Source organism: Chlorocebus sabaeus, chromosome 7, assembly GCF_047675955.1.
Source record: "Chlorocebus sabaeus isolate Y175 chromosome 7, mChlSab1.0.hap1, whole genome shotgun sequence".
In the NCBI taxonomy this organism is placed as follows: Eukaryota; Metazoa; Chordata; class Mammalia; order Primates; family Cercopithecidae; genus Chlorocebus; species Chlorocebus sabaeus.
The window spans coordinates 14,490,263-14,634,441 of NC_132910.1; the positions used below are offsets into that span (position 1 = coordinate 14,490,263).

A 144,179-nucleotide genomic window follows, 5' to 3' on the forward strand; every position below is an offset into this window, starting at 1 on the left:
TCAAGGCTGGCTGGCGGGGGCAGCTGGGACAGCCTCCGGGATGATAGAACCGATTCTCTCTGCTGCCCTCCCTGCCACCCAGGTTGCTGCTTCTGGGATCTACCTTGAATGCAAAACAGCTGCCTCCTAAATACCAGGTTGAGCCTCTCCCAGCTATTCTCACTAGCTCTATTAGGAGCTGGAGGGATGCAACAAAGAAATAGCAGAGCTAGGGGTCAATTCCGCAAAATTCAACTGCTCCAAAGGAGCAATCATGGTGTATCTACGTAACAGACCCTAATTATCTGTTAACCCAATAAAACGAGTTCAAAGGGCCACAAAGACCTATTTACCAAATGCGCAATCTGTAATTACAAATCATCCATTGGGCAATCAATAGATGTTTTAAACAATTACTTGAAAGTTTATGTGCTTCTCTGACAGATGGTTTTCCTGAGTCCTGTTATGTTTGTTTTAGGTTGATCATAGGAATAAGTTATCCACTGTTACAGAACTCACAGCAGGGTGAAGTCACTGAATTTGGATGAGTTTACTCATACAGATTATGATGTTGAGAGTAGTCCCAAAATTGTACTAGAGGCAATGGACTTGGCTCTTCAAAACTTGAGATGGATTTGGGCCTTGAAATGGTCTACATTAATGAAATACTCATCCAGGCAAAACCTGACAGCTTTCAGTGTGTCTTATCCATGAAACCAGATTATGCAGTCTAGGCAAACAGATTCTGACTCTTGAGATGAATGGGACCCCTGTGAGGTGGTTTCATCCACATATTCATTCACTTAGCCAACAAAGAGTTGAATTGCACTGCAACTCTATGCCACTTTGCTAAGCAAGGAGGATCAGATTGACAAGGTCCTGCTCCCGTGGAGCTTATATTTGGAAGTTGGAATGAGGGCAGCAAGATATAAGTAAACATAATTTCAGAGAATGGTAGTTGCTATTGAGAAACTCAAATGAGAAAATGGGAGAGTGAGTATCCAGCCAGAGGGCTGGGGATAGGTGGTCAGAGAAGCTTCTCTGAGAATGTGGTTTTTTGGCAGAAAACCAATTGATGAGCAGGATCTGATAGCATAAAGATCAGCAGTGAGCTTGCCATGTTTGAGAAACAAACAGAAGGCCAGCATGGCTGGAGCACATTGAGCGTGGAGGTACAAGATGGTATCAGAGAGGCAGGCAGAGACCGCTCATCCAAGGACCTTCAGTGATTGTAAGGAGTTTGGACTTCATTTTAAGTGTAGTGAGAAACTACAGGAGTGTTTTAAATAGAGAGGTGACATGAAAATCTACATTGTAAAAAGCACATTCTGGCTTCTGAGTGGATAATGGATTATAAGAGAACAAGAGTAGACACAGGGAGACAGCTAGGCTACTGCAGTAATCCAGGTGAGAAGAGATGTAGGCTGAGATTACAGTGACAACAGTGCAGATGGTGGAAATGGTTGAATTTGTGATCTATTTTGGCATCAGAGCCAACAAGATTCACTTCATATGGAAAATGAGGGACAGTGATAAAGGGAGGATGACTCCTGAGATTTTGACTGGAGCAATGGAAGAATGTTGGAGACATTCACTAAAATGAGGGAAGGTAGATGAGGAGGAAGCTTCAGAGCATGGAACTGCAGGAATCAGAAATTCTGTTGTGAAAATGAGTTGAATATGCCTGTTGGTATCAAAATGAATACATCAAATTGGCATTGGATGACTTAGAGCTCAGAGGAAAAGTCAGGGCTAGAGTGTTAGCATTTGTATTCATTCGTTTTCACGCTGCTATAAAGAACCTGACACTGGGTGATTTATAAAGGAAAGAGGTTTAGTTGACTCACAGCTCTTCATGACCTCAGGAAACTTACAATCGTGGCAGAAAGCAAAGGGGAAGCAAGGCACATCTTACATGGCAGCAGGAGAGGGACAGAGGGAGGACCTGTCAAACACTTTTAAACTATCAGATCTCATGAAAACTCACTCACTATCACAAGAACAGCATGGGGGAAAATCTGCCTCCATGATCCAATCACCTCCCACCAGCTCCCTCCCCCAGCACATAGGGATTACAATTCAAGATGAGATTTGGGTGGAGACACAAAGCAAACCATATTGATACTGAAAATTATCTCCCTTTTAAGAAAACTGAGGCTTAGAAAGGTTACCTAAAGTCATACGGCTTATTAGTGTGACCTCCAAAAGCCCTTAAGATGTGGGGTCTCTTTCTGTCTTCTCAGCCTCCTCCAGACTTACTGGCCTGTGTTGGCTAGCCTCTAGCCACATTGGCTTCCACTCCACTTCCAAAAGATGTCGCTCCTTCCTGCCTCAGTGCCTTATACACAAACTACCTTCTGTCTGAACATCCTTCTAGATTTCAATCTGCTGAGAGGCACCATAGCACTTCTCAGAAAAACTTTTCCTGAACCCCTGAGATAGATCTCAGATCTCTAAAACATGTTTTCATGATTGCTTTTATGTGTTACATGTCATGATCCAATTTGAGTATGAGTGACTATTTGATTAATTTCTGCTCATTCTCAAGAATATAAGTTTCAGGAATGGTCTCTTACTATTTTATACTCAGTATGTGGAGAATCATGAAATATACATTGAAAGTGGTTATTGGTAAATAGTGGTAATCAATGAATACATAGTAGTTCCTCCTTATGAGATGAGGTCCTGAACAGGCTGTGCTGATCCAGCTTCAAGTCAGCTCATTGGGTCAGGATGATCCAACCCCCTGTAACTGCCTGCAGAAGTAAAAGCAAATTCTCAAAATATATAAAGCGAAATTTGACACACCTAAAAGAGGAAACAGGAAAATTCATGAACACAGTGGGAGATTTTAACACATTCCTCTTAGTGATAAAATAAGCAGACAAAAATATTAATACAGACATAAGAGGCTCGAACAGCACTACTAGTAACATTGACTTAATTTATAAATATCTATAGATATACATAAATGTATAAATACATAAATGTTCCAAAACCCCCCAGTGGATGCCTGAATCTACAGATAGTACTCAACCCTCTATCTACTGTTTTTTCCTGTACATACATACCTATGGTAAAGTTAATTTATAAGTTAGGCACAGTAAGATATTAATAACAATAATAAACAGAACAATGTAACAATATACTGTAATAAAAGTTATGCATATGTGATCTCTCTCTTTCTTTCTCTCTCTCTCTCAAAATCTCTGATGAATAGATGAATGATTTTACTACCTCAGTCATGTTAGGGAAAATATTTAGCTTTTCTTCTTCTACCAGACTTACAGAATTAAAATGAAAATACCTTCTGTCTCCTATTAGGGCTGTTAAAAAACTAACGATAGACTGTTTTGCCAGTTAGAAAATAAGACCTATATAAGTACAGGGTATTTTTAAAGCAGTGAAAATACCAAAGCATTATTTAATTAATAGTCATAATTTATCCACTTTGCCAAACCTTTTCTTAGGGTTGTAAACAAATTCATTTCAACAGATTCCCGTTTCTCTTCTCTTTTCATCCTTGTTCACTCACTTTTAGGAAGGTGGAAATACTTTTAGAAAATGTCTCAAATATCAGCAACTGAGAGGAGCCAGGAATATCCCAAGTAATCCTTAAATATCTACAGAATTATTCTCAAAGCAGAAGTTAGAAAAGCTGACTGCATTTTTCTTTCCAGTGTGCCTGTTGCTTCTTTCATTGGTGGCCAAGAGAAGTGGGATCTAAAAAAGCCTTCATAGGGAATCTGTGGGCCATGGCAAATAAAGTGCCATTTGCATGTGAGCCAGATGAAAGAAGTCAGCTACCCTGCTCAGAAGACCACGTGGAGAGGAATACCCCTGGGACTAGATGGAGAGTGGGAGAATGGCCCAGCTATTCCAGCATCCCAGCTGAGCCCAGTCTTCCTGCCATTCTCACCAAGGTACCAAAAATGTGAATGAGTCAGTTTTGGAGATTCCAGTCCACTAAACCCCCAACATGACTATAGAAACAGCTGAATTCCTTGAAAAGCAGGAAAAAAATGCCATTCAAGCACACAAACATGAGAAATAATACATTGTTATTGTTTGAGGCCTCTGATTAGTGGAGTGGTTTGTTATGCAGCAACAGAAATCAAAATAAAAATTGCTACAGTCAGCAAGATGCTTCCATAACAGAAACCTAAAATATGTGGTAGTGGGACCAAATGGCAGGTAGAAGCTAACCTTGAGAATACTTTCAGTAAAGACTGGACAGGCATGAAGAAAATGTTATTGGAGCCCAGAGAAGAGGCAACCCTTGTTATGTAATTACAGAAAGTTTGCCAAAACTGTTTCCCATGGCTACTGAGAAAACAGAAAGGATGTTTAATTAATTAGTAGTTATGGCTAAGGAAATTTCCAGAAAGTATATTAAAAGTATCAGTCTGTTTTATCTAGCTGCCTATAACGTATAAGAAGAGAGAGATTAACTAAAGAAAGAACTGCCTAATTCTCATGCAGGATTTAAAGCAATATAGAAAGCTCAGAAAAGTCTTTCTAGTCTGAAAAGAAGTTCTTAAATTAAGAGATGTTCTTAAGCAAAGACCAAAGCTAGGACACTACCAGTTAAAATGGCCTCAGGGTAAATTCAGATCAAGTATGTGGCTGGGAAAGTCATTAAGACCTTTGGTAAAATATAAGGTAACACCTTATATATCCTAGCTGACTAGAAAAAGACTTCCATTCTACTTCTATTCTTCAGGTATTAGAATTCTTGTTTAAAGGCAAGTTTTTGAGTCTACATGTGATGAAGTAAAAAAGTGACTTCTGAGAAATTAGTCTGGCAGTAGACTGTAGGATGGATTCAAGTGGTAAACCCTGAGAAATTAGAAGACAAAATGGGAAATACCTTAGTGGTGGTGATTCCTTCTCAGAGACGGTTGCATTCTCTTCATAATCCTTAGAATAACACAGATCATTCAGTTACCTATTATAGTACCTAGTATATAGTAGATATGCAAGAAGTATTGTTAATGTATGAACAATCTTATAGTTTGGAATATTAAGCAGGGAGGATGAATAGGAACAGAACAGCTCTCACAAAGATCCAGCTTCAAGTCAGCTCATTGGGTCAGGATGATCCAACCCCCTGTAACTGCCTGCAGAAGTAAAAGCAAATTCTCAAAATACATAAAGTGAAATTTGACACACCTAAAAGAGGAAACAGGAAAATTCATGAACACAGTGGGAGATTTTAACACATTCCTCTTATTGATAAAATAAGCAGACAAAAATATTAATACAGACATAAGAGGCTCAAACAGCACTATTACTAACATTGACCCAATTTATAAATATCAATAGATATACATAAATGTATAAATAGATATAAATTGACACATACACACATACACACACACACGCTGTAGAATACATGTGCTTTTCAAATGCATATGGAGCATTTCTTTAGAGTCCAAATGATGGACAAAACTCAAAATTTTCAGAGGATTGAAATCATATGGAGTACATTCTCTGACCACTGAGGAATTAAGCTAGAGATCAATAATAAAAATAACTTCAAATGTTTAGAAATTGACTAAAAAGGTTAATTAGAAAAAGAAGAGCAAATTAAAACTAAAGAAAGTAGAAGGAAGAAAGCAATAAAGATAAGAGTAGAAATTAATGAAAGAAAAGCCATGTACAATACAAAGGATTCAAAGTTGATTTTTTGAAAAGACTAAAAAATTTTATAAACTTCTTGATAACCTAATTAAGAAAAAAGAAATAATAGTCAAATAACCAATATCAAGAATAAAAAGGTGAATGTCATTCTATATCTTACAGACTCTGAAAATATAATAAAAGAATATCATGAATAATTTTTGCCAATAAAGTAAAAAAATAAGGAAAAAGCAAATAGAAAAATCAAAACCTACCAAAATGCATCCTTGAATAAAAAGAAAATCTAAACAGCCATGTATCTGTTATAGTAATTGAATGTATAGTAAAATCTTTCCTGCAAAGAAAAGTCAGATCCAGATGGCTTCATCAGTGAATTCTTCCAAATATTTAAGCTATTTAAGGAAGAAAAAACATCAATCTTGTACAAGCTCTTCCTGAGAAAAGGAGAAAATGAAACATTTCCCAACTGATTTTATTAGACCAGCAATATTTTGACACTAAATCCTAAGAACCACATTACAATGCAGGCCAGAGTCTCTCACAGAGATGCAAAATTCCAAAAATTCCAAAAAGAGTATTAGCACATTGAATATAAGAAAGAAAATGTATCAGGACTAAGCTGGGTTTATTCCAAGAATGCAAAATTGATTTAACATTTGAAAATCAGTAGCTGTGATTTACCACTTTTATAGAACAAAGGGGAAAGAAATCATATAATCATCTTAATAGAAGCAGAAAAAACATTTTACAAAATTTAACACCCACACAGGATAAAAATTTGTAGCAAGCTAGAAATAGAAGCGTGCTCCCTTAATCTGGTGAAAACTATCTGCAAAAATTCTACTAAACACTGAGATCAAGAACAAGATAACGATGCCCCATCATGACTTCTGATGAACATTATACTAGAGGTCTTAGCCAGTATAATGTAAAAAATGCAACAATGTAATAAAAAAGAATAAAAGGTAAAAGGATTAAGAGTCAAGAAATAAAGCTGTCCTTATTTACAGATGGCATGATTTGTATCTATACCTAAGAAGTCTACATATACATTTTTATAAATAATAAGTTAATTGTAAGATTTTTGAATATAAGAGAAACAAGAGATAATTTATATTTTTATATACCAGCCACAACAAACAAACAAAACCTATAAAATGTAATAGCATCAAAACAGTCAAATATCTAAGACTAAATCTAATAAAAGCTGTCCAAGATCTCTATGCTGAAAACTATAAAATGTTCCTGAGAGAAAATTTTAAAATCCTAAATCAATTGAAGGCTATGCCAGTTTTCATGAATCAGATTAATATTATAAAAATGTCAATTCTCATCAAATTGATCCACAGATTTAATGTGATGCCAATCAAAATCCCAGCAGGCAATTTTTAAAAAAAATTAATGAGGCAATTTTTAATTTTATATGAAATACAAAGGGTCAAGAATAGCCCCCCCAAAAATTTGAAGAAGTTCAAATATAGAGAACTTACCTTATCGGACATCCAGACTTATTAAAAACTCTGCTAATAAGGAGAGTTAGTAAGTTAATGAGCTGATAAGGTGATGAGCGTGATCACTTTGTGATAACTAACAGAGCTGTCCATTTATTATTTGTGCACTTTTCTATGTATATACTGTACTTCAATTAAAATATTTATTAAAAAATTGCTTTGCCAATGTGGGACAGATGGTCATCCTATGCCTTCAGAAGTGTGTCCTGAGAAGACCACTTTGGTTATGTAATAGTCCAGTCTAAAAGCAAAATCTGAATTTAACCATGGGAAACATCACTCAAACCAAAAATGAGGAAAAATATCTAAAGAAGGGGAAACACAATCATATTCTTTAAAAATGTCTGTGCCATGCAAGGCTGTGGACACATTCCAGATCAAAGGTGACTAAAGAGACAGCAGCTAAATGTCATGCCTGATCCTGCACATAGGAATAAAATTATAAAAGGTATTATTGGATGGATTTACCTAACTGGACAACAGAGGGTAGTATTCTTATGACATGTACACTAAAATATTTAGGCATAAAGAACCAGGAGGAATGCAACTTACTCTCAAATAGTTTGGAAAATAATATTTTATTATATACATATATGTATATATTTGTATGTGTGGGTATATATATGTACATGTGTATTTGTGGGTATATTTGTATGTGTGGGTATATATATGTACATGTGTATTTGTGGGTATATATATACACACGTATATATATACACACACATATATATACACACACATATATAGAGAGAGAGACAGAGAAAGCACAAATAGAAAGCAAATAAGGCAAATATTAAAAACAGGTGAATCTGGGTAAAGGCTATTGGTTGTGCTTTATGTACTATTCCTATTCTTGTAAATTTTCTGTAAGTTGAAAGTTATTTTCAAATAAATTTCTTTAAAAGCTGCATTGGTTTATTGGACAACTTCACTGCACTGAGACTAGTTGACGTGGTTTTCGAGTTTGCAAGTGTTACAGATAAATTGAATAAATGAATGAAAAGCCTGTACAGACCATTCTACCTAGTTACTGAGAAGTACTCCAATCCCAGCCATATAGATAGATTTAATGAGAAGGATGTCCCCAGCAACCCTGTCAGACTCCTGTCATATAGAATTAGCATAGATTTGCAAGTCATTTGTAATATTCCTTAAGTTTGAGGACAGATAAAGCCAGCGAAGTTTGCATAGTTTTTCTTATGATTTGTCAGCTCAATCACTGAGCACCTACTATGAGCCAGGCCCTGTTTTAGGCACTGAAGGTAGTGAAAATATATATGCTACCTGAACTCCAAAAGGGAACATAAAAACGTAACTAAAAACAATATAATTCAACCAATGTTTATTTTATGAATGCTTATTGACTGAATTCTAATACAATTCAACAGACTCCAAAGGACCACTGTATACAAAGACAATAAAGCTATGAGAGCTCTGTCTTCCTAACTCTTAATGATCCAGAATTACCATGCTAAGGAAGCATGTGTTTTATTTATTGTTGTTGTTGCCCTCTACTAATATATTCAGCACAATCTCATCATAACAGCTTCCTGTGGAATCCATACCAAAAAGGACAAAAAGAATAAGTGCACGCTGGGATCATGGCGGTCAGGAGGCAGGACTAGATTGCAGCTCCCACTCGGAGGGACAGAGCAGCGTGTGGAGGCTTGCATCATGAACTTTTGCTCTGGATCGACTGCAAGAATAAATCGGGAAACCTGAGAGGACCCACAGACCACCTGAAGGAAGTGGCTTGCTCCTGCAGGACCCTGGAGACACCCCAAATACTCAGCTGCCGCAAGACCTGCCCTAGGAGAGTCTGAGCTCAGACACGCCTAGCCCTGCCCCCACCCAATGTTCCTTCCCTACCCACCCTGGTAACTGAAGACAAAGGGCTTATACTCTTGGGATTTCTAGGTCCTGCCCCCACCTGTTCCTCTCCATACTACCACAGCTGATGTTCTCTGGAAAGCGCCACCACCTGGCAGGAGGCCAACCAACACAAAAATAGTACATTAAACCACCAAAGCTAAGAACCCAAACAGAGTCCATTTCAAGCCCCCGCCACCTCCACCAAAACAGTTGCTGGTATCCATGGCTGAGATACCCACAGACGGTTCACATCACAGGATTCTGTGCAGACAACCCCCAGTACCAGCCCAGAGCCTGGTAGACTTGCTGGGTGTCTAGATCCAGAAGGGAGGTAACAATCACTACAGCTCAGCTCTCAGGAAGCCACATCCATAGGAAAAGGGGGAGAGTACTACATCAAGGGAACACCCTGTGAGACAAAAAAAAATCTGAACAACAGCCTTCAGTCCAAGATCTTCCCTCTGACAGAGCCTACCCAAATGAGAAGGAACCAGAAAACCAACTCTGGTATTATGACAAAACACCAAAAAAATCACACTAGCTCACCAACAATGGATTCAAACCGAGAAGAAATCCCTGATTTACTTGAAAAAGAATTCAGGAGGTTAGGCCAGGTGCTGTGGTTCATGCCTGTAATCCCAGCACTTTGGGAGGCTGAGGTGGGCAGATCACCTGAGGTCAAGGGTTCGAGACCAGCCTAGTTAACATGGTGAAACCCTGTTTCTACTACAAATACTAAAAATTTGCCGGGCATGGTGGCATGCACCTGTAATCCCAGCTACTTAGGAGGCTGAGGCAAGAGAATCACCTGAACCCAGGAGGTGGAGGTTTCAGTGAGCCAAGATCACACAATTGCACTCTAGGTTGGGCAAGAAGAGTGAAATTCCATCTGAAAAAATAAAAAGATTCAGGAGGTTAGTTATTAAGCTAATCAATCAGGGAGGCACCAGAGAAATGTGAAGCCCAATGCAAGGAAATTATTTAAATGAAACAAGAAGTGAAGGGAAAAATATTCAAAGAAATAGATAGCATAAATAATAAAACAACCAAAACTTCAGGAAACAATGGACACACTTACAGAAATGCAAAATGCTCTGGGAGATCTCAGCAACAGAATTGAATAGGTAGAAGAAAGAAATGTAGAGCTCGAAGATAAAGTCTTCAAATTAACCCAATCTAACAAAGACAAAGAAAGAAGAATAAGAAGATATGAACAAAGCCTCCAAGAAGTCTGGGATTATGTTAAAATGGCCAAACCTAACAATAATTGGTGTTCCTGATGAAGAAATGTAAAAGTTTAGAAAACATATTTGGGGGAATAGTTGAAGAAAACTTCTCCAGCCTTGTTAGAGACCTAGACATTCAAATACAAGAAGCACAAAGAACATCTGGGAAATTCACTGCCAAAAGATCATCCGCTAGGCAATTGTCATCAGGTTATCTAAAGTTAAGATGAAGGAAAGAATCTTCAGAGCGGTGAGACAAAAGCACCAGGTAACCTATATAAAGCAAAACCTATCAGGTTAACAGCAGATTTCTCAGCAGAAACTCTACAAGCTAGAAGGGATTGGGGCTGTATCTTCAGCCTCCTCAAATGAAACAATTATCAGTCAAGAATTTTCTATCCAGCAAAACTAAGCTTCATATGTAAAGGAAAGATACAGTCTTTTTCAGACAAACAAATGCCGAAAGAATTTACCACTACCAACTGACCACTACAAAAACTGCTAGAAGGAGCTCTAAATCTTAAAACAAATCCTGGAAACACATCAAAACAGAACCTCTTTAAAGCATAAATCTCACAAAACCTATAAAACAAAAACACAATTTAAAAAACAATAACAAAAAACAAAAAACCAAAGTAAACAGGCAATAAGTAGCATGATGAATGGAATGGTACCTCACATCTGTAACACTGAATGTAAATTGCCTAAATGCTCCATTTAAAAGATACAGAATTGCAGAATGGATAAGAATGCACCAACTAACTATCTGCTGCCTTCAAGAGACTCACCTAACACATAAAGACTCCCACAGACTTAAGGTAAAGGGATGGAAAAAGACATTTCATGCAAGTGGACACCAAAAGCGAGCAGGAGTGGCTATTCTTATATCAGACAAAGCATACTTTTAAAGCAACAGCAGTTAAAAAAGACAAAGAGGGACATTATATAATGATAAAAGGCCTTGTGCAACAGGAAAATATCACAATCCTAAACATATATGCACCTAACACTGGAGGTCCTAAGTTTATAAAGCAATTACTAACAGACCTAAGAAATGAGAGAGACAACAACACAATAATAGGAGGGGACTTCAATACTCCACTGACAGCACTCGACAGGTCATCAAGACAGAAAGTCAACAAAGAAACAATGGATTTAAACTATACCTTGGAATAAACGGACTTAACAGATATATACAGAACATTCCATCCAACAACTGCAGAATGTACATTCTATTCAACAGCAAATGGAACATTCTCCAAGATAGACAATATGATAGGCCACAAAATGAGTCTCAATAAATTTAAGAAAATTGAAATTATAACAAGTACTCTTTCAGACCACAGTGGAATAAAACTGGAAATCAACTCCAAAAGGACCCTCCAAAGCTACGCAAATACATGGAAATTAAATAACCTGCTCCTGAATGATTTCATTGTTGGGTCAACAATGAAATCAAGATGGAAATTTTAAAATTATTTGAACTGAACAATAGTTACACAATGTATCAAAACCTCTGGGACACAGAAAAGGCATGCTAAGAGAAAAGCTCGTAGCCCTAAATGCCTACATCAAAAAGTCTGAAAGAGCACAAACAGACAATCTAAGGTCACATCTGAAGGAACTAGAGATACAAGAACAGATCAAACGCAAACACAGCAGAAAAAAGGAAGTAACCAAAGTCAGAGCAGAACTAAATGAAATTGAAACAAACAAACAAAAAATACAAAAGATAAATGAAAAAAAAAGCTGGTTCTTTGAAAAGATATATAAAACTGACAGACCATTAGCAAGATTAACCAAGAAGAGAGAAAATCCTAATAAGCTCAATAAGAAACAAAACAAGAGATATTACAACTGACACCACTGAAATACAAAAGATCATTCAAGGCTACTATGAGCACCTTTATCCACATAAGCTAGAAAACCTAGAAGAGATGGATAAATTCCTGGAAAGATACAACCCTCCTAGCTTAAATCAGGAAAAATTAGATACCCTGAACCGACCAATAACAAGAAGTGAGATTGAAATGGTAATTTAAAAATTACCAACAACAAAAAAAGTCCAGAACCAGATGGATTCACAGCAGAATTCTACCAGACATTCAAAGAAGAAATGGTACCAATCACATTGACACTATTCCACAAGGTAGAGAAAGAGGGAACTCTCTCTAATTCATTCTATGAAGCCAGTGTCACCCTAATACCCAAACCAGAAAAGGGTATAACCAAAAAAGAAAACTACAGACCAATATCCCTGATGAAAAGAGATACTAAAATTCTTAACAAAATACTAGCTAACTGAATCCAACAACATATCAAAAAGATAATTCACCATGATGAAGAGGGTTTCATACCAAGGATGCAGGGATGATTCAACATATGCAAGTCAATAAATGTGATACACCACATAAACATAATTTTTTTAAAAAATCGCATGATCATCTCAATAGGTGCAGAAAAGCATTCAACAAAAATCCTGCAGTTCTTTATGATTAAAACTATCAACAAAATTGGCATACAAGGGACATACCTCAATATAATAAAAGTCATCTATGACAATCCCAAAGCCAACATAATACTGAATGGGGAAAATTTGAAAGCATTCTGTCTGAGAACTGGAACAAGACAAGGATGCCCACTCTCACCACTCCTCTTCAACGTGGTACTAGAAGTCCTAGCCAGAGCAATCAGACAAGAGAAAGAAATAAAGGGCATCCAAATCACTAGAGGAAGTCAGACTGTTGTTGTTTGCTGATGATATGATCATTTACCCAGAAAACCCTAAAGACTCCTCCAGAAAGCTCCTAGAACCTATGATAAAAGAATTCAGCAAAATTTCTGGACACAAAATTACTCTACACAAATCAGTAGCTCTTCTACACACCAACAGCAACCAAGTGGAGAATCAAATCAAAAGCTCAACCCCTTTTACAGTAGCTGCAAAAAAAAAACCATAAAATACTTAGGAATATACCTAACCAAGGAGGTGAAAGACCTCTACAAGGAAAACTACAAAACACTGCTGAAAGAAATCATAGATGACACAAACAAATGGAAACACATCCCATGCTCAAGGATGGGTAGAATCAATACTGTGAAAATGACCATACTGCCTAAAGCAGTCTACAAATTTAACACAATTCCCATGAAAATACCACCATCATTCTTCACACAATTGGGAAAAACAGTTCTAAAATTCATATGGAACCAAAAAAGAGCCCTTACAGCCAAAGCAACAGTAAGAAAAAAAGAGCAAATCTGGAGGCATCACACTACCTGATTTCAAACTATACTATAAGGCCATAGTCACCAAAACAGCATGGTACTGGTATGAAAATAGGCACATAAACCAATGGAACAGATTAGAGAACGCAGAAATAAACCCAAATACTTACAGCCAACTGATCTTTAACAAAGCAAACGAAAACATAAAGTGGGGAAAGAACACCCTAGTCAACAAATGGTGCTGGGATAATTAGCTAGCCACATGTAGGAGAATGAAACTGGATCCTCATCTCTCACTTTATACAAAAATCAACTCAAAATGTATTAAGGCCTTAAATCTAAGACCTGAAACTATAAAAAATCTAAAAGATAACATTGTAAAAATCCTTCTAGACATTGGCTTATGCAAGGATTCATGACCAAGAACCCAAAAGCAAATGCAATAAAAACAAAGATAAATTGCTGAAACTTAATTAAACTAAAGAGCTTTTGCATGGCAAAAGGAATGATCAGCAGAGTAAACAGACAACCTACAGAGTGGGAAAAAATCTTCACAATCTATACATCTGACAAAGGACTAATATCCAGAATCTACATGAAATTAAAAAATAATCCACAAGAAAAAAAATCCCATCAAAAAGTGGGCTAAGAACATGAATAGACAATTCTCAAAAGAAGATATACAAATGGCCAACAAACATATGAAAAAATGCTCAACATCACTAATGATCACGGAAATGCAAATCAAAACCACAAAGCTATACCACCTTACTCCGGCAAGAATGGCCATAATCAAAAAGTAGTAGATATTTGCATGGATGTGGTGAACAAGGAATACTTCTACACTGCTGAATGTAAACTAGTACAACCACTATGGAAAATAGTGTAGAGATTCCTTAAAGAACTAAAAGTAGAACTATCATTTGATCCAGCAATTCCACTACTGGTATCTCTACTCAGAGGGAAAGAAGTCATTATATGAAAGCAGCACAATTTATAATTGTGAAAACATGGAACCAACTCAAATGCCCATTATTCAACAAGTGGATAAAGAAATATACACACATATATATATATATATATCACAGTTATATGATTGTATATATGATGGAATACCACTCAGCCATTAAAAGGAATGAATTAATGGCATTTTCAGTGACCTGGATGAGATTGGAGACTATTATTCTAAGTGAAGCAACTCAGAAAAGAAAACCAAACAATTGTATGTTCTCACTCATAAGTGGTAGCAAGCTGTGAAGATGCAAAGGCCTAAGAATGGCACAATGGCCTTTGGGGACTCAGAAGAAAAGGGTGGGAAGAGGGTGAGAGATAAAGGACTACAAATAGGGTGCAGTGCATAGTGCTCTGGTGATGTCTGCTCTAAAATCTCACAAATCACCACGAAAGAACTTACTCATGTAACCAAATACTACCTGTTCCTCAATAACCTATGGAAATGAAAAAAAATTTTTAAAGAATAAGTGCACGCATTAATTGAGCAATTACTTAGTAGCAGGCACTTAAAATAGATATCCCTTCTTGTGAGTTGAATTGTGTCCCACCAAAGATATGTTGAAGTCCTGAACATGACCTTTTTTGGAAAATAAGATCTCTGCAGATGTAATCAAGATGAGGAAGGTCATACTGAATTGGGGTTGCCCCCAACCCAGTGGCTAGTATATTTATAAAAGAAAGGAGGAGACTGAACATAGAGACACAAAAACAAACAGAAAAGGGAAAAGAGAATATCCTTTGATGTCGGAGTCAGAGACTTGAGCTTCAGGCCAAGAAATGCCAATGATTGCCAGAAAGGAGTTTTTTTCTAGAATCTTCAGAGGGAGGTTGGCCTTCCTGACAACTTGATTTTGGACTTCTAGCCCCTGGATCTGTGAGAACATACATTTCTGCTGTTTCAAGCTACCTAATTTGTGGCACTTTGTTACAGTGGCCTGAGAAAACTAATATGCTCCTGTTTTACAGTTGAGGACACTGTAACTCAAAGACATTATGCAACTTGCTCCAGTTTATGCAGCTAGTAATTTGCAGAAGCAAAAGTCAAAGCAAAGCTGACTGGCTCTAAAGCCCATCCTGCCATTTTCTATCTCTGACCTTGACTTCTCTCCCGAGTCAAACCTATAACATCTAAATATCTACTTTATATCATTACTTGGATAACTAATAGGAACCTCATCCATGTCAAAATTAACATGTCAATAGTGAACTCTTGATTTTTCCCTTCCTCTTTCACCCCCGGTCTCCCCATCCCATCCCAGTAGCTTGCATCACCATCCAGCAAATGTTTTAACTGGAAAACTAGAGTCACCCTTGATTAGCCCCGTTCCCTAATCCCTTATATTTAAGCCATCAGGAAGTGTTGTTCATTTTACCTCCAATAAACCTGAATCTAACCATTTCTTACCTTCTTCACTGCAGACATGCTGATCAAGTCAACATCATCTCTCAACATTATCTCTTGCAGGAGCGTCCCGACTTCACTTTTGCCCCTTTATAATTTACTCTCCACCTTGTAGCCAGGGAGACCTTTTAAAAATATAAGTTTGATCATATCACTTTCTGTTTAAAGACCACCAATGAATTCCCATTGCACTTAAATAAAAAGATAACTCTTGCTAAGTTAAAGTGGACATTTGTCATTTCCTTTGTTATCTAGAATCCTAATCCACATTCTACCCTTGGGAAATTCCCCACCTTCTGAGTTTTGGGTGGTAGACTTTCCTTTTCACTCAAGAATACCTTATATACTCACTTTCCCAGGCTTTCACATTCTGAAGGAATAGGCTCATGACCACTCAGCCAATCAGTTGCACTTGTTCATTTTGATGGTTAATTTCACATGTCAACTTGACTGAGCCATGGGTGCCCAGATATTTGGTTAAACATTATCCTGGGTGTGTCTGCGAAGGTGTTTTTGAATGAGATTAACATTAACATTAGAATGTTAATCTTCCCACCACTCTATCCAGGTGTTGGGCAGAGGCAACAAGGCTGCTGTCTAGTGATGGCAAGGGTGGTAGTACAACACTGGCATTGCAAGTGTCCAGCTACTGCCTGTGATCTAATCTCTTTTCCATATCCTTCCCTGGCAATCCTGTGGGACACCTAAGCTCCTTTCAACAAATTACTTTTCTGATATAATCAGCCAGTCAGTCTCTGTCACTTACAAAATGGACTTACACACATGACTTAGAAGGGCTTGTATATCCTGGTCACTGTGTCCTTCCCCAGCTTCATCACATACCACCCTCCCCACTCAGTCCCTACTCTCCATCTGTTGGGGTCTTTTTTCTCTAAACTCTTCCTATTTCCAATCTTTGGCATTTGTCCTTCTGGCTGCTGGAATTCCCTTCCCCAGGTCTTTCTGTGGCTTCTTACTATTATTGAAGACCCAGCTCAAAGGGCTCTTCTTCTTCAGGGAGGACTTCACCATGTGATTTGAAGCAAATTCTTTCTCCATAAAAATCCCTGTGTTAATAACTGTCTTAATTTCTTTATAGCACCAGTAATCTAAAAGTAACTATAGTGTTACTATCTAAAAGTAACTCTTTCATGTTTTGACTTGTTATGGTCTACCTGCCCCCTTAGAAGTCATCCCAAGAGGGCAAGGACCTTGTCTGTCTTGTCAACGTTGCATCCCCTTGAATGCAGTCAATGTGCAGGAATCATTTGCAGAATGAAAAAAGAAAACGAAAGCCCCTCTCAGGAGATGCCCAGGCCAGACTTCTCAAAGGCCTTCTGCCCCAGCTCCAGGCTTACACCTCATGCCCAAGCATTAATTTCTGAGTGTAGAAAACCCATGAATTTTTCCTTCTGAAGATTCAGGCTTTATCCCCTTCAGTGTGTCAGCAGGGGTGGTTCTGTTCATATCAACGACTGCCATTTAAACCCTGAAAACTGCTAAAATGTTTGACAGTGAGAAGTTAGAAGACCAAAAGCCATGATCACCCCAAGCTACACATGTCATAAAGAGAGCCCTGGCTATGTTGGAACAAGGGGCAACCACTGGTATCATTCTCTGAGAAGCAACAATAACAAAAAGATTTACATCTCTGTTCTTGTCTGTCCTAAGTCTATTATTATGCTTCTTGCCAGGGGCAGGGGTCAGAGAGAAGAAGAAAGTCTGGTTTTTCAGGCCTTGGAAAAGTATCTGTAGAGCCAGCTTGGTTGAGTGGGCAGGGGGAGGAAGAACAGGGATTCAGGGAAATTAAAAAGGGGAAGAAACAGAGGATGCAAAGAGGAGGTCTCAGGAGGCTAAAGAGAGATAGAGGGAAGGAGAGGAGAAAGCAAAGAGTAGAAGAAAGATGGAGGAGGGAAAAGGGAATTGGGGTCAAAAAAAGGAGAAGGAAAGAAAGGAGAACAAAACGTTACCAAAAACGAGAGATAGAGAAGAAGATGGCAGGAGGCTAGAGACAGAGAATAAGGGAGGACAAGTACAGGGAGCTGGGGCTCCCGCATTGCCCTCCCCCCCAGCCCCACCTGTTTTCTTTAATTCCACTAAGAGCAAGTTTCCTCACTGAGTTATTGAAAAATTCTGTTTTTGTGTTCTCATTGTTCAGTTCCCACTTATGAGTGAGAACATGCAGTGTTAGGAAGGGGAACATCACATACTGGGGCCTGTTGTGGGGTGGGGGGAGTGGGAAGGGATAGCATTAGGTGATATACCTAATGTAATTGATGGGTTAATGGGTGCAGCACACCAACATGGCATGTGTATATATATGTAACTAACCTGCATGTTGTGCACATTTACCCTAGAACATAAAGTATAATTAAAAAAAAAAAAGAAATAATAAAAATGCAAACGGGAAATTCTTAATCTACAGAAAAAAAAAAAAGGAAAAGAAAAATTCTGCTTTTAATCTGGATCCCAGGCACTTTCTGTCCTTCTTTTCTCTATCCTGCAAACTCCAGTTCAATGCCCACAGTAAGCTGCAAGCCTATGCAATGCATTTACCACATGTCAGACACTGTTTTAGTACCTTACCTACATTAACTCTTAATCCTCACCACAACTGTTGACCCCAGTACAATTTACCCCATTTTTTCAGATAGGAAAACTGAGACACAGAAAACTTAAATATCTTGCTCAAAGTTACACAACTGATAAAGTGATGAAGCTGGGATCCAATTCTATGCAGTCTAGCTTCAAAGTCTGTCACTTCAAACATCTTCTCACTGATAAATATTTATTGAGTAGTTACTATATGACTGGCACCATAAAGTTTCTTCTGACCACCCAGGCAAAAGAAATTGTTCCCTTCTCTAGGCTTTTAAGGCATTGTGTATACCTACCCCTGATCCCATTGCGATAAATTATATATTTATGATCTCTATCTCCCAGGAGCCCATATACTTCTTAAGGACGCTGTCTATGACTTCTTTATCAATGTATGTCTGCCACCTACTCTTGTGCCTCACACAGAGCAGGTATGCAGAAAATGTTTGTTGCATGGAAGACTGTGGTGGTTAAAAAAATTAATGTTATCTGCTGTGACTTTGGAGCTAGTGGCTCAGATTCTAGAATTGTGGGCTTTACTTGACTAGTATGGAAAACGACAGAGCAGCCGTGAAGGCAGCCGAAAGAGAAGTGTACGATTGCCTGCCTGTGTCCTGATTCATTTACCTCAAACATGTCCACCCCAAGGCAAGGTTACAAGAAAAAAAATAAAAAATAAAACAAGGCTGAGGGATTGGCAAAGCCAGAGTAGGAGGCATTGCACCATCAACTCCTGTTTCCCAAGGAGCTATGCACATCCTAGGAGGGTTAGTCCTGTTACAGCCTTTTTGGGTTCTGAGCCCATGGCTGGGGCTGCAGCCATCATTTGCTGGCATCTAATAGAGAACCTCGATGACACAAGCATGCACCACCTGCTCTCAGAAGATTCACCTGCATTCACAGAAGCAAAGAACCTAGAGATCAATCTGTCTAGTGGTTTTCAAAACCTTTTCTTGCTTTGAGTGCAGAATTCTTTCTTCTTACCCAATCTATAAACCAGATAAATGTCAGATAGCTCTAATTAAAACAAGGTTAGAGATCTATCCACCCCCGTCCTCATGTCCACTGAATATGTTGAAAACCATTGCTATATCACGGTCATCTCATTTCAAAGATGACAAATCCAGCTCCCACAAACCTTAAATGACCTGTGCAAAGTCCCCCAGCTGCTTGGCAGCGTATTGGTGGGATTAGACAGACCCTGAAGAAGGTTTTCCTTCATTATGACCTTCTGCTTCCTTTCTTTCTAATCTTCTAAAAATAACAATTAAAATAATGCTGTATATTTTCTAATCTGTACAATTTTCAGGGCATTCTCTGAATCTTGCAGCCAAAATGCCGCTACTTGTTAGGACCAGCCTCGTACTAGATTAGACAAACAGCAAGGCCTTGAGTTATGTTCTATGCATTTATATAACACTTGACACGTCTGAGAACTCTTTTTCAGATGTGGCAGTACAATTTGTTGAGAGATTAATTTGTGTGGCAGGCAGAAGTTGCCAGAAGACAACACCTGTTCCTTTTCGTAGCCTTCATTTTTTAAAACCTGGGCTTATAGAATGCATTATGCTAGATTTTCTCAGAGGGGATAAGGGATATTTGGGGAAACTTCCTGAGACTCGCAAGGAAATAGGAGTTTTGCGATGCAGCAGCTAAGTGGGGCTCATGCATTGTGGCACCTCAATACTCTAGGAATACTCTGAAAAACAAAGAAGAGCCAGGCCCCAGGTTTATTGAGTAGCTACTCTATGACAGGCCCCATAAAGTCTCTTCTGACTCCCTAGACAAAACTAATCTCCCTGCTCTATGCTTTTAAGGCATTCTGTATACCTACCCCTGATCCCATTGTAATAAATTATGTATTTATGATCTCTATTTCCCAGGAGCCCATCTACTTCTTAAGGACGCTGTCTGTGCCTCCCAGCTTGGTAGGATAAGGGGTGTACAGCAGATAAAATGTGATTTAGAAACATAAATGCCACATATCTTTTAAAGGCAAAAATAAAGAGATCTTTATCCCTAGAATATAATGTGAGGTAGTTAGGGAAGGTGTTACTGTTATTCTCATTATATTAGTGAGAAAACTGGTTCTCAGCCTTGTTTCACGTCCCATGGCTAGTAGAATCAGTGCTCAGCTCTAGTTTATTAATTTCCAGTCTCCTCTTTTCTCCAAGTGTTACTCTTAATATTTGTGTGAGGGAAAAAATAGGTGTGTTGGATATAATATAAGGAGAGGATATGCTACTTTTACTTTTTAAAAGGTGAAGGGATTCGGAGCATCTTTCTAATTATATCCCTACCCACCATACCTTAGACTGGAAAGGATTTATGGCGATTCACAAAAATATTATAGTTGGATTGGCTCTTAGCGTTCATTGCAGCCTTCTTCTAGTTTGGTTGCAGTGCTGCAGAGTGCTTGACAAGAAAGTATTTCCTGGACTCTCTTGAAGCTAGGGTTCTTACTGTGAATTCAATTCCACCTGTCAGCAGTACTTATCTGAGGTGTAGCAGGAGGAAGTGAGGCGGAGGCGGTAATTTCCCTCCTGCTTCAGCTGCTGTTGCTGGGAAACACGGCCACTGGGAAGGGAGTTTTTCTGTATTACATTGCCCAGCTCCTGGTTTTATGGGCATGAGGAAGCAGAGGCAGCAACCTGAGCAACAGTAGTTTCCTCACCTTTGGGATACAGCTATGAGGTGAGCTTTTGAGATCAACGATTCCAGTGGTGGCCTCCCAATTTTCATATCCTGACTATGTCAGAGGCAGCAGCAGCCCTTGTGGTCAGTTTAGCAGTGTTTTTCCGGAAGATATTCTTGGAGAACCAGCCTAGAGCCCACCATTCCAGCCCCTGATTAAGCACCTAATTCTACACTAAATCCCTCTCTGCTTGAGATAGAAAGGTCGCAGGTTTGATATCTGTATCTTGCATGATACATAGAGTTACATAAAATAACATAAATCTTTAAAACAGATAAAGGAAAATGAAATGAGGGAGGAAACAAGGAGCCAAGCACAAGATTAATACAAAATGTGTATCATCATTTGCAAGGGTCTCCATTTGCAAGGGGTAAATCACTCATTTGGCTCCAAGCCTTCTAGGAGTAATTACAAAGAGAAAAAAACATTATTTGATTCACGAAATCCAATAAGCCAAAACATTCTGTTTCATGAGATTTCTTTCATGAGTCTTAAAAGTGCTGTTAGTGAAAATAATACAATAAAACTTATCTGGGTCTAGTAACTCACTGACTGATTGAAAACAAAAACAAAAGCCAAAAAAAAAAAAAAAAAAAAAACTCAGTAATACCTTAAACCTTTTATTTAAATTAATTCTATGAGCATACATTCATTCTCCAGTCTTTCAATGCCCTTTCTTTGATTAAAAGTCCTCTGATTTGAACTATGGTGCCATTTTTCTTATATACATCACATCCACAATACATCATCTATGATTTTGAATTTCAGTTTATTTAAATTGGAGTGTGAAATTACATAATTTGTGAAGCATTTTGATTATATATTTCTTCTAGGCTTTTTCCTCATTAAAAATTTTTTTATTTGTATATATGCATGGAGTACAGGTACAATTTGCTACATTGATGTGTTGCATTGCAGTGAAGTTAGGACCTTCAGTGCATCCATTACTGGAGCAATGTGCGTTGTATCCCCCAAAGCAACCTCCTACTATCCACCCCCTCAATCCCCAACCCCTCCAAGTCTTCATTGTCTGTCATTTCACACTCTGCTTCCATGTATACACATTATTTAGCTCCCACTTATAGGTGAGAACATGTGGTATTTGTCTTTCTGTGTCTGAGCTATTTCACTTAAGATAATGGCCTCCAGTTCCATCCACGTTGCCGCAAAACATGTGATTTTATTTTTTTGTGGCGCAATAGTATTCAATTGTGTATATATACCATGTTTTCTTTATCCAGTCTTCTACTGATGGACACTTAGATTGATTACTTACCTTTGCTATTGTGAATAGTGATGAGATAAACATATGAGTACAGGTATCTTTTGATGTAATCTCTTTTTCTTTTTCTTTCATTGAAACAGTCTCATTCAGTGTAGGTTGAGGTACAGTAGCATGATCTCGGCTCACTGCAACCTCCGTTTCCTGGGCTCAAGTGATCCTCCCACCTCAGCCTCCCAAGTAGCTGGGACCACAGGTGAGAGCCACCATGTGGCTAATTTTTGAATTTTTTGTAGAGATGGCGGTCTCACCATGTTGTCCAAGCTGATCTTGAACTCCTTAACTCAAGCAGTTCACGTGCCTCAGCCTCCCAAAGTGCTGGGATTACAGGCATTAGCCACCAAGTCTGGCCTGATTTCCTTTTCTTTGATTAGATACCCAGTAGTGGGATTGCTGGATAGAATGAAAGTTCTATTTTTAGTTCTTTGAGAAATCTCCATACTGTTTTCCATAGAGGTTGTACTAATTTACATTCCCACTAACAGTGTATGAGTTCCCTTTTCTCTACATCCTCACTGACATCTGTTATTTTTTGTCATTTTTGTAATAGTCATTCTGATTAGTATAAGATGATGTCTCATTGTAGTTTTAATTTGCATTTCTCTGATGACTAGTGATATTGAACATTTTTTCATATTTTTGTCCATTTATTTGTTTTCTTTTGAAAAATGTCTATTCATGTCCTTTGCCCATTTGTGAATGTGATAATTTGTTGTTGTTGTTCTTTTTAAATTCTGTATATTAGAGAATTATATGACTTCCTTAAAGACTTATGGCTAATAGATGGCAGAGGTGGAATGAGAACTCAACTCTTCTGGACTCCAAACAATAAACATTAATCATAATAATGCTCTTCTTTAACAATTTCTTTAATCTGTGGTGAAAGCTGATGGATTAAACCCAAAGCATAATTTGGCAAAAGCATTTCTGGGGTTATGGTACAATATAACCCAATCCATACACACAGCTTTCTTACGTTCATGAATAGAACTTGAATTTCAAAAGAGAGGGCAGATGAACTGATTATTCTTTAGACAATTGTGCATAAGTATTGTTTCTATCAACCAGGCTTTTGATGGATTCTGAATGCCAGGGAGTTGGAGCTTATACTGCCAGACAAGTACCTGGAGTGTAGCTATTTTCATTGCGGTTAAGAGCAGGCTAATGCTTTACCAATCAGCCCAAACTGGAGTAAGGATTGATTGACATTCTTGGGAGGAGGGGGGTTGCATTCATTGGAGAGCAGTTCAAAAGGAAAGTGATAACCTATTGTTATCTGAAGGGTGAATGTCTAATGCAACCCTGGTGTGGTTTGGCTCTATTTTAATCATAGGCACACAATCTATAGAAGTATGTGTGTGATGGGAAAATAACTCCTTTTCTTCCCATTTCCTTTAGACATCTACAAAAACTAATAATCTTACTTCTAAAATACATTCAATAAAAATCAGTCCAGGCACACTAATATTCCTTCTACTTTCTCAGTTCATTCTTACTTACCAAAGCATATTGTATTTTGAGATTTAATTAACATTTAATGAGCACATGTGCCTCAACTGGCACTGCACTAGGCCCTCTCATATAAATTATCTTTACTTCCTAAACTGACCAAAATAGAATATCACATACTTTCCCCTGACTTAGCTTTTAGTCCATACAAACAAATGTATGCCATCCTCTGCATTTGGTAGAAGTGGACCAAAAATGATAAGATCTTAGACTGCCAATAGCCAATGTGACAAGTTCTTACCTGAAAATATCAGGTTTGTGGTAGATCCATACTGTGGAAAATTATAAATTTAATCTATATGTGATGATATGGAGTGATAATCATAATACATTGTAAGTTAAAATGCTAGTTGCAGAATATATACATGCAATGCATATATATATACAATGCAATGTTAGTTGCATATATATGTATGTATATATATAACATATATATATAATGTTGACATAAAAGGAAAGGAAGAAACTGAGGCAAAATTAATATAAGCAGAGAATTTATTTGGGCCAAGGTTGAGGACCGCAACTCGGAAGCATAGATTCAAGTTGCCATGAATGTATACTTCAATTAGTGGAAGTTACAAATGGATTTTTAAAGGAAAAAGAAAAAAAGAGAGACAGGGAGTGGGCTGACAGGACACTCATTGTTTGTCAGGAATTCTCATTGGTTTACAGAAATAACATTGATTAGTGATTGGCTATACATTGTTAAACTATAGAGTGTGGGTTATAGTGTTTGATGTGGCATTATTAGATTAATTTATAGGCAATAGCAAGCAGGTTCAGTGGATGAATGCATAGCTCACAAAGCAGGGAAGTAGGATGTGATCGTTTCTCATTTTAATGGCTTTTTAGGCCTAAAAATTAGAAAGGACTCACATTCCTCAGATAAAAATTCTTTGCCTTCCTTAATAGAATAATCCCATTTCTTTAAATAATAGATATAAATATATGCACAAGAACAGAAAGATATTATATCAAAGTTAACATTGGTTACCTAAAGGAAAATAAGAGCTGAGCAGATCTTTTGAATATAATAGCATATTACATAAAAACTAAAAAGAAATTTAGAAACAAGAGCCTTAGTGCTGGAGAAATCTCGGAAACTTGTAGACAGGGAAGGTGTGCTTCCTTCCAGATCTTCCTGTTTGAGTCAATAGAAGAGGCTGAGTTTAAGAGACTGGGGAATTCCCCCAAGGTGCCCCAGGGCCTGGAGGTCTTTCAGTAAGAGGAGACCTCAGCCACAGTCAACCACATCACTACAAGGTGGGATTTTAAGCTGCTGAACTGCAGGGAACTTCCAGTGGTTTCCCAAATGTGGTCTGTGAAAGACTAGAGTCTGCGGGGTAGCTGTGGAGGAAGAGCTGGGCGGGCAAGTGGACTTCAGGGACCCCTATCGCTATTGTCTATTTTGCTTATTGGGACTTAATTTGGGGTTCAGCAGTAACAACAGTGGGAATTTTCTGCTTCCATTGAGAGGGAATTTGGAGTTAAACAAAATTTACTTAAACTCCTTGAGTCTTAGTTTCCTCATCTCTGCAATACAGATAACTCCCTATCTCCTAGGGCTGTTGTGAGGATGGGATGAAATAATGCAAGTTAAGTGTTTAATGCTTAATAAATGGTTGCTTAAGAAAGGAGGTCAGGTAAGTGGTAAATAGTAGCACAACTAAGGCAAGAGGATGGGCTTGGGACTTCTTACAACCTGGGTCCCCAACAGGGACCGGTACTGGTCCATGACCTGTTAGAAACCAGGCTGCATTGCAAGGGCAAGGGATCAGCAGCAACTTTAGATTCTCATAGGAGCATGAACCCTATTGTTAACCAGTACATGCGAGGGATCTAGGCTGCCCAATTCTTATGAGAATCTAATGCCTGATGATCTGAGGTGGAACAGTTTCATCCTGAAACCATTCTCCTCACCCCGTCCATGAAAATATTGTCTTCCACAAAATTGGTCCCTGGTGCTAAAAAGGTTAGGGACTGCTGCCTTACACTGTACCATTGTCTTCTACTTTCCCTGTCATCCTTAGATATCATGCATTTCAGAGACAGTTCAATTGTCACCAACATGTGCTCTGGGTGCCTATTTATCCTTGGAGCTTCCTCATTGTCTGCCTGAAAAAGCCATCTCATTTTGCAAAGTCAGGAATCTAAATCCTTGTCAGCCTAGGAGAAAAGAAGGGCATTCAAGTCCCATGAAACTCATGTGTAGGAGGCATCCGTGTGGAGAAGACCCCCTCCTGCATCCTAGGCCAGGGAAACATATGAGGCCTGTATGGAACCCGGCTGGCCTAGGTAGTCTGTCTTGATTAGAATGGGAAAATAAGTACATAGGGAGGCAGTTTGACATAGTGGTTCAGAACCCAAACTCTGAAGCCAGGTTCCTTGGATTCCAGTCCTGTCTTGGCCACTTACTAGCTTTGTAACATTTGGCAGGCTGTTTGACTTCTCTGTGCCTTATTTTCCTCATCTGTAAAATAATAACTATTACATATGGTTTTTGAGAGGATTAGACTAATGAATGTATGTAAAGCACTGAGAACATACGAGCTATATATGGGTGCTATGTAAGAGTTAGCACACAAAATACAATTCCCCATGCCTATGTCCAAGCAGACAGAACTTAACCACAGCATTCTTTCTCACTGAACCTGTTGGAAGCCTCTGTATCCTTCTCAACAAAGTCACTTCATGTCTTTGCTAATGAACCAGATCATTCAATAAAAACTATTGTCACATCATGCTATCATGCCAGCTGGAGTATCTGAATGTAGCAGTAGAGAAATTCAGTTCACACATACCCGCTTTCTATACCAAACACTCCATAGGAGTGAAATGCACCCTGATTAGAAGCAAATTATGCCACATAAGAGGGTTTGGCACTCAGGCCACCCAGGTGGCCTGTTGTGTGGACACAAGTGTTTTCAGTTTCCCTAGGATGCCTATTCATATCCTGAGACAAGCAGCCATGAAGAAAGTCCTTTTGCCTGTCCTCATTCTTCATTTGCTATAGAACAAGAGTGGCTGCTAAGCCACAGACCACAAAGAAAAAGGTCAGTATCATAAAATACACCATAGTCCTGCTGATGTGCTCAAAAAGGCACGCACACTTCAAAGTCAGCCACGGATGGAGACACACAGCTGAGTCACTTGAGAACATTGATTTCAACTAGGAGCATTTACCCTGAGGACTTAGCCCTTGTGAAGTTAAACCCTTCGTAGAAGAACCACATCATAGAAGCCGCATTCAACCAATGAACATGGAATCGACAGTGGAGGAGACATATGGGTAACAGCTTGTTAATTTATAATCAACAATAACAACTGTTGGATCGAGAGAAAGGCGGTATTTTCACCCACACTCTCATTGATCTGAAATTCTTGATTGGCTCTATCTAGTGCTCCTCTCCACACTTCAGACTCCACAGCCCTCTGTAAATCCAGCATTTTGTTTTTCTCACTAGGCTCAAATGAAAAAGATTATTCTTTGAAACAGAGGGATAAATGTCCCTGAAGGACATGGGGAGGTTCACATGGCACACCAGGAAGTGGGCAGATCACAAACCTGTGACATCAACAGATAATTCTGGAGCCTATATTAGCATTTACTTCAACTACATTCTCACCAGCATTTTAGAGGAATTAGTAGTAAGTAGCAAAGTGGCTGATTTGATTTCCTTACCTTCTCTTGTATTTTTATTTATCTTACTTTTATTTTTTATAGAGATGCGGTCTCGTTGTGTTGCCCAGGCTTGTCTCATACTCCTGGGCTGAAGCAATCCTCTCCCTTGGCCTCCCAAAGTGTTGCGATTATAGGTGTGAACCACCATGCTCAGCCTTCTCTTGTATTTTTAAAAGTGAAACAAAATGGCTAAAAGATCATCCAACACGAGAAAAAGACAAGAAAGGGCTTGCTCATTTTGGTGAAGTTGCTGCTTAAAATCCTATGACTCAGGGGTCAAACTAGAGCTTACCTCTCAATTCCATTGCCCATAACCGTGAAGTTTAGGGCAAGATAGCAAGTCTCTCAGAGGCCAAGTTTTCTCACCTTTAAATGGAGACAAACAATACTTACCTTCCAGGATTGTTGTGAGGCTCAAATAAAGTAATGCGTATAACACACCCAATAAAGATCCAGGGACATAATAGGCATTACGTAAATGGTAGCTCTCATTATCATCAGTATTATCACCACTGATAATTCTCCAACCAAGGCAACCTGTTGATTATCACTGTTATTTATATGACCAAAACATCTAGAAAGAGCCTAGAGATAATAAATGACTCAATGAGTGAGTAATATAAGAGAAAGTCAAATATGTGGTATCATCTCACAGGGCAAAAGTAACTGAAAATTAATCCATTAAAATTATTTGAATACCTTTTAACTGCAAACAGGCATAAGGGAAATTTTGGGGATAACAGCAATGTTCTAAAGCTGAATTGTGGGAATAGTTGCACAATTCTGTAATTTAATAAATTCATTGAATTTTATACTTACAAAGGCCAGTGGAGTCTATGCTATGTTCATTATACCTCAATAAAGGTACTAAAATGGTTCTCCATGGACAGGAGCTGAAGGGGAATTCGGATAACAGGAAGAACAGTTATTACCTTGCGTGTAGCATAGAAAGACAAAAAGAAGGAAAATACGAAAGCCAGATTAAGAGATATGGAGGATACAGTGAGACTTTAAGATGCATTGAGTTGGAGTACCAGAAGGAGACGAGAAATAAGATGGAGAAGAAAGATTTTTTAAAGATTGAACCATTTTAAAAGGACTGAGATTTTTCCAGTATTGATTAAAGACACCAATCTATAGATTCAAGAAGTCCAAATAATTTCAAATAAAATAAGTAAAGAGAAATTCAAGCTTAGACATATCATAGTGAAACTGTAAAGACCAAAGACAAAGAGAAAATGTTAGAGGCAATAATGAAAACAAAAAAATAATATCTTCAGGAGAATGACAATCTGAACAGACTTCTCAATAGCAAAAAATGGAAACTCGAAGAGGGTGGAAACGAATGTGCTGAAAAATATAAGTGCCATCCTTGAGTTCTGTATCTAGTGCAAAAATTTTTTTAAGAATGAAGGTGAAATGACAATTTAGACATCAAAAAGTAAAGGGTTTGCCACTTGCAGATCTTCAATAAAATAAAGTTCCTTTTCCATATTTTAGTGTCTTTGAAACTGCATTTCTTCCATGTGCTGGACTTAGAATATCCAACAATTAATTAAGTGCCGTCCTTAATTTCAAGAGTGTCACAATCTAGACAAGGGTTATCAGATTTAGTAAACAAAATACTGGTCATCAGTTTCACTTTGAACTTCAAGTGCACATAATTTTTTAGGATCCATATGTTCTAAATACTTAAGGGTACATACTTATATTAAATGTTGAAATTCAAATTTAACTGGATGTCCTCTATTTTATCTGGCAATTCTAGTCTACACAAAGGGAGAGATGTCAGAGCCAGAGACAGAGTTGGAAATTGTAGGTTGGTAGATGACAGCCACATCTCAGGGATTAGATGAGATTGACCAGAGATTGGAGAACGTATCAGCTGAAATAAGAAAGGACCAAACCCTGGAACTGCTACTTTTAAAAGGGTGCTGGAGGAAGACAAAGAGGAGGAGCAGAGAATGCAGGCAAGAAGGCAAGTTACAAGGAGGAGTATTTCAATGCATAAAGCTTCATTTATTTGACAATTGAGTGGTTGCTACAGACCAGACTCTGTTCTAAACACTGCTCTAGGTAATGCAATGATTGAACAGAGGGCTCTGAAATTGGAACTTTGGAGATCATTCAAGAGTTTTTAGAGAGCCCATTTCAGTACTCTAGGGAGGACCAGGTCACCTGCAATCAAGAGGGTTTTGAGATTTTTTTGTTCTGGGTTGAATTGTGTCTCTTCCAAATTCCTATGTTGAAGTCATATCCATAACTCCTAGTACTTGAGAATATGGCCTTACTGGAAATAAGGTCTTGGGAGATGTAATTAGTTAAGATGAACTTGTACTGGAATAGGTTGAACCCCTAATCCAATATGACTAGTGTCTTCACCAAAAGGGGAACTTGGACACAGACACACACACAGGGAGAGCACCATGTGAAGTTGAAGTTGAAGACAGAGATGTACAAAGAATGCCAAAGACTGCCGACAAAGCACCAGAAGCTGGCAGAGGCATGGGGCAGATTCTCACAGTGCTCAGAAAGAACTGACCCTGCCAACACCCTGATCTCAGACTTCTAGCCTCCAGGACTGTGGGACAATCAATTTCCATACGGAAGCCAGCCAGTTTCAACTGCTTTATTATGGCAGCCCTAGCAAACCAATACACTTTTCTTCATAAAGGTTCACTCAAAGGCTGCCCAGCTGGTGCTTCCTGAAGCCTTGCTCATCCCGAGACCTCTCCCGTGGGGCATTTTCTCATGCAGACACCAGTGCTGCTGACCTTCTCCAAGACCAAGTGTGGGGTGGCACGGTCTTCCTGTCTTCAGCTTCTGCACCTCAAGCCCAGAAACTGCTTGTCAGCTTCAGCTCCTCTCCCTACTTCTGAATAAGGAAGAGCACTCCTGCCACTTTCCCTTCCTCTCCACCCTTCCCAATCTACCAACGCCTTCCTTCTCTTCTCCTTGTTCCCACAAAGCCTCTGTATAGGCCTCAGTAAGGCTGTCCAAAGGAATGTTTCTCGTTCCCCTTTCCCTTCTCCCCAAAGTGCCACCCCCTCATGTGAAATTAAGCTAACTTCACTGCCTTCTGTCTTCTTCTATTTCCCCTCTTTCTTGGGCCCATTTCCTCCCAAATGGCTCTCTCTCACTCCAAACACTGATGGGATGTTTAATTATTTGTTCAAAAAGAACCACTCTTGAAGTACTGTGCTAGCAGCTTTGGGGGTGTCTGAGATGAAGAACATCTGTCCCTCAGGAAGATGGAAACTTGGTCATCATTTAAAGGGGACAGGTAAGTCTCTCTGCAGGCTAACACCAATTGATTCATATCAGCTTGTTGGAGAAGACTGTGAGTTCTAAGGCACCTGGGCTCAGTTGGAGGGTGTGGTGGCAGATGAGTGATGTCTGCATGGCCAGGGTGGTTGGAGACACCAGCGTGGGAAGACCAGGTATTTGCCATCACTGAGGTACAGATCTGGATTCTAAGTCTGGCTTCATGTACTGCTCAGTGAACTTGGGCAAAACGTAACTCTTGCAACCTCTTGGGCAATTTAACCCCTGAGTGTCTGGACAATTCAATATTTAAACAAGTAAACGCAGTAACCCTGGCACATACGGGAATTTTATGTTAACTGATTTTAAGTCTAGATATAGTGGAGGTGGGGACAAGACAAGAGCCAAAATATTTTGTAAGAGCCATAAAAAGTAAAGAGTGCTGTGGGAGTTCAGCGACAACTTCCCATTGAGATGATTTTGCTGGTCTGTCTTGCTGGAGAGAAGGGACAGTATGCAGTCTGAGAATGGAAGCAGAGAAGAGCATGGGGCACACTCATGGGCCTTCGATAATGGGAGAGAAGTAGGAAGGAAGGCTGGAGCAAGAATAGAGAGTTTTGAATTCCTGGCCAAACACTGGGATTAAAAAAAAAAAGAAAAACCACCACCACCCAGCAATCTTTATAGCAACGTCAAGTTTTGCAGCACACTTGTACAATACTGTTTGCACCTAAGAAAATTAGAAGCAAGTTTTTGACTGTATAATTTTAAATGAGTTGTGTCAGTACAGAAGCACCACCCTCCCTGCTTAATAAGGTGAATTGGCCATGGCAAAACTTATTAGGCATATGAACGAGCTGGTCTCGACAGCTTCACATTAATACATCAAGGTAGACACTACTCCCACGAACTGAGATTTCAAGAGCTAATCTGCCTAATGTCACACAACAGTAAGTGGTAGAGACAGGGATGGCACTGAGATTTGAACCAAGTTTGAGCCTGGGCACCAAGACCTGGTATTACTTTCCTTTGAAAAACTAGGCTGGTGAGGAAAATTAGCTAGACTCCTAACACAGGGGCCTGTCAACTGCTTCTAACGCAAATTTCTCACACATGACAAAGGCTAAATGACAGCGAAAACATTTGGAAAGAAAAGACTTCTTTGTTTCGTGGTCAATTAGCATTCATTCCTGTCTGTAATAAAATAATGGGAATCGCCTGACTGAAATGTGGGTGTTTTTCACTGATTATTGACGCATTCTTTGCCACACAATTCCCTCTTGATTTTAAAAGGATTCCTTTTCATTACAGGTCACTTTTCACCCCTTCCCTTTCCTTTCAGGAGACATTTCTGCAGGTGTAGATGTCACATCAATAAAGGCAGTCATGACTGAGAGTGTGTGGGTGCCTAATTCATTCTTAATAGGATTATGTGATTCAGGGTGCTTCCTTTGTTTCAAGCTGAAGAACTCTCAGCCTCTGTTTGGGTTCCAGTGGTCTGGACAGTATCACTTGGGCATGCAGAATGTTTCACACACATGACGGCACCCAGTTCATACATACTAAGCACCTCCCTCCAAGTAGAAGTGGAACCTAACTCTGTTCCAAAAGCAAGTAAGAATAAGGACTTCAGGTGGAGCATGAATATCTCATTTTGAAATAACCTGTCTTCAAAACCCAAGCCAACAAGAATACAAGCCACTTTCTTGGGATTCCTCATGTTAACCTGGTCTATTATTTTACTGTTCATGTTTTTAGACAGTCTCTTCTGGGAGGAAACATGCCAGTCATATTAAATTAAGCCACATGAAATTGCTGTTATTTGACCATTATTCTGCTGCCAAAAATGGCAGCAAATTCACGTGAATACCAAAAATTCACATGAATCAACCTAATAGTAATCATAGCTATGTGTAAAATTTTTAGAATGTTCACTGTATCTATTTTTCAATTTAAATAGAGACCTCAGGTTGTACGACTAAAATGAGAAAATATCACACGTATGAAAATTCTTAATATCTGTTCAATCTCTAAGTATGTAAATCCTAGTATGATCTGATAGTCTTGCACATATTTTATGAAAACTGAGTACAAAACGTTGTCAGGATGAATGCACTTTAATGCTTTAAAGTTTAATCTCACGAATCTCAACAATCAAATGATTCCACTTGATTTATATATGTACATTTTATTAGAATTCTTCAGAACTGTCAACAATTGGACAACATACAGGAATAAAACACGTGGAACACCAACATCCTTTAAACTTACGCCGCTTATGTATTTACACATAAAGTTACTGTATATATAAAAAATATTTTCAAGGACTCATGGGCTTCAGAATATTCAAAAGACATTATTGCTACATTTCAATATTTACAAAAAAAGCCACAAAATAATTTCAAACGTTAAGCCACTGCAAAGAAACATCTGATGTAAGAAAAAATTATAAAAATATAAACTTTCAAGAATATCCAAGACAAAACTCTCAATGAAGTGCCCCTGAAGTACCTAGACATCTATAACTAACAACCACTTTTCTTACTATAATTGAAGTCAATAGAAACACAAAGGAATTTTTCAGACAAAGTATGGCAAACAACAATCTCTTGGGTGACAACACAACCCCAAAATCTGTTAACTTTGGAAAGGTGCGAGAGCATAGAACTCCAGTGCAAATGATTACTTCCAGATAATGGCCACAGTTCTCTAAATGTAGTCTAAGAAACATAGAAGGGGGAAACCATAAAGGCAACATACCTGAATCTTTCAAGACAACACACAAACTCTGCCATGTACACATTTGCCTTTTATATTGGGCAGTGAGGAAGGAGAGTTTTTTGTTTTGTTTTTTTAAAGAGGTCAACTACAGTAATAATGTCCAGGCTACAGTCTAAAGGGTAAAATTTCAATGTTTCAGTGAGACAGTAGCATTATGGAAGGTCTAAGGAACAGGTACAGTAAGATGAGTCTAAATAACAGAGTGCCTTAAGCGCAGGTGGACCGCAAATACATAGGGACTTATGCCTTCCACTTCCTCCGCACCACTATGGAAGCTTCTGGTGGGCTACTCTAGATAGCTATGTGAAAAGAAACAAGAGCAGTACTAATAATGAAAGCCAAGTTACTTTTTGGGTACTAAAAGACCCTCTTGGACTCAGGGCAAAAATACCCCTCCAAATATTTGTCTACACGCATACAAACGTACACACACATATATAGATACTGGCCCGGCGTCCAGGACATGCCTGTGAGGGAGGCTGAACCTAAACTTTATTTCCTGCTACATAAGAAGCGAAACTAAGACGGCAGTGTTTTCTCACTCCTGTGGGAGCCATGCAATGAATCAGTAACTTTGTCAAACAGCATCAAATCCATTGAGTACAATGCCATTCTGAAGCTGATAGACTTGTTCCGCAGAATCTATAGAATAAGTTCATCAGCTAAAAGAGGAGATTTTTAGACTGTGCTTTGTGGCTACACTGTTTCCTTAAAAAATGGTATAAACTATTTCCTTCAAACTTATATGGCTCTTAATCTACTTCTATACACAAGTGGACATAATGCCACAGAAACGAAACCTTATGGTGTTTTCCCCTCAAATGTATGAACACGGACAATTTATAGATGCGTATATACAAGTTCTGGTTAGGGAGGCCTTCTCTCCAATTCAACGCTCTAATAGCAAACTCTATTTAAAAACCAGGTCAGTAGTATAAAAGCTCATGCAGTGGTCCACAGAAGAGCATCTTTCGTTCACACTTGGGGATCATTTTTTTCATGGCCTATGTCTCATTCCCAGCATGAAATACTAGATTTCTTAAGCCCAGGTGTTCATACTCTGTCTTTTGTTCTAATGACGTTCTGTTTTCCACATAAAGGACTTAGGTTTTCAGCTTCTAATCTTGTTGCATCATCATACTACTATGGATGGTTCTGAAGGCCAAATGTGATTACTACCATTTATTCAGGTAAACTATCAACCATATTTTTGGGCAGAACTGGAAGAGCCTTGGAAAGGACTCTGGCCCCCAGCCCATACCTCCCTCTCTTTTTCCAAATCAGAATGTTTTCTGTTCATGGTAGGAGCTACTTTGCTATTGGGAATATATACAGTTCGAACCTTTGCAATAGGATGGTGGCTGATGACAAAAATCATCAACCACTAAAGTGTGCTCAGAAAGACAGGATTGCAGTGGGGTGCCCACTATCCTGGAGTTGGATGCAAGTCAAAAGAAAACAAAATAACCATCATGGAAGCCAATAGAAGAGGAGATCATTCCTGGAGGGGTGACCCAAACACTCATTCTGCTCAGACGTCGTCGTGCACAAGCAGAGGTTGGGAGGAGGAAGCGGTGCTGCCGACAGAATTGATCCTCACGGAATGGTCCACTACAGGCTTCTGTCGGTTGGGGCTGCAGTTTGCTAAGTTGGAGTAAATCTGGGGAAAACAAGCGCATAGTCAATACACCAGGTCCCTACAATGAACACAACAACAAAAGGCATACTTACAGTGTCAAGATCACCACTAGCTGATGGAAACTCTTAAGAGAGAAGTGGTTTACAAGAACTTTATGGCCAAAACCCAAGTCATACTGACAAAACAAATATAAGCTTTGTTTTCCCCTTCATTTTTCCAAAGGAAATAACTTCATACGAGAAGTAGGGACAAAACATGCACAAGCTTAGCTCTTCTAATGGGGCACACCAGGGAGCAAGCACTATCAAACCTATCTAAAAAGGCTTGTAAATCTCTACAGCCAACTACAACCCAACAACCAATGTAATTTGCTGAGAAACCCATGGCCCTTCCAGGGGTCTCCTGTCAAGAATCAAAGTAACTGGGTGAAAAATGCTGTTTAAGTTGAAACACGCTTTGAAACCCAGAAGAACAAGCTTTAACCCAAAAATTATCAGTGGTGTGCTATTAGGAAAGAAAAGATAGCTCCAAGCACACAGCCCAGTAAAGAAAGCAGCTTAAAAAAATCAGAGTCAAAGTATCACTAATTCTTCCTTAAAAGCAAGAGAGGAAATAATAGATTTGAGTTTTCATTCCCCCCCACTTCCCAAATCACTGGGAGGGATCTCCCAACTTCAAACAGCTCTTCATTCTATATGGCTTGTGGGCATGACAGCTATCTGCCATTTTCTGGCTATGCTTGTTTGATCAGAAGGCTTATTTCACTGCAGTAACAAGCTGTCTTTTCTATGCGTTTATTCTATTCACATCACCCCAACCCTCCAAAGGATGAATGGCCCTGACATGTGAGAGGGAGAAAATACTGACCCCATGACCAGCATTTGAGATAGGGGAGGAAACATGGCAAATCCTTACGGAAACTTCTACTTCCACTGAGTACAAAACTCTCCACCCTTCCCCCTCAATCTCACATCCTTCTTTGGCTCAGAACAGGAGGGCTGGGCAGAAAGAACTGGTTTCCATTGCTTTACTTCCCCTACCTGAAGCCCAATTTGCAACCTAAGATGAGGAGAGAAGGGGTTGGGAGGTTAGTCCTCACCTTGAAAACCTGAGGAGGAGGACACACCTGGAACTGGGAGAAGGGGGATTCAGCCAGAGTATACTCACATGATTGGTGCTCTCTGAAATCTGCTTCTCAATTAGCTGAACAATTTGCTTGAATGTTGGTCTTTTTAGGGGATCCGCATCCCAGCAAGTCTTCATTATGTCATACCTGCAAGACAAGGGCCATTTACTATCCCTCCTCAACACCCTCAGACTGTTTTCAAATGTATGGCATCCAGCAACTTCAGTAATAATTCCAGAGCTATGCAACTGGACATATGGACTGACATATGGATAACATAAAACACTGCATGTATGAAATGCTGCTGAAACTTTCTGTATTTTTGGTGACAAGAGATTATGAAAATAAACTACAGAAATGACATTTGACCAGCGTGTCATAAAGAAACCAAGTGACATTTCAAACTGTGTTATGAAAACCCTCAACATCTGGGTTTCTGTCTTTAAAAAGAAAAATAAAAGGGAAAATGTGATCTAAAGGAAAAATTTTTCGACCCTTACATTTCAGCAGGTGCATGTTCAGGGCTGAGCATCCGGAAGCCTTCCTTGATCATCTTGTAGAATTTAGAATCGACTGGCATTCCAGGATAGGGGCTGCTTCCTGAGACACAGTTTGCAAAGCAGTGTTAATCACAAGGAAGCAGGACACTAATGAAATCTCAAGAAGATGCTCTGAGTCTAATGAGGGTGTCTTTGGCAAGGATCATTTTACCTAAAGAGAATAGCTCCCAAAGAAAAATTCCATAGGACCAGACGTCACTTTCAAATGTGTATACACAGTTGAAAATGCTTTCAGGTGCCATCCACTTCACAGGTAGTCGAGCCTGTAATGGAAGCACAACAGAGTCAACAATGTTAATTCAGAAGCTCAACAAAACTGAACAGAAGATATTCTTATAGATGCTGCTGTTGCTGAAATGTGACATGATAACTTAAGTACCGTCTCACAAAAATCTTCTACCTATATAATCTCAGATGATCCTAATCACCTCTGAAATACATGGCTCACAAGTTCATTATCCCCATTTTAAGATGTGAACACTATGTCAGTACGGCATGGAGATTAAGAGCACAAACATCAGAGACAGCCAGACATTTTAGCTCTGGCTCTATCATGGGCCTTAGGTAATGCAGAGATTTGTTAGTTTCCACTGAATATGTCCCTCTCCCTTCCTTAAAAACAGAAACATGGCCTCTCACAATTAGGACTACATTTCCCAGCCTCCTTTGCAGCTAGCTAGCTGTAGTCAGGTGACTCGGTTTTGGCCACCCAGTTGTAAGTGCTGTATGGCAGCTTCAGGAATCCCTCCTTACAATATAGCTGGCATGTGCCTTCTGCCCTCTCTTCTGTAGTGCAAGGGCCCCCTGCCTTCTGGATGTGATGGCTGGCTATCTACCTGGTGGTCATCTTGGACCATGGACATGGGGGTTACACCCAGGAATGGCTAAGCATGGAAGGGAAAGACTTGGCCCAGGTACTCCATGGAATCTTTATACCAATCCTGGCCTGCTACCCTTAGACTTCTTTTATTTTGGGTTTTGACAGAAGTCAAAACCCAAAACTCTAATACACTGGGGAAGTCATTAAAATATCTGTAATTAAACCTCCGTATCTTCTGTAAAACAAAATGAACACTTTTAATTTTATGAATTGTCCTTTATGAATTTTATGAATTGTCCCATTAAATAAGACAATGTGGGTAAAAATGCTTAGCACCACCTGACTCAGTGCTGTCTGAAAAACTGCCTAGAATAAAGGCAAGTACCCAATAAACAGTAGTGGCTTGTGATCATGACTCTTTGGAGAACTCTCTCCATTAAAGTTGAGATGAACTTTCTGTAACTATTCCTCTTAGATGCATTCTGGATTCCCAATCTTAATCTGCCACAAAAAGCTAAATCAATCCTTCTCTTAATCCATTTAGGATTGAAATCTGGGACAGCTTTTTTTTTTTTTTTTGGTGTTAAAGTTATTTTAGTCAGTTTAAAAAAACAAAAACAAACTTCCAATATCCCTTCTCTTCCTAGATGTTGTGCTAAAGCTCCTATGAGGGCTCCTAACCTGAGATCTATGGGTGTCAAATTCAGGGGCCTGTGAACTTGGAAAGGAAAAATGACATCCTTAGTTTTGCTAATTTCTAGATGAAATTTAGCATTTCTCCAAATTACTAAGAAAGGTGATAAACCACAGTAGTATTAGCTGTACCTGCGACTTTGTCATGAACATCTTCATATCCTATTAAGTCTTTACAAGTATCTCAAAATCACATTTACATTAATCACCACTCTAAAATTACAGTGGTTTTTGGAAAAAAGTAATAGCAAAACCCACAATTACTTTTGCACCAACCTAACAGAGCCTGTTACTCTCTGTAGTAAACACATGTACTGACATATCACAAATTTACTTAATAATGTGATAGTTATTTCGGTTTAACTGTTTTCCTTCGTAATCCTACATATTTCATCATAGGCGTCGAAAACAGTGTTCTGATAAGGGTTCCATAGGCTTTACCAGACTCTAAAAGGGCCATGACATGAAAAATGATGAAGAACTCATGTGAAAGGAAAGAACTTCAGAGAACCTGACGTAACAAGGAGATCTCAAATGATGATGACATAAATGCAGGGCGGTAACATGTTTGAGTTTCTTATCTTGTTCCAGAAATTCTCCTTACCCACTAGACAGGTGAAGGCGACGTCTGTGATTGGTTAGTTCAACTGACTTGAACTGGACTCTACAGTCTGGAAGCCTGATGGAGCCAACCCCTCTGTTAATTCAAACTAAGGTCACTAACTAATAATAAGACAGTATATAACCATCATCACGATTATTTAGATCGTAAATAAGACATCTATAAAGAATAGTAACAATATGTCTGGCACTGTCCTGAGCACTTTACATATATTAACTCATAACTTTCTCAGTCAGGAATCACTATTATTCCCAAGGGGAGAAAAACAAAGATTCAGAGTTATTGGATAACTCTTGACAAAATTACACAGCCAGGAAATAATGGAGACAGAATACAGAATTCATCAAGACTGGGCCTGGAGACTGCCACCTTCCTCCTCCTCCCTTTGGTCAATATTCAGAGGACTGGATAATTAACAACTTATCATTCTTCCTTCCAAAATTGCACGAGGATGAAGAGAAGTTGTTTTTATTATCACTCCTGATGATAATATCTAGCTTCAGGGCAGCCTTTTCAGAAATTCATGCTTTGGCCAGGAGATAAACACAGCAACACTCTTACAAAACCAAGTCGGGTACAGGCTACCAATAGAGACACCGCAGTGATGAGGGGGACACTACATGATCATAAGGGGCCCAATTCCACCTCCAGGAATAAATCGACTGTAGAAATGAGCCCAGGAAGACAGGCACAGAAGAATATAAGGGGCGATATGGTTTTCCATGGCGATGAGATGCCAATCTGGAAATCACAGGCTCTGGTTTCAGTCTCTACTGCCCTGTGTCACCTCAGATAAAAAGCACTAAAATATGCTATGCCTTAGTTTCTCCAACTTTTAAAATAGGAAGGTGCTGCAATTATAGGATGAGGGTTTGTTCTCAGGATTCAGTAATTGGCAATAAAATACAGCACTTTGAAAAACATTTACTATATTCTACAAACCCACTATTACTTATGAACCTATTTAATAGCTCTCTGTGTATTCTAGGATCCAACATTCTATATGGCTAACTCTGAACACGATCTTAGATTTTAGTATTTTTCACACGGCATGTCAATCCCGCCAAAATTTATCCTGCTGTGACCTTCAATGACCTACATTTGTTACACTTGAGCAAAATCAAGTTCATTGCCATTCTCAGGCTATAATGAAAATTAAGGCTATTTCTGTTTCCTTCCCATGCCCCATAATTACACAATTAGAATTAGGAATTCTATTATTGACTGTTAGTTGTAGTAATGTTCAGCATACCATGCAAATTTTGCTGAAGTACACTTAATTTGACTGCTAAAATGTGCGATATCCCTGGACAGGATTTACATTATGAAAATCATAGAAAACAATTTTTATCGAAAGTTGAAACTAAAAATCCTTTGCAGGACTGTCAAGCAGAGAATGGGTACTCACGTTTCCTTTAACCACATAATTAGAATCATTCTTGATGTCTCTGGCTAGACCAAAATCACAAATCTTTGTGATCCGACCATGAGTAAGGAGGATATTTCTGGCTGCCAAGTCTCTGTGAATACACTATTAGGTTGGAGGAGAAAAGAAAATCATTTAAATTCATTTTAACTTGTAAAGAGTGAAAACTAACTTTTTAATATTAGAGTGTTGCTTATATTATAAAAAATCCAACACTTTTGTTTTAAAGTACTTAGTACACCAAAAATAAAAATCAAAAGTATGCCTTGAATGATGTTCACATAATCAAGAGTCTAATTACTATAATCTCTTTCAAAAGCAATTCTAATAAATGCTATTTTCTTCTCAGGACTGCTTTCATTCATAGGGAAATACATAAGAAATAGTCATATCATACTGTTTAAACTGAAAATTCATTTTGCATGCAGTTTGTTGAATGTCCTTTCACAGAGTTCCTAACATGCCTTTGCAACTTCAATCTAACATCTCCCAAGGACACACGGAAGAAGGTCTTTATTTCAGCCATCCTATATCCTTTCTTAGTTTGGTAATTGTTGGGAAATGTCACCCATGACATTTAAGGGTAGGACTGGTAACCTCATTCTGTTTGGTTAATCTTACTTCCTAAGGAATTCCTCTCACCCTTCCACAGACCATGCTCCTTGTTTTCATTCCATCATTCTCTTTCCATTCTTATCCTTCTCCCAAGTGTTTATTATTCTCTCTGACCCCTTATTTCCTGATACTTCATAAGCCACACATATAATATTTGGATCTAACTTCAATAAAACTCAAGCCTATGCTTCACCCTAAGCCTTGTAACTATGAGGTGCCCTCTGCTTTTACTGATAAAATGATTCTGTTCTCTAGGAACATATCCTACATCCTAAAAGCCAAAAGTTTTAAATGAATTTCAATGCATATAAAAGAATATTCATAGAAAAACTCATTTAGACAGGCTTGCACTTTAAAGCTTACAAATTAGAACAGGAATTCCAAAGAGACAGCCGTTGGAACATGAAGAAACTAAATTTCCTCTGCTTTTGGTTACCACACTTCAAAATGACACTCTGCATTCTAACTATGGCTCTAAAATGCTCTGTTCTCAAGAAAAAAAAAATCAAAAAAATCAAAAAATCAAAACACAAAACTCTTTTGAGAATCACTCCCACTTACATTCTTGGAGGCAAGGAAAGCCATGCCCTTTGCCACCTGGTAAGAAAAGCTCAGCAAGTCTTCTAAGTCTAGGGCCAACTCGTCATCCTCCATGATGGCGGGTGTCACATCTCTTTCTATGTATGAGCCTGTGAGGAAGAGAGGATTTTTCTTAGCGATTAAAACCATAAAGGTTAGGACAGGAAAAGACAGTGGCAATGACAATACCAAAGGCTGGTAATGAATGAACTAATGTGAACTTGCAGGCAGATCACTTCCCTTGTGTCCAGCAAAGGTAGATGCTGAATCACAAAGTTAATATTTAACAATCCTAGGCTGAGTTACAAAATCCGTAGAGAGGGATGGCGAATTAATACAAAGATCTCATATCTATAGTAAGATGCTCAGGCACAAAAACAAATGCTCTGACCCCAAATTCCCACTTACAACCCTAACTGCCATTGACCATTGGCATTGCTACCGTAAAGCAGAACTGGTCTGCATCGTTGCTGCTGGGAATGATGTTATATTCCACATTAGCATGATACATATATTCTTTATAAATAAAGTTGCTCTTGTTGCTTGATAGGTAGGTACTCACCTATTCTCGCAGATCTCCTTTTGTCAGCCTTGGTTGGGACAACATAAGAAACTCCAGGTTTCATGTCCATGTACTCATTAGTACTATCGCTGCTGGGAGAGATGAAACAAGTCATGACTGAATCAAGTGGGACACGCAGAAGGGCACTCACGGGTCAGGCTATACCTCCTCATCCCCTCTGCTACATGATAGACTGGACCAATTTGAAGAAAGCCATGTAAAGTTTGAATAGAGTTTGAAAATCTTATTCTGTAAGATATGACTTTTTAATATTTGATATTGGGGTCCATGCCCAGAAACTAGGTGTCCTTTTTGTGTTTAATCATATAGAGGACTCAGGTTAGAAATTTCCCATCTCTTGACACAATGAATTTAACGGGAGACAGAGAGCCAAATATGGTATCCTGTATCACCTCAAACTCTCTAAATGAGCCCCAGGAGACAAGATGAAAGAAAGACAAAGAAGAGCTTCCAAGATGTGTTATGGGGGAGGCAGAGATCGTTAACATATAGTGACTGATGGAAAAAGGTTTTAAAAAAAAATCAAGTTGGTTCAGATAAACACCAATAATTTGGATGATTTTCTGAACCATCTGGACCTCTTCAATCTGCAACATTTGGCTGGAGACTCTTCAAGATTTCTAGTACTTCCTGCTTCTGATTAGCATAGAAACACCATGACAACAATCTCCTTCAGAGTGTGCTGGTGGTTCCAATCCCATATGGGATCCCAAAGCACAAAGAACATCACACAGGATTGAACAATTTAGGCCATTATATCAGAAAGTTAAAGGATATATATAGGGCCAAGGTTTCGGAAAGAAGCAAAATGGCTCATTTCTTCATATAATGAGCACATGCCCAGGAGAAACTAACAAAAAGTGGTTTTGTACAGTTTCTACTACCACTTTACATTACTCAAGTTTATAGGATTAAAAAAACATAGAAGTTTCACCTGGGGTTTTAAACTTTAGTCAGAGGTACAGAAAATGGCTTTAAGAGGTAATTGCCCATCAATAATATTTACTGAGGTCTCCTTGAGGGCCTGGTGTTAAGAGTTCAGGAGGCAATGTCTTGTCATCGCAAGATGCAGTGGATATAAAGTGCATAAAAAGGATAGGAAAAATCTACCGCACAACTGCGGCAATATACAGTATAGAGGACTGGGCGAAATAACCATGACTTCTGTTGGACTGGGTACATCTAGGAAGTCTTCTCAAATGGTGGCTCTTAACAGCATTTCCAAAGAAAGAATAGGCAAGGTATGAGAAGAATTCTTCTCTGGTTGTAAATCAAACTCGAAGCTCTTTATACATGATTCAAATTCAGAATGGCATCAATGATGAAAGAGATGAAAATAATGTCCAGAATTTTTAAAAACGTACTGGAATAGTTATGACTTTTAATAGCATGATGAATTAACAAGAGGCAAGGTATATAGGAATAATCCAGAGGTCAATAGCAAAAAGCCTACATGTAGAGATAAGTTCAGAGCTCTTTGTCATTCTGCTAAAGGTTTTAAAGGGACTTTATTGTGGCAACTTGAGAGGCTTTAGCATTTTCCCTACAAACAGTATCTCACTGGAAACATGCATACAGTACCAAGCTCAACGGTATAAATGGAAATACATGCAGGACAGAACCGTAAGAGAAACAGAAATAGAATTCATTCAGTTGCGTGAAACTAAAGTGTAGAAAAAAACTAAAAATGCATTTTTTAAAAATCAGCAAAAATCTAGGTTTAACACAGTTTGAATCTTTAAAAACACAATTTGAACTTTCTAAACTGTTAATCACATTTAAATGATTTAATAATTTTGATTTCATACCTCAGAGTACCTCAGTTCATTTTTTAAAGAATCAGCCTTGATTGCAAACCCTTATGACCCCATGAACTGCCTGTCAACAGCTAACTATTTATGTAAATCAGTCTTACCAGGAAGACTCCTTTGAATGCAGAAGATTCTTATAAAGTGCAGTTTCTGCATGATCTTCCTGCTTTGAACAAATAAAAGAATCACGTTTTCTTCTCAAAAAATTCAAAAGATCACCATAGCAACAATATTCTGTAATGACCAGGGTGGGCCCTAAAAGCACATAAGAAAAGGTTAGAAAGAGGTGAGATATATAGATTAATTCTGCCTCCCATAAAAATACCCAAGGGTGGTCATGGCCATTAATATTCAGCTTCAGTGGATAAGCCTACTTAGTCCCAATACAATCCTATATATTAACACTGCTTATCAAAAAAGCAGCATTATGTGGAGTAACATAAAACAAGCAAGTCTCTTTTAACCTGAATTTCCAAATGACATTAGTATTTGGGGCCAAGCGTGACTGCTGATTTTACAGACAGAAGTTACTGCTTTCAAAGGTTCTACTATTATCAAGCTTCCTACGTGAATCCTTTGATTCACTTCTGTTTACAGCAGGGCTTCACACACTCGCTGTAACGTTATTATGGAAATAACGAAGGCACAAACTGCGGCATAGTGGGAAAATCAGTCACATGGAGCAGCCAGCTGGGACGAGACTGGAAAGTGAGTGAAAACCTAAAATGACCTGTGTTCTGAGCACTACTAGTTGAAAAAAATTTTGGTGTTATGAATGTTTAAAACTGTAATTTGGAAGTAAAAGGCAACTAATTAACTTAGGAAAGAAATTTTCTCATGAACAATTCATGATGTGGTGAAGCAACATTTATGGGGGTTGTTTGAAGACATTATATAAAGCTGTCAACTTTACCATGGATCTCTAGAAACAGCTCATTTTACACATCTTTGTTTCTTTCAACTGAAATACTTTCTGCGAACATCACAGACATCCTCGATGGGAACCTCAACTAAGGCTTCAAATTGGAAACTTATTTTTTACAGAAGTGAAATGTTTGCCTCATTTGGTGTATATTTGAGAACCAGTAGGCTTAGGGGCCTATTTTAAATTATAGTATGCAAGCTAATATTAACCCTTTCAGTGGCTAAATATGATCAAGAAATATATAAAGGTTACAAGATAAGAGAAGCCTTCTGGTCGGGATGAGATATACAAGAGGCCAATGTTGTTGATGTTACAAACACGACAATAACTAGTGTATGTCCTGGGCTGTTCTACCCCATAATGATAAAATTAAAATCTGCATTCTTACGAACAATAAGGAAAACAAAATCTAGCAAGAAAGAACAACAGTCTGGGTAAAAAATCTTCCAAGCACTTTATAATCTAGCATTGCCAAAATCATATTAAAATGTCATGTTCTGATAACTTGACAGACAATAAAAGGCAGTTTGGACATGGCTTTACCTCCAATGGTGCAGGCTCCAAGAAGATTCACAATATTCATATGATTACCAAGGTAACTCAGGACTTTGAGTTCAGACATGAGGGCTTCTCGTTCTGTTAAATGGGCACTTGCTAAAATTGGAAACATGCATTTTAGCAAAAAGCACAATTGGCAAACTGATGTCAAGGCACGCAGTACCATACAGGAACTTACGTTTGAGCATCTTTACAGCGACAGTCATGGCCGCGTCCGACTTAATTAAGCCATAAGCAGTTGCCTCAACAACCTTCCCAAAAGCGCCAGCACCCAGGGTTTTCCCTGTAGGAAGGAAGACAACAAGGTAAGTGGTGGTGGTGCTGGTGGTGGAATGGAAGGATCATTTATGTAGTTTCAAAATCAATAAAGGAATTAAAAACAATTTTGTCTAGAGACATTTTCCTACAATGTTCTCTATGCCAAACCTATCAAAAGGGGTGCAATTTCACAGAAAACTCATTGTTTCAGGTGGAACAAAACAAAGGAAGCTACTGGAGTTCCTTAAAGTCATTGTTATGTGTACCCAAAAAGGTGACATGGAAAGCCCCTGTTTCATACTGACCAAAACTCAGCCTGTTTCTGGGAAACTCCCATTTGTGATCATAAGGAAGTTGTGTTGGGTCTATGTAAACATAATTGTTTCCATTTATCTCCTCAACAACCTTCCACTGTACTTCATACATGGGTTTCTGTTGGGAGAAAGGGGAAAATAGATCACTTTTTAAGAATTATTGTCGGAGTCATTAGAGCACTCTGGAGAGAGAACAAATAAATGGTTACCTGTAAATATTTGTAGGTGAGAATCATCACAATAATGCACATCATGCCAGCTACGATTACAAAACCAATCAGCAAAGGAGTGAACAGGGTGTGGGGATGGATTTGCTCTAAAATCAAACAGAAATGTGGAATCACAAACTTTGGCAGGATGGGATCTCTACCACAGCCACTCATTCCCAAATTGACCCACCTCCCAACTCACAGCCCATGGCAGGAAGCAAAGCTATGTGACTCTCAGAGCTTCACCTTGGTTACATCGTACTCTTGTTATTCAAATGAATCTTTAAAAATACAACTTGAAACCAGAATACTGCAGAATAGAAGTTGAGATTTCTGTAGAAAAGGAATAATTTATGCTGTTTTTCAATGAAAAGCAACATCTGAATGTACTTTGTACTTCAATCAAATCCCTGCCTTGTACAACTTTAAAAAAGAAACTACCTTTATGGATGGTTTATATTTTCTTCTTTACACTTTCCTGTATTTTCTAAATTTTCTACACTGAGCATGAATGTCTTTCACAACCAAAAAAAACACCATTTTTAAGGTATGCTTTTCGTTGCCCTGTCTGAAAAATCGAAGATGTAGAACAATGGAAGATTCTTCCCCTCATTACTCAAAACCTGAGAAAATACGCCACTTTTTGGCACTAGTCTTTGCCGACTCAAAAAAAACAAAACAAAACAAACAAACAAAAACAAACAAAAAAACACAAAAAACAAACAAAACCCAAGAAGGCCTAAAAAAGTGCCCACTTTCTTTGTTTTCCCACTTTGTACCAATTCAGCAATTTGCCCACAAGGAACTTTTAACTTATGTTAAGAGAGTTAGTCACACATGAATCAAATTTTAAATATTTTAAAGAAATAACTTGCTAACATGACTTCATAAAGGCAGTGTTAACTTTTGGATACAGTGTCTGGCAAAGTGTTAAAATAATTCACTTTAAATAATTGAAATTTTTAATTGAATTTAAATGTTAGATTGTTCTAATTCTGTTTGGGTGTAAGGTAAATATATTCCCCCCATTTGCTTTCTCTACCCCTTTTTAATGGAGACAATTGTAAATATACAACTAATATAAAAGAGGCGCACATACATATAAAATATATAAAGTAGCATGGTTAAAAGTGCTCTGGTAAAAACATATACTTAACAAGCTAGTACAAAATGAAACGCAGCGAGTTTGATGACAGTATGGTGTGATGTACGTATTACCAGAAATGACATGGTCAATGTTGGAATGAACTTAAAATCATGATTGATATGGTAGACAGAGCCTAAACATCCCCTTAAATTGGATTAAAAAGAAATATACCTTTGTTGTTACCTTTAAATGCAAAGTTAAAATAGGCAGAAGTCTTGCCCACATCGTTGTAAGCCTTACATTCAACCGTGCCATTGTGCTTGAATGCACTAGAATCTATGGAACTCTGAACCACTAGTTTTCCAAACGGTGGCCCAGATGCGTTTAGTGTCTGCACATCCACTGGCAGTACAGAAGCAGAGCATCTAAAGGGAAGAAAACAAAAGCCCAGGTTTACTCCAGGAAAATAAATAAATACATAAGACCCCTGGGATGTGGCACACTTTTAAAACAAAGTTAGAGGTTCATAATCAACAGAAAATGTCCTTTTACAAGTGTCTAAGAATAAGCACTTTGGTGACCTAGTGAGTGAAAAAAGCACTGGGGAAGAGAAGAAAGGGCAGAGGAGGCTTTGGAGTCAGATGTGGGTTTGAATCCTGATGAGTTAAAGACTGAGTTTCTACCACTGTAAAACGGGGATGGTAATACCCATTGCAGAGGGTTACTGAAAGGACTGGAAAGGAATTCAATAAAATGGCAGGCATATATGCTGGTACACAGCAGATCCCTAAAATAAACAAGCTTCAAAAGAGTACATGAATGGTTGAAAATAAATAGCACAGAGGAGGAAAGCATAAAAAATCTTCAAGGGACTCGGCGCAGTAGCTCACACCTATAATCTCAGCACTTTAGAAGGCCGAGGCAGGCAGATCACCTGAAGTCAGGAGTTCGAGACCAGACTGGCCAACACGGTGAAACTCTGTCTCTACTAAAAATACAGAAATTAGTTGGGCATGGTGGCAGGCACCTGTAATCCCAGCTACTCAGAGGCTGAGGCAGGAGAATCACTTGAACCCAGGAGGCAGAGGTTGCAGTGAGCCAAGATCACTCCACTGTACTCCAGCCTGGGCAACAGAGTGAGACTCCGTCTCAACAACAACAAAAAAATCAAGAATGTAGACCAGGAAATAGTCAAAGTGAGGACCGAAGTTTGAGTTCTAAGCAGGAAGGCCTAGTTGCACTGCAAGTGGCTGAGACCACCACTGCAAGGGATCTTTTCATGAGCCAGACCCCAACTTCCCTATTCTAAACACCTAGCTAGTTCCTGTTTCCCTTCTTAACACCTACATACATTCACTGTTTATTCCATCTATTATGTGTCTCTACCCACTAGAACAAGCTTGTCCAACCTGCAGCCCACATGTGGCCCAGGACACCTTTGAATGCGACCCAACACAAATTCATAAAGCTTAAAACATTATGAGTTTTGTTGGCAATTTTTGTTTTAGCTCATCAGCTATCATTAGTGTTACTGTATTTTATGTGTGGCCTAAGACAGTCGTTTTCTTCCTGTGTGGCCCAGGGAAGCCAAAAGATTGAACACTCCTGCACTAGAATATAAACTCATAAAGGCAAAAAGACTTGGGTGTGTTCTGTCCATTAGAATAGTGTCTGGTACACACTCGCCACTCCCTGTGTATCTACTGAATTAATGCCTGTAACTACAGGGCTTGCTTCTGCTGTGGTCATTCCTCCCAGGGACTCCTTAGTATTCCCCAAAAGAAAACACTCTCCTAAAATCCAGCTGAAAACAGCAATCTGATGTAACCCCTTCCAACTGGTTGTGATAAAGAGGCTTATTCCATGAAAAATAAAATTTCCGCGATCATACTGACTATTCAATTGTGACGTTAACCTGGGCTTTTAAAGCCTGAGCATAAAATAGTAATTGATGGATGAAAACAGCTATAGTGACCCCATTTTCGTCTTCAGGTAACGCAAAAGGACAATTTAAGGCTTAAGTGTGGATGGTGAGGGGCAAGCAGCACAGTGCCAGATGTTCTCTGTTCAGGGGCTGGGCACCTAATCAAGAAGAAACCCTTTTTAAAAGCGGTCGCTTGCAAACGCCATATGTATGTTGTAATTGTGCGATCATTACTTTTTGGTAACTTGGCAATTAACTACTGAGGTAATTTTTTCATGATAACTACAGTCACATTTCCCACACACATTACCTCCTGTGTATAGAATGGAAATCTAATTACTCTGTCCTGCAAAATTGCTTTATCTACCTGCAGGCTAGAAATTGCATGATAAATCCAGAAAGATAACCACCAAAACAGAGAAGTCATTCAGTAATCATTTTTCAGCAAACAAAATTAATGTCTACCAAGAAAAATACAGCAATTATCCCTTCTAAAAAGCCACATGGCTAGAAAAAAAAATAATCAAAACAAAGCTTTTTTTAAAAAAAAAAAATCAGAAAACATATTTGAAATTCATGTGAACTACAGTCCTTCCTCTCTGCATTATAAGCAGTGCCAAAAATAATCATCTCACCTCTGCTCAGTTCCCGGACAAAAATACCAATCTATTGTGGGTTCTGGGAATCCTGCTGCCACACATTGGAGCATGCCATTCACGAGCCTGTCGTAAGTCAGGATTTCTGGTTTTGCTGCAGGAAAACAGAAGTGGCCATATGTCAGAGTGCTGAAAAACCTCAGCAACATTCACTTCACTCCCTGTCTAATCCCTACAACCTTCCTGAGGCTGCTGAGGAGGCTGAGGGAGCACGTTCAAAGGGCAGAATCTGAACCAGGGAGTGGAAGGTACAAGGAGGCGGCTGTCAGGGTCCAACCCAGAAAGGCTTTCCCAGCGACAGTGGCCCAGCCCCAGAGCAGATGGCTGAGGCAGAGGTCGCAGGGCCAACTGCAGAGTTTCTGCTTTCAGGGAGTGGGGATCTGAAAGACTGCTTCTAATCAAGACTCCAGGACTCCAAAGTGCTCTATAGGTAAAAATCCACTTTAAAGGATTCCTGCCAATGGGATTTCAAGCAACTGTACCTGCCCTAGGAATTTCAAGTTATTGTGGGAACTGGAACAGATGAAATTAGGAGTTGTTAGAGGAAAAGATAAGCCCCACTCTTTGCTCTTACAAGAATTGTCTCCTTTTCTGGGGTGGAAGGGTGGTGCTGATTAAAAGCTGAATCACTCTATTTACACAGAAGCTAGAACATAAAGAGTAAAATACAATATGGGCTTTACTTCAAATCTTTGTTTCAAATGCAAAATATGAACAGAAAACTAGAAGAGAAAACCAGCCCAAGATTTACGTATTTATGTATATATGAACCTGAATATATATATATATCTCAATATATTCACTGTAACAGCAGAAATGCTCTAATTTGGTATTTCTATGTAACTACAATAACCAGCTGATACTCAAGAATTTCTAATTTTTGAAGTTATTTACAAAGTGAAAGGAAGATGCACTCGGTGGTTTCGATAGCAATACATCTGAAGAATTCTAACCCTTTGAGAATAAATAAGCTCAACAGAAGCATCAGGAATGGCAGGGATGGTGATATGCTCACCCTGTACTCGGAGTATAGCATTGATTGTGCCAAGTCTAAGCACAGAATTACGGGAGCCCCATGCATAGTGGACACATCTGAATACCAGCTCTTACATTTCTCAGGTCTTTGAACTTGAGTAAGTTTCTACATCTCTCTAAATTTTTGTTTCCTTATGTGTAAAATGGGAATAATAACTGTGCCCATCTCATAGGGATATTGAGACAATTAAATGAGATGGCACATAGAGAGAGCTAAGAATGACTTATAGAAATGAAACAGTTATTTATTATTATTATTGCTGGGCACGGTGGCTCAAGCCTACAATCTCAGCACACTTTGGGAGGCTGAGGCAGTGGATTACCTGAGGTCAGGAGTCGGAGACTAGCCTGGGCAACACGGTGAAACTGCATCTCTACTAAAAACACAAAAATTAGCTGGGCATGATGGCATGTGCCTGTAGTCCCAGCTACTCGGTAGGCTGAGGCAGGAGGATGGCTTGAACCTGGGAGGCAGAGGTTGCAGTGACCACCACTGCACTCCAGCCCTGGGTGACAGAGTAGGACTCCATCTCAAAAAGAAAATTTTTTATTACTATTATTCCTGAGTTATTCTTTTATAATCAGAATATCTACCTTTCTTGGATAATTAATTTCACTACAAATGAAATGAACTGTATTTGCCACTCTATTCTCCTCAATAATCTAAAAATTCCTTCTTTAAAATAGTCTGATAAGGTATATATTTTAACCCAATGCACAGGGAATTCAACATCAATTATGTTACAACTGATAGGGAAAATAAAAGCAGTGAGAAGGAAAGATTGACAGATCAGAAACTTAGGAAGTTTATTTCCCCAAAGGAAGGTAACACTGATAAATGACATCTTTGTAGAACAACCTCTCAGCACCTCACCTCCCTGGAGGCAAATGAGTAGGCAGAGATCAGAGTATCCACATGCATGACACACCCACCTGTCACTCAACCTGGCCCTGCTGATGAGCAGGCCATTTGGCTAATATACACGAAAGAGAAACTCTCCAAAACAATCTCAAGGTAGGGGCATCCTTGAGAGTTTGGATCCAATGCCAGCTTTCACAAATAGAGCAAGAAGACAAGCCATCGTCTTGCGAAAGCATCCATCTGGCAAGTTTCATTTAATTATCATGGGCAACTGTGTGATCAAGCTGAAAAGTAGGACACAACACAAAAAATCAGCAGACCCTTAGGATAATGCTATTTGCTGGGGACTCTAGGTGCCATACTGTGGGTCTCTCTGGACTCAGTTTAAGTGTCACCTCCTTTTCTAAGCAAGCCTAAACTCTCTGATGCCAAGTTGGTCTCTCTCCTTTCCTTATTCCCAAAGCATTTATGAACACCTGATGCTGGTACGCAAGATCTTGGTCTGCCTCCTCCATCAGACTCGATGTTCTCGAGGGCAGAAATGACATCTTATGGATTGAGTATACTTGTAACTCCTAGCTCAGTGTGACCCACTGCAGGCGCACAGTAAGAGCTGTTGAATGATGAAGACCCCACCCAAAGGAACAAGTCTCTAAGATTCCAAAGGCATTCAATTATAGAATCACAAGAAGAGAACTGTGAGAACAGCCTAATGGTGACTTTTGTAAATACAGCACTATTTCTATTATTTTTGCAATAGAGGGCCATGAGATAAGAAATCCAAGTGGCTGACCACATGAATTCTTTATAACACTGAGATGAATGATGAGTGGGATCAGTCTATACTAAGATGGTAGAGATAACTGAATAGGACTCAAATAGGAGCTAAGTTCACAAACAGATGTACTCATACCTATATTCCCTTAACACTCATACTTCCTAATGCTTATAACACTACATGGTAAATTCTTAGTGGAATTAAATATTAACTCAATAGGCGGAGGAAGGGCTGAAAGCACACTTTAAGATGATGTCAACAATGATTATCTCTGGGTAGTAGGGTTATGAAAAGTTTCTATTTTATTATTTCTAATTTTATTTTTCAATGAATGGGTAGCTGAAAGTGAACCTATAAAACATTGTTTAATTAAAAAATTGGAACAGCTCAAAATTACATAATCAATTCCATTTAGCTTTGGTTACAAGTGTGCTCTCACATCCAAGCCTTCTAGCGTGACACCTGGTAGCAGTTATACAACAGCCATGGCTGCCAACGGTGTGGTCTGGCTGGCCTACTTGTTCCCATGTGCCGGTTAATTAAGCAGTTTTGTTAAGTTCCTATCCCAGGTGGGTCATAACCTAAGGCTAATTGAGCAGCTTTTGTCCTGTTGGCCTGAGGTTGGCCAACCAAGCTCACAGGGTCCTAAATCTTCAATATGCCTTAGATTCTCTAAGGGAAGAGGATAAATGCACATTCCTGGGCCACACCTCCAGAGATCTGGTAAGCTGAGGATATGAGCCAGCAATGTACTTTTTTAAAGGGCCTTTAAGGAACCCTTATCAAAGCCAGGACTAGAGTAGGGCAAGAGAAGCACCCAGAGCATAAAAATAAGAAGGGCACTAACCCTAAAAGGCCTATGAGCGGGTACCTGTGCGAGTACCTCCTTACATTTCACACTCTAGGTGCATTTCTTGCCTCACCTCGGTCCAGCCCTTTCCCTAACATTGGTGCTAAGAGACCTCCTTCTGAAAAGGATGAGACATACTAGTACAGCATGTGCTGTATATGGCAAGTTGCATTATGAAAATATTTAATGCATAAAGAATGAGCCAGGTAGAAATCTAATTCCTAAAAATGAAAATCTCAGCTCATTTGCATTTTGTAAGTGCCTCAATGCACCGTGTTTGGCATTAAATATACATCTTGCTTTTAAAGATACATAACTCTGCAGTTCTCCAGGTTAAATCTGAGCTGTGGCTTCTTAGATATTCTGCAATAAGCAGTATAGCAAATGACACATTCCCTAATTCCTCCCAAGTTGGAGGTTTAGATAAGCCTAATAGGTATATAAGTTATGCATTTACTGTGGAGATAAAAAAAAAAAAAAAATAGACTTTTTGCCTTTAAAAACATTGTGGACCTGAGTCATTCGGATATCTCCAACAACACCGATCAGCCTGTAGGCAGATTTCAGATGCTTGTAACTCTGTTGAGAATTTATTGCTCTTGCAATTAAAACTCCTACACATCCAGTGATTTACCCCACAGATTTGTGATCTTGGAAAATACTCCTTTTCATCACCATCCAGTCCATGTGGAAAGCAAGAACAAAATGAATTTTAAGAACACAATACAGATAACAAAGCTGAGGGCTGGTGGCTGAAAGGGAATACACAAGCCAGTGGTAGAAGGGGTCTTCCTTTCTTCATCTAAATGCAGGGAGGCATTTTTTGAGTAGAGTTTTCTCACCCCAGCCACTTTAACCAACTTCCGCTATAAATGCGCATTTGACCACATTTTATAATCAGCAGGACAAAAAACACAAACACTTAAGTATCCAAATAATAAAAGACTAAATGAAGAGGGATCATAAGAATGAATTTCTGTTTTTAAAGTTCGAGGTTTGCTGGTGTTTAATGACAATGAAGCAGTGCTTTTCCAGAATTTGTCACTATCCCGGTCTTGGGGTCTGTGTAAAACCTACACTTATGCCATAATACCATTATAATAAAGAAATTTAAGTCAGCTAAAATTGGAGTATAAAAATAACTTTACTTATAAAAGGAATATTATACTTTTTTAAAAAAATTCCCAGAATAGATATTTTAGACATACACTGTGTCTTATACATTCTTAAAGATATCCAGAAACTGGCATATGGACACGAACAGAAGTTTATTTAACAAACAAAATAAAACTCAACTACAATCTCCTGTACCTATTTAACTTTAACAGTGACTGTCATTTTAAAAAGAAAAAAATCATTCTCTTAATGAAGTGATGTTCTCAACTAGGGCTCAGCAAAGTTTTACTCTAAAGGGGTGAGATAAATATCTCAGGTGACTATTTTAGATTTGTGGGTCATCAGGTCTTTCCTGCAACTCAGTTCTGCAGCTGTAGGACAAATGTGCTCATAGACAACATATAATCAAATAGGCATGGCTGTTTTCAATAAAACTTTCCTTGCGGGCACTAACATTTGAGTTGTACTCTCATGTCTCATGAAATCTCCTGATTTTTTTCAACTACTCAAAAATAAATTCAATAACATTCTTAGTTTGTGAGCCATTCAAAAACAGGTTATAGGCTGGGTTCAGTGGCTCACGCCTGTAATCCCAGCCCTTTGAGAGGCCAAGGCAGGAGGATCACTTGAGGTCAGGAGTTCAAGACCAGCCTGGCCAACATGGTGAAACCTTGTCTCTACTAAAAATACAAAAATAAGCCAGGCATGGTGGCGGGTGCCTGTAATACCAGCTACTCAGGAGGCTGAGGCAGGAGAACTGCTTGAACCTGGGAAGTGGAGGTTGCAGTGAGCCAAGATCGTGCCACTGCACTTCAGCTCAGGTGACAGAGCAAGACTCTGTCTCAAAAGCAAAAAACAAAACAAAACAAAAACAGGCTACAGGCCAATTTTGGCCAGCAGACTATAGTTCTACTAACCCCTGTTCTAAACAGGAATCAAAAAGATATCCCAATTGTGAGATTATGTTGAAAAATGATGAAACTACTTGGACAGAGATTTCTTCAGCCAGAATCACTGTTCAATTTACAGGAGCACTGTTGCTGTATCACCCAGCCGTGGGGAAGAAGACCTGTACACACATCACAATTCCACTCTGCTTGCTGCGGAGCAGTGCAGGCATGGGACAAAGTCTCCGTTTTCCTACTCTGGAAAAGTAGCTAATTCATTTTGCCACGTAATTCAGAAGTGGAGAAGATGAGTATTGACAGAATGCCCATGGAAACATTAAGTCCCTATTCTTGGATTAATTTAAATTTCACTACATTACAGGTGACCTTGCATACATCTGTAAATGAAGGAAGCTAATTTGATGTAAAAACAAGTGGCTCAATTGAAAAGAAAATCTCCACAAAGTGGAAGTTCCACAATATAAAAGGGGCCACTCAATGCTTTTAGCAAAGTCTATGTATCCAAGTTTAGAGTCAATTCCAGCAGTTTATATGGCTACATACCTAAACCTGTTTCTCTTGCTTTTCCACCATCAATATAAAAAAATAGCCAAACCACACAAACAGGGGCAATCAAGGGCTATGGATTCAGACAGGTTACCTGGTTCTCTTACAGGTTCAGTGTTTACATCAAGGCCCCTAAATTAGCAACACACCCACCAGACCAACTTTCTTATGAGATAGGGAGGAACAGTAATGACACCAACCTTTGAGGAGGGGAAGATGTTTAGCTTAGTTCAGAGCTACATCTGCTAAATTTTTTCAGAACAGAAGATAATCAAGTTCTACTTTAAAAGTAGGTTGCCATTATATCTTTTTTTTTTTTTCCAACTTAAACATCTATAACAATTCTTGCCTCCACAGAGATCCTCTTTATAAGGAGAAAGAGATATTAGAGTGTCACATCAAAAACAACATTCATAATTCCCAAGCAATTTGAGAACAAAATCTCATTTCAAGTTCAGGAAGAGAAAATAAAAACAGAGTTCAAACACTGTCAGATATCTCAAATGAACACACATTATCTATAAAAAGATTAATGTGAAAAGACAAGCAATGATTTTTACATAGATTAGTTACCACACTAAGAAGATCTGAAAATTATTCCTTAATTTAGAACTATCCTGAAAGCTAGCACAGTATATCTACCATATCATATGTTGAAGACACAGAGCATGAAAGATAACGACAGATGATAACCTTATTAACTTCTAGCCACTTAAGCAAGGTCACTCGTTAGAGATTAAACAAGATAATTATAAACTTTAAATAATCATCTGACAGGTTTCTTTTAAAATTCAGTCACATCATTTCAAAGTCCCACCTCACTCCCGGATGTCTCAAAATTGCATCACGCATGGGCTAGAGAAATTATAAAAGATCCATACACTGAGATGCCTAATGATGTTATAGAAAGACATTCACAATGCTTTTGTTGTGCAGCGCCAAAAATCTAGGTTATAAAGCAATATGATCTCATTTTTATTAAAAAAATGGTCTGGATGAATATATAATAAATAATATTAGTAATGGTAATCCATAAAAAGTAAAGAAACATAAAAAGTAAAAATAAACTTAAAATGATTTTTATTTTTACTTATTTACATTTTCTAATTGTTCTACCCTTCACATAATGCTTTTGTAATAAGAAAAAATTGTTTTAATTTAAAAACATATGCAGTATACAAATGTTCACACAAACCAAGCTATGTTCCAGTTACTGTTGCAGCCTTAGAGCAAACTCTCAAAAGCAAGTAAATAAATCAGAAAGGAGTCCTATTCAGCACTTTATTTAATGTTTAAAAATTCTAATTATTTAATATAAGAGGAAGTCACTCTAATAGAATCCACCTAATGGGGGAAAACACTGAAAAGCAAAGACTTTCAAGCAAAAACCAACAGCAAGTCTTCAAATTTGTGGCCTCTAACACAAGTATGGTTTGGACACGCATGTTTTTGAAAGGTCCTAGCATTTTTTTAAAAAATGGAAATAAAAAGCTAATAGGTTAAGTGGTGGGAAGACATTTCCATCTTCCAAAAAAGTTGAAGTTCTAGTAACTTCGCTCTTTTTTGTGAGGATCTTCCTGAACAGCACAGTGGTCTTAAGGACCAAATCTGAGCAGTCGTAGCAGGCAAGACTGCCATTATTATTTTACTCTGGATAAGGATACTTGGAGATTCCAGTCAGGTGGGTGACTAGGAGAGTTGGCAAACAGGTGAAGTCATCTATATGGCTGGCTTCCCAGGTCTATGATACAGTTTGAATATTTGTCTCCTTCAAATCTCATGTTTAAAAACTGATCCTGAATACTGGAGGTGGGGCCTGATGGGAGGTGTCTGTGTCATGGGGACAGATCTCTCTTTCATGATTAGCTTGGTACTGTCCTAGAGGGAATGAGTGACTTATCGCACTATTAGTTCCCTCGAGATCTGAGTTTTAAAAACAACCTGGCACCCTTCTTCTCCTCTCTCTCTCTCTCGCCATGTGATGCCTGTTCTCCTTCCCCTTCCACCACAAGTGGAAGCTTCCTGAAGCCCTCACCAGAAGCAGATGTTTCTTACAGCCTGCAGAACTCTGAGCCAAATAAACCTCTTCTCTTTATAAATCAACCAGCCTTGGGTTTTTTGTTTTTTTTGTTTTTTTTTTAACAGCAACACAAATGCACTGACAGTAGTCTACCTGTGGTCACTTCTGGTAGGCAGGCCAAAAGCTAGTTGGCTATGTGCTTTATCCGCAGGAGTTTCTCACTAGAACTGGTTCAGCCATCCATAACTGGATTTAACTATATCCAAAAATACTAAAAGGCAGCCCAGACTTTGCAAACATGGTCACAGGGGATCTTTCTCATCAAGAGGCCTTATTCTGGGTGATTTATTGCTTTGGCGGATTTTGGTATACTGTATGACCTATAAATAATTGCTAACAACAGATAGGATGTTAATTATATGATGCAGTGATTTAGAAATAATACATTATTTAACATTTCCTTAAATTGTTTCTCAACTCCCTGTTAATACCCTTCCATAAATGCAGTGAAATTGGTGACTTCTGAGTTAATTTGGTGCACTTCAGCAGCCATTTGGGTTTCAATCTAGCTCAACATTAAATGCATCCTATGTAAGGCTAATGATCAAAGGGAGCCCTTCAGTTCTCAATGTCTGCCTCCCCGTCACCACCACGTGAGGATCACAGTACTCCCACTGCACTGGCTGGAATTGTCATTAAAGGATAAGCCTTTAAGATGGGAAAGAGATCTACTTATGATCCCTAAATACCATTTGCCACATATTTTAAATGCATAATACCGCCCTGGAAATGCTACCAGATCATGTTTTGAACTATCCACTTTAAGGTTACAGGATCTTCTTAAAATCATTCCAAAGGTTTGAAAAACAACTGGCTTATCATATCAATCATAATTTATTTCTACAATTATGTAAATTACTTTGGGATTCACATGGGTATTTAAAATTAAAGCCAAAATAAACCTACAAAATATTTACTTTACTGATTATCCTTTCAGTCCACTATAAAGTTTGTTATTTATTCAAGAAATACGAGATGGAGTGGGAAAACAGGCCAAATGGATATATTAGGATTAAAGTGCATATCTGGCCTTTTATTTGTCCTGGATCTGGCAAAAAACCTCATTGTGTGACATTTAATATAACCAAAGAGGCCATCAGTTCCTAAATAAGTAGCATAAGCTACCCATAGCATCTTGGCAATGTCATTTTTTCTAATATTTCCAATAATTTTGGAAAGGGTAATGCCTATTAAGAAAGCACTTTGAGGTAAGGTTTCAAAACTCTACTTTTTTCCTGATTTTCATTTCCAAGAAAAACAAATCACCATTTTCACTGAAGGATATCAAACATTTCAGATCTAAGAACTTGATTTCTATACACATCTTGGATAAGCAATTCCAAAAGTAATTAGAGTAACGCAAATTCAGTGCAGATATAATCACTAATTTTTGGTTTTGCTTTGTTTTTTAATGAAAATTCCTATCAGTTTCCACTAGAAGTTCTCAAAAAAATGGCAACCATGTTATAGCTCTTGGCCATTATAAACCACCTTAAATGTCACTGAGTCAGTTCAACATGTCCATGTAAATCATGGCTTGATTAGAGAGGTTAGAAACAGTATTAGAACATTTAAGCTTAACATGTTGTTATATACTGGTTTTCTTAACATAAATTGTCAGAGCACAATATTTTTTTAAAGTCTACCATATAAGCAATTAAAACATGCCCCTTCCCCACATTCAATGTACTGAAATTTTCATGTGGAATTTTCAAAACAAATAGATTTTTCAACCGCCAAACATTTAACCAGGCCAAATCAAGGATTTCACTAGCATTTCTTGCAGATGAATCTATTAAGCAATTATGCATTAATGTCACAGAGTAAAAGTAGGCTGAATTTCGGCACTAACACTATGCATTCATTATTCTGATTTTTATCAATTCTGATTTTTGCAGAACACAATCCCTTTTGTCCTTCAGGCTGAGCTTACTTACAAAATAAACCATACAGTACACCTACATATGTAACTGGCTCAGCTAACATGATGTCAAAAAGGCCACAACTATCCTAAGTTTAAAACTGTAAAATTATTTTAGCTTTTGATTTTAAAATTTAACATGAAAAAAATCCTACCTCAAGAGCTAAGCGATGAGGATGCAAAATCATGAGAATGACAGAATGAACTCTGGGGACCTGGGAAGAAGGGTGGAAGGAGGGTGAGGGATAAAAGACTATACATGGGTACAGTGTACACTGCTTGGGTGACAGATGCACCAAAATCTCACAAATCACCATGAAAGAACTTATCTATGTAACTAAAACCCACCTGTTCCCCAAAAACTATTGAAATAAAATTTAAAAGAATACTACCACATAATAATGTTCACTAAAATTTTTTTCAATTAAAAAATCAACAAACAAATCAGCTAACCATATCTGTAAAGAGCAACTGCGACATACCTCAGAGACAGTTTAAAGCTCAAACATAAATGCTACTACCTCTGTCCAAACGTTTGGCAATCAAGAAATCCAACGTGTTAAGTAAGTGAAATAAATGCCTCTGTCAGTTTGCTATTTGTAACAAACTGACATCAAGGAAAAGACTTTCTGAAGAGCTTAACTTGAGGTCAGGACCAACATGATCCTCATCTGTATATCCAGTGAAATACAGTGGGACCTCAGGAAGTGCTGGGTGAGTATTAAGAGAACCACACTCCAGAATGCAGAAAAGGCCTCCTACCTACGGGGAATCCAAGAAGATATCCTTTTGGAAGGTTAACAACATATCCTATCTAGTTTCAAATAGGCATGGGTTCACCAGCAGCATTGATTAAAACTGAGCCTGCGGGAATGGCAAATTAGCCTGGTAAGTAAAATGGTAGCGATTTTATCCCTGCCACAGAAAAGTCAGAAACACCTTCCTGAGGTCAGTATCTCATGACCAACTGGCAGACCACACCCTGGCAAATGGAAGCATGTAAAAGGAGGAAAAGAGACACATCTAAATGCCCCTGTGGACTTAAAGCCAGGGAAACAGCAATAACACAAAGCACCTTGCTTTATAAAATTCCCAACCACTGAGCTCTCAAAGTGAGGTCTGTGGAGTGGGCCCCACCCACGGTCTGCTGTTGCTGGTGCACAGGAGATAAATAAGAAACTCAGAAGCCCTGAGGAGGAGCAATTTGACAGAGAGTAATTTTTATATCTATTGAATCTAAAACATAGAAAAACCCGAGCTTGTATTTTGTATATCGCTGTTCTTTTTCATTTCACTTTTCTAGTAATTGGTTTTTACTATATTTTACAAGAAGTATTGATCCACAATGAATTGGGAATCTTAGAAAAGAAAGTCTTTTACCATAGAAAGGTTGAGAAGCATCACACAAGAGCAGTCACAATAAAATTCTGTATGAATATGCATATTATGCTTGCAAGGATATGGATTTACCTCCAGTCATCTCTTAAACGAGATGAACATTAAGACTTTTCAGAAGCAAGTAATTTTGTCCATGGGTAATATACTAAGCTCTGTATACTATAACTTTTTTTTTTTGAGACGGACTCTCATTCTGTCACCCAGGCTGGAGTGCGATGGTGCGATCTCAGCTCACTGCAACCTCTGTCTCCAGGGTTCAAGTAATTCTCCTGCCTCAGCCTCCCAAGTAGCTGGGATCACATGCACTCATCACCACACCCAGCTAAATTTTTGTATTTTTAGTAGAGAAGGGTGGTCTCGAACTCCCAACCTCAGGTTATCCACCTGTTTCGGCCTCCCAAAGTGCTGGGATTACAGGTGCGAGCCACCACGTCCAGCCTCTATATACTATTACTTTCTGATTCACATTGAAATTAATCTAGAGATACTTGAATTGAGGGCCAGTGAAATGCTATGTAATCAAAACTGTTTGCTAGAACTCAGATAATAATTAATGTTTCCCTTGAAAAGGGAGAACTGTGTGATCAAATAAGTTTGGGATATATACTTCCTATCCCATGGCCCCCTCCGGCAAAGTCACATCAGCACATTAGGATTCTGGGAAGGCCAGTAATAAAGATATGTGTTTAATTACATGTATGTGACCTTCTTCATCTAAACTCGTATGAATGTCTTATTCAGAAAACACAATTTTTGAAATGCTCATATAGTCAAAAGACTCTGGATTAGCAATCAAAAATCTGTCTAGTTATTTCTTTTCTTCATTTATAAATGGTTCACATCACCCACCCTACCATCTTTCCTGAGCTGTAGCATCAAATAAGACAATTATGTAAAATCACTTTATACAGGTTGAGCATTGTAGCTCACTCCCATAACCCCAGCGCTTTGGGAGGACAAGACAGAAGGATCGCTTTAGTCCAGGAGGTCAAGACCAGTCTAGGTAACAAAGCAAGATCCCCGTCTCTAAAAAACATTTAAAAATTAGCTGTGTGTGGTGGTGCATGCCTGTACTCCCAGCTATTTGGTAGGCTGAAGCAGGAGGATCTCTTGAGCCCAGGAGTACGAGGATATAGTGAGCTATGATCACTCCACCCTGGGTGACAGAGACAGACGCTGGCTCAACATGTTTGTCAACATGTTTGAAAACAAAAACATGTTTGTCTCAAAATCAAACAAACAAAACATCTAGCTGGGAGCGGTGGCTCATGCCTATAATCCCAGCACTTTGGGAGGCCGAAGCAAGTGATCACTTGTGGTGAGGAGTTCAAGACCATCCCGGCCAACATGGTGAAACCCCATCTCTATTAAAAATACAGAAATCAGCTGGGTGTGGTGGCACGCCTATACTCCCAGCTACTCAGGAAGCTGTGGCAGGAGAATCACTTGAACCTGGGAGGTGGAGGTTGCAGTGAGCCAAGATCATGTCACTGCACTCCAGCTGGGGAGACAGAGCAAGAGACTCTGTCTCAAAAACAAAAAAAACCAAAACCACAACACTTTGTACAGAAAGTAAGCTCCTTTAAGACAAGGAATTGGCCCCAGTCCTTTGTTCCCACAACTCCCTATAGCCCAACACACATAAAGCGCCCAGCTCCTAAGCTGTTCTCTATGAAATATTCCAGGTGTCTCCTCACCCTCCACACACCCAGGAAAACCAATTCTGAGAGTCATTTGTTGGGTCACGCCCTTGGAATTCCTAGTCTTTGGGGGCCTCCCCTGCCCTAGCAGGTATGGTATGGCAGGCACCTTCCTTGGAAATGCACACAGGGCCCAGAGTGGAGCCAGGAAGAAGCCCTGCACTTGGCAAAAGCTCTAGCTCATGATCGGGCTCCCTTGGCCTCAACTTCAGAGCAGACATTTGTCTAAGAAGTGGTGGGCTGTAGGAGTCGGGTGGGTGGGACCCCACAGATGCCCATGGCCATGCCCATCTCCCATCTTAAACCATCTGCTACCTTCTCCCACATACCACATGGTACTCAGTAGTGAGCCATGGGCCTGTCAATATTGCATTTGTTTCAGTGGAAGAACAATCTAAACACAAATAACATCACAGCCTCAAAAGAGATGGCACTGTAACAAAGAAATCATGTCAGGGCTCGATAGCATCTCTTTCCTAATACAGTAATTCAGCTCCTATTCAACCACTAGCCCCCCATTCCAACAATCAATAATAATACATTTTCCCTCAAACAACTGTCATGGTCAACTTCTATGGCTCCTTTGTTTACTTCAAAGGCAGCACACAGAATTTGAGCAACTTCTACAAGGTCCTGCGGTCAGTGAAATGTAGGACAAGGAACTGGTTTTTTGACACACTCTAACCACCAAACCACGAAGTCTCTGTGAAGGTCAAGATGATCATGAAACGTTATTTACATAGAACACAAGTTGAGTCCTTGTAGCTGTTACAAACACGAGCCACAACTTTAAAAGAATAAAGAATTAAAAGATAAGGAGCCCTTCATGTTACTTACTATTCACATAAACATTAAATGCTATGGAAGCATTGACGTCAGAATTGGACACTAGGAATGTGTAAGTGCCTCCTTCAGTGCCTTTTAATCTGGTTAGATGAAGTTCACTTACGTATCTACAAAGAAAAGACAATTAATCAATCACCTGTGGATAGTCTGCCTTGGAAGGCATGTCTTTTTCAGTTTCTACCTGGAAATCTATGCCTGTTTGAGGAAAAATATAACTCATTTAATTCAGTAAATATTAGCAAAATCCACATTAACAAATACACACACACGCACACACATATTCCATCTGGGACAAACGCCTGTTGTGAGAGAACACAGAGTGGGGAAAGTTAAGCACAAAGGCAACCTGACCAGAGGCTGCAGTCTCTCCACTGGCCCACCACCTCCCCCTTCCCCCACCACTCCGGGCTGTCCCCATAGCACTTCCTCCCCTGCCCAAGGTGCTGCAGGAGCCTGCTCTCCACAGTGTCCTGAACTTGCCTGCTCTGCACGCACATGCTCACTGCCCTCATACAGACACTCTGGGCCCTCAGCGAGGTCCACGCTGCTCACCTTCCTTCTTGCAACACCCCCATCTCCTGGTTTTCCTCCACCCCAGAGATTCTCAGTGCTCCTGGTAGTATTTGCTGCTCAAGCTTCTGACTTCTTGCAAGGCCGCCATATAGGGCTGTGTACACTGAGCACCCTACCATCCTGTCGGGGTTACTGGCAGGGGCTCCGATGGACATGTGTCACCCTGGGCAGCCCATGACACACACGATCCACATGGGCCACAACACCAACTTGCCATAGGCGGTGTTCCGATTCTCACACTGTGAGAGCTCCCTGTGCAGCCCACTCTCTCACACTGAGCTGCTCGCTGCTGGCCCACAACCTTCACGTCTTTACCTCCAGTGCAGGGTTCTCTGTACCATGTCTCCTCTACAGAGCTACTTTCATGCCCCCAAACCCTTGACTGCAGCTTTCTCCCAAGGATTGCCCTTGCGTGGTCCTTGGAAGAAGCTGACTGTACAGCCAGGTCTACAGCCAGTAAGTGACTCACAGCCAGAGAGGTGCAAAAGCCCCGCTCAGCTCCTGGATAAGACTGAGGTTTGGGGTCATCTGAGCCACATCCTTATTTGCCTCCCTTCCCCCCAACCCCTCCTCCCCTACTCCCTGGTCAGTCTCTCTCTCTCCCTGCATAAGTCACTTGCCTCAGAATCCCTGTCTCAGGCTCTGCTTCTAGGGCGTTTGACCTAATATACTTCCTACATATGAACAATCCCACTCAAGATCCCACTATCAATCTTAAATCCAACAAACCGCAAACTGAAGTCCCTGTCTTTCCTCAGAAACTTGCCCCTCCGCCTCCTCCTCCTCTCCCTGAATGGTATGGTCTCTCACCACCCAACCTAAAGCTATCTTCAACTCCTCCCTGCCTCTCCTGCCCTCTCAATCACCCGGAGACCTCCCAAATCCATCCTCTTCCCTCCAACCTTTAGTCCTTGGCCTGGGACGCTATCATCTCTCACCCATATTTTTCCAATAGTCAACAGTCCTGACTGGAAAAAGAGAGCAAAACCCTATCCAGGTACTTAGCCCTTATTAGCCATTCCGTCTTGGTCAAATTACTTCACCCCTCTGTACCTCTGTCTCCTCTTCTATAAAAATGGTGGGAAATAAGAATGCCTACTCACAATGTCTGTGAGGCTTCAGGTCAGTGGGTGAATATATGTAAAGTACTTAGAACCATGCTTCAGAAAAAAGCACTTATGTCTTACCTGAAGTATTACTATTGCTACTATTTTTACTATAATGTTTTGAGGATCAAATGAGAGGCCTAATGTAAAAGAACACGGGTTCATTGCCTGAAGTGAAGCTATTTGGCTCTTAGTTTTCTTAGAGCTTTAAGAAACAATCATAAGTATTAACTTCCCTTTTTCTCTGAAGAGACTTGCTGTATCTGAGTACATGCCAGTTACTGCTTTGAGCTAAGCTCAGATCTCTAGAAAATTGTCCTCCATTTTACAAGTGAGAAAACTGAGGCACACAGGTGTGTGTGTGTGCACACATGTGCATGCTCTAAACACACAACAAAATGGAATACTAGGATGAGGACACAGGAAGCAGCCCCAGAATTTCTTCTTTACCAGGTATCTTCTTGTGGATTTACGGGTTACAGAAATAATCTGATAAGCCCAGTGGAAAGGGGGGTAATGTGTAATCCCCTAGGGCAAGGTCTGTTTCTTACCTGATATTACTTTCATTCTCAGACTTGGGATAATCTTCCCATTTATCAGTGAAGGTTCTGTTCATATAGATCCACTGCTGGTGTTCAGGTTTGGGGAATGCCTCATATTCAACAATCAAATCTACATTTTCTCCATCGTTTACAAATACTGTAGTGTTTATCATGGGGAAGATATTAATGAATCCTTTATCTAATTAGAATGAAATAAGACAGAAAGAAACCATTACCTACAACTACTAGACAAAAAAACAGAACCTCATCTTGGAATTACAAAGATAATTGATTGATTTCCAGTATTAATTGGCAGTAAGAGCATTTTAACTAGCCGTTTTCCATTTTATTCTGCTCTTGTAGAATCACTGTCACAAGTGAGAAAGGATACACATTTGAAATACTGATTCTCCCATCTCTGTCTCTTAAGCAATCCTCTTACAGATTGTCACCATCTTAAAAGTATTCTAAATCTACTAATCTTGATGTTTATTAGGTTAAAAAATATTTGGAATAAATAGAGAGTTCATACACAGACCCAACATAATTGTATATGTGATAAGGTATCATAAATCAACGGAAAAAAAGGGAGCCCTAATGTTTAATAAAAATGTTCAAAGAATGTTCTTTAATATTTGAAGAAAAATAACCTTAGGTCTTACCATATATCACAGATAAATCAAAGAGCATTTTAACAATAAAATGATATTTTTAACTAAATAACAGAATTGACTTCTATGAAACTTCTACAGAGGGGGCAGTTTTCTAGGCATTTTAGAAGCAACAGAAGAAAAACATCATAAAAGACAAATTTAAATCTATAAATATTTTTAAATGTCTATATAGTAAAATAATGTAACAGGAAAAAGAGGAGAATAAAATGTAGAAAAAATGTTTAGCTAAACTAGTAATTAAGACATCACTTTTCACTTATTAAAAATAGCAAAACTAATTTTAACTAAACTCAATAATTTTGCCAGTGTGGTAAAAGTAGCATGCTGAATTACACACTGTAAATTGGCACAATTCTTTTAGGAAGCATTTAGCAATATAGATTTTTTAAAATTATCCATTCCTTGATTAAATCTTATAATTTCCATATGAGAACTCTTCCTAAAATGAGATAGATAGCTATAGGCCAAAAAAAAAAAAAGTGCTATTTACACTATTATACACTATTATAATTTTTAAAATAGCAAAACAGAGAACTAGTTAAATAAGTAATGGAGTCCTTAGAAAAGATTATATAATAATATTAAAAAGATCTTGAAAAAGAAAGCAATAAAGTAATTGCTAACATTATCTTTGTGGCCACCATTTATGTGCTTACTATGTCCTAAGAACTGCTTTAAGTACTTTAGCATACCTTTTACTTAATAATTGTGACACTTAGTCTTTTGTTTTTTTGTTTTGTTTTGTTTTGTTTGAAACAGGGTATCCCTCTGTTGCCCAGGCCGGAGCACAGTGGCACAATCACAGCTCACTAAAGCCTCGACCTCCTGAGTTCAAGTAATCCTCCTGCCTCAGCCTCCCAAGTAGCTGCAACTCAGGCATGTGTCACCACGCCTGGCTAATTTTTTTATTTTTGGTAGAAATGGGGTTTCGCCATGTTGCCCAGGCTGGTTTCAAACTCCTGGGCTCAAGAGATCTGCCCGCCTCAGCCTCTCAAAGTGCTGGGATTATAGGTAGAGCCCCCAATTCAAAACCAGGTAAAATATTAACAGCTCTTATCACAAAACCAAAAACAAAGAAAGAGTAACTTTGTGAGATAATGAATACGTTAATTTGCTTCACTATAGTAATCTTTTTACTATCTATATGTACCCCATAACATCATGTTGTGTATCTTAAAAATATACAATAAAAAAAATTATTTCTTAAAAAAGAGTGATCCCAAAGCCTTGTTCTCTTCATCACTCCATGATGGATCCAAATCCTCCTCCCAGCCACTAAAAAATTACTTTTCTCTTTGTCTCCTCCTGTTCCTGTTCCACCCCAACCCATTCTCAAAACAATACAAAACCAGATTCAGGTTTCACAGCCACAAGTCCTTCCAGTCATACAGTGATAATTCTTGGAAAGTGATGAATGGATTTTAAAAATCCGATTACATACAACAATGTTCTCAAAACATCCTTACTAATTGCTTTCTGGAGCTGAAGCTGATATATCAACATGCTCCCTAATCAACTTAGCAAATTAGTGCTTATGGAGTTTAATATTTTAAAAGCATAGCCTTCTATTCAAATTAATAAATGGTTCACAATCATGTTTAGGAACAAAGTAGTACACTTTCTGTGTGCTGACTATAATTGCAAGTAAAGTATCTTTTCCATGTTCAGTCTGGGGAGAAACTGTCCATTATAACATGGGCAGAAACGCCAAAATTTTACGAGATTATTGTGGGATAATCATAAAGCTTTAATACTGCCACATAAATTATTGAAGAAATTTGGTGAGGTGAGGAAAGAGATGAAAACAAATACTGCATCACTTTATTATTGTTTTTGATAAAGAATTTTGCCACCCTAAAAGCATTTAATGAAAGTCAAGCACTAGGAACATGGCTGTACTAAAAAGACAGAAAAATGGATTAAATTCAAACGATACCCAAAAGACAAAAAAAATTGTAAACAAAGTAATTTAAAAATACTTATTTATCTCAGTAAATCAAAAGCATGAAGCAACTCACTACGCTCTGCTCTCTTTAACTAGATGCTTGGAAAATAAATATTTAGTGAAATTTCTAGAGTAGAAAAGATAAGGCTAAACCAATTGTGCATACCAGATATGATGGGGCCCAGGGACAGATTACCATGTTGTAGTTTATGCTTTGTAGAACCAACAACCTGTGTCCCAATGTCACTCCTTCCTGAAGGTTTATGCTATTATCTTTATGCTTAGAGAACAGGTGAGATAAGGAGGTAGGGCATACTAGGGAGGAAAAGTCCAATTCAGTCCTTACTACAAGGAACTAGAGCTGATGAGTGGCAAAACAATAAACCAAGGGGCAGAGCCCCTACCAAAAGTTTCAGAGAAATACTTCGGGCTGTAAGCAATTGTGATCCTTGATAAATTCTACATCCATTTCCAAACTCAAGTCATTCAGCGAACACTAGCTTTTTTGAAAAACCTCAACTTCTGTTTGTTTGGTGGAGAAAGGAGGGTGGGGTGCACAGAGAATAATAGGTTCGAACAATTTTAGTAACAGCTTTCCACTTTCCTCCAATAAACTGGTAGAATTTGGTTTTGTGCTTTCATTGCAAGAGGCTACAATAATTTTCATTCATTCATTCAGTGATAACAAAATTCTAAGAATCTGTTCAACACTCCATTTACATAAAAAGGAAACTATCTAGTAATTTCTCCTTTCACTACTGCCAGTAATTTAAACATTCCCATAGAGGTATTTACCTACTACTTCCAAGGTTGTTGTGACATTTGCTGATCCAAAAGTATTATTGGCATAACACATGAACACTCCAGAATCATTAACTCTCGCTGAACTGATAGTCAACGTTGCCTGACGTTCATAATTGAAGTCACCGTGATGCCAGCTATTATATTTCTCCTGTAGTTTAGTCTGCTGGTTTCAGAAAAGGAGAAAAAAAAATAAAGATTACCATATAATTTATATTCAGAATCTTTCCTAGATAAATTAAAAATAGCAGCAATTAACTTCTCCATATTAGCTTTCATTATACACTACTTAAGTAAAAATAATAAAGCGTCATGACAAGTCTGTCATTGGAACACTTCATATTACAGGATTATATTGAAAGACAGTCATTATTAATGATTGGGAAAAAAATGAAAATTCATTTCTTAACCCTAGTATGTATAATTCCAAATTCTATGCAACGTTAACTTTTAAAAGTTGCTATATATGAAATATTATGGGATACTGATATTTTGTAATATGAGTCAACATATTTTTTCATGTCCTGTTATATCTTTTTCTATTCTATGTCCCAACAACTGAGAGTAAACACACTGCTAATAACAATAATGTTCTGTTTTATTAAAATTTATTATTTGCAAGAATGAAAACAGAATCACAATATTAGCAACTAGCTTGGAAACTCATCCTGCAGTTCTCATCCAGCAGAATCTTGTGAACCACTGATGGGAGTTTCAAGGTATAACAGACATCTAAGAACAAGGCCCAAATTATTTAAGCATGAGCTGAAAAGAAAAGGTTGTGCATTTACCCTTGTGATAACACCATCTCACTCATTATTTGTCTGCAGACGAGACATGGAGAGATTTCTCGTATTTAAAAAGTCATGGGGGAAACCATAACATAAGCTACAACAGCTTTCTGAAAAGATTAAAGAAAGTCAAATATAGCTTTCTGCATCTTCCAAATTTTCTGTAATGTACACACACTCCTATCACAATGGGAAAAAAAAAAACAACAACAACTAAGTAAAGTAAAAGGAGTTAATATTGACATGGAATGAGACCAAGAGTGATTCCTTGGCGAGGCTTTGGTAAACCTAATAAAGCATCTGACAGTATTATAAATCAGAAAAATCCTTCTGGAAAGGAGCGTGCCAGGATGTTCATACTCTCTGATCAACTCTAGCAAATTCAACTTGAGGAAATTGCTCAACAGAAAATAAAAGCTCCAACATGTTGGTTGTGGTAAAAACTCAGAAATGACCTAAATGTATATCAAGTATAGCACTATAACTGTAAGAGAGGTGTTTACCTATTTAAAAAGCACAAATTGAATGTACCTTAAAATTGCAATCATGTGATAATATATATGCACAGGGGAAAAGAGAAAAAAATATGAAAAAATGCAGACTATATAGCATTTATAAGGACTAGACACTTGGGACTACTGAGCAGTTGAAATCTGGTAGTCCAAAGTAAGTTGTGCTGTAAACATAAAATATGTCCTGGATTTTGAAGCCTTAGTATTAAAAAAAATGTAAAACATCTCATTAATAATTTTTATGTTCATTACATTATGGAATAATATTTTAGACACACTGGGTCAAATAAAATATATTATTAAAATCAATTTTACCTTTATTTTTTGTAATGTGCCTACTAGAAAATTTAAAATTACATATAAGGTTCATGTATTTCTATTACACAGCATTGCTATCTATGATGGTGGGATTATACCTATTTTTTAATGTTATTATGGTTGTATAAATATTTTTACATTGAAGTAACCACACATAAAAGTTGACTGCTGAAGCTGAATGTTTCAAACTTTTTAAAAAGAACAGAAACCTGCTTTGCTGTTAACTAATTGTGAGATCTTAGGTAAGTCAAGAGCATCACTAGGCTTGACTTTTGTTTCTAAAAGGGTATCTGGGAACAAAACTATCTTTAAAGACTTTTCCAGTGTGTAACACTTTGTAGATTTCCTACTACCCCCTTCTAAGAGAGTCTTCTAATAACTGGCAGAAATGTACCATTTCACAGCATAAGATCAATTGTCAAGAAGATGTAAAAGCAAGGTGAAGCAACATTTTCAAACTGGCTTTTCCCAGTTCATAGTTTTACAGACTTCTCTACAAAGGCAGAGTGACAATGGACAGATAACATACTAAAGTCTCGATTTAAGGTATCTTCCTTCTAGTTCTTTCAAGAGTCCAAGAGTCCACAGCAGAACTCAAACAGGAACACTGAACTTGTCAGCGCCCAAAGGAATAGTGCAGTCACAAGAGATGCAGCATGAACATCCAAACCCAAAGCCCATAACTTAGGATACTGTCAAAGATTCTGATTATAAGTAAGTAAAAATGCGAGGGTTTAGAGGCATTAAGAAAGCTAACCAACCAAGATTAGCAGTATTGAACAAGTTCCAAGATTCCCCTGCAATGAAACAAACAATGGCAACAATGCTAAAAAGTCATTTTACCCTAAATTACATTGTGAGTTAAACTTATTCCAAAGGGTCAGAATAAAATATTATGGATTTTTGAATAATTTGATAGTGCTAATAGTATTCCAAATTAAGCCAAAAGATATCAATAAAAGATTCATGGATGAAACTTGGCAGACAGCCATGAGCCCCATCTGCAAGTCACACATTACATATTGTTTGCACGTGATTTGGTTTTCCTTAACCCTTGGAGGTGCACACTGGGATTTCCCCAAAGAGCTCCTAACATTGAAGGCTTATCTACCAACACCAGTGGATTAATTGGGAATGGCAGGCAGGGCTCCTGGGAAAAATGGTTCAGAACAAAACTGCCTGGGGCAATTTAATTTCTCATCTCAAAAAAGGGTAATGTTCAAGTTATACAGAGGCTCAAATGCACACCCAGTCTAAATTGTTCTCTCATCTGAAATCAAGGATTATAGAAAGCCAATTAATATGGGATTGTATTCTGTAAGGTTAGCCAAAAATCCATACCTAAGCTATTGTTTTTATTACATTATATGATACAAAAACTAAAATGTTTCTCTGAGTCATTGGTTTGAAAGAATAGTCTACGGTACAATCCACTCTTCCAGTCAATGGCAGGCTTCATTTAGCAAGATATCATCCATCACAGGTCTACATGAATATCATCACAATGTCTTTGCATTATGGTAATCACCATGGTTATTTGTTTAGCAAAGAGTTTTTTAAACAGGTATAAAATTGCCAATGTTGAATATGGGGCAGGAGGAGGAAGAGGAAGAGAAAGAAAATACAGTTTTCTGGTGAATATCTGAGACTGTCTATTCTTTTTAAGTATGGAAGTGGCAATGCTTTTCAATATTTTAAATAGTCTGGCCTAAACAGTATCAATAATAGTTTAAATCAAAGTATTCATGAAGTTAACCATGTTTTTTAAGTCCCTAACAGAGTTTTTCAAAGAAACAGCATGAAGTAATAACATGAATCTGAAGTTCCCTCAAGTTTCTCAAAATAAATGTATAAAATTAATTTGTTACTAATAATAAATGTATATATCTCCATGTGGAGGTATGAAAGGGGGAAATATGCAATCCCAACACTCTCCCAGACAATCCACTACACTAACCGAGGTAGTTCCAGGACAGAACTTTCTTAAAGAGAAACCTTATCATCTCCCACAGAGACAGAACAATATGTTGAGAAGAATGAAGCTATTCACTCACCTGACTGTTTTCTCTTTTCCACGCTGAGTACACAGAACTAGACACATCTTTTATTGTGCATGTCACTGTGAATTCTTCCCCTTCCCTAAGAAGATAGCTTGCTTTGGAAACAGACACAACAGGCACAGCTTTGAAGGCTAGAATGAAAAGAAATGTGGCCCCTCAAATAATTTGTTGTATTATAGCATGAAATTTTGATTTACCATTTCTCCTCAAATGTGTACAGCTTACTTTGTCATCTTTTAAATAAAATACAAAGCATGGTGCTAACCTATCCGTACTACTTGCATATCTGAAGGTATCAGCAATTAAATCATGCCTCCTTCAAGTACATTGAGTGAAAATAACAGAAATGCCCACTGTGAGATTATAATGCTTCTGGAAAATGCTTTTTCAAAACCAAGAGAAGCCCTAGCATAGGGAAGCTGCTTTAATCTTTACTTCAGACAACCTTGATGGTGTCATGAGGATGTGACCAATAACTACTTATATTCTTTCAAGCAAAACAGGCATCTTTCTCATGCAAATCCTACCCTGCTCACTTCTGGAAATCCCAGGCTTTAAATAATCAAATTTTCCTTAATTTCAATAAGTATACTTTTTCAAAAGCCTTAGTAAAAACTGTACTCAATAGCTGAATGTCAGCTGGTGTTGAATTAGATGATCCCTGAGATTTAAAACCTAGATTATCTTCCAGCTAACGAAATATTCCACATAATGGCACAACAATAACAAGTTCCACAGTCAACTGGAATTTTCCTTCTCAGATCTCAAACAGTTTGCGAATGCATTGCAATTGATCAGCTGAAGGGAAAGCCAATCACATGTCAATAGTAAATCAAAGAATGAATCATCTGCATGCTAATCTTTTCAACCAACATAATTGAAGCTGCCCAATGGGTTTCTCTTGGAAGGAATACTTGATGCAATTATGAAACTTTGGGCTGACTTAAGTCAGTCCAGTCTAAATGCCAATCGATGGCAGATACATTCGCCTCTATGAGAGGCAGTTGTGGAACCGCCACACAGGGTCAGGACCATGAAATAAACAAACTCAAAAGCAGATGACATTTTTTGAAGCTGGGGGAACTATGAAGAGCCAGCTCCCTGACTGACTACACTAAGGTGGACCAACGAGAAGAGAAGTCTTCTTTAGATGAGTGAGTTCTCAGCTCCCAGAAGCAGATAAGAAACAGCCAGTACCTGGCCTCACTTTCAGGATGAATTTGTCCGACAGCACTGACTTGCCCTCCTGGTCCGCGGAACAATGCAGACAGAGCCGATGGTAGGCACGTTTCACACTTTTGATCGTGATGCCAGCCTTGGGGTCAGGAACAAACCTCAAGTCCTTGGGAAGAGGCTTCCCCTGGCACCCCTTGAGGGAATAACTGGTCACTTCTGGGTCTGTGAGAGGACAGCGGACCAGTGTGTCATTGTCTTCTTTCCCATACAAGGAGCGGTCAACAAGGAAAAGCTTGGCAGGATCTGTAGAAGCGCATATCCAAAATTAGTAGTTGGAATGGCTGGTCAGACACTGAAAACACTTTTTAAAAGATCTAATATGTTGCCTTTCATAACTAGTGGCACAAATGGCTGCTTTTTTCTGTGTAAACGAAAGCAAAATTTATCCATCTAGTACTATTGAGAATTAACATTTATTAAACGCTTTCCATGTATCACACACTAAGCTTGGACACCATTACACTTAATCTCATTTAATCTTCAAATTGCCCCTCCCGTGATCAGTACTATCATTATTGCCATTTCATAGATGAAACTGCACCGTCATAAAAGCAACCCTCCTAAAGTGACATGACCTGGAAATGGCTGATTGGAACTCAAACCCAGGTCCAACAGAGAGCAGCATTTGAGCTCTTAAAACTTCGGGAAAACTTTATTATAACTCCAGGGATCATCCGCCAATAAGCCAGTGTGATGATTCCTAGTGAGAGCAGGAAAGGCTTCCTCCTTCTAACCCCTTGGTGCAGGGCCCTTTCCAGGGTTTCCCATCTCCAGAGTCTTTCGGATTCTAAAGAGAATCCAGAAAACTCTCACCAGGCCACCTAGTACCCATGATAGGTGAGCCTCACTCAATTCATATTCCTCTGAAGAAACATGCAAATGTAACTTCTGGAAATCAAATTATTTCAAATGCACAAGGGGAGCTTGTGAGTTTCAGGAATGCTGTGACAAATACCGTAGCCCGCCAGGACGCTTGTGAGTGAAAGTGAACACTATCAGTCTTTATGACAGGACACCAGGCACAGACTGGGAGTGGCTCAGGCTGACTGGGGCCTCACAGAAGCCAGACAAACCTAATTCCGTATACACAATATGCTGCCACCCTCTACAGTGTAATGATAATACAGATACATGTTTAGGCCCACAGATTACATTTAAAATCTGTTTTTTAACTGTCCTTTCCATCTGAAAATCAGGTGTTTCACAAACACGAACTTGACATCATTGAAATAGGTTTGTGTTTTATCCTTAACCTTGACCAATTTTGAAAAAAAGTTTTCCAAGATAAATTACGCATCTCCCAGCCTTACTAATTTATTCTGCAAATAAATGACCTCATGATGGTTGAACTATGTATGGTCCCAGGGCATAGCTAGTTACTGTTCTATCTACTCTTTGTAGGTCACTTGAGTCTAGCTCCTACAACGATGCTCCACCTTCCTTCATTGCCTTAACACAGATTACTTAAGTATTCAAACATCTTACATTTGTTATAATTAAGGATAGTTCCAAGATACAGAAGATGACTTTCCCTATGAAGAAAGTCTGTGAGCCCTGTTAGAGTGATTTAACTAATTCAACAGTTTTCCTCATTTACTCAACTGTCATGATACTTCTTCACCACCTGGAAATTGCAGAATGCCTTCCTGAATATAAAGGACAGCACATGGGTTAGCTCAGCAATTACAGAAGCATGCCCTGAGGCAAAGTGGTGACTTACCAGGGTGTATCTCTTTGCAGCTACCTACTTAGGAAAGGACACTGATAAAGCAGAGAGCCACAGTCAAGCTTTAGAGTCAGCTTTATTCGCTCCTGATGGAGCATGTTAGAATTTGTACCATCCGGGCTCCCTAACAATTATGTAAGGAAGACAAGACAGAATGGATCATCTTATCCAAATACTGTAGTAAGGAACTGAACTCAGGAGGCACCTACGATCTCCAATCTAGAATAAAAGTATCCATTATTCATTCATAATACCATGGATAAGGCCTCTCACTCCGGCCTGTTTCAAAGACAGCCCCAGTCTAGGGACACTGAGAACTAGAAAACAGGACTCTATTTCTCCTCCCGTCACTTGGATATGCCCCATAAGCTGTCAGTGGATCAGTTTTTACATCAACTACAAGATACACTGCTGCCCAGCATGCCTATTCTTGACAAGGCTATTAAAATCATAGACAAATCACTGAACTTGTCATAGGAAATGAGGCATAGAACTCCAACTACCATATTTATTTTTCTTTTGTTTATAAGAGGTCACAATGTTTTCTATGGATAACTCTACAAAGAACCCATGACAGACATGGGATGTTTAGCTGACCAAGTTATTTTTCTGAAATTTACTCCTTAAGAGTGGGCCACATCTTTTGAAGTGTCGGTCTGGTTAGGCCTTGAGAGGCCTTTGCTTCCCTGAAGTGTTTTTACTAAGTGGGAGTATCTAGTATCTCAAGGCATTAAAATGCAGCTCTCCCAAAGGGCCTAATTGATTCTCAGGGTTTACTCAAAGCACCAGCACAAATGGGCTAAACCTACTGTAATCTCATTAGGAAAAGTATCACAGTCCTGCGGTCCTCCAGCTGGGGTCATACCCAAAGCCACTATGTATCCTATCAAAAGATGGGGGCGAACAGTAAAGAAACATGTGTTTTAGGCTTCCTAGACCCAGCCAGAAATATTTTATCTATGGCTCAGTGATCCATATGTCATCCAAAATTAAGAGCAGGATATTAAATTCTCGAAAGCACAGCATCGCAGAAAGCCAAGCATTTACCTCTAACAAACACATAAATGGAACTGCTTAAGCCATGTTTGTTGGTGCACGTGTATTTGCCGGTGTTGGTGGCCTCTGCCTTTTCTGTGATCCATTCATTCTGCTTATTCTCATTCGTTTCATCCAGGATCTCAAAAGTCCATTTGACAAAGCCTGGATCAATGCACAACAGCCTAATCTCGTTGCCCACGCGGACTATTAACTCTGATTTTGCTGGATGGATGGATGGTGGAGACGGTTCCCCTGGACTCACAGATGGTTGAGAAGAGCCTGCCAAGAAAAACAGAATCGTGTTGAGTATGATCGTCTTCCTTGGCGAAATAAAGCACTTCTTCCAATACTGAGTTCTATCTTCTGTGTACTCTACAATAAAAATAGGACAAAGCTGCCCTGCTATTTATGGTTGAAAAGAGAGTTCTGCCTAAAATTTCTTAAGTTCATCTGGAAAATTAAGTTATTTTCTCCAACCCTCAATGAATCCTGAGGGTCACATTTGGTCCCCAAGCCAGGATGTGCTGGATGCCACAGCCTTCTCTGGGTTAAACATACAACTGGGTCAAGTTTTCATTCTGAATATGGGCCATCTTCACAGTGTGGCCATGCAGACACCTAGCTTAGAAACAACAGAAACAAAACCTCACACTATGGGGGACGGGGAACTACTGGCCTGACACTCTCTTTGGCAGAACGTACGTGACCATGAGATAGAATAGCTTTTCCTTAAAACTGTGTGAATTCAGTTATTTCTATATAATTCCCTTTACATGGCAATGTTCAGCAAAAGGACAACCATTCACAAATCTCTAAATACTAAGGCAGAAAATGATACACCTGTTTTAACACCCTAATGCCTAAATAGGTTTCCTAGATAGGAAACTATTTAGTTTATAAAGATGCAAACTTTAGGCTCTGAATATGACACCTGAACTCTAGAAATTTTACAACAGCCAATTCATTCAGTCATGCATGCCGCCATGTAATCAAATACCTATTCATTATCATCTACAAAAGCACCATGGTAGATGCTGGGGAAAAGTTCATGCTAGTGTGAGACATGATCCTCACATACATTTCAGGGTTTAAAGAACAAACTGCTGGCCAGGTGCCGTGGCTCACGCCTGTAATCCCAGCACTTTGGGAAGCTGAGGTGGGAAGACTGCTTGAGCCTAGGAGTTCGAGACCAGCCTGGGCAACACAGTGAGACCCCCTCACCCCCCACCCAACACATCTACAAAAACTAGAAAAAACATTAGCTGGACATGGTAGTGGGCACCTGTATTCCCAGCTACATGGGAGGCTGAGGCGGGAGATCACTTAAGACCAGGAGGTCGAGGTTGCAGCAAACTGTGATTGCAACACTGCACTCCAGCCTGAGTGACAGAGTGAGACTCTGTCTCTCTAAAAAAACAAAAACAAAAACAAAAACAAACAAACAAACAAAAAACAGAACAAACTACTGAAGTAAAACATAGCTATGAGATTTGCTGTCAATCTGAAGAAAAAGAAGAGGTGGGCTGGAGTGTAACCATATCATAACGGCAAAGGAGGAGAAGGAGAAGACGACAGCATGAAGAAAGGGCTGGCAGTGAAGTGAGCACAGAGCCTCTAGAGTCGTTCAGAAACTGGCCTGGCTACAAAACAGTACCTTGTGGAGCACGTGACAGGTGAGACTACATGGAGTGAAACCAGATCCACCAAGGGTTCTGAACTTCTGGGTGTAAATTCTGGGCATGTACCTCAGGGACCCTGTAGATTCACTCCAGGTTTTTCAGCAGAGAAGTGACATGCACAGTGAGATCCCAGAGAATCAACTAGATTCAAAGAAGTGAATGAAAAGTGCTAGTCGCAGGCAGAAGTAATGAGAACCTCCAGTAAGGAATTCAGAATAAAGAGGAAAAGACACCATAGATTGTCAGAGGAAGGACATGCCAGTGGGATGAAAAAGCAAAAGGTTGACTCAGGGAGGACCTCAGTGAGGAGGCAGAAGGCAAGGTCCCCAGGTGAGGTGGGCTGGGGCAGTGTGATAACAAGACTCCCTGGGGGCTCTCAGTGACCTCTTGCAGAATGGTGAGGGGAATGGTTCAGGGAACGGTTCATGCACATCAGATTTATGTCCCCTGCCACCATTTGCAACGTTGCAGATGAGGACTGATCTGAGTGAGCCACACAAGTTCAGCATGGCTGAGGATAGGGGATGGGGGCATAGTCTGAGGGGAGGGGACGTGAGAGGTGTAATTTGCTCACAGGTACAACCTGGCTGGTAATGGGACTTCTCAGCAGTGGGTTGCTTATAACCTGGAATTCAGATGATGGTGGTCCAGTGACACCTTGTGAAGTTAAAAAACAAGATCAGATCATTAAAGAAACGGGTTTGAGGAACCAACCAAGCACTGATCTTAAAGGGATCTTCCAGCCAAGAGGGTGTAGGAAAGAGTCATGAGAGATTTAAGAAAAAGAACCACCAGGAAGAAAGGGGAGAGAGCCTAAGTGGCAAAGAAGTCAATGCAGTACAAAGTTTCAAAGAGAGGGTGGTGGTTCTAAGGGCAGATGCCACAGTAAGATGGCAGGAAATGAACAAAAGACCCCTAATCTGGTTACAAAGAGACCGCTGGAAATTCTAAAGTACAATTTCAGTTGAGTGGGAAGTGTCATTTGCTCCAGGGTTACAGGCTGCAAATGCAGAGCTCTCCCTTGGGTAGTTCTGGCAGTATAAGATGGAAATGGAGATCTGTAGCCGAACCAGGCTTAAAGGTAAAGAAAACAGGAGACCTCCTCACATGTGAGATAGAAAGAAGAGCACTTATGGGTAGGGACAGACTGAAGGTGCTTTATAGGAGGGTGGAAATTGCTTCCTGCAGGTGTGTGTATATATGACCAGTCTCAATTCCTGTTTGCTAGCCAAATATTGCCTGTGGTGGCATCCACTGTAGCCCCATTATGTCAAGCAAAGTACACCCCAGATCAAAAGACAATAAGGCCAATTATAAACACTAAATATTATTAGGCACCAACAACGTGATAAAGGCTATAGAGTGAGACGTTGAGTCTGCTAGGTGCAGCATCTAAATGTGGCAGCAAGAATATGGACACGCAGTGGCCAGGATTATTTTCAGAGTTGTACAGAGCACTAAATAATAAAAACAGAGGCAGCAATAAATAGAGACGTTATTTCTATTATTTATTCCTTTTAAAAAAGGAACAGTTCCCAATGAATGTGCATGATATTGATAGCAAATTTGACCCAATAATTCTTAAAGATTTATACTGCAATCTATTTCAATCAATTCCATTTTCTCATGGGTTGATCTGATGGATATAGATAATTACAATCCAGTCAAGGAAACATCCTTGACTTCCTGAGACACACCAGGCCAATGCAGCTAAGTCTAGCTGTGTGACATAGGCAAATCACCCTAACTCTGTGTCCAACTTTCCACACCTGGAAAATGAGGATAAAAATACCCTCATCTCATAGAATTCTTCTGAGAATCAGGTGAAGTAACACATGCAAGGAGATTAAAACAGGACTGGACAGTTTTTAATACATGCTATCATAGAAAAGCAGGAAAGCCTTTCAGCATACCAAAAGTGAGAGCTTGGCTCTTGAGTTAGGACTGTCTAGACTTGCATCTGGGCTCTGATACTAAGTGCGTAACCCTGGGGCAAGTTCCTACTCAACTCTGCCCTCAGTTTCTCATCTGTAAAATGGGGATAGTAACAGTACTTATTTTATAAGGCTGTTACGTAAAGCTCTTAGAACTATGCTTGGGTACATGGAAAACACATAATGTCAGGCACACTTATTCCAGAAATGGAACTTCTTATTGGCCCTCCAAATCAGTCCAGACTCACCCACTTCCTATGTATGGGACGAGTTCCCATCATCTGCCAAACACGTTCCGACCTGACTTCCCCATCTCGGGCAGCACATCCTAGCATTCTTTCCTTCAGAACCTCCTCCACACACCCTGTATCCCTTCCATTCCTGCCATCCTACCCGAGACCAGCCAACTACTTCACAGAGCTAACATCCTCTCCTAAAAGACTCCTCGCCAGCCACCACCCACCCCACCCCAACTCATCCTCCCTCAAAGCTGAGGTCCAGCCTAAAACAATATCCTTTTTTTTTAAAAAAAAAAAAAAACAACTCCACCCCCAGCCTCAAAACCACAACAGAGGCAGCAGCAGCTAACAGTAGCAGCTCTTACAACTTTAAAGGAACTGCTATGGGGTGAACTTCTAGCTGTTTTCCCCAGACCCAACCTGCCTCTCCTTAGGCTGACTGGCTAAGGATCCCGAGAATATTCTTCATCCATTGTCATGCCCATCATTGTTTCTGCCTGTGTCCCTTGGACACGTCTTATCTTGTGTAAAGCCTTGCTGAAGACAGCCTCTTCATGGATGTTGTTCCCTAGCCACTCCATGTCGCGATAACCTGTCCTCACTAAATCTCACCAACAAAGGCAGTCCATCACTCATTTGCCTTGTACTGATGTTCAACTGTATCCACATCTCCTACACCCACTCCAAGGTCTTAGATCCTGCAGGTAAGGATCCTAAATCTTACTTTTCCCTCTAGCACAGTCATACAAACATTCTCTTCAATCCTGAACATATGAAAAAACAAAGAGAGGACAGGCTCCTAAACACCCAGTCCCTATAACAGATGTCAACAGTCTACAGATCTATCCCCAAAAGATGACCCATGTCAGTTCTGCTGCTCCACCAAGAAAAGCCTGGCTTCATTAAATCAAAAAGCCATGCATACCTCCAAATAGGGCCCTCTAAATTCAAGATCACGAGTTCATGCTTCACTTCTAGAGTTTTAAAAAATAATTAATTGCCACCAGAAGTATTCAGGGTTTTATTTTCAAAATAAATGATTTATAAACTCACATTATAAAATGAAAATAGGGCTTTTATTAGGGTGGGACTGCAATGTTTATTCTCTTTTTTAAATTGTGTTTAATATTGTTATAGTAGTCTCACAATTGTTAAAAACTGTAAAGATTTGTTTAAAAGAGTAGAGCTTCATATTAAAAGAATGCCTTTCAAAAAGGTATTCCAACTTAGCTCTGAAATTGCTCTGAAATTCCAAATTTTGAAAAGTGTGTGGTAGACAGCAAGTTCTTAACAAATGTTTGTTGAATTGTGTTTTATCTGCATCAGGACTTTTTGCATTAGCAAATATACTTCCCCAATTATGTTTGGCTGAGGCTAATATTAAGGTTTGTTTTCTGTTCCCTGAACATGTGTTAATTAATGAACCCAAAAAAAGGATAGATGGCAAAACCCAACACTCTGGAGACCAGCTAGTACTATAAGGAATGATGGCTCCAAGCTAGGAACTCCAGAAACTATTCCATAAATACTTATTCAGTAAATACAGGTACTTGATAAGTGCTGAACCTAGAAAATGGCCTTTGCTTTCAAAGAGCTTTAAGGAGGAAGGGGACACTTAAGAACAGTCAACAATGCAAGATTTTAGTGATAGTTCAAAAAAAAAGAAATGCCAATAAACCCTCTGCTTATAACCTCTTCAGGTACTTGATATGTCTCCCTCATCACTAGTAGTATAAAATTCAACCAAAATAATTGAAAGCAGAAACTCAAACCCGTACTTGTACACCAATGTTCCCAGCAGTATTATTTACCATAGCCAAAAGGTGGAAACAACCCAAATGTGGTCCAATAACTTATGAATGGATAAAATGTGGTATATACATACAATGGAATATTACTCAGCCAAAAAAAAAAAAAAGTAGCACTCTATACATGCCGCACATGAATGAACCTTGCAAACAGTATGCTAGGTCAAATGTGCCAGACACAAAGGCATATTGTATGATACCAGTTATATGACGTACCTAGGATAGGCTAATTCACAGAGACAGAAAGTAGAACAGGTTACCAAGGTGTAGGGAGGGAGTACAGAGGGGGATGGACAGTTATTATTTGATAAGTTTCTGTTTGCGATATGAAGAAGTTCTGGAAATGGTTAGTGGTGATGGTTACACAACATTGTGAAGATACTTGGTGCCACACAGAATTGGGACACTTAAAAATAGTACATCCTAAGTTACACGTATTTTACCACAATTAACTTTTTTAAAACTCAACAATTCTTTAATGCCCAGCTAAACCTAAAACTTGCCTCAGGTATCTGGACGCTTCTTTTATCTGATCACACTGGCCTCTATTATTAGCCTCTGTGAACCCCTCAATGTTGTTTTAAATCATGTCATTAAAAAATTAATTGCTTCACTATTTTTATTTAGTTTTTCTATACAGTTGAGCTTATACTAAATAAGCATTGGCAGGGGAAGGTCTTTTAACTCTGAGCGGAAAGACCTAGCTCTTATTTTAAACCACACTGACTGCCGAAGGCATTTTTAATGTCCAATGCTATTAAGTTCTTCTCTAGTGTATCTTTGCTCTTCCACTCACACCATGAGTCATGTGGTTTTATCCCCAAACCTGCTTATGGGAGTTGTATTTGATATTTTATTATGTATAAATTATATGTATAAAGTGCACATTAAAGAAATGGGTAAAAAATGAGTGTGTGCTTACGGGGAGAAGGATGCTAATTCTTCCATAACTAAGAAAGGCTTTCTATGGGTCGCTCAACTAAAGAAAGCCTACTATTGAATTAATGTGGCAAACATTAGCAAATCGGGGGAGGGCCTCCTTAGTGGGGGTTCTGCATTTGGATTGTTTCACAAGTACTCCATTTAAGGACACAAAAATAAGGAATCACAAATCCTGCACTGTGGGTGTGGTGTATGGAAAGAATGGCAGCTCAGAACTTTCCTGAGAAAGACCATCGCTCAACCAAAACTCAAAGAGGCGGCTTTGGACCTCCATCAAAAGATAGGCAACTGTCCATCTTCTGTTTTTAAGTAAAAATAAAATATTCAAGCATACCTGTAGTATTTTTTTAACACGTCAATTCCCAGACTAGTTGAGACTGCAATTCTGGGCACAGTGATCTGTGGAAGTAGGAGAGACCTGTTGATGGAGTCCAAGGGTGCTCCCAGGCAATTTCAGCAGTGGCTGGCCCAGGTCAACCATGACTGCAAGGTCTTTCTATCCTTCACAAAAGGCTGAAGTTCCAACAACTGGATTGATAGCTGGGGTTAAAAGTAAGGAAGTCCTTTCTAAACCTGTCCTCCTTTAGACACAGATATAAGGAACTAGACAAAATAATGGCGGGGAAGAAAAGAAAATCCACCCCATTAGAGAGACCTATTCTAGTTTTGGGGAAGTAGAGCAGGAAGAACTGTGACTAGGGCGCAGCCTGTGCATTGCAGTTCAACTACTCTTTGGTTCACATAGTGTTTAACCACAATTCGTAATAAAAAAGCTAATGATTTGTATATCATACTGTTCCTGATATACTTTTATATCCCCATAGGAATAAACTGGATGAAAACCAAGATGGAAGGATCCCAGTAATCGCCCACAACACCCATGAGGCTTTACAACAAAGAGATGATACTGGAAATAGCGTGCAGATGGGGGAGGGGGAGTATGAACTCAGTGAAAACCACACGAGTCCTCAAAATGCTCTTGCCCAGAAGTGAGGAGACTAAATCAACTCTGGATCACCCACACGAACCAAAGGAAGTCATGCAACAGAGTCCCAAAACTGTCTCTGTTCTACTGTGGGGAGCCCACTCCACCATCATCATTAAAGTGTGACCTTTCAACATGCATGTACTATGTAACCGGAACGAGTGCTCATGGGGGAACTCACAGCCTTGTGCAAAGACAAAATGCTAATGAAATAAAAATATCAAGAGGTGATGCACATGCTACAGGCCTGTGCTGCCCAGAAGAATCATGAAAGGGTGGAGGGGAGAGCTGAGCCAGGAAGACTTTGTATATGTATTTGCATGTGTATGTGTTTCTACGTGTGTTCAAGGAAAAGGAAGGCGAAGACAAAGTTCTCAAAGCATGAACGGGTGCGGTGCTTCAGGAAAAGCTAGTCCTATGGGGACACCAACCCAACCAAGCTTTGAGCTCTCACAATCCAAAGTAAGGTCTCTGGTCCAGTGCCAGGAATATGGCACGTGCTCTGTAAGTGCAGAGGGAAGGAATCTCCTACAGTACAGAAAACGCAAAGGGGCAGAAAGGAAAGAATGGTTAAATAATTTGTGGCATCATCCTACAGAGCAATGCTTTTTCACTGAGGATGTTTATTAGTTTTTTTTTTTTTGGAGACGCGGTCTTGCTCTGTCGTTGCTGAGGCTGGAGTGCAGTGGCGCGATCTCGGCTCACTGCAGCCTCTGCCTCCTGGGCTCAAGCAATTCTCCCACCTCAGCCTCTCAAGTAGTTGGGATTACAGGGGTGCACCACCACACCCGGTTAATTTTTGCATTTTTAGTAGCGATGCGGTTTCACCATGTTGGCCAATCTGGTCTTGAACTTTTGACCTCAGGTAATCCACCCACATCGGCCTCCCAAAGTTGATTATGAGACTTCTTGAAGGTCGATTTCACTCAGTGGTAAATAATTTTAAACAGTCTTTCATATTGTTTTACATATTGTAATATAGAAGGTAAAATCAAATGTATTTTTTTCAGGAAGAAATACGTGAGTTTTCGAAGAAATTGAATTACTTTACAACTACACATTCCCAAATGTCCCACTCAAACCCCTGGTCCCTCCAATCTTTAAAAGTATTCCATGGAAAAGTTTGAGAGCATGCCTGGATGGATCACACTTTCTATTTCCAAAGATTTTTCTGGGTAAGAGAAAGTTCACATCTATCTTTAATCCAGTAACACAGAGATTAAAGCACGTATAATAGGCAGAACTCATGATTAAAATCTGCTCAGGGCCAGGCGTGGTGGCTGACACCTGTAATCCTAGCACTTTGGGAGGCGGAGGCAGGCAGATCACTTGAGTCCAGGAGTTATAGACCAGCCTAGGCAATATGGTGAGACCCTATTTCTACAAAAAACACAAAAATTAGCCGGGTGTGGTGGCACACTCCTGTAGTCGCAGGTACTCGGGAGGCTGACGTTGGTAGATCACCTGAGCCCAAGAGGTCGAGGCTACGGTGAGCTGAGATTGTGCCGCTGCACTCCAGTCTGAGGAGCAGAGTAAGGCCCCATTTCAAGAAAAACAAAAAACCTTCTCAGGTTTAGTCATGAGGTGAATGATAGGTAACTTTTGGACATCATTTCCTCCTTACCTTTCATTGTAATACTCCCACGTCCAGGCCTGAGAAACCAGTTCCCTTAGACAAAGCAAATTTCTGTTTAGTTGTTAAAAATTAAAGAAATGTTCTATCTGCATGCCAGGTCTCAGTACTGTATTATGTACACGATATTTAGTGATTTTACAGAATTTGGACAGTTTAAGGTTTCAAGCAATAGCACTATACCATTTTAAAATGATTACCCATTTAAAATTCACAAAATAATAGACTTCATTACAGCATAGTTTTTTTTTTCTTTTTTAAATAGCTCCTTAAGTATATTTCAAGGTTGGTCTAAAGATGATGAACCAATTGACACAGGGGAATCACAGAACAGAGAAATAAAGCTAAAGCTAGAGTGTCAGTAATTAATGGCAAACAAGGCTGGATCAGTAACAAAGCAAGCACTTCTGTAACATGTCCTCATTGATGAAATGGGAATTGAGCTCCTATCATTTGGCCTGGGAGTACAAAGAAGGGGCTCACAGCCGGGTGGGGAAGACAGACTCATCTAATTACCATAAATGAAGCAAGTACAGGCTAAAACACAGGGCAGAGTATTATGGAGAACTGAGCTGGGAACCTAAGGCAGTGGGCAAGTGGAGAGGGCTCAGAAAAAGATTCCTAGGGCTCAAAACAAGTGATGCATGTGGCCAGGCTGAGGCGTAGAAGAGGAGAAAAGTCTATCACTTGGGTTGGGGGAGAAGGGAGAGACATTCAAGACCAAATATCACAGAACTAGTAGAGTCAGTGCCTAGGAGTCACAAAACCATTCAGAGTTGCTGCAGGTGTGAGGCCAGAGAGGGACGGAGGGCAGGACCCCTGGAGGCCTCCTCCACCATGGTAAGGGGGTGAGCTGCAGATGTATGTTTTGGGAGGACCCTCTGGGAGCAGTGAAGGACGGTGCAAGGGGAAAAGAACCGGAGACAAGGTCAGAGACAACCAGTCAGTGACCCAGAAAAGAGCTGACAAGGGCATCAACCAGAGGCAGTGGGGTGAAGGAGAAGGGTGGCTATATGCCAGGTGAGCCTAGGACCTTGGTTGGGCTGGCCCTGGACAGTGAAGAAGCAAGAAGGAGAAAAATATCCCCGGTTTTGTCTTACATGATGGGGAGATGGGGTGCCAATAGATTGGAGGGGTAAAACAGATTTTGAGGCATTTGGCCCAGCAGGCAGCAGCATAAAGGTTCTGGAAACTGGAGGCAGGAGGTGGGGATAGGTCGAGGCCACAGATACACTCTGGAGTCTTACTGGCACACAGAGGGTGGTAGTGGTGTCCATGAAATCCCCCAGGGAGGGAGTGGAGACTACAAAGAACAGAGGGGCCAGAGGGAAATGACAAGGCCCAGGGTGGCTGAAGTAGGGTAGAAATGACAATGACTACATTGCTAAAGGAGAACCAGGAAATTCAAGATCAGACAGTGCACAGGGCCTTCTGTTAGGTTGGTGCAAAAGTAATTACGGTTTTTGCCATTACTTTTAATGGCAAAAGAGATGGACACTAGAATCTCTGAGGACAAGGCAGCAGGTGGGGGAGCAGAGAAGGATGGGGAACTCACCCCCAAGTCTCCAGGGCACAGGACTGGCCACTGACAGCAGTGAGGACAGACAATCACAGAACTCATACACTCATTAGCAACCCCAGCTGCATGTCAGAACCACCAGAGTTTTGCCTACAGTAGTCACACCAGGATCTCTAGATGCAGGGCGTGGCGATTGGTACAGTAGAATCAGGCCTGGCCATTGGGATGGCAGAAGTGGGACATGGAAAAAGGGAGCTTTGTCGTGCTGCTGGGGGAGCAGCAACCGCGGGGGCTGGCTGGTGTCAGGGAAGAGGTTGGGGGAGGAGGTAGAGGGAGGACCCTCAAAATCAGTGAGTGTGCCTGATGGCGGCATGAAGACACAGGGTGCTCCCAGAGGGCTCAGAATGAAGAGTTAGGGAGATGAACATCCACAGAGAAAGATGGCAATAAAGAAAGAAGGAACTGAGGGGAGGGATAGCCAGAGGGGTGACTGGAAGCGCTCCTAAGATGACCTGCCCAAGACTCCAGGCTGCTGCAGCTAGCCTCAGGAGCTGATGCATGTGTCCATAAGGTGCAGAAGCTCATTTTGGGCTCAAGACCCCCCTTTTTTGGACCTACTCTTTTCAGGAGACTCTCAGTGGTACAAAGGAGCCCATGGTACATGTGGGTCCCACGTTTCCAAGGACATGTGAGAGGAAGTGGTTCGCAGGCTCCCCAAGGCTAGAGAGGGATGTCGCACTGCACACAAAGGCACATCCTTTGCAGTGGAGGCAGTCAGGCTGCACCACCCCACCCCACCCCACCCGCGCACCTCTGTGTGGGCGTTCAACCTGGGTGGATTCACCTGTGGTTTGGGCCCTTCCTGCCTCTGCTACTGAGTAGTTTCCTCCTCAGGGCTTTTTGAAGGGCCAAGTCAGCCCTTCAATTTTCTGCCTTAAACCACACGGACATAGTGCCAAGGTATCGTTTGTGTCGATCCCACCTTTCCTGTAGCATTTTCATGTTGTGCTTTTCTGTCTTTTATTTTTGTGATCTCTGGGCAAATCAGACGGACTTCATTCTCTGCGATGAAGCATTTCCCCACTCAGATTCCTCAGAATTGCCCAGCTAGGATATTCATTTTAGTGCAACCCTCACCTTGACGCATTCCTTCCACCAGTTCCCAATTCACAAGCGTGCCACCTGGTGGCAAGAGAAGATGCCCTCAGGCTGCTTCTGCTTTTTGAACAGCACTCCCAAGAGAGAGAACATGTTAAATGTTCTGTGTGCTTCTAAGGAAATTTACTAAGAGGACCCAGCAGCAAGGACTCAAGCTTCCAATGAGTGAGTTTTAGAGACAGGACATCTGTCACAGCTTTTCTCAGGCTGGAGAAGACAAGCAAAATTATTAAATGCTTGGAGTCTGGTAAATATTTAAAATCTGTATATATTAGATGAAATGTATAACAGCATACTTTTGCAGGTAGTTACATTTGGGTTTTGGGGGTTTTTGTCTTCCCCCCGCTGCCGCCCCCTGCCTTTTTGTGGAGAATGAGGTCTTGCTATGTTGCCCAAGCAGATCTCGAACTCCTGGGCTCACACTATTCTCCTGCCTCTGCCTTCCTATGTGCTGGAATTACAGGTGTGAGCCACCGTGCCCGGTCTTAACTGCACACTTTTAAGCAATTAGTGAAGGATGTGAAGGGGAAAAATATACTGGTAGAGACATAGCAGTTCTGGATTCTAAATCATTAGGCAAGTTACTTAGGTTATCTAGGCCTCATTTTTCTCATCTGACGAAGTAAATATTTAGTCTAAAGCCACCAACAATTCTAAGATCTGTAATTAAATGCTTAGGAGAAATAAATGCTGAGGTGATGGGATAACCCCAATTATCCTGATTTAATCATTCTACATTATATGTTTGGAATTAAACATATAGGCCATAGGAAGGTTAAGATAGGCCAGGCACAGTAGCTCACACCTGTAATCCCAGCACTGTGGGAGGCTGAGGCAGGAGGATCACTTGAGGAGTTTGAGACCAGCATGGCCAACGTGGCAAAACCTTGTCTCTACTAAAAATATAAAAATTAGCCAGGTGTGGTGTCACATGCCTGTAATCCCAGCTACTCAGGAGGCTGAGGCACAAGAATTGTTTGAACCAGGGTGGCGGAGGTTGCAGGGAGGCGGAGGTTGCAGTGAGCCGAGACTGTACCACTGCACTCCAGCTTGGGTGACGGGGCAAGACTCTGTCTTAAAAAAAAAAAAAAAAAAAAAAACGTCAAGATAAAGAAATATCAGCCAGGCACAGTGGCTCACACCTGTAATCCCAGCACTTTAGGAGGCCGAGGCAGATGGATCACTTGAGGTTAGGAGTTCAAGACCAATCTTGACCAACACAGAAACTCCATCTCTACTAAAAATACCAAAAAAATTAGCTGGATATGGTGACATGTGCCTGTAATCTCAGCTTAGGAGGCTGAGGGAGGAGAATCACTTGAACCTGGGAGGTGGAGGTTGCAGTGAGCCAAGATCGTGCCACTTCACTCTAGCCTGGGCAACAGAGTGAGACTCCATTTCAAAAAAAAAAAAAGGAAAAAAAAAAAAAACAGATAAATCTCTTACATTAATACAAATTCAGTGCTTGGGCCAGGCATGGTGGCCCATGCCCGTAATCCCAGAACTTTGGGAGGTCAAGGCGGGAGGACTGCTTACCCAGGAGCTCGAGACCAGCTTGTGCAATATGGCTAAACATCATCTCTGCAAAAAATACAAAAATTAATCAGGCATGGTGGCATGTGCCTGTACTCCCAGCTCCTTGGGAGGCTGAGGTGGGAGGATCGCTTGAGCCCAGGAAGTTGAGGCTGCAGTGAGCTGTGATCGTGCCACTACACTCCAGCCTGGGAAACAAAGATAGATCCAGTCTCAAAAAAAAAAAAAAAAAGAAAAAGAAAATAAAATTCAGTTCTTGTACATAGAAAGCACTGAAATGTTTGTGGCAAGAATGAGTAGCAGTGATTCCCTTATAATATAAACATATAGCTAAACATATATGTGTTTATAATATATAAATTTTTTTATATTTTTTATAATATATATATAAAATATATAACTTGTTTTTGAGACAGAGTCTTGCTCTGTCTCCCAGGCTGGAGTGAAGTAGCATGCTCTCCGCTCACTGCAACCTCTGTCCCCACTAGGTTCAAACAATTCTCCTGTCTCAGCCTCCCGAGTAGCTGGGATTACAGGCACCCGCCACCATGCCCAGCTAATTTTTGTATTTTTAGTAGAGCCGGATTTTCGCCATGTTGGCCAGGCTGATCTCGAACTCCTGGCCTCAGGTGATCCACCCGCCTCGGCCTCTCAAAGTGCTAGGATTACAGGTGTGAGCCACCATGCCAGGCCTACTTTGTTTTTACACTACTCTTTGGACACAAAATTAGAATAAGGACCTAAACATGAAATTTGACTTAGGGCTCTGACATCTTATAATTAACTGTGAAGATGCAAGTATCATTCGACACTCCAAGACGTACCTTTCTCAGCTAATTATGTGGTCAAACTTCTCCTAGATACGCACACATTACCAGCAGCAAAGACCTTCGTAGGACTACTAAATATATTCTCTTCTCACTCACTCATTCTAACAAAAATACAACCTAAGGCTTGAGGAAAGACCTTCCCTTTTGATCTCAGAGACAGACTAAGAAGAAACCTTTCTCTGCCATTATGAAGTCAGTCTTTGGGGAGTTTTGCATAAGGTCTGGATGTGACAAGGAAAATATGCTGGGATCCACCCCTGAGTAGAAAGGAGGAACTTTCCCATTTCCAGCGGGTTCTTCCCAAGAGCCTAGCACAGTCTTCTCTACCTGCCCGCTGCCGCCGTAAATATGTAGATTTCTGTGTTTTGATTTCTGGAAAGCACATATTGAAACGTGAACCAGAAAAGCACTAAGGATTGGAATCCAATAAACACCAGAACAAGGCCCTCACCATCTGTGAAGTTTGGGGTGGGGGTAAAGAGCTCGTCCCTTCTTTGAACATTCGCTTCCTTCACTTAAAGAACAATTCAGAACAAAGTAAAAAGAAACAGGTCAAAAGAGCATGGCAGAGGTCAGCCACACTAGTCAAAGGCTTCACCCCCGCCCCAGACCTAGGACATACAATAAGGGAGCCCTGGTGCAGTCTCACCTCCCAGCAGATCCTCCTGGCTGCACGCTTTACAAACAGATGGGGGTAGCCGGATCCTCGCAAGAAGATCCTGCAGGAGGACCTGTCAAGTGCAAACTGCCTTCATGTTAGCACTGTCCTGGACATGCATGGGTGTGAGCGAGTGTGAGCTCCAATATTCACTAATCACCAAATTTCCTCCTATCAGGAAACGCAGACTTCTGCAAAATGTCAATTCCCTGCAGACTCAGGAGGGAAAACGGGGTTTTGAGGAAGACAAATAAGGCTGGCGCGGTGGCTCATACCTGTAATGCCAGCACTTTGGGAGGCCGAGGCAGGTGGATCACCTGAGGTCAGGAGTTCGAGACCAGCCTGTCCAACATGGCGAAACCTCATCTCTACCAAAAATACACAAAAATTAGCCGAGCTTGGTGGTGGGCACCTGTAGTCCCAGTTACTCGGCAGGCTGAGGCAGGAGAATTGCTTGAACCCAGGAGGCAGAGGTTGCAGTGAGACGAGATTGCGCCACTGCACTCTAGCCTGGGTGACGAGAACGAAACTCCTTCTCAACAACAACAAAAAAGGATGAATGAATGAAAACTTCAAGACATAAAAAAGTGTGACAACCCTAAACTCTAGTTCTAATGTATGGCATCTAATTTGAATGATATCAAATGAAACATAGATAAGTGAGAGACTGATTAACATTTATACATACACATATGTGTATCTGTGTGCACGTGTATATATACACATATATCTGGCAACTGGGGCATTTAAGAAATTTTTTACTATGGTAAAATATACATGACATAAAATTTACCATTTTAAACTTGCAAGTATACAGTTCAGTGGCATTAAGTACATTCATGTTGCTGTACGGCCATCACCATTATCCATTTCCAGAACTTTTTCATCATCCCAAACAGAAACATTGTACCCATTGCATAATGATGACTCACCATTCTCTACACCCTCCAACCCCTGATCACTATGATTCTACTTTCTGTCTGGATGATTTCATTATTCTAGGTACCTCATATAAGTGGAATCATATAGTATTTGTCCTTTTCTCTCTTGCTTATTTAACTCAATATAATGTCTGCAAGGTTCATCTATGTTGTATCATTTGTAAAAGTTGACGTCCCTTTTAAGGCTGAATAATATTCCATCGTGTGGATGCTATATTTTTGTTTATCCATTCGTCTTGACATTTTATTTCCCTAAGGCATTTTTAAAACCTGTCTTCAATTATGATCTACGTTTTGGAAAGGATTTTCTAGCTCTTAAAAATGCTAGAAATTATACTTGACTTAGATACTTAAGCTAATTTTCATTATAATGGATAAATCAGTACATTTTGCTAGTGAATATACTCTGAAATCCTGCTTTTAATGGGCCTGTCAAATAGGGAAAATTGCACCTTCCCCTCCATCCCACACACTGAACAGAGAGGACATTTTTCCGTCTATTTCCACTTTCAAAACTGTCACTTTATAGCCACAGGGATGGTTTATACCAAAGGAAGTAAAAACAAAATTATTAATAAGAAAAACAAGTTTTATCTGAGGCCGTTGCTAGAAAAAAGGTTACTGCCCTTGATAACTGTTCTGCAAACAGACTTGTATTATCAGCAGCAGAACAGTTTACCTATAGCTCCGGATAACAAGCAGAGGCGACTCTCCTTTCTCCCCTCTTTCTGGAGTTGGTAGAAACATTCAGGGAGCCCCTTTTCACTTGCTTTTGTGTTATCTTGCCATAGAGGAGGATCTGTTTTTTAAGTGCTAGAGAGAACCAATTCCAGGAAGGCAGTGCACGTGTTTTAGAATATGAGTTTAATTTAAAGGGCTCACAAGTGAGCAGCTCACAATGTCACTCCTTGGAGCAGGGCCCTCAGCTCTAGAGGGACAGGGTAAAGGCTGCACTTGGGTGGAGACAGAGGAACTCACCCTGGGTGGTCTCAGTGTTCTCATGGAACACAAGGCTGTCTCCTTCGGTGGGTCTTCAAAGGGGCACAGCAAAGGTGGGGGAGGGGTCATGCTAGCAACTTACTCTCAAATGGTTCAGGAAAAAAATATGTATATAAAACAAAATAAATGTGGTAAGATGTTAACAACTGGTGTACTGGAGTTCTCTGTACTAATCTTGCAATTTTCCTGTAAGTTTGAAATTATTTCCAAAAAAGGAGCTTTAAAACAAAAAGTGGGTCCAGCTTTGTAACTTTATTCAGCAATATTGGAAAGTCTAGAAGGAGGATCAGACACTGGAAATTATGGTGTCTCTCTGAGCTTGGCTGAGCAGGTGAAAACAACAGGAATATTATGAAAACAGGTGTGGGTTTTGGAGTCAGACATGCATGGATTCCAATTTAAGCAATGTGAGACTTTGGGAAAACTCATTTGACCTCTACAAACTTCAGTTTTGACATCTATGGGGGTAAAATAGGTCGGAATCTTCACGTCACCTTCAAATCCATGCTTCAAAATAAAATGCTTTATACTAAAATAAAATGGTCCTGTTGTTACTACTACTATAATTACTGTACTATAATTACAGCAAGAAGAGAAGGGGGTGAGGCAACATGAAGGAGCAAGAGAGACTGCCTCACAGGGATTGGGGGAGGGAGGGAAGGAAGGAAGGAAGACAGGAAGGAGCGAGCCAGCCATGGAATGCATTGAAGCTATGAAGAAAAATGGCACCTGATGAAGATAAAGGAAACAGATAACAAAGCACAAAATTATAGTTCTTCCTGCTATCAACACTGCTGGCAGATGGTAGCTACACTATTCTGACAGTGACTGAGGAATTGCGTTTATAATTGTTCCCAAATTTACTGTTTTATTACATTTACTTAATCTAATTTACAATAGGTATGAGAGAGTATGTTGAGCCTCAAATGTAAAAAACAAAAACCACGCAACAATCAATCAACGTGTAAATAGTCAACAGATTACCAGTTCCTCCATCAAAAGCAAGATTCCCATAAACACATCAGCCTCTTTACCCTCTAGGTCTGGAAACCCCAATCTTTCACAAAAAATGAGCCCTCATTCTCAATGTATGTGTTTTTATAAGCTATTGTCAAGCTTTCTATTGAATCAGCAAGGCTGAGTTTCTTATTTTAGACAAATGTCCCAGTGTGGCACAGCTGTTGCTTCTGAAGGGCAACTTCCATGCCTTTACCTTCTAGAACAGGAATAAAAAACACTGGCTTTAACCAGGCCAAAGTAAATTGACTAAAATAGGCAAAGGAGTGCATATCTTCTATCAAATAGATGTGGAAGTGGGTGGGAAGAAACACAACCCACAACCCCCTGCCTGCCATCAACTTCTGTGAGCGAAGGAGGCAGCACTTCTGGGAAGCCCTGAGGAAAGAGGAGGCAACAGTCATTCTCCCTGAAAACCTTCCAGGGGCCACCTTCACTCTTTAGGCTGCTGGCTTCTGATCCATGTATTATGAATGTCTACAAAAGCAAAGGAGTTCTTCCTTCCCCATAGCCCTGAAATACTGACACTCAAGAACTTCTCTCTGATGTCCCACAGGGCAGACCCCAAGTTAGAACCAAGTTATGAAATTTCACTGCCACTGTGCCAGGGACCTGCCTTTCCCATAGAATGAGATGGTGGTGGCAAACGCTCCCAGAATGAGGGTGGGGACGGGGGTGGGAGGGATGGAGAGGTCTAAACCTCCGGTGACACCTCAAAATTTAATATATTAACCAGCCCATGTGTCCTAAGAACAAAGATGGGGACTGCCCCGCCATTCATTCATCCAATAATAAAGCTTGCTGTGTGCTGGACCCTTGGGACAGTCAAGAGGGCAAGACTTCCCCACCCCTCACCCATCGAGTTTATATTTAACTCCACATCAGCAATAAACCAATAATTATACAATTAGATAATTACAATGTGATGCGTTCGAACAAGCACACTGTACAACGAGAACTGATCTGACCTACCCTGGGAGGTCAGAGAAGACTGCAAAGGAGGGGTGGGAGCTGGGCTGTGAAGTGCACTAGGAGGCCAGGGAGAAGCATGGGGCCTCTGGCAGCGGACAGAAGGGCAGCTCCTGCAGAGGCCACAGATGGGTGGATAGGAGCTGGACACCTTTGGGGGTGCAGGGTGCACTTAGAGCCAAGAATGAGGCAGGTGCTGTGTGCAAGATGGAGATCAAAAGGAGACGCTGGAGGCTTGAAAGGGATCTGTGGGGTCAGACTTTATTCCAAGAGCACTGGGCAGTCTCTGAAAGGTTTTAATCAGAGTGGGACACTATCGTATTTGTCCTCTTAAAATACCACTCTTCCCCTGCTCCCTCCACCCATGCAGGTTTCTCGAAGCCTCTACTGCAGCGCAGTCCTACAGTACTCCAATTGTCTGTTTTCCTGTCTGGACTAACCGAAACGCATATCTATCTTTCTCCATCTGACAGAAGGAGAGCTGAGAATTGCACCCTGGTCTGACGTTCTGACATTAAGAGGATTGAAGAATCCACGAGGGCTTTAACTTTTTAACTAGCACGGCTGACAGCTGTGACAAAGCCCAGTAATTTTTATACTCAAGGCCAGTGGTTCTCAAACTTTCGCCTGCAGCAGAATCACCTGGAGAGCTTGTTAAAACAGATTGCTGGGCCCTGCTCTCAGAGTTTCCAACTCAATGGGTCTTGGGTAGGGGCGGAGAGTTTGCATTTCTAACAAGTCCCAGGTGACCCTGATGCTGCTGGTCCAGACCACACTCGGGAACCCAGTTACCAGAAGAAACCCAGGGCATTAACGCAGCAAACAATTTTACCAGGATCTGTATCTTGGAACTCAAAGCAAACCTGCAAAAACAGATTTTCTTGAGTGAGCAAATCTGCCTGGCTTTTACACCTAGAAATCGGCCTAGCACTGGGTCCCCCTGACAAGCTTTGGCAGCCAGTCGGGCACAGATTTCTCGAATCCCCAAGCTTTAGAAGTGGGAAATGTTGCAGAATTCTCCAGTCACAGCTACGGGACTCCAGAATAGTGACACCGGGTGGCAAATACAACTTCTGCAGCACATCAGACCTCAATCTGGTGCACTACATCTGAGAGCCTGGAGCCCACATCCACAGTCCATACTAATCCAGCGAGAGTCTCTGAGCTGCCATTTGTAGTGAGTGAAAAACAGCAACTATCCTCCTTGGACAGTCTGTGTTCTTCCACACAGCCCTATGAAATACCAGATATTTCTTGGTGAGTAGTCAGATACCATTCACCAATTTTCCAAATTGCTAATCAGATAATTGCTGCAATAGTTAATTCTGCTACCATTCTACATTTGAATAAGCAAAATAGAAAATAATTAGGCCAAACAATCACATTGGTTTAAAAGCACACTAATGGACAAAATTAGTTTATTCAAATTTGTTTCAACATTCATCAGAACGCTTGCTGGTCAATTTGCTTAATGAGTATTCACTTTTCCCTTAATTTTTCTTGGGTGACATTCACTTAGAGCAATACATTAAGCCTGTTTCCCTTTGCAAAGAATTCTTAACGACCAGCCCTGTGTTTGAAATGATTTCTTCTCAATCTCTTTGTGGAAAACAAGAAGAAATGTCTAAAAACAATCTTGCTCTATTTTCCAGAATTTAAATAACAAAAGTTTCCAATATTTCTACTGAGAAATCTTTCCTTATTCTTTATATGGCCAAGGGGTAAAGAGGTCAATTCTAAAACTGTAACCTTTTAGTAAGTAATTTAAATCAATGGCCAATTGGAGGAAAACTCAAGTTGGAGGAAGGAAATTTAGTATTTTTGGAAATCTAAATTAATATTATGTCAATCCCTAGCAGCATTTTTTCCAGAAATGATTATAATTAGAGATATGCAAATTTTTCAGTGGGGAAAAAAAAATCAGAGAAAAATACACCTAATTAAGAAATGCTGTTATCTTTATTAGATGGCATTAAGTATAAATGTGGTTTCATATTTTTAAAACTGTAAAATAGCACTCTCTCCTTCAGAACTCAAGGAATCTCACACCAAACAAACGATGACAAAACATGTCAGTTCTCACAAATTTTCCTCAGAAATAATAGCTCAGCAGTGAGTTTCCTGGCACTCGGATGATTTCAGCCACTATATTTTGTCATAAACAATAAGCTTAGAAAGCTAATGTTAGGTAGGCCATACAGTGTTCATTTCCATAGTAATCAGTTTTCAGATAGTTAGAAATTTTTAATAACATATTTTGGAAGCAAATTATTTTGAAAAACAGCTACTTGTGAGTTGAGATTTCAAGACAGGACTTCAGTCCAGATTTGGTCGACCCAAAGGTTGCCAAATTTTATGTTAAAATGTCAATATAGATTCTGGGAAGATGGTGGTGGCAGCATAATTATTGACTCTCCCCAACCATAAAAACTGACAAAGAGCAGACTCAAAAACCATGGACAACGTCCACAACAATTCTAGATGACAAACTACCATCAGCTACAGGAACCACCATCAGGCACTCACTGGAAAGCTCAGAGGGTCGTCCTGAGAGCAGACGGAGAAAAAAGGTCCAGTTTAATTAGTGAGTGTGGAGAGGGCTGTGCCACCTGTATGTCCAATGTGCCAGAATGTTCTGGAGTGGGAGAGGTCCAATTCCTATGAATTAACAAGCCAAGGCAAAGCCCCACACTGGGGAGAAGCTCCTGGGGATGAGAGCTAAGATGAGGAAATAGGGGCACGGTAAGGGAAAGTCTGCGCAGGTGAGCAGTGTGGGTAGGGACAAAAAAAAAAAGTCTTAGGATATAGGAAAGTAGAGTTCATTTTTTTTTTTTTTTTTTTTTTGGAGACGGAGTCTCGCTCTGTCGCCCAGGCTGGAGTGCAGTGGCCGGATCTCAGCTCACTGCAAGCTCCGCCTCCCGGGTTTACGCCATTCTTCTGCCTCAGCCTCCCCAGTAGTTGGGACTACAGGCGCCCGCCACCACGCCTAGCTAGTTTTTTTGTATTTTTTTAGTAGAGACGGGGTTTCACCATGTTAGCCAGGATGGTCTCGATCTCCTGACCTCGTGATCCGCCCGTCTCGGCCTCCCAAAGTGCTGGGATTACAGGCTTGAGCCACCGCGCCCGGCCGAGTTCATATTTTTATTACCACTTTATGAAAACAACTATGAGGTCGGGCGCAGTGGCTCATGCCTGTAATCCTAGCACTTGGGAGGCCAAGGCGGCCGAATTGCCTGAGCTCAGGAGTTCAAGACCAGACTGGCCAACATGGTGAAACCCCATCTCTACTAAAAATACAAAAAATTAGCTGGGCGTGGTGGTGCATGCTACTCGGGAGGCTGAGGCAGGAGAATCTCTTGAACCAGGGAGGCAGAGCAAGACTCTGTCTCAAAAATAAAATGAAAACAACTAAGAGTCTCCTAGATCTCTGATGCTAGGAAATCTACACTGGCTCTCCTAAAAGTATAGAAAAACTCAGTTAACAACAGAAAAGAATCACAGTTGAATTCCACATAGTTATTTTTAAAGAAAAATTAAGGAGCAGAATGACATCCATCGTGTAAACAATAAAATCAGGCCAGAAGGGCACAAAGGAAAGGTATGACCTAATATTTCAGAAGAAGCTAAGAGAAATTAACTAAATGAAAGACGCCATGAAGAACAGCATAAATCAGAATTTTTAAAACTCAGAAATGATTGAAGAAAATGAAGATTTAAAAATGGAGGCAAAAGAACTAAGAATTAAAAATAAAGAAAATAATCATTTCAGAAATGACAGGTAAAGATAACACGAGAGCAAATAAATATGAACAGTGCCTTAAATGAACCAGAAGACACAAAGGAGGAAAATTTTTTAATTCAAACGAATTATGATGAGATTGGAAGGATTTGAGAGAAAGTGGCAGTTACAGAATACAGGCAAAGAAGGTCTAACATGAATAACGGGAGTTCCTAAAGCCAACAGGGAACAGAACAAATCGTAAATGAAATCTTTACTGGAGAGGAAATAAAAAAGAACTCTTAAAATCACACGTTAAAGCAGCACATTGTGTCTACAGGGAAAAAAAAAATCAACCTACAGCAGCCAATACTATAAAACTAACTAGTGGACTTTAAAGAATAAAGGTGGAAAAACATTCCTTTGGGTATCTAGGCAAACACACCAAGTTAAATGTGAGGGAAAGAAAATAAGATCATCATCAGATTTTGACACCACTTTATGGCAAAAGGCAATACAGTAAAATAATAAAGGTATCTGAGCAAAGATAAGATGGGCCAGCAATTTTATACTAGCCAACCTGACCTTTAAATATAGAGACCACACCCTCGCCGTTGTGGACATATAATTCAGGAACTACTTCCCATAAGGCATCTATTAGAGGGTGCGTTTCAGAAAACGAAAATGCCAGGAAAGCCATGATATGAGGACTGGCCCCCAGCATTAAACAGATATTTACCTGTACAGCTAAAACTAAAGGATGGTAACAAGGGAGATAGCAGAATATATAACTGCTGTATGCTCTGAAAAATGAGTACAGCCATCAGAAAAATGGGGAATAGGTGAAGTTCCGAAAAGTAGAATATGCTTGCTGATTGCCTTTTAGATATTAACTGGAAGTAAAAGAATATTACTTCCAATCCCCAGCTCAGGAGAGTAAAGAGAGAGCAAAGAACAAACGCTGGCTAATTTAAATGTTATGGTAGCAAACCAATGAAAAATAGCCCCCTCAAAAAGAGCAGACAAGGATATTATTGAAAGGCATCAGTCTGAAGGCAATCATTAAAACCAAAAATACAAATCTAACAAAAAATATGAATCTTCACAAATAATCAAAGGTACACCAAAAAGAGAAAGCAAAACAAGAGAACACACCACTTACGCAGTACCCTCATTTAAAAAAAAAAAAAAAAAACTGAATATGATCAAACGTCTAAGTCACTAATTTACAGGACATATTCAAAATGGTACAGGTGAAGACCAAGGAATGCAATCAGAATGAAAAGCTGCACAGGACAACTGCAGTTTCCTTCACAAAAAAGGGGCTAACACCTACAGAAAAGAAATGACTTAAAGGACATATCAACTAATTACAATGTGTAGATCTTGTTTGCTTTCTTTTAAACGTGCAAACATTTGTTTATATTTTTATTTACCTTCAATAGGAAAATGTGAATACTAGATATTCAATGACATTATGTAATTGTATTTATTTGGAAAGGTTTGATATTGGCATCATCATTATGTTCAGAAAAGAAGGTCTTTGTAGTTGAGGACTACATACTGAAAATATTTATATATGAAATTCTATGATGCTTGAGACATGCTTCCCAATAATGGGAGATAAAGTGGGTAGAGGCCGTATTGGTAAGTGTTGAAGCTAGATGGTTATATGAGGGTTCATTACACTATCCTATTTGAAATGTTGCCATAAATAAAAATACACATTTTTTTAAAGTTCAGTTCTTTCATATTGAAATAAAATGGCTGCTAACACATTTTCAAATAAGCCAGGGAATATTCTAGGAGTCATAGACTCCCTACTGCTTCTTTAACCCTTCCCTAGTCAACTGATAATAAATTTAAATAGGGTCTACTTAAATGTAGACCCTGAAATTCTCACCCAAAACAATAGGTGCTAACCAGTGATAATTACTGTAGACAAAAGGAATTGTGAAACCTGGAGCAAATACAGTTAAGCAGCTGAGTTCATAATTAGTTAAGCAGCCACCTACAGACCTAATGCTGCTAATTTCATTGAACTTGTCAACTGACACCCTGCCAAGCACCTCAAGCTTCCTCTTTAATACCTTCAACCAAGGCTATGGTCACTGGGGATGCCTTCCTGCCCATATTCCAAGAGGGTACCACTTTCTATCCCCAGACAGACTTTAATCTTGGATTCCTTCCTGAGAACCAGAACAATACCATCTGCAGCAAGAGTCCTACTCCAGTGCCCAAGAATTGACAGAGAAGGAACTTTCCCTTCCTGAGGAATGCAATGCTGTCAGTTCTCAATTTGAGGCGTCCTTCATTTGAAACTGGAGAGCTTATCACTTCATGGAATTGTGAAAGGCCACCCTAAAGCGAAAATGCAAAAAGTCGGATGAAGTCACCCTGTCACCTCTCTGCGGGCACCTCACCCAGGCCAGCTACAGTAACAGAAGCATTGAAACTTGACATGCAGTAGGGCTGATGGTGGCTAAACAGCACCGTGTCAAACAGACCGACAGTTACTACAACAGTTATGATTAAAACCGAAGTCTGTCATATTTTTCCCCCAGGGAAAACCTTTATTTTTATATTTAGGTTTGATGAATGAACAGCCATGCAGAAATGTGATTGGACACAAAGGATCTGGCCTAAAGGTGATGGATGGAGTGGGGAAACCCGGCAAGACTGCTCCGGACAATTCCCCCTCCCCCAGGGATGGGGCAGGACCCCTCGGGAATGAAGGGCTTCCAGGGAGAAGGGAGAGAGTGACCTTGCTAGGTTTTATGACTGGCTTTGGGAGAAAGGAGTTCTAGTTTCTATGACCTGCCTTGGGGAAAAAGAATTCTGGTTTCTGTGACTCACTCTGGGGGAGAAAAGAGTGCAGGAACCAGGAGAGGACAAAGACCTGGCTTCTGAGGCTTTCCAGTCTCTTCTTGGTCAGGGTAGTCTGCATGCCAGGGTGCCATGCTTTGGGGTTTAATGAGCCCTGACAGCAGGTCCTTGCAGTTTTCACAGGAAAGTTGTGATCTAAGTAATTGGCTTTCAGTCCCCAAATTCCACAGGACTTTATAGCAAAGCCTGGTTGAAATGGCCAAGTGTTAGAAGAACCTCTTTAAAGTTGAAATTCATCAAGTTCTTCAGCTGAGGGCCTAAGAATCCCAGAGGTAAGGTTAGCAAGAGTTAGGAGTTCGGTCATATTTTAAGAAAAACATGAATGAATTTTAAAAAGAGGTGCAGAACCTCCAGTCCTTGGAGAGATACCAAAGAGCATCTAGCCTGGACCCTGAAGCATCTCTCTCAGCTGTGAAAGAGCATTCCAGCACATTCCAGAACAAACAGTTCCAAACCTGCAGACTAAAACACATTAAAGGCGCCAAAGGTCCTGAAAGTGAAGACACCTGTCACTAGTCAATCCTCTTTGGTAAATCCTCCATCAAAAACACCTGTTGAATCAAGAGGCCTGCTGCTCTGAAGTTATAGAAACTGGGGCAGGGACATGCTGGGATGGAGCTGGTGCTTAGCCCTCTGGAGGGCAGGACTGGTGGCAGGTAGTGAAAAGCGCCTCACAAAGCTTCCCTGACTCCACTCCTGCCCGTCTCCCCCAGCCCCTGAATCTCTTTTTCCTGTTGTTCTAGTTGCCTTCTCTGGCTTTCCTCTTTGTTGAACTGGTGCCCTTGGACCTTCTGCATAACCTTTCTTTTCTCTTTCTTCCTTAACTAACCATAATGTGGAACTGAAATAAGTCTAAATTAAACTGCTTTCTATGAGAGCACCTCAAATTACATCTTTTTTCTTTTTCTTCTTCTTTCTGGACTCCTGGACTTTTCTCTCTCCTGGAGAGAAAAACAATTCACTAAAACATAAGCCTCCAGAGAGGACAAAGACTTTTGCCTGGTATGTTCACTGCTACACCTCTGATGCTTCAAATTTATTCATTTGTGAATAAATCTATGGATTTCTGGTATAAGGTCAGATTAAACATATGAGACAGGACCAAAAGAATGGAGAATGACGCTGTAATGTTAAGTGCCCCCACTGTACGGCCAGAGCTGGTGTTCCCAGTGGCCAGGATGTTGCAAAGCCACTAGCCCCCGTGGGGGACCCACCTCACTTGCAGGCACACACACATGCTCTGAGCCAGCCTCTTTGAAAGGCAGTGGTTCTGAAACCAAGATGATCTTGTTAAATAATATCTCTTGAAAATGCTGGAATGTAAATTGGGCAACACATTCAGATCTACTTAAAAAACTCACAAACCCTTCTACATATGCTGGTTTATTTTAAAAAAGCAAAGGGAGGGGGGTCCTCTTTTATCAAAGTGATGCTTTTTGGTTCGGCTAAAAATGTATATACTATTTCCCAGCAGCACATATACAGACTATACTAAAATAAGTAGAGAAACATTTAAACATTCCAATTAAGTATTTTCATTAACTATCCTAATATATTTTAGGTTAAGAATACTGGCTTAACAATGACAAAAATTCTAAAAACCAGTCCCTGTGGTGTTTTATTAACCAAATAGATATCACCCATTTCTTGAACTGAAAATCTTTCTCAGGTACCTTCTCTCAACATCAGCCACAAAAAGAAAGTCTGCATTGTGAAGGTTAGGATGGCATTGCATTTAAAATACTTTATGAGCCAAAATGTATATCCTTTGAAAAGTACCTGTACTATCTTTACTTCAGTCTTTCCAAGTAGAATTCTCCAGATCTTTTTAACATAGTCTTATTTTTAAGCATGCACTAGCCAAGTAGAATAATAGCCAGCCAACATCTCCTGCCACCTTTCACACTTCTAAAATCTCCAGTAAATATTTTCCCCAGAAGCCAATTGAATCCCGTTCTAGAAATACTTCTTTTCCAATAGAAAGAGACACATTAACTTCCAGAGCTCTTTGTGATAATGCTCTCCTTTGTTCTAACTCTGTCAACTAATTCCTCTGCTTAAGAACCTACGTAGGCCATTATATTTAAATTACTTGGAGTCCCGGAGTTGTTTGGAAGAATTTTCTAACACCCTCTGAAATGAGTTACCTGGGGTAAAGCCAAATGAAGGTAGATATTTTGCCTCACTAAGCAATTTAAAAATACAAGGTAAAGGAGAACCGTTTCACCTTTTTCATTTTCCCTCTTATCTTTTTCTTCTCGGTCAAGAATGAGGCATTCACTACTGGCAAGTGCTATCAGACACGCCTTTTCCTTAAGTGACAGAGTTCTGCCCACCACAAACAGCCGCCTCCTCCTCCCTCCCCAGACTCCCTGGGTTGGGGAGGGCGGCCACCAGTGTGTCCCTAATAGCTTTCTAAAACAGGACTGGGGGGATCCGGGGAAGAATCTCAAAATGTTCCAAACCACACAGGCCCCTTATCAAGGTTTGCAGGCTTGTTTATTGCTGTCTTTGCTTCAATGAATGAACTGACATAAATAAGGTGTATTATTTTGCTAAATATTTAAAATATGCTAATAAGCAAATGAAAGGTCATCTACTGCCACAATCAGAAGTTGAGCCCACAAAATCTCTAATCTTAGCTGGGGTGGGGAAGGTGGGTAGGGAGACGGGAGCAGAATTAGCCTTGGACTTAAAAACAACTAAAAATACATATCTATACTGGATGTGCATTGAACACATTGAATAGGTAATACCTGCGAAAGTGATATCCATACTTTTCCATTTTTAAGTTATTTCTCTGAATAGGCAACTACTTAGCCAGATTAGATTTACAAAACTCTCATCACATATAGAACTGCAGTAAAGACTTCAATTATTGAAGAATAAAAATCCAGGTGCTCTAAAAATTATCCTATCTCATCTCCCACTAGTCTCTACAGACGTTCCGTCGGTGGGAGCAGAGCCTTCTGGCTAACTCTAACCTTTGCTTCTCTTCTTCACATCTTGACCAAATTCCACCCCACTCTTCTAAGATTTAATTCAGGCCCCTATCTTCCTTTGAATTGGCCATTCAATTCAAGAAGTGATGCCTATGTCCTCCAAACCAATGGTAATGAATAGGACCGAATTGTTCATTTAAATCTTATTACAAATCCTGTAACATTGGCGCCTACCCAGGACCATCTTCCTATAGGTCCTAGGCTCCTTAAAGGCAGGGATCCCATCTTAGATATCAATTTCGAAGTGACAGGTATTAGTAAATGTTATCAACCAGTAGCTGCTGAATTGCAATTTCATTTCTACCACCTTCCCCACTGGACCACGGGCTGATCTCAAACGTGCCACTGAGCCATGACCACAAAATGACCAGAGGGAAAGGACAGATGGAAAGGGTAGTCAAGAGTGGTGGGTAACCAATCCACCCCTGAGTAATCAAGAGAAAAGGACTTTGGGAGCCGTCCTTCATCCTTACAGACTGTCTGGCTACGTGCTGCGTTCCAGCACAGCGATTCTTAGGGTAGGGCTAAATGATTAATCGTGGATTTCTGTAGACCTTGAGCTTCCTTTTATTTGTCTTATTTTGACACTCAGTTTAAGCTATCACACAGTACAATTTCTTCTGTGGTTAGATCCCACCACACCTAACAGATCGATAACTCATTTTGAGGTTGTGGGTTCTTTACTGGCTGTTCTCAACATAGCCGAAATTGTGACTATAGTAGTGGATTATGTTAGAATCTAGTCAGCATTTATGAGAAACTCTGCTCCACAGCCAAGGCAGTGAGGAAAGAAAAACGGTTGGTTATTTTCCCATTTCTGAATTATTCCCAAACGATTTCAGGCAGGCCCTTAAAGGGCCATCAAACCAACTGAGTTGGGGAGGACCTAAGAACCATTTCAAAATGACAATTACTTGGTTTTCCTCACAGCTCCAGCAAAGGCCCTATAACCGAATAAAGTCTCTGCCAACTCTTCCAATGAAAGAATTTTCCCATTAAAAAAAAGAATTTCTGGACGGAGTGGCTCACGCCTGTAATCCCAGCACTTTGGGAGGCCGAGGCGGGTGGATCACAAGGTCAAGAGATTGAGACCATCCTGGCCAACATGGTGAAACCCTGTCTCTACTAAAAATACAAAAATTAGCTGGGCATGGTGACGTGAGCCTGTAGTCCCAGCTACTCGGGAGGCTGAGGCAGGAGAATCGCTTGAACCCGGGAGGTGAAGGCTGCAGTGAGCCGAGATCACACCACTGCACTCCAGCCTGGCGACAGAGCGAGACTCTGTCTCAAAAAAAAACAAAAAACAAAAACAAAAACAAATTTCAATTTCCTTCTGGGGCAATTTAAATGACTCTCATTTTGTTCTGCTCTTCACTCACACACTAAAAATATTTTAAAACTGTCATTCACTAAAACTTCCCTCACCTTATCTTCTCCAGGCTTAATAAATCCAATTTCTTTAAGTTGCCTTCAAAGGACCTATTTCCCAAAGCTTTCATCAATTCTGTGTCCTCCTCTATACCCAATGTGGCCATTTTATTCTGAGAAAAACAAAAAACATACCTTCAACATGGCCTAATGCGGAGAAGAATCCAGGATTCTCTTCCTAGTATACACTTTTCATGAAAACTTACTTTTCACCGTATGACTGGTTCACAGTTAACACACCATTCTTTATAATCCCCAATGCTACCATAATATTATAGAGTCATGTTCTGTGACTTTGGGGTTTAGTTTTATTTCTTACAGAGACCTGACCCTAAAAAGAATTTCACTGACATCTTCCCTCCGTGTCTGTGAAACTGAGTTTCAAGAAAATGCAGCTCACAAATAATCAATGAACAAACAGCAGAGTCCAACATCATATTCTCTCCCTCAAATAGGCCACTCCTCCTGGCTTTATTTCCACTAATTCCATAGTACCGACATTACTCTCAGTTACCTACACCCATGATAATTCCAGTTCTCCTTCCCCTCAGTCTCAACAGTGCCTGATGAAGGTGCCCATAAATAGTCCGAGTGAGTGAAGACCTGCACCTTTATCCTCCTCTTGTGTCTTAAAGGCACTTTCTTTCCAAAGCATGCACCCTAATACCCAGGTCCTATACCCCTTCACCCAGAGATAATCTAAAGAGCCCATCTTCTCCCCAGCTCCCCAACACATAACTCATAGCCATGAATTTAACGCTCCTAAACAGTCTCCACAAAAAATCTCCCTTAGATACTTGTATGCAAATATTCATTACAGCATTGTTTGCAACCCAAATGTCCATCAAAGGAGGAATAGGTAAACAGAATGTGATCTATACATACAATGGAATATTTTTCAGTCTTAAAAACGAAGAAAATTCTGACTTATACTACAACAGGGATGAACCTTCAGGATGTTATGGTATGGTACGTGAAATAAACCAGTCAAAAAAAAAAACCAGACAAATTCAGTATGGTTCTGCATTTACGAGGTACGTGGAATAGTCAAATTCAGAGACAGAAAGTAGAATGGTGGTTTTCAGAAGCTGGGGGAGGGAGAGGGGAGCTGCTCTTTAATAGGTACAGAATTTCAGTTTTGCAAGATGAAAGTGTTCAACAATGTGAATGTACTTAACACTATTGAACTATACATTTAAAGATGATTAAGGTAGTAAATTTCACATTATGTATGTTTTACTATTTAAAAAAATAAAATAAAATAAAATAAAATAAAATAAAACAGGCCAGGTGTGGTGGCTTACACCTGTAACCCCAGCATTTTGGGAGGCTGAGGCTGGGGGATCGCTTGAGCTCAGAAGTTCGAGACTACTCTCTACAAAAAATAAATTTAAAAAATTAGCCGGATGTGGTGGCACACGCCTGGGGTCCCAGCTACCCAGGAGGCTGAGATGAGAGGGTCATTTGAGTTCAGGAGGTGGAGGCTGCAGTGAACCATGATCGTGCCACTGCACTCCAGCCTGGCAACAGAGCAAGACCCTGTCTCATAAATAAATAAATGAATAATAAAAACAGACCCTCCCTTAGTCTTGGTTGCCCACAGCAAGGGAGTGTCCAAGTTTTAAGGCAGGGCTTGGCCTCTGGCCTCGTCAGACTATTGAAACAGGTTGGGGAGTGTGTCTAACTGGACAGAATGGTGGTATAGGCAGCCCTGGACTAGTAAGCAAAGCCTGGGGGGCCACTCCTCGGTCAAGTTCACCTTAGCCTTGACTTCAAAGCCTTCTTCATAACCTAGACCAAACTCAGCACTAAATACACATTCCCTCCATGCTCCTTGAGGCTAATAAGAGGAGTCTTACCTTCCCAGCCAATTCCCTACCTCCAGCCATCATACCAAAAGAAAGGTTTGATAATCCTCAAGTAAGATCCTAATGCCTTGCTCCATGTACTGCAGTTTTTTCCAGCTGAAGCCACAACTATACTGCCCTCTTCCTTTAAGGTTCAGAAATTAATCTCAAATATTATCTCCTATGTGGATGTTTTTACTGATTCCTGATCTCTATTACCTGCCCATCAAGATTTAAGCTCATCTCCTTGAAAATCCTGCCCAGAGCACTTTGCACGTAAGACAACCAAATTCTACTTCAAATCAGGGGCTGTGCTCTTGCCCTGGCCCTCCTCCACCCCCAGCCTGTAACGGAGGACCAAGGCATGGGGATTGATAAGCCTGTTAAACTGAATCCAAAATGTTTACTGAGCATTTATTATGTTCAAAACTTAGTATAAGTGCTGGAGAATAGGAAAGATGTTAAACTAATACTTACTGAACATCAACCACTGTGTCTAGCCTGGGGCAATGGCCAAGTTCAGCTTGGTCCTTGAACTCCTAGACAGAGCAGTCAAGGAAAAGCTCCTCGACTGCCTACATGAACTTACTCACCTAGAGAAAATGGCCACTTGCAGATATTCCCCCCATCTAAACTTTTATCAAGAAATTTGTATCTCTTTTGGTGGAAAGTAACCCAAGAATACAGCTAAACAAAGGGCCAAGCATATAAATATGCATTACCACTAATTGCAGTATATTAATTAAATGTAACAACTTCATCTTAATATGAAAAAAAAAAAACCACTCTACATATTCTATTTACACATTTTCAACGTTTTCTAAGAGGCAAAGCTGAAAGGGGAACATAAGAAAATCAGCCCGATAGTGGAGTCCACACACTTCCTCTATGAGGGGCACTGTGCTAAACATATTACATGCAGAATCTCATTTAATCCTCACAGGGGCCCTATGTCATCATCTCCATTTTACAGATGAGGAAATGAAGCTTAAGGAGAGGTTAAGTGTCTTGTCCCAGAGCACACAGCAGGGAAGAGGCAGAACTGGAATAAAAATTCAGGGTGTCAATTTCCGAGCCCAAGCTCATAATTAACTGATGCCACATGTCCTGAATAATAATTTGGCTTAAACCTTAAATTTTGCAAAAATGTTGAAAACCTGTCAGAAAGGTATGCATGGGAAGATGTCTAACAAGTGTGTCATAACCAAAATGTAAGCATGACAGTTAAAACATAAGATGAATGGGAAAAGTACCAGACACAAATGTTTCTGTTGAAGAAATCTTATAAGATGTGTAGTTTGTTTTTTTTCCCCCCCAGAGAAAGAAAAAGTTCAAGATCTATTCAATCTCTAAGACTAGATATTTCCTCTTATCAAAAGCTAAATAAAACAAGACCAAAAAAATTAAAGTTTATTTTTAAAACTGTCGGCTGGGCAGGGTGGCTCATGCCTGTAATCCCAGCACTTTGAGAGGCCGAGGTAGGTGGATCACCTGAGGTCAGGAGTTCGAGACCAGCCTGGCCAACATGGTGAAACTCTGCCTCTACTAAAAACACAAAAATTAGCCAGGCATGGTAGTGGGTGCCTGTACTCCCAGCTACTAGGGAGGCTGAGGCAGGAGAATCACTTGAACCCGGGAGGTGGCGGTTTGCAGTGAGCAGAGATTACGTCATTGCACTCCAGCCTGGGTGACAAGAGCAAAACTCAATCTCGAAAACAAACAAAAAAACTGTCAAGTTCATATTTACTGCTACCCATGCTCAAGAATCATAGAGAAGTAGTCAAGTTCTATATATACCTGAGGCATTCACTCATTTATTAGGTGCCTATCCCATCCCAAACCCTGTGCTAAGAACCTTTACAAATATCTGTAAGGCCAGGCGCAGTGGCTCATGCCTGTAATCCCAGAACTTTGGGAGGCAGAGGTGGGCGGATCACCTGAGGTCAGGAGTTCAAGACCAGCCTGGCCAACATGGTGAAACCCCATTTCTACTAAAAATACAAACATTAGCCAAGCACAGTGGCAGGTGCCTGTAATCCCAGCTACTCAGGAGGCTGAGGCAAGAGAATCGCTTGAACCCGGGAGGCGGAGGTTACAGTGAGTCAAGATTGCGCCATTGCACTCCAGCCTGGGCAATTGGGCGAGACATTTTCTTAAAAAAAAAAAAAAAAAAAAAAAAATCTCTAATTTTTAGGGCAATCATCTTAAAAGAGGGGGCATTATTCCCATTTTAGGGACAATAATAATTCCTGTTTTACAGATGATAATTATGGCTAACACATATTGAGCCTCTACTATGAGGCACCATTCCAAAAGTTTTACATGTAGCAACACATTGACCAGCACAGAGAGGTTAAGTAATTTGTCAAAACTCACAGAGCTAATAAGTGGCAAAACTAGGATGGACAATGAAAGCTCAAAAAGGTTAAGCAATTTGCTCTAAGGCCACCGAGCTGTCAGTCATGAAGCCATCAGACCAACACAAGGTAGGCAGGCCTGTGCTCCTCCCACTTGTCATCTGCCTGGTTCCAGGGGCATATTTGGATTCCTGCACTCACCATTGCCCAGTGAGAAATGCCTAAGGGATGGCAGGCCCTAGAGCCTAATGCAACCTGAAGAGCACAGGCCTCATCTGCAGGAGCCATGACCTATAATTCTTAAAGAGGAGACATAAATAGAAATCTTTTTTAAAAAAAATCTCTAGATTGCTTAATACTGCCTCAATGTTTTCTGAAAAGCATCATGTAGGCCAAAGAAAGCATGTCTCCGCGGGCTATCAGATTACAACTGCTCTTTACTTATTAAGAGTCTTAGGTCAAAAGATGAGCTACATGATCATGTCCAAAAAATGTCAGAAATCAGAGCTGCTGCGCCAAGCCGACTCAACTCAATTCCTCTCTACATACAACAAAGATTTACACTGGATTTGCCCTCCAGGCAAACTTTTACCTCCTCTAACTCACCCCGAGGCCTTCCTCATTCTGGATTTATAGCTGTGGCAATATCTATTCAAGTTACCAAAACTGCACATGAAATCTGCATATTTGGATTCCTGCAAATGTCATTTAATCTCAACTTTTAAAAGTTACCACACATTAATGCAGCAAAAGAAAGCACTTCCCATATCCTAGCCTGCCAACTCTTCAACTAAATTCATTCTGAAGAAAATGCTGCCACAGCCTTGACCACTACTTTGAAGGGGTTCCCACACTGCAGTCCAGCTCTGAGAATTCCGCTAGAGACACCGAGGTTCATTTCCTTGTGTCCTTCTTTAATCAGCTGGAAGAGACTCAAGGAAATGAGTCAAAACCCTAAGGGTAACTTTGAAGGGCTGTCAACAACAGCAGCACAATTCATCACCACAACAACATCTGTACATAAATGTGCTCCAAGGGAAGCCCGCACAATACTTGGCACATTTCTGACGAGAATTTCTTTTGGGAGAAAAAATGGCTTTGGATGGTATATTGTCGTTATTTCTCACCGTGCTATCCAGGGTAAATAGCCAATGGCATCAGCCATTATTGGGGGTGTTCTCTTTTACACCTATGCACAAGACCATTTTTATGTTTTGGAGTGGGAGATGAATTTTTAACTGGCGTGCATCATCATTTTAGAAATAGCTTACCTTCATTTCTGAGGGATGCTAACTAAAATGAGACAGCTAACAACTAAGCCAGCATACCACAGGGTCAAATGCCTACAACCCTTCCTCCAAGCTAAAATTTAATTAATCCTCCCTCCACAAATACTCCCCTTTCATAAGACACCCAATTCTAAATATTTTTCACCAAAATTGGGAAGGCAGTGACATTGGCCATTCTGCATTCCCAGAACTTCCAACAATCCCTGGCACATAGTAAAAACGCATTAAATATTTTTGAATGAGTCTTACTACAGATTCTGGTGAATCATGTGAATGGTTATAGAGCTGGGCACATAGAGCCAATCTCATCAGGCTTCACCACTGATGACTTGGCGCTTATCCTTAGCCAGTTTCTCCAGCTGTAAAATGTTAGGGGTAATAATAATACTACTTCCTAGGCTCATTGAGACTAGTAGAAATAGCAGGTAAAGCCCCAAGCAACAGGCCTGGCACACAGTTTCCAACTGAAGAGCAACAACTATGTATAACACACATGTCATACAAAATTTTAGGCCCATTAGAAAGCATGCTATAAATGCACAGCATACATTATTTAGAGAGTCATGAGGAAAAAATATGGGGATGAGTGGGGGAAAAAACAGAATAGGGATAAATGAATTATCTGGGATATTTATTTGGGACATTTCCAGCAGGATAATAATTTAGACTGCCTTGCATCCAGCTGCTGAGAATGACTCCAGCCTCACACCTGCAGGAATGAAGCGGGGAAGGTATGATTCACCATTCCTTGCAGCTTCATCCTGTTAGGCACAGGAGCTGTAATACTGGGGTGGTGGTGGGGGAGGAGAAGAATGACGGTTAGGACAAAGTGGGCACCTCCTAGCCCTCAAACGGCAATGCAGAGGAATATATGGGAATTGAGGGGTGGGAAGCATAAGCCACAGCTCCTTGCTGCAGCCAGGGGCAGACCGGTCAGATGCACCCATACTCCATGAGGTCCCCTTGAGCAGGAGAGGCAGAGGAATGTCAAAGAGGCAGACAGGGACCGGGGGAATAGTTGAAAAGAGTGCTGAGTCTACACTCAGAACATTGGAGGAGAATTCTGGACCCAAAGGATCCTTCATGATGCAGATGCCTCCTTGTACTCTGGAGGACACTGGGTTCCCCAGAATTTAAGCAACCTGCCTTAAGCAACCTGCCCAAGGGCACGCAGCCAAGAAATGGCAGAGAAAAGGAGAACCCAGGGGACAGATCAAGGCTTTGTCGTTACACCACACTGCCCCCCCAGGAGACAGACCTTAAAATTCCCTTTGCCAAAAATCTATTGGGAAGAAGAAAACCATTGATTCTTTTAATTTTGTAAAAGGGAGATATTCGATGTGGTCTTTCTAGTCTCCTACTGGGGTCTAGTTCACATACCTTAACTGATATTAAAAAGGTCAAGGCACAAAAACATAAAGACCAGATGTGTTGTTTTAAGCTAGGTGATCAAATCCTCCAGGGAATCTGAACACGCCCTCGTGACCCCTGCTGACCCCTCCTGCTGCACAGGGGTCCAGATGCAAGGCCTCTCTGCCCCCACAGGAAAGCCCCCACAATAGTTACAAGACCAGGACGCGGGAGACTGCGCCTGGAGACTTTATAGAGAAACTGACCAGTAGTAGACAGTCTCACAACCGTTCATTGCGCCGCTTCCTTTCAAGCGCTTGATTCCAGTTAAGACTCACTTTCTATCCTTACACCATCAAGGTAACCTTAAAGGTTTGTTTTAAAAATGACCTGGGAGAGAGCAGGGCTTCAGGAGTGAGCTGGGCGACCTGCACTCGCGCGCACCAGCGACACCTAGAAAAAAGGGAACGAGGCAGAAATCTGACCGAGGGGCTCCAGCAGCCTGCAAATCCTTCACCTAAGACCCAAGTTCCCGCGCGGATATATCTGGTTTTTTGTTATAGCTTTAAGAACTGAGTAGGATTTGCAGAAAGTTCCACTCCATCTCCCACCCCACCCCCAGGCAGCCCTGAAGTATAGATGTCCCCTCCCCGGGGACAGGGAGGCGGGCGGTCACTAATCTCAAAAATTTCCGAAGAAAACAGGACCTGCGAATACAGGTCGCAGACACCGGGACTACGGGCTTCCAGAGCCCGCCAGGCAGGCCGGGCACACTGGCCGGCGTGCTAGGCAGCCGGGATCAGGGCACGCATAGTCCCAGCACGCTGTCCCTTGCCTTCCCGGAGCAGGCGGCAAACGCAGCCTCCAGCCGCCCCGGAGCGCGTGGCAGGAATGAAACGGCGCCGCGGCCGAAAACGACGAGCACAGGATATACGAAAGCAAAAAGTCTGCAACCTAGCGGCTGCTTTCCACACGCCCTGCCCAAGTTGTCCCTGTACCCACCACCTCCAGGCTCGCGGGAGTCCGGCCCCACAGCCACACGCCGCGCACTCCCAGAGCAAAACCCTAACCCGGAGGCGGGGAAATCCGCAGGCTTCGATTCGTCTCCACGGGTGGCGCCGTGAGCAGAGGCGGCAGCGGGTCGGTCCCCAGCTCTGGGCACAAAGAGCGCCTGCGGTTGGAAGGCAGCAGCCGCAGAGGAGAGAAAGGGCTCTCTAACTTTGCCCTCCGCGCGGCGGAGAACCTGCAGGCAGGTCCTCCTGGGCACCGGTCACACACACGCCAACTTTTAACAAAAGGAAGCTGCGGCCGCGCCTCGCACGGCCAGAGAAGGCGCTCGGTGGGAACCCCTGAGCCCCTCGCCTCCGCCCCCCGCGCAACCTCGGCACAAAAGCCACCCCAAACTCGCACGCAGCCTGCAACCTCGCTCACGCCTAACCTCCCCTCGCTGTCCCCATTCCCGAAGAACCCACCACTAGCAGCTGGCGTCTCCTCGCGCAGGTGAGCGAGGCAAGGCGCAGGAGAGTCCGAGGGACACCTGGAGTCTCCCCCGGAGACTGGAACGCACGGGCACTGAGGGCCCGCAGTCCTCTCTCCAGATGCACTCCGGCGTGTACCACCCTCCCGGGCACAGGCTTCGCCGAGGAGTCGCACGGTCGGGGTGCCAGCCGCGGTGACCCACCTGTCTGGACGTGGAGCAGGAAGAGCAGAACGCAGAGAAAATCCCAGGCGCCGCGAGCGCCTCTCATCGCGGTGGCTGCGCTGGGATCCGAGCTCTGGTCCACGTTCCAGCTCTCGCCCAAGTGCAGCGAGCGCGGCAAAGCCGAGCCCCCAGAGCCGAGAGCGCCGAGCAGCAGCCCCTCCTCCCAGCGCCCTCCCTCTGCGCGCCGGCCACGCCCCTCCTCGCCTCCCCTCCCTCGCGCCCGCCCGGGTCTCGCTCCTTCCCGGCGGCGTATGGCCCCTGCTCTTTCGACGTGTTAATGCCGGGGGGCTGTGCCCACGGGGAGGAGGAGGGCGCGCGCGCGCCCTAGCTCCCAGCTCTTGACCCCGGAGCCCCTTTCTCTCCACCTCTCCACCCCTGGGATGTGGTCGGCTCGCCCGAGGCCGTTCCCGGACCAAAGAGGTGCTGCCCGCTCGCTTTGTGAAGCTGGGCACCACGCGCACGTTAGGGCACGGGCCCGCCACCTGCCAGGTGCTCCCCAGACAATAAAGGACGGCTGCCCGCCCCTCCAGCACGTTCGGGCGGGAGGAGGCTGGACGCCGCTGCTGGTGGAGGTGACACGGGGATGGGGAGGGGAGCGTTAGGAAATTGAGCCCCGACATTACCCTCCAGGCCTGTTAGGAGCGCGTGGCACCGCGGTAAAGGCTGAGCCCCGCTTAGCTAATTGTTTCTGCTCAGTTTCTCCACCTGCTTCGTAACCTGTAAGAATACAGTGGGTTCCTATTGGTCGGCGTGGCCTCCGCCCAAGAAGCCCCTGCCGGGACTTGTGTGGAGATTGGGGCGGTGAAGTGGGGAGGGGCGCGTTGCAAAGTTTGCTCTGGGAGCCCAGGTTTTCATACACATTTCCGCCTCTGCCCCCAACGCTGCCAACCCCAGTAATGATTTATCTGCCTCTGTATCAGACGACAGTTTTAGGGCTAGGGATCCCTGTGTTCCTCTTAACTGCCCTTGCCGGTCCCAGGAGCAGAATAAAAGTACAATGATTCTCTTAAGCCAGATTTCACTGCCCAGAAAGTGCTTTACCCACAGTCTCATGGTGGATCTTTGAACGGAAAGCAACACGGTATCTGTATAGGGGTTAATAGTTCTTTCCCACACCGACTCTTCTTTTCATGCTCACGATAACAGCTTTGTGAGGAGGGTAGAGCAGGTGTGTTTATTATTGTAGTGAGGGAAGACCCAGGGCTTGAACCCTTATTTGAAGACCTACTCCAAGAAAGATGAGCTTTCCCTATGGATTCTGATAAACTAAAAAGACGTCCCTCCTGAGAGCTTAAGAATGGAAAATAAATGGCAGATGCCCATGAGAAAAAGGGATAGAACAGATACACCTAGACTCTTCTCTGAAGTATCATCCAAAATTTATAGTTGCCCAGCTGCCCCACTTCATTTAATGTTGAAAGCTCTCCTGTTGTTTAATAGTGTGAGGACCCAGGTTGATGTAAGAAAAATGATTTTTAAAGTTAATCACTTAAAAATTATCAGTACTAGAGGATGATCAAATGATCAATGTGTATAATTGCTTCTCTTTAAATGTAAGTATTTATATACTCAGCAAGCATTTATTTAGTGTCTGCTGTGGAGCAAGGAGGAGCTAGGTACCAGGAGTACTATTATTAATAGACAGATAAGCAGATGTGGCCCCTGCCCTCACAGTCCTTATAATCAAGTATGGGGACCTCCATCCCAGTCTCCCAGCAAAAGGTTCGAGTCATGTGGCTGTAGGAGAACTGAAATACAAAAGGTCTCTGTGCTCTGGGCCATCAGATCTCATGTTTTTCTTAGGATGACAGATAAAAGATACCACTCAAAGCAATCATAAGTTTCTGGGATCTTGATTTATTTCTAAAATCCATTTTGAATTGAGAAAAAATCACTATGAGTTAAAATATCAACATTATGCCTGAGAGAGAAAATTTACAATTTTCTTCTTCAATCAGCTGATATTGGAGAGGATAACATCTTCAAAAGAGTGGGTGAAAAGAGACCATATTGCAATTTAATTCTAGGCAAGAAACTTCTATCAGGAAAAAAAAAAAAAAAACCTCAATAGGGAGTTATACAATGTTGGACTGTCATTCCAGTTTTTCATTCAGCAAATATCTTTTGAGCATCTAGGTAGGCATAAGACCTACATAAATGAGTGAGACAAAGTCTCTGCCTAGCGGAATTCACAGTCCAGCAGGGAAAATAGGTACTCAAATAAGAAACTATAATATCTGCTAACAGAATTTGTGTTCAGCCGGTACACACCAATTTGGCCTTATTGGTTGACACAATATTGAAATCCTTCTGTATTGATTACAAAAAAAAAAAAAAAATCCCCTAAAACATCTCCCAACCCAACCTTGAGACACACTACATCTCCTTAGATCCAGAAATTAAAATTTTAATGCTGGCCACAACAGAGAGCCTCCAGTACTTGTACCTTTAGGGTTGTTAGCTGTTTTTAGTAATACCCCCTGCCTGTTACATAAAGAAAGGAAGCATATATATAAGGCACTATGAGTGGACATATGTGCTGTAATATATAAGGAACTATATTATAGATCAGCAGTGTCCAATGGAACATGGGCAATGATGGAAATGTATATCTCAGGTAGGATGTATGGATTAATTCTATACTGTATTTTGTGATAGTCCTGGGCATGTTCAGGGATTGTGCTTTATGTATTTCATTGTTTTCATAATTCTTTTAGCAAGGACTCTCGATTGCAACTTATAGAAGCAGCGTAAATTAACTTAAGCCAGCAAACAAAGAAGCCTAAAATGTATTGGCTCTTATAACCAGAAAGTCCAGGGATGATAGCGTTTCAGACTTTCCTAGATCCAAGGACTCAAAGTTTCAGGACTTGAAGGGTGAGTGTGTATGGATGCATGTGTGCACAAGTGCACGTACACTTTCCTCCTTTATCCTCAACAATACTTTCCTGTGTTGTTTTGCCATCCTTGTATACACTCAGGGCGGCTCTAGGCTTACAGCTCACTAGTACCAAAGGAAGTAGAGCTTTCCTGCCCCCATAAACATCTCCTATAAAAGTTTATGGGAGAAACCGAGTCTCACTGACCTGGCTTAAGTCATGTGCCCATTGGGAAGGAGCCAGAGGGATAGAGTATGCTGATTGGCCATGTCTGAGTCATGTGCCCACCCCCGAAGCCAGGGTCAGGGGTCCACTTCACACCAGTGGCCTGAGATGGGGAGGGGTGCATCCCCAAAGAAAACCTGATGCACCATCAATAGAAGAAAGAGGAATAATGCCACCCAAATACAACTAACACAGCTAAAATCTCGAACTTGAAAATATTTTATTATATTTCTGACAGTATAAGTAAAGATACTTATTGTAGAAAATTTGGAAAATATCAAAAATTATAAAAAACGAAAAAAGCACTCAAGATACAATCACTGAAGAGTTTAATATGTTCCTTTCTTTTTTCTCTATTTATTTGTGAGGTTTTTTTCCCTTTACATAATTTAAGATCTTAGTATATTTTCAGTTTTCTATCCAGCTTTTTCACAAATAACATAAGCATTATTACAGATCATTAAAAATACTTTGGAAACATACTGTTTAATGGCAGTATAATGTTCAGTTGTATGGATGTACCATAATTCTGGGTGTTTAATCATTTCTCTCTCTTTTTTTTCCAATTTTTTTACTATCATAAATTACTTGATGATTAATGTCTTGGTGAATAAAACTTGCCTGCTTCTGATTAGTTATTAAGTATGCATTCCTACCCAGGGTTGGAATTACTACACCAGAGTATAATCCTTTTCAAGTTTGCTTTTTAATAGCTTTTCTTGGTTTTCAGCAATCATCTGAAAGTCTTTTGTCCATAAAGTTGAAGAAATGAATAGATTAATACAATCCCCCTGTTTAGATTCTATACTAACAATAGCCACTTCGCAGTTTGTGAGTCTGAAAGGAGATAATGTATGGTCTTCATTCCAGCTTTCATTCAGTATTAATTGAATGAACATCTCTGTGTCAGATGTAGTATATTAGGTGCCAGGGATACCAAGTTAGACAAGACACAGATGCTGCCCTCATGGGATTTCCAGCCAATGAGGGGAGAGACTAATAAAGAAGCAAAAATTACATGGCATGAAGTACTCTAACAGAGCTATGCACAGTAATGTTTGCACACAGAGGAGCACCTGTCCGGTGAGCTCATGCGGCCTCCCAGAGAGGTGGCCATTAGACTCTGAAGGATCAGGAGTAGGGGAAAGGGAAAGGAGAGAAGAATGTTCCAGCAGTGGGAAGGACAAACTCACAGGGCTAGAGGCCGGAAACAGCGTGAGGAATAGGAAGAACAAGGAGTGCTGCCCAGTCAAGGAAACGGGGCTTGGAGGGGAGTGGGGAGAGTCGAGGCCACAGACACAGACAAGAACTGTAAATACTCAGAAATGAGAACCTCATCCTCTGAGCTATGGGGAGTCACTAAAGGACTTTAAGCTGTGGCCTGTTGTGATAAGATTTACGTTTTTGGAAAGACAGTGAAGAAACTCAGTGAAGGGTGACTTGAAAGGGGGCAAAACTTAAGGCAGGAAGAAAACGGTAAGGAACCTAATGCAGTGATCCACGGGAGAAATGGGGAACTGAATTAAGTCCACAGAGGTGAGAATAGTGAGAGGGGATGAATAAGAAAGTTAAGAAGACTCAATAAGCCTGTGTGACCAAAAGTATTGTGGAGCTACATGTGCTCCCATCCAGCAAGACATGGAGGTAGTTGGTAGTGGACAGTCAAGGATTTGGAGTTGAGCCTGTTGGTTTTGAGATGCTCATGGACCTTTTTTTTTTTTTTTTTTTTGAGATGGAGTCTCTATCACCAAGGCTGGAGTGCAGTGGCACAATCACGGCTCACTGCAAGCTCTGCCTCCCGGATTCACACCATTCCCCTGCCTCAGCCTCCCGAGTAGCTGGGACTATAGGCACCCGCTACCATGCCCAGCTAATTTTGTTTTTGTATTTTTAGTAGAGATGGGGTTTCACCGTGTTAGCCAGGATGGTCTCAATCTCCTGAGCCCGGCCTCCCAAAGTGCTGGGATTACAGGCATGAGCCACTGTGCCCAGCTGACTTTTTCAGAGACCAAGTCTCCTTCTGTTATCCAGGCTGGAGTACAGTGGTGCCCTCATAGCTCCCTGAAGCCTCAAACTCCTGGGCTCAAGCCATCCTCCTGCCTCAGCCTCCTGAGTAGCTGGGAGTACAGATACATGCCATCACACTCGGCTAATTTTTCTAAAGAGATGAGGTCTCACTGTGTTGCCCAGGCTGACCTCAAACTCCTGAGCTAAAGTGATCCTCCCACCTCAGCCTCCCAAAGTGCTGGGATTACAGACATGAGCCACTGCGCCAGGCCAGACTTCTTAACACTAGATCCGCAAGCCTGGGGCTCAGCACTGGACCAGGCTGCAGAGAGGAGACTGCAGCCTCAGATTTGCACGAGGTCACTCCGGATAAAATGTGCATTACAAAGAAAGCAGAGGAAAGATGTCCTCTCCTTGGGAAATACCCATAAGGGACAGACAAAGAGTACCCCATAAAGGGGCCAGGCATGGTGGCTCACACCTGTAATCCTAGCATTTTGGGAAGCCAAGGCGGCAGATCATTTGACATCAGGACTTTGAGACCAGCCTGGCCAACATGGCAGAAACCTGTCTTTACTAAAAATACAAAAGTTAGCTGGGCATGGTGGCAGGCCTCTGTAGTCCCAGCTACTTGGGAAGCTGAGACAGGAGAATCACTGGAGTCTGGGAGGCAGAGGTTGCAATGAGCCAAGATCGCACCCCTGCACTTCAGCCTGGGCGACAAAGCAAGACTTTGTCTCAAAAAAACAAAGAATACTCCTTTAAGGATCCCGATAAGCAGGGGTCAGAAAGGCAAAAAACGGCTGTGGCAAAAGGAGATTTTCAGGAAAGCTGGAGTGTTCAGCTGTATCATATCTCTTAGGGAGGTCAAATAAGATAAGGGTGGAAAAGCATCAGTGGGAATTTGTCATCGTAATAAGAACTGACAAGGTCTACCAAAGTTCTAAATTCTTTTATGTACACTGACTCATTTAATTTTCCCAAGAACTCTACCAGGTAGATACTCTTGTTCTCCCCATTTTGCAAATGAGGAAACTGAGGCACAAGGAAGTTAAGTAACTTGCACAAAATTGGAATCCTATGCCAGGATTGGAACCCTTGACATAGCCCCTGTGCTTAATTACTGTAATATCTCACGTCCCTAAACCTACAAGTCTTTGGTAACTTTAAACACATATTGTCACACCTACATACCCATCTACACACATACACAGTGTGTGGGGCCAGAATTCAGAATGTAAGGGGTTGAGCAATATGTTAGAAGTGAAGAGTTAGGCCCAGGGATTTATTCCTTGGAAAGTTTTCAAGTTTGGTGGTATGAGGAAAGAGGGGAAGAGGCAAGAGGTTAAGGGAAGATTGGGGAGCCGTGCGCATTTGTAGGCTCTACTGAAAGCACCAGAGAAAAGAGATCTTGGGCTGGCACAGTGGCTCTTTCCTATAAGCCCAGCACTTTGAGAGGCTGAGGTGGGAGGATGGCTTGAGCCTGAAAGTTGAGAACTTTCGCCTGGGTAACATGGCGAAATCCTGTCTCTACAAAAAAATCCAAAAATTGGCTGAGTTTGGTGGCGTGTGCTGATAGTCTCAGCTACTCAGGAGGCTGAGGTAGGAGAATTGATTGAGCCTAGGGCAACAGAGTGACACCCTGTCTCAAAAAAAAGAAAAAGAAAAAGGGAAAAAAAAACAAACAAAAAACGGATCTCGAAGATCCAGGTAAGGGGGGAGGAGATTTGAAAAGGGAAATGGAAACACAATCTAAAGCCAAGATAGAAGAATGAACATTAGACACCAGAAGGAACAAGGCCAGTGAGAAATGGAAGAAGTGTGTAGGGTGAATTTAAAAATCCTAGAGTCCCATTATATATATATAAATACATTTATATATCTATAAGTACATATATATGAGTATTTAAAATATGATACTAATAGGTAACTTTTTCATAATTATCAACAATCATTCCTGAGAACTTCCTACAACAGAGGCACTACACAGAAATACATATATACATACATACATACGTAAAGTAATAGGGCATCTTATCTAAATCTATGTTGCTTCCCAGATTTAGGAGTATTTCTAAACTTTAGAGTTCCATAAATCTCCTTAGCACATGGTTCAGACATCTTTTAAGTCATATATCTTTTTTTGGCTTATATAACAATTATTTGTAACCTTGTCACAGCATCTTTACTAAATAATAAATTATTTGAGGAAATTGTACTATAAGTCAACCGTGAGTCTCAAACAAAGGGCTTGCCCAAAACACAGCCAGACAAGCCAGGCACCCAATAGGCACTGTGTTTATAAAACCATAATTACTGACAAATTATGCATCTGGAGGCTTTTCCCTGTGGTTTTTACTTCATCAAGATTTGTTTTGGCCCCAGGAAAACCAATATATTATTATTATTGTCATAAATTTGTATAATCCAAATCTATGTTAATCTCATAGTGAACACCATGACTCTTTTTACTTTTTATTATTTTCCTTCTGATCTAATAAAGAAGTTACATTACATTGCTGCAGGAGAAAAACTTGGTTTTCTTCTTTTTATTCTTTTTTTCTAGTTTTTTTTTTTTTTTTTTTTTTTTTTTTTTTGAGACGGAGTTTGGCTCTTGTTGCCCAGGCTGGAGTGCAATGGCATAATCTCGGCTCACCGCAACCTCCACCTCCCAGGTTCAAATGATTCTCCTGTCTCAGCCTCCAGCCTCCTGAGTAGCTGGAATTACAGGCATGTGCCACCACGCCCAGCTAATTTTTTGTATTTTTAGTAGAGACGGGGTTTCTGCATGTTGATCAGGCTGGTCTCAAACTCCTGACCTCAGGTGATCCACCTGCCTCAGCCTCCCAAAGTGCTAGGATTACAGGTGTGAGCCACCTCACCCAGCCCTTCTTTTTATTCTTAAGAACAAAAGTCTTAAGTGATTGAGTAAATACAAGGAGTAAATATGTGTTTAACACAAGAAAGAGTAAAGATAAATCAAGTTTCCTGATTGGTGGGGGACTGGGCAGACAGAACTATTTATAATCTCTATGCAATTCTTAACATTTGCAACTAAATGATCTCAGATTAGGGACTGCCTCTCATTCTTTTTTTTTTTTTTTTTTTTTTTTTTTTTTTTTTTTTTTTTTAATACGAAGTCTTGCTCTGTCGCCCAGGCTAGAGTGCAGTGGTATGATCTCGGCTCACTGCAACCTCCGCCTCCGAGGTTCAGGCAATTCTCCTGCCTCAGCCACCCGAGTAGCTGGGACTACAGGTGCCCACCACAATACCCAGCTAATTTTTGTATTTTTAGTAGAGATGGGCTTTCATCATGTTGGCCAGGCTAGTCTCGAACTCCTGACCTCATGATCTGCCTGCCTCAGCCTCCCAAAGTGCTGGGATTACAGTCATGAGCCACCTGTCCCTCATTGTTGATTGACAGAAACTATTAACACAATGGAAAAATAGCAACATGAACATGGCCTTTATTTATTTTGTTTTTGACCCATTTTTTTCATTTTATTATAATGCTGACATAATATTCTTTTCCAAATCACTTCAGAGTTATCAACTCCTCTCTCTCACAAATTCCCAGTCCAATTAGCAAATCCTTACGTATCCTATCACACTATTTTTTATAGCGTCTTGCAGAGTTCCAGCATTATCTATTTCTAGTCTATGGTTCTTCCCATATGAATTCTTTTGCAATTCTTAAATGTCAAATCATTTATTTTCTTTTTCTTTTTTTAATTGTACTTTAAGTTTTAGGGTACGTGTGCACAACGTGCAGGTTTGTTACATATGTATACTTGTGCCATGTTGGTGTGCTGCACCCATCAACTCATCAGCACCCATCAACTCGTCATTTACATCAGGTATAACTCCCAATGCCATCCCTTCCCCCTGCCCCCTCCCCATAATAGGCCCCAGTGTGTGATGTTCCCCTTCCCAAGTCCAAGTGATCTCATTGTTCAATTCCCACCTATGAGTGAGAACTTGCAGTGTTTGGTTTTCTGTTCTTGCGATAGTTTGCTGAGAATGATGGTTTCCAGCTACATCCATGTCCCTACAAAGGACACGAACTCATCCTTTTTTATGACTGCATAGTATTCCGTGGTGTATATGTGTCACATTTTCTTAATCCAGTCTGTCACTGATGGACATTTGGGTTGATTCCAAGTCTTTGCTATTGTGAATAGTGCTGCAATAAACATACGTGTGCATGTGTCTTTATAGCAGCATGATTTATAATCCTTTGGGTATATACCCAGTAATGGGATGGCTGGGTCATATGATATTTCTAGTTCTAGATCCAAAATTGATAGACCACTAGCAAGACTAATAAAGAAGAAAAGAGAGAAGAATAAAATAGATGCAATAAAAAATGATAAAAGGGATATCACCACCAACCCCACAGAAATACAAACTACCATCAGAGAATACTATAAACACCTCTACGCAAATAAACTAGAAAACCTAGAAGAAATGGATAAATTCCTGGACACTTACACTCTCCCAAGACTAAACCAGGAAGAAGTTGAATCCCTGAATAGACCAATAGCAGGCTCTGAAATTTAGGCAATAATTAATAGCCTACCAACCAAAAAAAATCCAGGACCAGACAGATTCATAGCCGAATTCTACCGGAGGTGCAAGGAGGAGCTGGTACCATTCCTTCTGAAACTATTCCAATCAATAGAAAAAGAGGGAATCATCCCTAACTCATTTTATGAGGCCAACATCATCCTGTTACCAAAGCCTGGCAAAGACACACACACACACAGAATTTTAGACCAATATCCCTGATGAACATCGATGCAAAAATCCTCAATAAAATACTGGCAAACCGAATCCAGCAGCACATCAAAAAGCTTATCCACCACGATCAAGTGGGCTTCATCCCTGGGATGCAAGGCTGGTTCAACATATGCAAATCAATAAATAAACAGAACCAAAGACAAACTGCATGATTATCTCAACAGATGCAGAAAAGGCCTTTGACAAAATTCGATAGCCCTTCCTGCTAGGAACATGGCCTTTATTATACAGGTGCTGTAGCATAAACCATTCCCAGCGACAGAAGGAGTCTCTGATCGTCGCTTGACCACAGGCCTCCAGTGGTTAAAGTGACTCTCGAGATGGGGATATTTACTTGGCATGGCCCCGAGGCAAGAGGAAGGAGATAAATAAGGAAAGGTTGACTCTACAAGCTGTGTTTTTTAAAACACACCTGATATTTTGAGTTGCGTATAAGAAGGATGATCATATAATTTATCATCCATACTAGGACACTTCTAGTAGTGAAACAGAACAAAAGGCATAAGCTAGGCACTCCAGGATGAATCGTTATCCTCAGGATAGGGGTTGTGGAAACTTCTCTGCTGCCACCCCTTTTCAGTTAGGAATCAGGTCTCTTCTATCTCTAAGGCCCTTTAGGACAGAAATGCCCTGGAAATGTGGCTGCAAGTACTGATGCTTTTGACCTCAGCTTGGGGGGAAGTTGTGAAGATTATGGGGTGTCAGGGAGAGAGAGAGCTTAAGCCAGTTGAAAAACACCAATAGGGGGCCGGGTATGGTGGCTCACGCCTGTTATCCCAGCACTTCGTGAGGGCGAGGCAGGCAGATCACAAGGTTAGGGGTTCGAGACCAGCCTGGCCAATATGGTGAAACCCTGTCTCTACTAAAAATACAAAAATTAGCTGGGCACGGTGGCACGTGCCTGTAGTCCCAGCTACTTGGGAGGCTGAGGCAGGAGAATCGCTTGAACCCAGGAGGCGGAGGTTGCGGTGAGCCGAGATCATGCCACTGCACTCCAGCCTGGGCGACAGAGCGAGACTCTCTCCAGGAAGAGAGAGAGAGAGAAAGGAAAGAAAGAAAAACACCAATAGTATTGATTTACATATTAAAAATAAAATTCCTGGCCAAAATAATAATCATTCTCATTATCATTATAATAATACATAATCGTATATTCATGGTATAATGATCAGAATACCCATCTTTTTACTACACAAGTGACTTTAAGACTTATTTATGGGCCATAGCCATATCAAGAAATAATACTAGCTAATGTTTATTAATTAATCCTGATGGTTCATGTGCTGATGTAAGTGTTTCCTTGTATTATCTCATTTCTCCTTCAAACAACCCTTTGAGGTAGGTCTATCATTAGCCCCATTTTACAGATAAGGAAAGGAAAGCACTGAAAAGTCAAGTGACTTACTTGAGGTCACCTGGTTAGGAAGTGGTGGAGGTAGGCTTGGAACCCAGGTAGCCAGCTGGGACCATGCTTGTGGTCTCAGCTACTCAGAAGGCTGAGGCAGGAGAATCACTTGAGCCCAGGAGTTCTAGATCAGCCTGGACAACATAGCAAGATTCTATCTCAAAAATAAAATAAAGTAAAATAGGCCGGGCTTCGTGGCTCACACCTGCAATCCCAGCACTTTGGGAGGCCGAGGCCAGCAGATCACTTGAGGTCAGGAATTCGAGACCAGCCTGCCCAACATGGTGAAACTCCATCTCTACTAAAAATACAAAAATTAGCTGGGTATTGTGGTAGGCACCTGTAATCCCAGCTACTCAGGAGGCTGAGGCAGGAGAATTGTTTGAACCCAGGAGGTGGAGTTTGCAGTGAGCAGAGATCACGCCACTGCACTCCAGCCTGGGCGACAGAGCGGGACTTCGTCTCAAAAAAAAAAAGAAGAAGAAGAATAGAATAGACCCAGGCAAACCTCAACACTGCTGCCTCCCTCTGCACCATGGGACTATAGTGCACTATTGTTCCATTTTAATAGTAGGTTTTCAACTTCACACTTTACTGTTTAGAACCAAAGGGATTGTTTTTTAGCCATATCTGTGTCCTCTACGGTGTCTTGTACTGAATACAAGTTCAAAACTTGCTTCCTACAGACCAACTATAAAAATAAATACATGTGGGAAATGGGGTAATTTGAACACTGACAGGATATTTGATGATTTTAAGCAAGATAATTTTTAAGATGTGATAGTAGCATTGTACTAACATTAAAAATAGAGTCTTTATAGTTTGGTGATATATTCAGTAATTATGATGAAATCCTATGGTGCCTGGGAGTCACTTTAAAATTTTCCAGTGTAGCAGGGATGAGGGGTGACAGGGAAGATAGATGAAGCAGGATTGGCCAAATGGTTGCTGAAGTCTGGGAGGCAGGAGGCAGAGGTTCGTTATACTTTTCTATTTTTTTTTTTTTTGAGACGGAGTCTCGCTCTGTCGCCCAGGCTAGAGTGCAGTGGCACGATCTTGGCTCACTGCAAGCTCTGCCTCCCGGGTTCACGCCATTCTCCTGGCTCAGTCTCCCGAGTAGCTGGGACCACAGGCGCCCACTACCTCGCCCGGCTAGTTTTTTGTATTTTTTAGTAGAGACGGGGTTTCACTGTGTTAGCCAGGATGGTCTCGATCTCCTGACCTAGTGATCCGCCCGTCTCGGCCTCCCAAAGTGCTGGGATTACAGGCGTGAGCCACTGCGCCCGGCCGCCGTTATACTTTTCTAGATGTTTAACTTTTTCCACAATAAACAGTGGTTTTAAATTGTTGACGTATTTAACCAGATGGAGAAAACCAAGGGAATGACAGGACCATAGTCAGCAAAATCTTTGCCCTGCACTCTTGTCAGCAAGTGTGAGCCTTGTCCAAGTCCCTTCAATGTTCTGGACTTACTGTTGTCCCTCTTAAAATGAGAGGTTTGCCCCAGACGATCTCTTATCTCTGAGGTTCCGTCCAGTTCTAAAATTTTAATTATCTGATATGAGGGCAATAGTTAAAGGAAAAGGCAGGGTGCGGTGGCTCACGCCTGGAATCCCAGCACTTTGGGAGGCCAAGGCAGGCGAATCACCCAAGGTCAGGAGTTCAAGACCAGCCTGACCAACATGGTGAAACCCCGTCTCTACTAAAGATACAAAATTTAGCCAGGCATGGTGGCATGTTCCTGTAGTCCCAGCTGCTCAGGAGGCTGAGGCAGGAAAATGGCTTGAATCAGAGGTTGCAGTGAGCTGAGCTCACCCCATTGCCCTCTAGCCTGGGCAACAGAGTGAGAATCTGTCTCAAAAAAAAAAAAAAAAAGAAAGAAAAGAGAAAAAGAAAGAAAGAAAAAAAAAGTTAAAGGAAAAAAGAAAGTTCCCTCTTTGTCCTGGCTAGCTCTGGTGGCCAAGTGGAGCTACTGAAACCACTCCTAATTCTCTCTTCATTCCTCTTCAAACACTGCACCTTTTGCTTTCACTCCCTAGCTGTGTGACCTTGGGCAAGTTATTTAACCTCCCTGTACCTCAATTTTTTCATCTGTAAAATAGGGTGAGAATAGGGTCATAACCACCTCCTAGGGCTATGATGACTATTACATGAGTTAGTATATGTAAAGTGCTAAAAGCAGTGCCTGGCATATAGGAGGCACCCAATAAATGACAGATACATATTTTTTTACTATTCTAGTTTTATAGCTATTAAAACTAATCGTGGCTCAGTGAGGATATGCGATTTAGCCAGTCTATCTGTTTTAATAAACAGTGGAGAGAGTGGATGTTTAAACGCAATGTTTAAACCATAAATCCAATGTTACTTCTACTCAAATTGCCCTCTTAGGGCATTATTATGAAAAATAGCAAATTATGAAAAATTATACTAGACAACAATCTAGGAGGATCAGGTAATATCCCAAGACTCCAGCAGTCATCAGAAAATAAGTTAACATTTGTTGTTAACTACAAAAACTTCATCTGAGTCTCAGACTGCGGCTTCTGGGTCCTGGAGCCAGCCAGCCGATCTCCCAGACAGCTTGGAGCCCGGCACAGTGCAGTTGGAGAGCGCTGGGTGGCTGGAAGGTAAATTACACCAGCCAGCAAAAGCCAGCCCAGCAGGGAGAAGGGGACAGGGGCATTCTTTTGTTTGCATACTGAAAAGCTTCTTAACCATGTACACTGGGCCTTTTGGAAAGAACTGGGCCTCTGGGCTGACCTCAGGTGACCAGGAATTATTTTTCAAATTGTCCCTTATTATTCGTAATTTTTCCAGCAGCTCTTCCATCATTGGCATCTCTGCTATAGCACTAATCTATCTTCTCAAGAGTATTTTTTAATAATGCTTTTAGAGATGTTATGTGCCAAAGAAATAAGATTAATCTCTATTTTTTCACACAAAGTTTAAAGATATGTTGTTAAAGAAAAAGAGAAAGTCAGCCAGGTGAGGTGGCTCATGCCTGTAATTCCAGCACTTTGGGAGGCTGAGGCGGGCGGATCACCTGAGGTCAGGAGTTTGACACTGGCCTGACCAACATGGTGAAAACCCCTCTCTACTAAAAATACAAAAATTAGCCAGGCATGGTGGCACACAGCTGTAATCCCAGCTACTTGGGAGGCAGCGGCAGGAGAATCGCTTGAACCTGGAAGGCAGAGGTTGCAGTGAGCCGAGATCGCACTATTGCACTCCAGCCTGGGTGACTAAAACAAAACTCCGCCTCAAAAAGAAAGAAAAGAGAAGGTCACAGAATAAGATGCGTAGGATAATTTGAATTAGATTAAATATTAGGTTGAATCATACCAAGATGCTGATAATGTGACTTTATATATCTCTGAAAAGACATGAACCAAACTGTTAATTGCTCATTTTGGCTAGGAGGGTAACATTAAGGAATGAGGGGGAGGGGGCTAGGTAGAGGAGTTCACTTCTTCCTCTGTTTGTTTCTGTGATGTTTGAACTTTTATTCAAACACGTTCGTGTATTACTTTTACGTTTTAAGAAATAAAAAAATAAGTTGCTATTTGCCCAATTTAGCTATGGCAAATATTTTCTGAAATGAACTTAGGAATTAATAAATATTTATGTCAAATTAAACATTCCTATTCTCAAATGCTCTTGCATTTTGCATATATGAGGGTTACACACTTCAGATGTCACAGACTTTCAGGTTCCCACATGATTGAATCCTGTATTTTTCTCAGTGTGACTATTTATTTATTTAGGAGGGGAGGGAGGATACTTCTGTTTTCATTTGTTTTTAAATGGGGAAAATATTTCTAACCCCTGAGACTGGTTAGGGGCCCTTGGACAGGTTTCACTTGTTCCTTGTGTGCTTACAGACACACACCTTGAATGTCTTTGTACTTCTCACACTGTGTTGTAGTCCCCCTCTTAGGTGCTCCTGTCTCCCAGCCTCCAACCTCCCCTACTACAAGCAACTGGAAAATAAACACCATGTCTGTTCATTGTGACCTCTCCAGCCTAGAATGTCTAGCATAATAGGAACTCATCAACATTTGTTAAATGAATGAAAGCCTGCATGCATGGGGGAGGGAGGAAATTCTTTTTCATAATTGTTCATTTTTATCTTAAAGAAAATATGCATCCCACAGTTATAGCAATGACAGAGCAGGACTTTAAAGAATTACTCATGTAATGGTTCAAGGGCAATGAGCTAAAAGCAAATCAGAAACTTCTTCATGTTTTGTTCAAAGCCCACTAACACTTCAACATGTATTAAATGTTAATAAGCAGCTATCTGGGTCAGTGGGTTAAGTAATAGCAATGGTAGAAGGTGAGAGGTGAAGAAATACACAGAAATTACATTCGGGGATGGCTTGGCTCACCAGAGCGCAACTTGTATTAATAGCATGCAAGTGATTTAACCATGTTATCTTTTTCTCTTTTCCTCATACATCAGGCTTGGTATGGTGACAACATTCCCTTGACTCAGGCATCTGCAGGGCATGGTAAAATTTGGAACACATCAGAAAGTACCCAAGGGTTAGGTATGGGGTCACCTTCTTCTCCTTAGAGAATGAGAAAAAAAGATAATCACTACATTTAACAAAACTGTTCAGAAGCTGGTTCTACAGTTTGTGGCTCATCTTTTCCCTATGCCTTGCATTTTACCATTTTTCTACACATTTTCATGAAGGCCAAGAAAAGAAACAAAGATTTTGTAAGTACAAAATTACTGCTCCTTAATAGGAATACAAAATAATAATAATTGTGAGACCTAATTTTTTGTGTGTATTTACTGTGTGCCAGGTAGATTCCTAAAATCACTGGTTACCGTGGAGGAGTGGTTTTGCACACCAGAGGACATTTGGCAGTGCCTGGAGACATTTTCAACTGTCACAACTAGGGGAGGAGGAGAGTGGGGAGGTGAAACTGGCGTTTAGTGGATGGAGGCCAGGGTGCTGCTAAACATCTTACAATGCACAGGACAACCTCCCACAACAAAGAATTATCCAGCCCCACATCACAATAGTGCTGAAGTTGATAAATCCTGCTTTCAATAAACTATCTCATTTAAAACCCAAAACAACCTTAGAATAGTGTCATTTCCATTTTACAGACGAGAAAAGTGAGTTACAGAAAGGCTAGGTAGGTCTGTTGCTTCAGACCACACAGTTAGGAAGCAGCACAGCAGTTTTCAGAGCAATCCTATCTGACTCTGGAGGTCTTAACCTTGACCGCCGTGTATTGGCAGGAAAGCAGCAAATAATCTTGTGTTACACTGTGACTTTTATGATTACATGACAGAGAATTGCTGCCATAAATTCCTAGAGTCCATCACTGTCACCGTATAGGAACTTGGAGGCAGGTGTCTTCAACTCCATCTGTTCTCTTAGCTCAGAGTGTAATTTCTATGAGTGTATTAATTGCTCTTTGCCATCTTTCCAACCAAAATATTCTGAGATTGTATTATTTTTACTAAGATAATATTAATCTATAATTAGTAACAGTCCTACTTAATAAAGGCATGCATAAAGTTTATAAGTAATTCTCCAAAATAATAAAAGTATTAGCAAAGTAAAAAATATCTAATTCAGTCTTTTCTCATTCCATGGAATTCTTCTTCCCATGCATATCAGTGGGCAGAATGTGTCTGAAGTTATGTGAAATTCATGAAACAGCCTTATGTTCTTTATCAGCCATCATTTCCCACAGTTTATAGAAATAGAACATTTAAGTATGTCTCTACCAGAGCAGTACAATAATACCAGACCCAACAATAAGCCATTTTGAATGGTTATCATTGCATTTTATACACAAGGGCTCCCTTTCCCTCCAGTGTCCCCAAAGGCCTGCCATTGGTAGATTTGGCTGAAAATCATCCATTTTCTATGAGGCTGAAACAGGTCCCATATATAATGGACCAATGTAAAACATGCTGGAAATAGTAATATGTATGTTTTGTCCCCCTTCTCAATGGCTTATGCATCTTTTTCATTGTTACTTCTTGTCATAATAAGATTTCTTGCTTATTGGTTTATTGCCACATATGACTTAATAGTTTCCATTCTATATGTCTTACAACATTTGCAGCTTTGGCAGCAGATGAGAGAAGGGATATCCAGAATCATTCAGCTCCCCAGCCCAAACCTCGAATTCCCATTACTGATTCAGTGGCCAAACTTCGTTGTATTGCTCATAAAGTACCAAAAAATTGCTTAGACTACAGTGAAAGACATAAAGGGGAAATGCATAAAGGGGGTGAGAGGAATCCCTAAATAATTAAGCCGTGCTTATTTTTTATGTATGCTTTTAATGAAAGAGTATATTAGAATAAAATAATATATTTTTTTATTTTAACAGAATAATTCAATTTACTGGAAGGACTGTTATTCAAATCTAACCTTAAATTAACAGTTAGCAAATGTTAATGAACGAAATATGAATGGTGTTTTTTTTTTTTTTTAGATTTAATGCAGAAGATAATGACAAACCCAAGTCAGAAACCTCAATAGAACGTTGCTTCTTCCTCGCCCCACCCATCTTCCATCATACCTGCCTCTCCAATCCATGCTGCACACTGCAGGGAGGGTTATTTTTCTAAAATAAAAGTATGATATTTCAGGCTGGGCATGGTGACTCACACCTGCAATCCCAGCAATTTGTGGGGACAAGGTGAGAAGATTGCTTGAACCCAGGAATTCAAGACCAGCCTGGGGAACATAGCGAGGCCTTGTCTCTACGGAAAAAATTTAAAAATTAGCCAGGTGTGGTGGCACACACCTGTGGTCCCAGCTACTCAGAAGGCTAAGGTGGGAGCGACACTTCAGCCTGGAAGGTTAAGACTGCAGTTAGCCATGATCACAACACTGCACTCTAGCCTGGGCAACAGACTGAAACCCCACCTCAAAAACAAAAACAATGTATTTCTGATGCCTATCTCAAAAACATTCAATGACACCCACTATTACCTAAAAATACTATTCCAATGCCATAGCATGGCATTCAAGACTGTACTCAATTTGGCTATAAATTAGCTTTCTAGCCTTGTTTCTTGCCAATTCTGATTCCTTTTTATTTCTCTCATCATCCAAGAAGCTTCAACTCCAATCACAGCAGATCACTTGGGGTCCCCCAAACACATGTTGCTATTGACAGATCCTTTGCCTAAATGCTCCTTGTCATTTCACCACCCAACTCATCCTTCCAGGCCCAATCTAAATGATATCCTTCTCTTATTTACGTAACACATTGTTTATTTCTCAAAAATGGGCTCCTTTAAAACATTCAACAGTTGGCCGGGCGCGGTGGCTCACGCCTGTAATCCCAGCACTTTGGGAGGCCGAGGCGGGCGAATCACGAGGTCAGGAGATCCAGACCATCCTGGCCAACACAGTGAAACCCATGTCTACTAAAAAAATACAAAAAATTAGCCAGGCGTGGTGACGGGTGCCTGTAGTCCCAGTTACTTGGGAGGCTGAGGCAGGAGAATGGCGTGAACCCGGGAGGCGGAGCTTGCAGTGAGCCGAGATCCCGCCACTGCACATCAGCCTGGGCGACAGGGAGTGAGACCCTGTCTCAAAAAAAAAAAAAAAAAAAAAAAAAAAAAAAAATGTCACGTGCGTAGATATCTGTAACATACACTAGCTCTGGGCTTAAATTGTATCCACCTTTTGTAATGTAGAATCATGCCCATTACCGGGGACCAGGGATGCTTGATTTGAGGTAAGAGATGACAGGAAGTGTACTTTTGACACTACTTTCCCTTGGGGAAGCTAAGAATATCTGCTCTACCCACTCTGCATTTGGCATATTTTGAGTTTAAGTGGAAGTGGTGTGAAGGGCACGTCCTGGTAAGTCAGTCCCTTTGATAACTCTGAGATCTGATTAATTCACAAGCAGGTCTATGTCAGTTCAATAGCATCTCAAACACATATCCCTCAACCCTAACTCCCCCACCTTTAGGCTTAAGATGCTTCTGAAAAAGCTAAAAAAATTTCCCACTTTTTGTTTCCCTAGAAAAGCCACTTCCTTTCAGTAATTCTAGTCATCCAGCAATTATTATGTTGGTACAAAGATTTTAGACTCAGTGACATACAATTTTCATTATAACTTGCAAAAGTCTGGCAATTAACTAATCTCTTTGCTCTTGCTAGAACTTCATATAACCCATGGTACAAACATTTGGTCCAAACAAGACCCACTTGGGTATATTGTACTTAGGAATTTGTAAACGTAGAAATTTTCTAGTTTCTTTGGATCATTTCTGAAAAAGCAGCAACCACGTTCCTTCAGTCTTCTACTCTCTTGCCCCCCCACCCCGCTTTTTTTTTTTTTTTTTTTTTTGATACGAAGTCTCATTCTGTCTCCAGGTTGGAGTGCCGTGGCACAATCTCGGCTCACTGCAACCTCCACCTCCAGGGTTCAAGCAATTCTCCTGCCTCAGTCTCCTGAGTAGCTGGGACTACAGGTGCGTGCCACCACACCCAGCTAATTTTTATATTTTTAGTAGAGACAGGATTTCACCATGTTGGGCAGGATGATCTCAATCTCTTGACCTCATGATCCGCCTGCCCCGGCCTCCCAGAGTGCTGGGATTACAGGTGTGAACCACCGCACAGGGCCACCTCTTCTTTAAAGACTCACTGTATCCTGAAAAAGAAACAGCAAAAATTGCTTTTCAGACTCAAAAATTAAGGAGGGTGCCAATCAGGCCAGGCCTGGTTAAAGGACCCAGCTCTTAGATATAAGCTGGAGAATCCAGAAACCTTAACCCTGAAATTGACCTAGGGGCAAGTCAATAGTTCCAGCAGCTCCAGGTGCTGAGCAAGAAACATAAATGGATGAGCAGGCTGCTGGGAAAGAGCGGAAGCTACTGTTGGAATATAAAAACTCATGGCCTATTTCAAGGGAACAAACACTACTCTACCCAGCATAGTTACAAGATAAGAACAGGAGGCCCAGTGTTGCCCAGAATTTTAAAATTTCCAAGAGAATCGGAAAATCCAGATTTTTAGAGGGTGAGATATCCCTATTTGGAACATAACTGAAATTCATTTTCAAAGACCATGTAGGCCCAAGTAGAATTAGTCTGCAGGTTGGATATGCCCTCGGGACCCTGCTCTGTAATCCTTTTCATAGGGACCATTTATCCCACCTTCTTCATTTTACAGATTGAAACTACCCTCGCAGGGTTAATGAGAATTACAATCCAGGCTTTAGGCAGATTTAGTTAGGCATTGATCAGGCTGTGCTGATGCACTTTGACCCACTTCCTTGCAGCTGCCTACTAATCAACAGTCAGGTAGCTCGCTGAGCACTTCGTCCTTCACTGCTCCTATAAATGGAATCTTAGACTGGACCTTTTTCCCCAAAATTGCTTTTCAGACTATGAATTCCAGCAAACACCAACCCATCTGAAGACCCTGCCAAGGAACTGATTCGGCATAAGAATGCAGATTCTATATCTCTCTCTCCAACAGTTTCACCTCTTACTTTGTGACCAATCAGCAATCCTTACACTTTAGCCCATTACACACCCAGACCCCTTAAAACCTTCATACCCCAGCCTCTCAGGGAGGTGGATTTGAGGTTTCCTCCCATCTCCTCATTTTGCTGCCCTACAATGATGAAACTCTTTCTCTGCTGCAAACCCTGGTATCTTAGTGTGTTGAATCACTGCACGTTGGTCAACAAACCTGTAACAGTTACAAGATGGTAATGCCAAAGAAAAGATTGATTTCATACCGCCAGTTATAAGCAAAAAGATGCCTAGAACCAAGTCTTCTGATTGCCAATCCCCTGAAATCATTCAACTCAGATTAAGCATTTGAATCCGAGACTATTGGAATGTAAGGACCAAATCAGACTGGGGGGCTCTTGTCTGGTTCAGATCATGGGTTCCAGACTCACTTGAGTTTGAAGAACAAGATGACAAATCCATTTCAGGTCCCTCTAGTGTCTCTAAATCCTCTGAAACTAGCCTAGTACTTGCCTAATATGGGCGATCCTCAGATACACCTGACAAAAATACAGATTTTCAGGTTTCAACCTAGAATGAAGGAATCAGAGGCTCCAGGGACACACATGCTTTTAATTAACTCCATCAGTGATTCTGAAGCTCAGCTGCTCTACTCTGAGGGCCCAGGTGGACCAGAAATTGCAGATTAATCCCAATCCAAGGTAGTGGTCCGTTAACGTGGTACAGTGTGCTACTATTCCAGCTAATTTTTTCCACATTTAAAAAGAATTATTTTCTAATTTCCTAAATTCTTGTTTTCTTACATTTTTAAAGAAAAAAAAAAGAGCAAACCTTGTTGTGGAAAAAATTCTGGTTTACAGTAGTACTGCTGGAGCAAGATATTTTTACCCAGGAATGAATCTGAACAGCTGCAAAAAACTGCTTAATTAAATCATGAATGATAAATTCCTCAAAGTTATACTTAAACATTTTATAATTTTGATAGTTCTTATTTTTTACTATAATCTGTAAACATTTCAGTGGAAGCTATGAATTATATTTAAAAATAGATGAGTAATTTTAGACTGTGACATTCCAGTTTATTTTAAGGGACAATTAGTAGCACTTATAAGAATGTATCTAATTGCTAGGCCAAATCAAATTCAGCATTACTGGATGTTTTTACCCTCATCAGACCTATTTTTTTTCCCACGATGACCAAAACAAGTAAATGGAAGCAAAAAATAAAATTCTAAAAGCAAAATTATAATAAACTTAATTATCATTTTGAAGTCAGCCTAAATTAACTTGAGCCAATAACTCATCGCCAGTTCTCATAGATCATTTCTTATTTTGACCCTATTGCCCACATGGCCAAAATATTTTCTGATCAAACGAAACTTCACCCCTTTTACAGCAACTTGTTTCCAAAGGTCCATATTAAAACTCAGATTTCCAAAATGATAATGATGATGATGATGGTGATGGTGATGAAGGTGATTCTGTGCTCCTGCTAACTCATCCTCAGTTGATGGAATGTGCACTTTGACTCGTCAAGGCACTAGTTGTTTGACAACTTTCAAGGCATGTGGCCTTGAGTAGATTTGAATATTGCCTTTATATTATTTCCTTCTTTCTTTGGAAGTTGGGGGTGTGGTGTCCTTGAATAATTTGAGAGGAAGAAATTGGTTTAACTTCTTACTCCATGCCCAGAATTTAACAAGATAGAAGATCTCAAGGGTAAATAATTTCTATTCCAGCCACTACCTACTGCACCACTTGCAGAGTGCTTCGAACAAATCTCTGAAGAACTAATCAGGCCTGACGCCATCTCAGTCTTGCACAAATATTCCCCGAGTTAGTTCTTCATTTCTGATGAATTTTCTGATGGAATTCTATATTTACCTAGTTTTAAAATCCCCCACTATTATTTTCAGGATGATCGTAACGGGGTATGATTCTTTCATCAACACAAATGGATAGAAAATGTAAATGAAGAGGAGATGCACCTCCAAAAGGGGCAGCTTGACTCCACTGTGGTACGTGGCACAGAGGGCCCCACATGACTAGATCTTCTGGCTTTTTAAGAAAAGTCACATCAGGATTTTTATATGAAGTCTCCCAATTCTAATATATTGGCAACTGATTGAATACAAGTTAAAATATTACCCAGGTCAAATAATCCAATTTTCTGGGACACTGCTAGCCGTTAGGCTACCAGTTTGCAAATTCTCTAAGAATCACTGCCCTGTGAGTTTGTGGTCCTAGTGCTAAATCAATTTAGAAATTTCATCCTGGACAGCTTTTCTGTAGCATCAGTACATATATAATACCTACTATATGCCAAGCGCTGTTATAGATACTGGAGATATGGCAGACAAAATGAAGCTTACATTCATATTCATAGAATTCACAATAGACAAGACCACAAAACATAAGGAGTTGGATGGGAAAAATCTCAAAGAAAGTTATAACTAGACGATTTTGACACTTCAGAATGTCATATAGAGTTTAATAAAATTAAAGCTTTAAAAGCAGGCAAGGCGTGATGGTTCATACCTGTAATCCCATCACTTAGGGAGGTCAAGGCAGGAGGATTGCTTGAGAGGAGAAGTTCAAGACCAGCTATAGTAACATAGCAAGACCCTATCTGTACAAAATAATTTTTAAAAATAGGTGGGCATGGTGGCATGCACCTGTAGTCCTAGCTTCTTGGGAGGCTGAGGTAGGACGATTGCTTGAGCTCAGGAGCTCGAGGCTGCAATGAGCTATGATTGCACCATTACACTCCAGCCTGGGCAACAGAGCAAGATCTTCTCTCTAAAAAAAACAACAATAAAACCAAGAATAAAAATTAGAAGATGGCCGAATAGGAACAGCTCCAGTCTCCAACTCCCAGCGCGAGCGACACAGAAGACCGGTGATATCTGCATTTTCAACTGAGGTACTGGGTTCATCTCACTGGGGAGTGCCAGAGGATCGGTGCTGGTCAGCTGCTGCAGCCCGACCAGCGAGAGCTGAAGCAGGGCGAGGCATTGCCTCACCTGGAAAGCGCAAGGGGGAAGGGAATCCCTTTTCCTAGCCAGGAGAACTGAGACACACAACACCTGGAAAATCGGGTAACTCTCACCCCAATACTGCGCTTTAAGCAAACAGGCACACCAGGAGATCATATCCCACACCTGGCTGGGAGGGTCCCACACCCACGGAGCCTCCCTCATTGCTAGCACAGCAGTCTGTGATCTACCAGCAAGGCAGCAGCGAGGCTGGGGGAGGGGCGCCCGCCATTGCTGAGGCTTAAGTAGGTAAATAAAGCTGCTGGGAAGCTCGAACTGGGTGGAGCTCACAGCAGCTCAAGGAAACCTGCCTGTCTCTGTAGACTCCACCTCTGGGGACAGGGCACAATAAACAATAACAAACGCAGCAGCTCTGCAGACGCAAACGACTCTGTCTGACAGCTTTGAAGAGAGCAGTGGATCTCCCAACACGGAGGTTGAGATCTGAGAAGGGACAGACTCCCTGCTCAAGTGGGTCCCTGATCCCTGAGTAGCCTAACTGGGAGGCATCCCCCACTAGGGGCAGTCTGACACCCCACACCTCACAGGGTGGAGTACACCCCTGAGAGGAAGCTTCCAAAGCAAGAATCAGACAGGTACACTCGCTGTTCAGAAATATTCTATCTTCTGCAGCCTCTGCTGCTGATACCCAGGCAAACAGGGTCTGGAGTGGACCTCAAGCAATCTCCAACAGACCAACAGCTGAGGGTCCTGACTGTTAGAAGGAAAACTATCAAACAGGAAGGACACCTACACCAAAACCCCATCAGTACATCACCATCATCAAAGACCAGAGGCAGATAAAACCACAAAGATGGGGAAAAAGCAGGGCAGAAAAGCTGGAAATTCAAAAAATAAGAGCGCATCTCCCCCGGCAAAGGAGCGCAGCTCATCGCCAGCAACGGATCAAAGCTGGACGGAGAATGACTTCGACGAGATGAGAGAAGAAGGCTTCAGTCCATCAAATTTCTCAGAGCTAAAGGAGGAATTATGTACCCAGCGCAAAGAAACTAAAAATCTTGAAAAAAAAGTGGAAGAATTGATGGCTAGAGTAATTAATGCAGAGAAGCTCATAAACGAAATGAAAGAGACGAAAACCATGACACGAGAAATACGTGACAAATGCACAAGCTTCAGTAACCGACTCGATCAACTGGAAGAAAGAATGTCAGCGATTGAGGATCAAATGAATGAAATGAAGCGAGAAGAGAAACCAAAAGAAAAAAGAAGAAAAAGAAATGAACAAAGCCTGCAAGAAGTATGGGATTATGTAAAAAGACCAAATCTACGTCTGATTGGGGTGCCTGAAAGTGAGGGGGAAAATGGAACCAAGTTGGAAAACACTCTTCAGGATATCATCCAGGAGAACTTCCCCAACCTAGTAGGGCAGGCCAACATTCAAATCCAGGAAATACAGAGAACGCCACAAAGATACTCCTCGAGAAGAGCAACTCCAAGACACATAATTGCCAGATTCACCAAAGTTGAAATGAAGGAAAAAATTTTAAGGGCAGCCAGAGAGAAAGGTCGGGTTACCCACAAAGGGAAGCCCATCAGACTAACAGCAGATCTCTCAGCAGAAACTCTTCAAGCCAGAAGAGAGTGGGGGCCAATATTCAACATTCTTAAAGAAAAGAATTTTAAACCCAGAATTTTATATCCAGCCAAACTAAGTTTCATAAGTGAAGGAGAAATAAAATCCTTTACAGATAAGCAAATGCTTAGAGATTTTGTCACCACTAGGCCTGCCTTACAAGAGACCCTGAAGGAAGCACTAAACATGGAAAGGAACAACCGGTACCAGCCATTGCAAAAACATGCCAAAATGTAAAGACCATCAAGGCTAGGAAGAAACTGCATCAACTAATGAGCAAAATAACCAGTTAATATCATAATGGCAGGATCAAGTTCACACATAACAATCTTAACCTTAAATGTAAATGGACTAAATGCTCCAATTAAAAGACACATACTGGCAAACTGGATAAAGAGTCAAGACCCATCAGTCTGCTGTATTCAGGAGACCCATCTCACACGCAGAGACATACATAGGCTCAAAATAAAGGGATGGAGGAAGATTTACCAAGCAAATGGAGAACACAAAAAAGCGGGGGTTGCAATACTAGTCTCTGATAAAACAGACTTTAAACCATCAAAGATCAAAAGAGACAAAGAAGGCCATTACATAATGGTAAAGGGATCAATTCAACAGGAAGAGCTAACTATCCTAAATATATATGCACCCAATACAGGAGCACCCAGATTCATAAAGCAAGTCCTTAGAGACTTACAAAGAGACTTAGACTCCCATACAATAATAATGGGAGACTTCAACACTCCACTGTCAACATTAGACAGATCAACGAGACAGAAAGTTAACAAGGATATCCAGGAATTGAACTCATCTCTGCAGCAAGCAGACCTAATAGACATCTATAGTACTCTCAACCCCAAATCAACAGAATATACATTCTTCTCAGCACCACATCGTACTTACTCCAAAATTGACCACGTAATTGGAAGTAAAGCACTCCTCAGCAAATGTACAAGAACAGAAATTATAACAAACTGTCTCTCAGACCACAGTGCAATCAAACTAGAACTCAGGACTAAGAAACTCAATCGAAACCGCTCAACTACATGGAAACTGAACAACCTGCTCCTGAATGACTACTGGGTACATAACGAAATGAAGGCAGAAATAAAGATGTTCTTTGAAACCAATGAGAACAAAGACAACATACCAGAATCTCTGGGACACATTTAAAGCAGTGTGTAGAGGGAAATTTATAGCACTAAATGCCCACAAGAGAAAGCAGGAAAGATCTAAAATTGACACTTTAACATCGCAATCAAAAGAACTAGAGAAGCAAGAGCAAACACATTCGAAAGCTAGCAGAAGGCAAGAAATAACTAAGATCAGAGCAGAACTGAAGGAGGTAGAGACACAAAAAACCCTCCAAAAAATCAATGAATCCAGGAGTTGGTTTTTTGAAAAGATCAACAAAATTGACAGACCACTAGCAAGACTAATAAAGAAGAAAAGAGAGAAGAATCAAATCGACGCAATTAAAAATGATAAAGGGGATATCACCACCAACCCCACAGAAATACAAACTACCATCAGAGAATACTATAAACACCTCTATGCAAATAAACTGGAAAATCTAGAAGAAATGGATAATTTCCTGGACACTTACACTCTTCCAAGACTAAACCAGGAAGAAGTTGAATCCCTGAATAGACCAATAGCAGGCTCTGAAATTGAGGCAATAATTAATAGCCTACCAACCAAAAAAAGTCCAGGACCAGATGGATTCACAGCTGAATTCTACCAGAGGTACAAGGAGGAGCTGGTACCATTCCTTCTGAAACTATTCCAATCAATAGAAAAAGAGGGAATCCTCCCTAACTCATTTTATGAGGCCAACATCATCCTGATACCAAAGCCTGGCAGAGACACAACAAAAAAAGAGAATTTTAGACCAATATCCCTGATGAACATCGATGCAAAAATCCTCAATAAAATACTGGCAAACCGGATTCAGCAGCACATCAAAAAGCTTATCCACCATGATCAAGTGGGCTTCATCCCTGGGATGCAAGGCTGGTTCAACATTCGCAAATCAATAAACATAATCCAGCATATAAACAGAACCAAAGACAAGAACCACATGATTATCTCAATAGATGCAGAAAAGGCTTTTGACAAAATTCAACAGCCCTTCATGCTAAAAACGCTCAATAAATTCGGTATTGATGGAACATATCTCAAAATAATAAGAGCTATTTATGACAAACCCACAGCCAATATCATACTGAATGGGCAAAAACTGGAAAAATTCCCTTTGAAAACTGGCACAAGACAGGGATGCCCTCTCTCACCACTCCTATTCAACATAGTGTTGGAAGTTCTGGCTAGGGCAATCAGGCAAGAGAAAGAAATCAAGGGGATTCAGTTAGGAAAAGAAGAAGTCAAATTGTCCCTGTTTGCAGATGACATGATTGTATATTTAGAAAACCCCATCGTCTCAGCCCAAAATCTCCTTAAGCTGATCAGCAACTTCAGCAAAGTCTCAGGATACAAAATTAATGTGCAAAGATCACAAGCATTCTTATATACCAGTGACAGTCAAACAGAGAGCCAAATCAGGAATGAACTTCCATTCACAATTGCTTCAAAGAGAATAAAATACCTAGGAATCCAACTTACAAGGGATGTAAAGGACCTCTTCAAGGAGAACTACAAACCACTGCTCAGTGAAATCAAAGAGGACACAAACAAATGGAAGAACATACCATGCTCATGGATAGGAAGAATCAATATCGTGAAAATGGCCATACTGCCCAAGGTAATTTATAGATTCAATGCCATCCCCATCAAGCTACCAATGAACTTCTTCACAGAATTGGAAAAAACTGCTTTAAAGTTCATATGGAACCAAAAAAGAGCCCGCATCTCCAA

At 40.6% G+C, this 144,179-nt stretch overlaps 1 protein-coding gene across 8 annotated transcripts; it reads right to left on the reverse strand.

The window, feature by feature from the left end:
- Positions 1–33,073: 33,073 nt before the first annotated feature.
- On the reverse strand, positions 33,074–116,056 carry KIT (KIT proto-oncogene, receptor tyrosine kinase). 8 transcript variants are annotated; one of them, XM_007998690.3, is made up of 21 exons: positions 115,856–116,056; positions 77,463–77,732; positions 74,651–74,932; positions 73,448–73,584; positions 69,767–69,938; positions 66,362–66,551; positions 64,123–64,238; positions 50,071–50,185; positions 47,743–47,936; positions 46,425–46,531; positions 46,207–46,333; positions 45,822–45,926; positions 45,629–45,739; positions 44,265–44,415; positions 42,329–42,417; positions 41,749–41,876; positions 40,555–40,677; positions 37,163–37,274; positions 36,952–37,051; positions 36,493–36,598; positions 33,074–35,346 (listed from the first exon to the last, which is right to left on the reverse strand). In XM_007998690.3, exons 1-21 carry the CDS (start codon positions 115,920–115,922, stop codon positions 35,218–35,220), a joined length of 2,931 nt encoding a protein of 976 aa, XP_007996881.2. In that variant the 5' UTR covers positions 115,923–116,056; the 3' UTR covers positions 33,074–35,217. The 8 variants fall into 8 exon arrangements, with proteins under 8 accessions (XP_007996881.2, XP_037845364.1, XP_037845363.1 ...); XM_037989436.2 differs by having other exon boundaries at positions 47,755–47,936; positions 115,856–116,055; XM_037989435.2 differs by having other exon boundaries at positions 69,767–69,935; positions 115,856–116,053.
- Between the last annotated feature and the right edge of the window lie 28,123 nt (positions 116,057–144,179).

What these genes read in the sequence shown, in the direction of transcription:
- KIT (XM_007998688.3), bottom strand. Translation starts at nt 115,922, where the DNA reads ATGAGAGGCGCTCGCGGCGCCTGGGATTTTCTCTGCGTTCTGCTCTTC. An exon ending in ATTTAAAGGTAACAACAAAG is followed by an intron (nt 46,532 to 47,742) that starts GTATATTTCTTT and finishes GTTTGATTTTAG; the next exon opens with AGCAAATCCATCCCCACACC. An exon ending in CAGAAACAGGCTGAGTTTTG is followed by an intron (nt 45,927 to 46,206) that starts GTCAGTATGAAA and finishes TCCTTCCTACAG; the next exon opens with GGAAAACCCTGGGTGCTGGC.